A 121,896-nucleotide genomic window follows, 5' to 3' on the forward strand; every position below is an offset into this window, starting at 1 on the left:
AAAATCCCCAATAGATAAATTACTTTATGAGAGTAAAGAAATTAAGAACAATGTTACAGCTTCAAGAGCCTGTCATCAATAACCATCACTGGAGACATCATAATGATTCTTCTTGTCTTTTGAAATGTCTATGTCAATAATACAAAGTTATTTAGTTATTACAACTCAGGAAAAAAAATCCCAACCTCAGTTTTTGTCTGGAGATTGTTTTTAATGACAGAGGGAGTTCTTCAGATACAAGATAAAGAGGGAAAATATGGAGAGCAATTTAAATAGATGCTTTTCTTACTGACTTCATATGAATTTGATCTATGGAAAGTCTACAAAAAGCCCCATTTAAGGTCTTGCTGGCTATTGAACTGAGTGGTGTTGGGAGGTGTTGGGAGCCAGTCCAGGCAGACTACTGCAAATTCAGCTTCATTTTTCGCATGAGCTTAATGGATGTCTGTATTCAAGTTCATAAAAAAAGAAAGGAGTGAGAAATGAAGGAAGGATGTTATGATTGTAAATTCATGGCTTTTAATGATTTGGATAGTTCATCTTTACAATAGTTACTATACTGGACATTACACACACATTCTCACATAACGTGTGATACTGAAGAACAGTGGTCTGAAAAGTGCATTTACAGTTACATTGTTAAAATATTTCCAAAAATCCTTGCTTACAGTGTATGAACTTCAAGACCAAGTTTTTGCATATCTTTTTCGCACCCATTTTATTTTATTAAAATCTCATAATTTTAATTTTAGTAAACTTAATGCTTTTTTGATATTTTTCAATTTTTTCTGGTTTTCCAGTTTAATTTATCATTCTCTTTCTGTACCTCCTTCAATCATCTTCCAATCTCTTGTCAGTGCCATGTCCCTTGCCTTTTATTACCCTGTACCTGTATTTCCACTTATTGTCTCTCCATTACGTGGCCCTGCCTGTGCTTCTTCTGTACCTATTTGTTTTATCCATCCAGTCTTCTTCCACCAATTCATTTTCAGCGCTTCTACCACTTTCCCTGTACCTTGTCTCTGAAATTCCTACCTCCTGAGATTTTCTGTATCTTGTCACCCTCAGATGTTTTTCTTGTGCCACCTCATACACTCACCCTTTTGCCTCAGTAGTGGTTAGGGGTTTGCACTCCTCTGTTTACATGTGCCTTAATTGCTAAGATGCTGTGGGAAATTCCAGTGCAGGGTGGAACCAGTTGCCTATTACTGAGCAAGCAGAAGGTGGAGGTGGAGTGCTGCATGCTTAGGGGGTAGAAGGATGATTGGGAAGCCTCTGTGTGGTCTGTGGATGTAGTGCAACTTCCTTTTCCATCCTCTGAAAAGGCGTGGGGAAGGGCAGAGAGGGGGCAGGGAGGAAGCATGTTTCACAAGAAGAGAGGAAGGGCAGCACCCAGAGGAACACCCACTCCCAATATCTGAATGCAGTCTTTTATGGTAGGATCATGTAGTGATACACAGAATAACTCTTCTAATGCATTGATATTTCTAGCACACTACTTTAAATCCTAAGGGAGTTATTTGAAAGTGGGATTCCAGTGCTGCAGAGCTTTTTATATGAGTTTGGGGCAGACACTGGTGCCTTCCCAGTCATAGGGCTAATATCTCTTGTCCCTGAGGTGAGTGGTGTATGCTTCCCATAGGAAAGAGGTTGGCCCTTACTGCAGTCCCATTCACCTCTCCACTGGGACATTTTTAAATAGAGATCCCAAGGCAGATGTTTGGAGCTATGACGTGATGATGGTAAAACCAAGTCATTGAGAGCTGAACTCCAGCAACTGAGGACATAAAAGAACCTGTATATGAGGTCATTGCTTTAGGGACATATTTGAGCTGCTGAGTCATTAACTCAAACTGGTTCACCAAATACCTCTAGATTAATAAATTACTGTCTATACTAGTATTGTGAAATTAATAAGCAGCACTAACATCCAACTGCCTGAATTTCCTTTTCCATTTGAAAAAATAAATAAGTACCTTCAGGATACATTAGACAAAGGTTAGCTGCAGGAAGACATTTCAACATCTTAATGAAAATGGTGAACTTCAAAAGAATTACTGTATGTTTTTTAATTAATCTTTGTGACTTATCCAAAAAAGATTATTAAAGTAAGTACAGATAGTTTCATACAAGGCATTTCTTTTGAATTTGTTCTTTAACCCTCTGCATTCTCATGATTGATTACTTCTAATGAAAATAATTTAAAATAGCAAACTAAGAAAGTTAAATGGGAATGATGTTCAAACACCTTTATCTTTGTGAATCTTGAATATTTATACTTGTACCTATATTTACATTATATGTAGTGGTTTCTCTCTGTCAAACTGTTCCTTGTAATAGATTTCAGAGATTACAAATGTATATAAGTAATCAGTAATTAATATTATTAAGAGAGATTTTGCTCATTTCTTTTTACCTTTTAAGTACAACAGCCCTGATAAGTGATATAATATAAGATGTGAAGCATGTAAGAAATAGCAGCTCTCATGATTAGCTAGACCTTAAGTCTGAAATACGAAGCAGTCACAGGAATGCTGAAGCGTCCCCAATTCCTGTGCTGTGGGATCTGTCCTCTCCTCTGGTGTCCTGGTCTGTGGGCAAAGCTGGCTCCTCACTTCAGTATGAAGAAATGGGTGATTTCTTCCACAGGCTGGAGTTTGCTCTGGGAAAGCCTCCATCTCTGTCTGTGTTTGTTTCACTGGTGAGGGCTGTCCTGGGCCTTCCTAACCTCAGTGCTGGGAGAGGGCAGTGGTGTGGGGAGGGTCACACTGCCAGCTGCACCTGAAACTCCTCCTGGCAGTCAGGGCTGCAGCCTGCAGGATTCTTTTGCATGTCCATATAATCCTGTATATGGACTATATATATACTGTCGTATATCCCAAATGGTTAGGGAAGTAAACAGTCCCCAGGTTCCAGGAAAAGAGTACGGGAGACACCTCTGCTGAGGCTAGGACTGGTCCATATTTCCCAAACAGCACTTAAAAAATAAGAAAAAGTTAGAGTTAAGTTGTTTTATTTTCTTTTTCTTTTCTTTCTTTTTTTTTTTTTTTTTTCACATAGAGGCTTTGACTGACTGTTCTGGAATACAGTTTGTTCTTTCTCTGATGTTTGGAAAGTTTCAGTACAATTCAGGGAAATGACTGAATATACCTAGGTAATACAAGCTTGGTGTTTGTGTTTTCAGGGTTTTTTTCCCCCCAAACTCATATTAATCTTACTATTTTTCAAAACACATGCAAAATACAGATTTTTGATAATTTAAAAGCTATGTCATATTTTTTCATTTAAATAGGTCTTAATATAGGGTGAAGTTGAATAACATTTATTTTGGAATCTCTAATTGAAGATCAACTATTTGTAGAGGAAAGGTGCAGGGAGAAGGGGCAGGGAAGCGGGGGAAGCAGGGTGGAAAAGAAAGAAGGGGGAAAGAGGGCTCGAAAAAAATTATAGTTGTAAGAATAAAGCGCCAACATTTCACACAGGTTTAAATGGAAAATATGTTCTTTTCTGTTTGTATAATTTTCCTGTGACTTGTCAAGCCCTAACTTTGAGTTAGGGAAGTAGACATTCTTTATTTTTTTCCCCTTCCCCACAAAATTTTCCAGGACTTATTTATTCCTCATGAAGAAATAGGAATATGAGAAACATGTTCCTCATGAACCTCAACCTTTTTCTCATGCACTCTCTCTTAAATTAAAGAAAAAAGTATTCCTATAACCACCTAACACATGCCCCATAGAAACAGCACTATAGTATTACATTAATTCTGTTGCTGAGACTATACTGTATGATGTTTTACTATGTCTTACTATACAGTAAAAACAGAACAAAATGCATAAAATTTCACACAGGATTTAAAATATTTTTAAAAGAAAATTAAGTGTGACTTGGGCTATGACAAGTAAAAAGAACAGCCTACAAACATAGTCTTAATTACCCCTTACTAAATGAAAAATTCAGGGAACTGAACATTGACATTGCAGTACAAATAGATGAAGTCTCGTTTCTATGATGAGACTTACAGCTGTGTTTAAGAAGAAATAAATAAAAACCATGTGTCTTGCTCAATTTTCACAATGAATTGAACATGTTCAGATGCTGGACTAGGTCTTCCATGACAATTCTGAATTAAAGCTGCCCATAAGGCTTTGGTGTCTGTTTTTCCACTGCTGACATCCTTTCCCTGTTTTGCAGCTGGTCTGTGGAACCATTGATAGCTCTCATCCCCCACAATCACAAAAACATACTCCTATTCCAGTAGCACTCTCCTAATGAGGTTGTGCCTTTGCTTTTCAGGGCTTTTTCATTGACTCTTACCTTTGTTTTAAATTATATTCTGCTTGTGAAAGGAAAAGAGAAGACACAAAGAAGAAATAGCCAGGAGGTCAGCAGAGCTGTGGATTCCTACATCATCATATGGAAAAATTAATGTTTGGGTGAGACAAATAAACATTCACCTAGTAACTTTGAGCTCATTTTGGCTCATCTCAGTGGTATTCCTTTGAGTAAATAAATTATAACTGGTTTCAGATTAGCTGCTTTCTCCTGTAGTTGTGTAGAATGTTGTATTTGTGTCAGGTCAACTTGGAATAAGATATGGTGGCTTAACTGGAGGTTCTGGAGGTGGGTGATCCAGTTTCAAGTGGAGCTCAGTGAGCTGGACATGGTTAAGTAGCCATATAACAATATATATTGTGATACAACTTTTCAGTTCTCACCACAGCCTCCTCTAGGTTCCAGCTGTGCGCACTGATAGGAGTCTATACATGCACCTACAAGAATCTCAATTATTTTTAGAATTTGAGATGCCTCTTCATTGCATGCAACCAGCGAGAAAAGGGGAACTACACATGAGAAAGGAGCTGAAAGCAGAGAAAAAGCATTTTAAGGAAGATATGAAGAACTTGTTCCTACTGCTGCCGTAGTGTTTTAGATTGAAAAAAAATCATTACTGATGCACTTCCACCTCCCTATTAATTTTTAGTATGAGGAAGACTGAGCTCTACAGGAATGCATTTTAAAAATTTCAGAAACGTTATAAATATAGCAAAAAAACCACAAGGGAAAATATTACCCAAAGACTTTTAGGCTCGACAGTTATTATGGGGGTACTTTTCTGTAATTTTGCCCTTAATCTCTCTGTCTGTCAGTTCCCTTTTTGGAACATTACAGTAAATTCATGCATTCACTCAAGGGTACTGTATAATCAACCATTCAGATATAATGGTGAGGGTAATTCAAAATGTACATTGAAAAGTTCAGGGTCTGGACGGTTTTTCTCAGATCATTCTTTTAATGGAAAACACTTTTTAATTTCAATTAACTATTCTCAAACTGACTGGGGCCTGTAAGTCCATAGCATTGATTTAACCACTACTCCAAATTCACACTGGAGTCTGTCCTACTTAGTTCAGCTTTTAAAGAATTCTTAATTATTTAGTTTGAGGAGCTGAAGTCTGTCAGACAAAGTGTTACCTGTATCACTCCACCATGTTCTTCAGGCTCAAGAAACTGTCTCATTTCCTTGTCTTGTGGAACAGATAGTACATGCTTCTGTTATTTATCATAATGCATATGCACAGGAGATGGAATTTAAGTTCTGAAGGCAGGGCAAATTTTCACATACTTCTGAAAAAATATTGGGTAGTTTTGTTTGGTTGGGTTTTCTGTATAATTCATTGAAAACTGGAATTGCAAGGACTTTTAATCATATCTAAAAAAAAATACTTTGCAGTAATGTTTTAAAACATTGGTGTGAAATTCCTGCGGCTTCAGCCTGAACACAGTGAAAAGTTTCAAAAGAGCTGTGGATAGCTAATTAATCAACTAGCTCATTTTTTCTTTCATTTTCTTAAAAGCTAGAAAGGTTTTATGTTTTCTGCTTTCACCCTACAACTCAGCTCTTTCTAACCTTCTTTTAGTTTAATGTTGCGTTTAGCATCTAATTTCCATTCTGCGTGGAAGTATATTAATTTTTATGACATGGGAAATAATTAATTGCTTATGATTTACATGCAATTGTTTCAATTTCTATGTGATCCTATGATTTTTTTCTTGTGATATTATTATGTGATGAATGAATTTTGTGCAGTTCCCTCTGGCTTCAGTTCTGATAAGCATCCAAATATTTTGATACTTGCTGAAAACTTATCCAAAGTTTCCTAAGCTCTTGAGTCTGCAAAACTAGTCTGAACACTTAGAGAAGGGCTTTCCTCATGAGGTTTCCAGTTGTTCCACTAGTGGAACCTGATGGAAATACCATGAGGTCAGCTTTTCTTCCAGTTGCTCCAAACATTTAACATCTGGACAGAAAACGGAAGTGAGAAATCCTGCCCAGAAGTTGTATAAAAGGAAAAGTTGGGTTCTTAAAATAGGTGAAGAATGGCTGTTTTTTTAACTCCTCCAAACTGGCCAAGGCATGACTGAATAAAAGATCAAGAATCTAGAATTAGAGATGAATCAAGTCAGCTGGTACCATAAAAATATAGCCTGCTCAGCTGAAACCTGTTGCTCCTTAGAATTTGGCTATTTGTGAAGTAACGTATCTGGAGAAAAATTTAAATTTGGTGCCATTTTAGAATCTTTCAGTGATGAGTATTTATTCCAGCCAAGTATTTGTTCATTCATGAGTAGGTTGTCCACAGATCTTGGTGGGAAAGCACTCCTGTACAAAATAATCAGTGTGTTTCTTCCCAGTACCAACACTCTGGGAGAGACCCTAGCTATCAGTGTTACCTTTTCTAAATAGCTCTAATTTCAGAGTTGATCTGCTGAGGAGATGAGGCAGTTTAGGAGGTGATGAACTCAGCACAGAAATTACTTGTAGCCACAGAGGCACATTTTTAGACAAAATAATTGATAGGTAAATAATTTTACAAATTTTTTTTTGTTGGTTGGTGTCTATTAAGTTCAAAGTGTACTTGGCAAAGATGATTTATCTCTTGTTGAAGCTCTTCTTTTCACTACTGAGCCTCTACGCCCTCTGCTTTGTATCACACTCAAATGACAGATTCTTCTTGCATGTCCTCTTATTCTGCAAGCTCTTTCTTCCACATTTATCTTCCTGTTTGAACACCAGACACCAGCTCAGATTCAGGCTGCAGATTCTTCTTTACTGATAACATCATCCTACAGAGTTCTTTATAGTGAGAGTGCATCACCATGCAAAGTGAGCACCACTCCCAAGTTCATTCATCTGAAGCTACAAAAATGTTATGAGGTTCCTCTTCCCCTTTATAGAAATGAAAGTTGAGGAAGCTGGGACCTCCAGCATCCTCCCACCCACACAGATCAGAAATGTGTGGAAAAACACCAGTGGCAGCATGCCCCAGCAGGCTAAGGTTCAGGACCCCTGGAGTGCTTGATCAAAAATAAGGAGTTGAAATGGGATCAGAAAACAAGACAGTGATCAAAGACATGAAATGCTTCGTGAAAACCATCCAAATTAAATTGCTGCCTAATCTGTCTCTTGCTTTGTTTGAGGTCACAGACTTAACAGAATTTTATGGAGTGCAATGTGTGCAGGCACTGTACATGCCATGCTCTCAGCACTTCATCAAAGACATCTCATCTGGCACAAAGTACAGCATTTTAGCTGGTGGTAACCTCCCTGACAGAAAATATTTCGTTGCCTAAGTTTTATGCACATGAAAGCACAAAGAGAAAGCATCAAATGAGATAAACATTTGAGTGTATGTTAGCCCCTGAAATCCTGCACATGCACTGTAGAAATACATTAGACTTACAATTCACTTTATGCTTGTTTTCAGGAGACAAATACTTAAATTCAAGAACATATAGGTCAGTGCAGTAATTTACAGGCAGCTTCACCACTTAAGAACATGAGTCAATATGTTCCTCACAATTCCCTTGCCTCCCAAGTTCTTGGAAATAATTCTGGCTTGGTACTTGGTTAAGCATAGCACCTGTGTGCTATTTCCCCCTACCTACTGGGTTAGCAGCCTCTAAAACATGCTCACTCACCCCGCACCCAGCTGTCCCTACCCAGCACTCAGGTGAAACCACTGCATTAAGGCCCACAGTGAAAACTGACTTGACACCGTTTCAGCATCTTACTCATGGGAATGAGCCCTGTCTGGATGGCACTTTAAATTGGAAGGGAAAACATCTCTCCAGAAAAGAAAAGAAAAACAAAAACAAACAAATAAAATAAAATAAAATAAAAAAAATTTGCCAACTAAATAAAGAAAAAGACACTCCTGATGCTCTTCACACCACGTTTACACATAAAACAGAAAGGTAAGGCCCTTACTCTCTCTGATAAGGGAAAAAAAGGAAACATGAGCTGCTTAGAGACCTTGTGAAAGCAGAAAAGCCAGGTCTGGTCAGATTGTCCTCTGGACTGTGAAAAACGGATACAGCTGTGGTCCAGGAAGGGGCAAACAAGGCTGATTGGTGCTGGGAAATCTGGGAGCTAGTTAAGTTGTCTTTAGAGGGACAAAAGATTCTCAGAAAGGAAAAGCTGCAAGAGAGATTACTCTATATAATTTATGAGATCAGTTTATGTAAAAGCATCATGAAACAGAGCTATACGTCAAAAGTCTGAAGTAATTCTTGGATTGATATGAATTCTTGAATCCTTTAATTGATGTGAACTCTTGTTACCAACAATTCACATCAATTCTGCTGCTTCACCTTTTATATACTGATGCCCAAATCTCTATCCTCAAAACCAGTATTTGGGAGCTCACCTTTAAACTTTTGGACTCAGCTGTAACATTTTTCTTCAAGATATGAGAATGACCAGAGAGAAAGCCAGGAACAGTTGTAGAATGCAAATCCAATTCTTTTTTCCCTTGGAATGTTTGAGAATGCATATGATCTTGAATTTTCTTCATGAGCTTATAGCACTTTTAATGCACTAATATTTTCAGCTTCCTTTTTATTGTTTCAGGTTGTTTTTGCTTTTACACTGTTACAGGCAATAAAGTTTCAGTATTTGCACTTCTCTAGAAAATAAACACAGATTTTCCTAAATGCAATTGATATAATATAGAAAAGACTTTCAAAACAAAAGTTCATTGACAAATCATGTGTCTCAAATATTAAAATGAAATATCCAGATATAAAATATTATTTAATGCTATTATTTCATGAAGCATTCTTTAACATTCTTATAAGATATTTAAATGAGTTGATGCAAAGTTGCACAAAATATCAGGAAATCACACTAGCCTAGTAAGTTTACAGAAACACATGAACATAAAAAATCAGGGCCTATAAACTCATGCAAAATATTTCACTAATCATTTCAGAATATTCATGAAACACTCTGCAATATCTGAATGTGCTTGACCTGTACCTAGGAATATTCAGACCCCACTTGCCTGAGGTGTAATAAAAATAAATGTAAAGCAACATTGTGACTACAGATGTGGTAAGAAAAGAATGAAAAGAGCTGCTTGACTTTCTGTGGGCGCTGTTCACTAGATATCAATATAAAGAACCCTTCTGGTTATAGCACTGCTTCCCAGACTTCTGTAATTTTTTCCCTCTTAATCACATTGTGCAAAAGACAGCCTGCAATGTTAACCTGAGTTGAGTGCTGTAATGTAGCCTGTGGTTTCTCATGCTGAGACACAGATCCTAAAATCACTGTGATCTACAGAGAAACTCTCACTCTTGCTAAGCAGCAGCCAGAAATGCAGCCCTCTCCAACTACCCACACCATGCCAAGTTGTTTCACTATTGATTAAAGGCAGATGTGGCACAGTGAGCTGCTGCCAGATAATGATCAGCATTTTCTCATTAGTGATTGGGTTCCCTTCACTGCTGTGCAGCTCTGAGACTGTCTTCAGAAACGTGCTACCTCATTGTCCAGAAAATCTGCACTGCACATTATCCCCACTGGACATCACAGGAATTTCTTGCTGGGCAGTGTTCAGTTTGGGATCCAGAAGCAGCAGCGCTCCTGCTGTGGTGGGGTAAGCAGACTGGTGTTTGCAAAAGTGTTTGACAGCAAAATCAGAACAGGAGAATTAACCAAGACATAGCTGAACAAAAATATGACAGGGGGAAAATCCCATGATTTCTTTCTTTTTTCCTTTTTTTTTTTTTTTTTTTTTTTAGCTTGACTGCCAGGTTCTGGAATTGCAGTCGCCTCTAATGCCTTCCAAGTAGGAAAGGAAGATGTAAGTTTCCAACGACAGCAGATAAACATTACACATGTATCACTAATCTGAGCATGAATGGCAGATTGATTTCTTCCAGATGCTCTTGATTTACTGTGTACATCTCATACCAGGTGGGTTCAATATGCCCAGGAGATAGTGAGCTCATGTTCAGCGAGTCCAGTGCGTTCTAGAAGCACAGACTTTGCTGTTCAGAGAAGGTAAATGCAATAATCTGCAGGTGTACAATAAACCCAGTGGCAAGAACTCATAGGTTGACATTGCCCAAGCCTGCACCATTGCCCATGTGGATTTGGCTAACCCAGTCCCAGCAGTTCTTGTGCCCATGTGCCAGGAATTTACAATGAAAACACGCCTATAGATTTGTTTTAAGGACAGAGAATAAAAATTGACCAGAATAAGTGAATATTATTGTTCAGTATAAAGTTCATGAAAAATTTATTGATGTTTTCTTTTTTTTTTTTTTAATGGGGACTGTTTGCTTTTAACTGTCATTGCATGCTGATAACTTCATTGAATGATTCACTGTGCCAGGTCTTTTATTTCCCCATCCTTCCTAATCCTGCCTGCTCAGACCCATGGAGTATGTGAAAATTTTGGATTTCTCTGATGACCTTTTGTTTCTCTCTTTCTATCATTTCAATGCTTTCCTACTTACCTGTAGCGCAGTCCCACGTCCTACAGATCTTAATTGAACAAAGGAACTCGGGATCATTAGCAAATGGTGCAAACTACCATCCTGCAATAGCGCTACCCAGGACTGAGGTGTGGGCCAGCATTCTGTGGGTGCAGCACACCGCCTCGCACGCTTTAAAGTGGGTCAGAGTCGCGCCACCTCCACCCACCCATCTCGTGTCCCTGGTGTGTTCGGTGCTTCAAAGGAAACTGACACACTTTACGTGCCTCGGAGTTTGTGCCAGTAGCTCTAGGACACAGTGGGACAGGTTTATTTTCTTAAGGCGAGCAGGTGGGCTGATGTGCGCTTTCCTCTGCAGTGCTCAGTGCGGTGGGCGTGCAGGGTGTGCTTGTCCCCAGGGCCCGGCTGCCACCGGGATGCTGCGAGGTGCTGCTACACGCTCAGGGCGCCGCGACCGGCAACGACAGTGTCCCCAGTATGGAATCTTCCCAGAGGAGGCCCATGTCCTCCTGCGGCTATCATCTCCTGAGGGGTGCCTGGCCTAGCCCCTCATCAGTGCGTCCTGAGGGGCGCACAGCCTGGCCTAGCCCTTCACCAGTGAGCCGGGTCAGCCCGGAATCGCCGGGGGAGCGCCTTTCCCGGGCGGGGGTGGGCATCCCTGTCCCCACAGCTCCTCGGAGGGCTCGGGGCCCCGGCGGCGGCTCCCGGGCCCGTCCTGCCCCCGGAGCGCGGTGGGCCGGGCCAGCCGCGGGGCCGCGCCGGGGCCGCCACCTGACCGCGGGGCGCGGGCGGCGGGCGGGGCGGCCTCGCTCCGCGCCGAAGTTTCCCCGACTTGTGCAAAGAGAGAGGCAGGTCCCGCCGCGGCGCGGGGTGGGAGAAGCATCGCGGCGGAGGAGGAGCGGATCGGCGCGGGCGTGGAAGAGAGGTGGGCAAGGAGCGATGACCTTTGCGAGGAGCCGGCGAGGGAGCGGGGCAGAGGCAGAGCGAGCGGCAGCGCGGGGGGATGCTTGCTGAGAGCCGGAGCAGAGCCGCCCCGTAATGTCACCATGTAAGTGTCTTCCCCGGGCTCTGAGGCGAGGGCTGCGGCTGCCGCCCGGGGCGCTGGGGGAGCGGGGCTGCATCGCGGGGCCGGGAGCCCCGGGCGGCTCGGCAGGGCTTCCCACCACCCACAGGCAGGTGGTGAGTAATGTCAGGGCTGAGCCCTAGTGCAGGTAGGTAGGGCTGAAGGAATGGGGAAGCGGGGAAGTTGCAAGCCGGCAGCTTGGAGGGCAGGGCTGGCAGGACTCTGCCCCGTCCGGGCTCCGTGTCCCTGCCGGCTCCCGGGCGGCCGCTGCCTTTCCAGGGCGCCCTAACCCCGTCCTTGGGACCGCTCTGGTGGATTTCCCCGTGCTTGCGGGCGAGTAGCGAAACACTTGGCCCCGCTGGCCGCCTGCCCTGAGCGGCGGTGCCCTCGCGTCCTCCCGGCCTCTCGGCGCGGGGCCGCGGCCGCTCACATCGAGGAGCCCTGGCACCGCAGGCAGCCCTCCAGGTGAAGTGCCAGCACAAGTAGGGAAAAAGTAGGGGAAGGGAGAGGGAGGGCAGGGCGAGCTTCACAAAGCGTTCGCATCCGCGCCGCGACTCTCGGCAGCGCACGGAGCGGGGGCGAGGGGCGGGCCGGGGCTCCCCCTCCTGCCGGACCGCACCAGCCCCGGGCCGGACACTGCCCTGGCCTCCGGACGCCTTCCCCGGGGTATTTCTCCTTTGCTGCCTGTGCCTCGCCGAAGGTAAGGCGAGATGCTGAGGTTTGGGGCTCGGCGTTCCGCCGGTGCGTTCACAGCCAGGAGCGAGATCCTGGGGATGAGCCCGAGGGAATCGGTACAAGGGAGAAGGGCAGGGGGCTCTCACACAGCGCCGTCAAGTTAAGGCAGAAATCGGGAGTGCCTAAAGATTTAGTGTTGCGGTGCTACCGGGTTGGAAACAACCAGCAGATTTGTTGCCTGCAACTGGGAAAAGTTCCCTTTGAAAGAAAAGCCAAGGGACTTAGATGGATCTGATAGGGCTGATACTGTTTAAATTAAAAGGCAGCGTCTTATTTTTTTTTCATCTCTTTTGATGAGCATGAGGCTGTTTTCAAAGCTGGCTGTAAGAATAATTAGGAACAAGTAGTGCTTAACAAAATGAAAGTTTTAAGGGGTATTGTGTAATTAATCTTTCAAGACATTAATGCACTACAGTTTTAAGCGATGGTTTCAGAGTTAAAATCAACTTCTCTAATCATCTTGGGGAACTAAACTGTGAGTTACAATCATCTTTCACTTGCAGTTCTACTTGGGAATGATTAAAATATTTTTGTTTACAATCTGTGTGAGAAAAAAATTGTGAAATTGATGTTATCTTTCTTTTGATTTTAAAGTGTCAGCAACGTTTTTCCTTAATAGCTTTAGACATGTCAAAGACCAAAAAAAAGTCATGTCAGCGTGCCTGAGGCAGAATTCACATCCTACTCCAGGGAATTTTGACAAAGTTTTGAACACAGAAGATGGTGTATTTGAATTTGTATTGCATGTTTTGGGTTGGTACAGTCTACAAATGAAATACTCCAGCATTATTCACATTTTGTGTATGTTGTCCCGCAGAGCTGTATATTCCCTAAAAGGCAATGCTGTTTTGTGTGCTAGCTGGCTGCTGGCATGTAGAATAAGATTTAGTAGTTGGATGTAGCAAAACTCCCAGTAATTCCATCTTGAACTGTGTCAAGTTACTATCCATTTATGGTTTAGATAATTTACATGTCCATTTTGCTCTTCTGAAATGAATTGTGAATAAGCTCATTGTCTCCCTATGTTATAGGAAATGAAAGTAGCTGTGGACTAGACTGGACTGAATTGGTAGCTGGAGTGCATAGATGGTCATGTCACACAGTGCACTGGGAAATGCAAGTCCACAGAAAAATTAGTACTTCAGACTTCAGAAAAATCAGACTCTGCAGAAGGCCAAAACCCTCAAAAAAACCCAAAAAGTTGAGAGGAATTCCTGTTTCTAGACTGTATCCATCTGTAGTAGATGTACTCCTGCCATAGGTCTCCTAATAATTCCCAAATATATTGGGTGAAATGTTTTGGTTCTGTGACAATCTAGAGTGATTTCTTCAGAGCTGCTAGTGTGTTACCAGCTGGGGACAGAACAGGGCTTTTTCATTTAAACTGATACAAAATACAGAAGAAAACTCACTATGAACAGTGTTCAGCAGTTTTTATGTAACCAAAGACAAAGACTGAAATAATCCCAGTCTCCATGTCTGAGATCTTTGTTACAGATCCATCTGTTTGTTGCAGGGTCCATCTGTTTGCTTACCTGAACTCCTGGTGTGTTTTACTACATTGCTATTCTGATATCCATCCCCTGTGCTGTTAATGAATATTAAATGACAGAACACATCTTTTTAATAGTATTTAAAATAAGAACACAAGACCAAAGAGGTCTCTTGGGTCATCAAATCAGTGCTGTCAGGGGACCATATCATTCCTTGATAAGCTATAAACAAGCTCAGAACTTGCTGGTTTTTCTATTGAATATTATTAAGTTGTTGTTTGCTGATTTTTCTATTGAATTATTCATGTACTGTTTGTATTCCCTTCTAGATGTTGATTAACACTAGTAACCAAGAAAAAGAACCTTAAAATAAATATGGTGGCTACTAAGAGGTGAATAATATCTGCAACTAATTTGTGTTTCTTTAAAGCCTTGGAAGTATTTATCAGTTATTGTCTGAAATGTCAAATTATAAAAATATCAGGGATTGATTCTGTTGTGGAAGAAGCCTTTTTGTTGGCAATTATCTGACTTCCATCCCTGACAACTTCTTTCTTGTGTGAACAGGAGTGTTACACATCACAGTGTAAGGCTGTGAGAAGTCAGCTTTCTGAATTTTGACTTTTTGGCTCTGCAAGATCCTAGGAACATATAAATAACTGATTTCCTCACTAATTTATAGCACTCAGCTAGTGGTTATGCTTTGTAAAACAGTTTTTTAGCAATCCTCTCCAAAAGAAACAGATCTGACTCACGGTGCCCACATTAGTGGAGTGTTTTGGTAGTGTGCGCTTCTGTGTTCGTTCTTGTCGGAGTTTGATAAACCTTTTTCTTGTCAACTGAGACAATGTGGTGTAAAGAGAATTGTTTTGTCCTTCAATGGAAAGTGGAGAAGTGGAGGAGATAGTTTGCTCTTTTTTATATATTTGTTTCATTTATTTTGGTGGAGAATTGTGTATTTTTAATAGCAGTTATGTAGTTATCTAGCTTTTTACTCTAGGGGAAAGTCTTTATAGCTATTCCTTTCTGCCTTATTGTTTGCACTTATTTATGCTCTGCTCTGTTGTTGCTTATCCATGTTCTTGAAATCTTTCTTGACTAACACTTTTTACATGGGTGAGGAAACAGACTATAAATTATCATTCTGGAGTACCACGGGGTACTGGCTTGTAAGCATTACTGCAATGCAAGTAAACAGTAACAAATAGAAATTGGCCAAATTAAATACCTCTTTCAGACTAACATAGAATTTCATTCACACCAGACCTAAGCAGCAGAAACTTGTCATGTTATTTTTCCCTGGGTATCTCAAATGTGTTGTTTTGGATCCTCCCATTATTAAATGAGGAAAATCTTTGTCTGAGCTCACAGAGATATCAAAAGTGACGATACAGACAATTTATCGGTTTGGTGTAATTTAACACAGAATTATTCTGAATTAATAAATAATTGTTTGTTTCCTAGTCTAATAACTGTTTCATGTGCTTGCTCAAAACAAACCAGCAACAAAAACCAGTAATGCAACCACTTCTACAGGTTCGCATTGGTAGATTAAGCAGCAGGATGCCATGTATCTCATCTGCAAACTCTTCTGTGGGCACAGGAAAATTCTTTTGTATCTCTGGTGTGTCATGCTGTTAGCCCTAACATTTCCATTTCCCCACTCTGTGAGTGTATATGTATGCCGTATGTGTTTGGGTGTGTGTGTAACTGTGCTCATGTCTTCAAAGTACTTCTGTTCAAATTCAATTTTCTAAATTAATATTGAAGTTATTGTGGATTTATGAATTATATACATTGGAAAGTAACAGCTCCAAAACCTCAGCTTTCTACTGTTGAGATTTTAATAGGGATTTTTGGATCACTAAGTGGAAGGACAATAATTCTATTGTTTGATAATCCAGTTTTGCGTGTCTGGCTTCATCAAAGAGATTCTTGTATTTCGGAGCCCCATGTTTTCTGAGCTTGCCTTCAACACTTGTCAAGTGTGACTTTGCAGTATCTCAGAAAAAATAAATCTGCTTCAGATTCCTAATTTGATACAACTACCCACAAAGAACTGAACTTCTTTTGTAATCAGATACCTGTGCTGTGTAGCAGTGCACTCAAGGGAAGCCTAACTGATTGCAGCAGTCTGCTGAAGTGTCATTTACCTGGGCCCATTGGCATCTAGCCCACAGGAGTGCTTTGATGAATTACTACTTTTAAAGCTGAAATATTACTTGTTCCTTTACAGTGGTTTCCACTTGGGGAATAAACAGAAGCTTACACTGGAAAAGGTTTAATATCTGCCCCCAGCTTTTACTGGTGCGTTCACAGCAATATCTATGGAGAAGAAGGAAGAGTTTTGTCCTTATTTACCTCAGTAGAGGGACATAATATCTTACTGAACAAAAGCCAATTATCATCACCAAATGGGAGAGGAAGGAGTTGGTCAAAATAATGCATGTTGTATTTCGTTACTTGTTACTTCCTTTTGCTTGCTGCTAGCTTGTTGAATAAAATGAGACATGAATGTAGTGGAGCACCATTCATTTTGGGTGCATGGTTAAAGGTATGAAGAAGTTTATTAAGAGTTTTGCTTCCTTTTTTGCCCACAGTGGAGGAAGCATTTTGGTTTAGCCGTTAAATATCCTCTAGCCTGCAAGGGAAAGGAAACTTTAACTTCAAGCCATAACTGGTAGAGACTTTCCTATAACTGCATTTATTTTATGAAATAATCAGTATGTCCCTGACTCCTCTGGCAGCACAGGTGAGCTCCTAGATTTTGGCAAGGAAAGTTTCAGGATTTTCATAAAAGTTGTCAGCAGAAGATATCATAGCTGTCAAAACACTAGAACTGAAAAATTGAAAGCTTTGTTAAGGGCAGAGGCAAATTATAATCTATCATCTTTATTTAGTTAATAACAAATATGTATTTATTATGTATAATTAAATAGAATAAATGTGTTTATACATGTAAAATTTCATATTTCAAATAAATCACCACAACTTCACTCTTTCAGACTGTGCTTCTTGTTTTTTTCACTGAAATACCACCCACATCTATCTGCTTAGAAGCCCAAGGCTGACCAGTCTTCCATTTTGCTGTCTGCTAAGAACCAGACAACATAATTTCTGGCCCTTTTTAGCAGACTTTTGTCTCCATTTAAGCAATACTGGGGCCATCCATAATTTTCACTACTTTATTTACTGCAGGCTACTAGTTTGACTAACAACAGAATCTTCCTCATTTTCTTGTCTTGTAAAACTCCCTGAATTCTTGGTTGCTTTTCTTTTTTCCCACAGGATGTCTCATGGAAGAGAAATGTGGTGCTATCACTGGAAATGGAAGCTGCATCACTGTCTCTGCTTGTTTACCACATATATTATATGCATGCAGCAAGCAGGTAAGTCAGCAATTTATCTTCTTGCATAAATAAATGATCCAGGAGGCAAAGTTTTAATGACTGAGGATTATGCTTATGTATGGCTGAATTCTGTACAATATAACACTTTGATGAAAGTGATGCATTATGATCATTATTTGTGATTTTATAGCTTGGGTTCTGTGTTCTGCTACAGCTGAATTTTATTTTTGCCGTTTTTTACAGTTGTGCTGTTATTAATTTTTACTATTTTTTTCCTTTGAATTTCTTCTTTGAATTCTTTAATTTTGCTCTTTCTTTGTGTTTACATTGTTAATGCCTGCCTCTTATGAATTTCTTCTAGTTGTTGAAATTCTGTGGGTAATCATGTAGTTCTTCCATTTTCCACAGAACTCTTTCTGCCTGCAGATTGTGTATTTAATAACCCTTCACTGTAGTTCAAAGTGGTAAAACACCTGGAGTGTGCTTATTATTTTTAAAAGCTTTTATGATTCAAATAATAGAAACATTCTTCAGCAAAGTATATGCAAGTTATATGTAAGATAACTTCACACTGTAAAGAGCCATCAGTTTAAACTTTACATCATCTTGATCTGTGGTGACACTTCAGCACAGCATAATGTAACATTTTGACTGTTTTCGTTAAACACATGAATGAGAGATTTCATTCAGTAAATGTCTTGTCCTAACCACTGAAGTGCAAAGTATTTTAGGAGATCCAGCTGCTTTGCTGGAAAAAAGATGTCTGGAGTTTATTCTGGAGCACATGAAAATTTTGGAGCAGCTTGTGGTGCCCAGCTAATTCTGTATCAGATGGATAGTTTTGCTTTGACAGGCTTGCCATTGGAAAAAAGATTGTTTATATATAGAAAGGGCTTCTAACTTTTTTGGTAATGTTTTTCCTTTTTAAAAAAGTGCTTTTTTTTACTTTTTAAACCTACCATTTTTTTAGAGACAAAACAATGTCGTCACTGTCCAGTAGCACTTTCCATATTCATATCACTTTAATAGGTGTTTTCCATTTCCATTAAACTGTAGCCAGAAATGCATTTAGGATCTGTTCTCGCCTGTGGTTCCATTGACTGATGGATTTTGTGTCTTCGTGTTCCTGGTCCATACTTGGTCTTGGACCATGCTGCTGCCATTCTTAGCACAAAGTAAATCAGCAAAACCTCCTCTAATTTACATCTGCTGTGTGCTGTTACCTGGTGGCTAGAACACTAGGATGCCAAAATTGTTATCCTTTGCTAATTCCTCTTCATAACAAGTAATTGATAACTGAAAGTGTAGGTGACACAGAAACCTACACCCTGTGAGCCAGAAGGTCCCAGTCAGTGCTGTGAGGACAGGGAAAGCAAACCACAAACTGACCCTGCATTCAGCTGATTGCACCATGGCTAGCTGTGCTGCTGCTGAACAAGGTCAAAAGCCCTGTGCCAAACTCCAGGATACACTTCTCTAAAATCATATATGTCCCTGGCTAACCTCTTCAGCAATAAAATGATTGGTGCCATTGGATTGTAAAAGCAGTGTTCCAGTCTCAAGTGCATCCCTGTGGGGGCTTTTCCTTTGTTGCCTCCACAGGAATAGATTTGAAATCTTCAAAACTGTCAATAAATGGAAAAAAAATTTCCCTGTCAGTCTGAATGATAAGTAGATAAATAAGGTACACTGGTTCAATAGAAAGATGTTTGCTGCTCAGTAGTGAAAGAGATGATGGGCAGTCTGTTCTCAATACTCAACTGAAATGAAAATGAGACATTTACCTTTACAGGAACCTGTCACTTGACAGTACTTGCCTGTAGACCCTCAGGGTTTGTATTTCTTTTTATGTTGATGTAAAAGCGTAGGTTATGCTGCAAAATGGAATCTTTTCATCTGCCTTTTCTAATAGAGCAAGACAGACAAAGCAGGAAATGCTGCTGCTCCTGCATTTTTTATTTCGTGTTCTTAAAAGGTATTGGTCACTTTGGCTGTGGATTCATATGGTATTCATAATCTCTCTGGCAGCTTAAGCTCGACTGAATTTACAGTAGAAATCTCATAAAAGCCTGACATTCATCCAGATTCTCTAGTGAGCTGTAAGCTTAGAAAGCTATTGGTGCTTATTAAGCTTTGCCCAGAGGAGGTTACATACAAGCAAGGGATTAAGATCATCAGGTCCAGGTTTTATGGATTATTTAAGGGGCTATTCATAAGGATAAAGATATCAGTCACACTGTGACATGGAAAATGCAAAAGTAATAATTTTATTGTTTAGTTTGAGGAAAACTACAATACTGGGCCTGCTTTCAGAAACAAAGCTTAGGAGAGGGATTACACAGCAGAAAACTTAGAACAGGAGTGAGATGGTCTGTGGAAAGAATATTCAGCCACAGATTGGTAAGGTACTGACAAGCAGGTGCACAAGTGGAGTGCAATTGAAGGATAGGTCTGGTACCTCAAAGGAATCAATGGATGGATTGTGACACTTGAAACAGAAAGAAATTATTAACACCAAAAAAAAAAGATAAAAATATAGCATGTACTTTAGTTAAGAACTCAGCAGCCCTAAAGTCTGGGCGCACTGGCTTGAAGTTATGTGTTGTGGGTCAGGGGGAAGTTACTGCACAGCTCAGTTAGTAACTTGTCATGGTTCCACTCCTGTCTGAGGTAGATGTCCCTGATAGTCTTATGTGGGTCATTTAGCTGTGCCTCAGTTTCCCTGTGATGAGTGTATGTCTCACCTCCCTTGTAAACAGCTTGCCAGTCTTCCAGTGAAAGGGCTGCATGGCAGCTCAGATGTTGGAATGGGGGTGTTTTAAACAGAATTATTTAAATCTGCTTTTGTAGGAGACTCAGATATTCCTAACTTTTTGTTTGTTTGTACATTTCATTCATTTCAGAGAGCCCAGGAGAGAACAAATGGAGTGAACAAAGTTCTAGAAAATGTAACTAATGAAGGCAGACAGAAAGAACTAAGATTTTTTGGTCTTTAATAGACAAAAGAGGGAATGCATAAGAACTGAGAACATTTCAGGAGGTAGGTGCAGTGGGAAGGGATAGACTGATCTTTTCAAGTTGAAAGGGCAAAAAGAAATGGGCTTAAATTACAAGAAGATAAATGAGGGGAGGACATGTCATCAAAAGGTTTAGATAGCAGTGAAATAGATGTCAAGAAAGACTGGGAAATCCCAGTCCCTGGAAATTTAAGCCTGAAATGGCTTAAATCTACAGTCCTCTTTCCCTGGGGCTGAGAAATACATTATATAATTTCCAAACTTCCCTAATATCTACAGTTCCTTTTGAATCATTGTCCTGTAGAATCTCTATTGGTTAAAAATCTGGGAAATGAGAAGACCCATTGGAAAGTGCACGTCTTGGGATATGACAGTGCTTTTGCTGTGTCTAAAAAATTGTTTTGCTGTTAGTCGGCTTCAATTTATCTGACATAAAGAAGCAGCAGTTCAGTATGGTAAGGAAAATCAGTTGCTTCAGGTGTGTGTAACCTCACAAAAACGTTCAGTTTATTCCCCCCCTTGCTTTTTTGCTTTTCTGCTTTCATAATAAAATGTCTATTGTTTCAATATTGTGCTGTCTTTTGGAGTTGTCTGCGCTCTCTATGGTAGCTCAGGAGCAGAACTGGAGTTTTCTCAGTGACCTTAAATGCAGATTGCAGTTTGCATAATTATTTTCCAGTCTAGTTATTGAGTGTCTTGTCAGCACTGGAATTCCAGAGTTTTCAACACATGAACATTTGAGGAGATAGCAATATCCTCATAAGAGTTTTCACCTTCTTATGTCATTAGTAGACTTATAGTCAATATATATATATATTGACTTATAAGAGTCAATAAATATTTTAAGTTTTGACTGCTGTGCAGACATAATTAATTTTATTCAGAATGTGAAAAAATTTATTTTAATAAAGCCATGAGGGCATCTATAATTCTTACTACACTATTTCTGCATTATGCCCCATGCTGATGTTACCACAAAATTACTGTGGCTGTAGCTAATGCCAGAATGAACCTTTGTCCTTTGGTCATCCATCAGTAAAGTACACTGGTGTCTCATTTCCATGTCCTCAGAGCAGTTTAATCAATTCTCAGCAGCTCACCAAAGTGTAAATTTCAATTCTGTTACAGCCCCTGGAATCTAAATTTTAGTGGTGATTCAAAGAAAAATTTCTGTATTTAATTCATCAAGAAAAAAAAAATCTGAAGGCAGGTCCTTCACCCACGTCTGATGATGATCCACAATATAAGATCATCTTTGTTATGGTCTTTAATTGTGTCTGCGTAGATAAAGGAGGGAATAAAGTCCTCCCTTGTTTATGGGAGGATTTCAGGGTGAATCTGTGGGTCCAGAAGCCTAATGAGAGATGGGAAATCGGTATGGTGAGAAGTATTGCTCATGCCACCAGCGCCAGCAGCAAGAGTTGGTGACACCATGAAAATGGATTGGGCTTTATCTGGCACAGCCAAGTCAGGAAGTGTGGTCTTTTCACCACAGATCTCAAACTGCCTACCCCAGACAGGGGCCAAAGATCCCATCCCTGGGCAAATGATGAAATGGTTGTCAGCACATTCCCTTATCTTCCTCCTTACCATGTGCAGAGCAAGAGCCCAAGTGCCAAGGCAGTAACCCAGTCCAACCCTCACGTACAGCAGGGGGTGGTTTGATAAAGTTGTTACTGGTGCTTTGTCAAACTCCTCTCATGGCATCCCAGGGGTGGGAGTGGGTGTGCATTTATTGCTGAGCAGGGTAAATGTGACCGATAGTTCTGTCCCTGACTCAGGCATGGAAATTCTTATTTCTCAAAGTTATGGAAAACATCAGGAAATTTTAAAAGTTTGGAAAAAATATTCAGTCTGGCAGTCTTTCTTTACAGAGGCATACATAAATCATGAGTAATTGAGAGATTAGTCAGAAGGAATCTATGTATTTAATGAACTGCTCCAAGGTTTTTTTTATTCGTTCCTCTTTCTCTGTCAGGATTTTTTCATATATTTTAATTTAGCTTAAACAAAACATATAATAAGCTATCTCTTTTATGTTCTGTTTAATATCTAAATTTTTGCTGGCTTGAGACGTGTTTAGAATTTCTATTCATACACATCTTGCAGAGAAAAAGTTGCTAGTTGTCTTTCTTGTATTTCCCCTAGTTGACAGTTTGTTAATATAAAAGTAAATTACTATTGAAATGAATTTCACAGGAACCTGCCTTTCATTACTTCTGTTTACTTTTTTTAGCTATAATCTTTTGATGGTGTTGATAATTCTTTTCCCTTCCTTAAATGTTTCAACCTCTTTGCATTAACCAAGACAGTACTGCCTTAAAAGCACAGTGATTTTTTCCCCTCCTCTGATATGCCCTCGCAGCCAAACCGATATGGAATGTGCTCAGGCATTTCTAAGCTGACTACGACCTCATTGTACAGGGTCTCTGCACTCCTTCATTGGAATAAAGGCTAGATAATGTACTTCTCTATAAACACTATACCATCAAAGAAAGAGCCGCCTGTCACAGAAGGTCCAATCTTTACAACCTATAGTATTTTAGAATCTGTTTATGAATTATTTTTCATTTTCTCTGTTCACTGTTAGAAATTAAAAATCATAACCAAGAGAAGCTTGAATATTTGTCAATACTGTTTATCACAACACATTATAAAAGTACCTACCTTAGCAGTATCTCCAAAAATAAGCTCAAGATGACTTGTGGCCATCTGGACTGCCTGGGGTTATTATGTGAAAAAATTATTGTTTTATGGTATTTGTCACTTGCTCTCAATAAAGCGAATGAAAATTTTAGAACAAGATGTGTTTCTGTCTTATTAAAAAACTGAATCTTTGTGAGTGCCACTTTTTTTCTCCTGTGGATTACTAATGTGAGAAGCATTGTATCATGAAGTGAAGGTGTTAACTAGAAACAGAGGTTTTCCGGGTAGACGTTCCTAACATACAAGTGTAGCAATTGTGTGATGTGCATTTCAATAGGTATCACAATTAATACTGTGTAATTAAATTGGTTGATTTAATATCCCAATGGACTTTTTAGAAGTAAGTAATTACCACTGTAAAGTCAGCATTTCTCAATTAATCAGAAGGGCTGATCTTGCAGATTTTAGATGCCTGTTTTAATGTCCATGATTATTTTTGCTAGAGCACAGTATTTGTTTACTTAGTGGGATTGCTTAAGCTTTTTCCACAAGGTGTAACATGTAATGCTTACTAGAGCAAGGCCTCAGTTATCACTTTCTGATAAAGAAATGTTCAAATTTGCGTTTGCACACAACCGCAATACAGAGATGTCTGAGAAAGATATACAATACTAAAATGAAGAAAAACATATATGATGTTTATTTTTCAAGAATCTGAAAAAAAGTGAGGGAATTGGGACTGTGTATGAAAAACATCTGATTAACTTATTCACATGTGCTAAGTCTGAATTTCTTTCTCTCATCATGGAAGAGAAAAATATCTCTGCTGTGGGAGGAAAAAAAGTGCTTTAGCTATAGACTGAACATTTTCTACAAAGTTAACAAAAATATTAAAGTAATAATGATAAGTTACATCAGAGAAGTACATCCCTTGCTGTGATACATTGAACCAAAACTACTTGTCCTGCCCTAGATATGACAATATAATTTATTTTAATAAAGCCATGAGGACATCTATAATTCTATAAGCATGCATCTCAAGGGAAGGGAGGGTTTCCAGAAACCCCTCTTGTTTGTCTGGGTTCAGTGCTTGCTGGTCTGCTCAGTTCCTGTAAATGACAGACTAAGCTCTAACTCTTGCTGCAGTGCAGGAAAATTAAGTGTATAATTCAAAGTTAGAAGTCTGCCTATGTAGTCTGGCCTCCAGATACCTGTCACAGAAGTCTTATTTTAATTGCTGTCTCTGAAAAGATCAAGCCACTTTCCACTTTAAACCCAACTCCACTCCTACGTTTTTGGTACTGCTATGAACTTGTGCTCTTCTTTTATGATCTTTCATGTTGTAGGTTTTGTGGAGTTTTTTGGTTTATTTTTCCCCCTATTCTCTGGGGCTAGAGCTGCTTGAACAGTATGCTAACTGTTTTCAATTTGTTAGTTGGAAATGATTTTGCTAATTGTTCCCAAGATTTCAGCTCCCAAAGATATTTACCAATTCCCATTCTGTAAATTTCCTTTTCAGTAATTTCTGAACATCTTTTCAGTTATTTACTAGCTTGTTCAAATTCCAGTGTAGCAAATAGTCAATTTTGACAACAGAGGCCACTACAGTGGTCACTCAGATTGCATAATCCTCTAAAACTACTGCTGTATTAATTAAGATGTTAAGACAGTTAATATTGTATGGAAGTGTCAGCATGGCATATTTTCAAAGAATTAATGTTTGAAAAGTTCTTCTAGACTGAAAAAGAGTGTGTTGTAAAATAATTTACTCAAAGAGTGACAGAAAGTTCCTATTTTTGAAACCATTTTTCTTTTGGATTTCCCCAAAACAGGCCAACTGTCTCCCAGTACAGTTTTTTTCCAGAGCTAAATATCTGCAAGAGCTTGCAGAGTAGATCCATGAACACAGGGTAGATCCATGAAAAGATTGTCATACAGCTAATGTAATTTTTGAAAGGCTACAATGCAATCAGATTTTTTTCTAGTTCCATCTTTTTTCACTCATTAATATGCTTCTTAGCGGGTGTCAGACAGAAAGCTGCAACTCCCTGCCTCGAACAGAGTTTGTTTTGTTCAGATGCATGCTCTGACTTCTCAGAGCTCTCTTAATTAAGAACTGTACAGTGAAAAATCCATACTATGAAAGTCAAGACATTTTTTAATCAGAACTTGCCTTTTAGGTGGAGAGAAAGACCTCATGTGCCCTAGCTGCTCTGGTGACAGTTTATTTTATAACTGGTTTATAAAGTGTATTTTTTTTTCTTTGACCAGTCAGATTTTGGCCATTTACTATTTCTGTGATGTCTAGTATTGTGATCATATTTTGAATTGGCTATGCTTCTGCTAAAATCTTGCCATTGGAACTGGCAAAGGCATTGTATATCAGAGATGCCACCAGTCAGGCCTTCCCTTTGTCTGTCTCTGCATATGAGGAATTGCTCACTGTTGAGTGATTATTTCACTACTATACAAATGAATTGCATTTAACCCTTCTTCATTCCTGGAAGGGTCTCTGGGGAACTCGAAAAGGCAGAAGTAGCATGGGTACAAAGATAAATTTCTCCTTCCAGTAGCACATGGCAATCAAAAGATACGACTGAGGATTAAAAAGACAAACATCTTTCTGTGTACACACACCCTCTCTCTAATAAAATATACACATATTTTTCATGTGAATAATAACAAACAGTAAGTTTCTAAATCTCCAGCCAAGATCTAGTAACTTAGAAGTTACCTGCAAATAATATCTGGTATATTTGTCTTTAGTTTTGGGTGGGTTTCTTTCCTTATTTATTGGCAATGTTGATGTATGTGATACAAGTATTCTGTTTTACACAACTCCTGTGCTTACTGACTCCTTTGGCTAATGCCTTTAACAAAAGTATTTGCAGTTGTTCCTTTTTTTAGAGCTTAACAAAATTTAATTACTGGCCATTTAATCATAGAATCAATAGCTGAGCTTGAGATGTTAGGAAAAAATGCTTGGCTGCATAAATCTGTTCTGAATAGCACATCATAGCAATGGAATGTAGCAGATGCCAGAAATGTAGCTGAGAAGAGTCCAGTTTTTAAAGCTATTGTTTTCAAAACATTTATCTTGCCTTATCATCCTAATAATTTCTCTGGTATAATAAGTATTGTGAATCTGAAGGAGAAAATTACAACATTAATTTAAAAATTTTGCCATGTTCTCTTAAAAGCATAATTTTTCTTAAATAATATTCTTTTCAAGAAAGTAAAGGAAAATAACTTACTAGTAATATGATTGAGAAAATAATGACATAATTTCATAGAAAGTCTGTGCTGTGCTTTTTTATGCTTAAGAGTGGGGAAATTGAGACAAATCTGTTTTAATCTTCAAATAGTTTTTACACAACTTCTGGACTAAAATATAAGGAAATTCTTAAGTGGATGTTCAGCTGTATATGTTCTGATGGTTCCTCCATGGATTGTGTGACATTCATTTTACTGGGTTCCACCAAAGTCTGTGCAGGTTTGACTATCCCTGAATAGGAGCAGAGTTACATCACTGTGGAGCTCTTTGGAAAACCCCTCCCCAAATATCCAAACAGAAACCATGTGGAAGTTGGTGTCTTGGCCAAGCAGTGCTCCTCTGTCAGAGGAAGCCAAAGTTCTGCCCCATGGCTTTAAAAGGTTTCATTTGCATGGTGCTGCATTGCTGTTCAGTGTTCAGAAAGGAAAAAGGCTTAAAGAAGGAAAGAAAAGTTGCTGTGTACACTTGGCAATGATTATATGTTGTAACTTGTGGGTTTTGTCTGCAGATTACTGTGATCTCACCCAGTGAAATGGAAGAGGGTTTTGTATTCTGTTTTTTGTCTGTGTAATCCCCATGTCATGTGAATCCTTTCTTGGTACTTAAGAATTTACTTGAGCTCCAGAAAAAAATTCAGATGCACAAACTCTTCTGGAAGGATCGATACTGAAAGACTTTTTCTTACATCAATGTTCCTGTTTTTTTGGGGACATAGTACCATTTGTGGGAGTCAGAGCACCTCAGATTCCCTGAGATTCAGTGTTGAATATTCTCAGCACTGTCAAAAACTGAGCAAAGGAGAAGCCAGCATTTTTGCTCTATCACTCTCTTTTTCAGCTAGGTTTAATACATCAGACTGGGGATTGTTCAGTAACTGTCAGAGTCAGTTAAAATATAAGAATCCAGACATCCACTCTGGTGTTTAATCCTAATGCACAGAAGAAAGCTTTGTTTTCCCTTTTGAAGTGAATTGCTTTTGGTTATAGTGGCATGGTTTTTTCAGCTTTCCTCTTATTTTACTTTATTGCATGTGTTTCTAGTGAGAAGACAGCTCAGCCTAGCCAGAGTTTTAATCTTTAGGGTGAGGTCTACAATGCGGCTTATCTTAATCAACTACTGTGTTTATTCACTTGAAATATGTGAAAATCCAAAGAAACATCTTTTGTTAGCAAGGATCAAGCCAAACTTTAAAAAAAAAGGAAAATCAGGTCTACAAGCAATTTGTGGTATTTCACATTAGATTTTGATTAGTTTTCCTTTGCAGAATTCTATATAAGAAATGATACAAGGACAGCAGAATGGAAAACTAATGTCATATACTGTAATAACAAAAAGGTCTTAAACAAGAATCTGGTCATCAAAATGTGACTATTGTGAGTCACAAACATAAATTACTTAATAGCAGTTGATGAAACCTTTTTTTTTCTTGCCAGGAAGCTCTTCTGTGGTACTTGCAATTTGTTCTTTATACTTTGTCATAATTTAATTCTCTTCATGTTTGTGGTTCAGTTTTTTATTCTGGCCCTCACAACAGTCCCTGTTTATCCCTCTTATATCATTCCTGATAGTAATTATGGTATTGATGTGTAAACAGAGAAGTATGCCTGCAAATGCTGATGGTAACAAAAATGACAGTCAAATGCTGTGCAAGTAGACTTTGTATGGCTGAGGTGCTGTATACATCCAGGAACCAGTTACTTGGGAAGCAGGGAGGTATTCTGCACTGTTATCTACCGCTGATGGGCTGTGCTTACCAATTTGTCAACAATTATGAAAACCACCAAAGACCAATATTCCCAGTCTAAACAATGATCTGGGAAATATGTTCCCTTATGGACCTTTCTTGGGGTTATGCTATGTATTACACATATGAAGCCTTCAGTAAGATTGACAATTTGCCTATTATATTCTTCAAGCTATAATGCAAATATAACTCAAAGAGGATTGCCCACCTAAAGTCATAAGATAAATATGAAATAATAATAATGGTGGTATTTTATTACTTTTCTTCATGTAACACGAGCTTTCTTAAGTAAATAAGTACTAATTGGCATTATCACTGCTGGAAATACATAGTCTGGAGGTAGCATCAGCCATTACCCCGTTCTTGTGTACTGTTGTAAATAAAGCTACTTATTCTTTGATGTTACTTTAAAATATGCAATTACTATAAATTATAAAAATTACTTATAAAATTATCCTAGAACATTATGTTTGTGATACAACTTAAACTTTAACAGAAGCACATATTGAACTAGCATTTTATATAAGGACAAATGTCCATACAGAAACATGGTATTATGTTTGTTTGGATTGGGCAGGTGGATCTCCTGTGTGCGCTGACAGATTTGTAAATCCAGCCACAGAGCACAAAGACTTTGTCCACACTTTAAGTAAATTATGTTATTGAGTATAGGCTGCTTTGGTCATGGAAAAATGTATCTTATGAGACTTGAATGAATAATGGCTTTCATTGTGAGCAACTCTTTATCAGCAGCAATAAGAGAGGTTTGAGTAAATATCCAGGCTCCCAATTATAGGTGGGTAATGACATATCCTTGTAATCTATCTTTTCTAATTATGACACAGTATGTTTATTTCTGAAATGCCACATGCTATTAGATGGCTCTTACTTGTCTGTTACTGCTTTAAAGTAACGCAACCTTTTAATCACACCAATTCTGACAAAGAGTAAGACATTAATGTATTTTTATTTTGCAGTAATTTCCTGTCTTATATGGAGGTGAGGAAAAGCTTGGGATTCAGCTAGTGAAATAGAGAATTATAATGTAGAATCAGCAGTTGCTAGTTTAGTTGATATGTCAGAAATCTGTGTGGTAGACCAGCAGGGAAGGTTTCCTTTGATTGTCACACAAGTGTAGTTTTAAAATTTGACTTACTGTAAATAATAGAATAAAACTCTATTAAGAAAATAGATAAAAGAAAGTACTAAGTCTAGAAAGCTGTCAACTCAGTAACTAGGAAATAACAGACTTGAAGAATTCAGCTTGCCTATGGATTTTTCCATTTTCACATCCATGGTGATCATGCAGGGTGTATTACAAAGCCACCTGCTGTTTGTGTCTGGCCATCAGTTTTGTACAAAGTAGACATGCCAGGAGGTAAAAAAAAAATTAATATGATTTTTGAGGCCTTTGCCTAAAGTGTGGCCAGAAGTAAAATACATACACTGAATGAGGAACTGGATTACAAAGAGATCTGATGGCAACGGTGGCTGAAGGCTGTGCTAGAAAACTGAAGTCTGTCTCTATTTTCTGTTATGGGTGGCTCAGCAAATGAATTTCATGCCTGTCTTTAATGTGTCTCAGTGTCTGTCACTAATTTAAACCTATAGAATTATTTGCATCTCTGATTGCAGCTGAGGTGAATAGGAACTCTCTTTGACTATATTAACATCTATAAAATGCTGCAAATCACAAGTAAGTTAGATCTTGCATGCCTGAAACACCTAACATCAGAAGATTTTTCTGAACTTGATATTCCCCAGATATACTTCTGTAAAATGAGTTTAAGAATACTTCTTCCATCACAGCCATATTGTAAGTTTTTTTAATAAAATAACTGTTGGAGAAAGGTTCAGATGTTACACTAATGAACACCACAGAAGAGCTCATGAGGAAGTCAGTGATAATGCCTCTGGAGAGAACTGGAATCGCTTCAAGGTTGAGGGTAACACATCGAAGAACAGAAGTAAAGCAGGATACTGCAAAGTTGCTTATTTCATGGGGTTTGTCCTTCCTGTGCACTGAATGAGATCCTGCAAAAACAGTAGTATGTGATTATGTAATTGAAGAGTTTTTTTCAATTATCTGTGCTCAAGGGCCAGAGGAAGGTTAACTCTGGCATTTCCTAACTTCAGTTGTCCTTGATTATGCAACCCTAATGGTGTCTGTTTCTGGGAGGGGTTTATATTGTTGAGATGTCTGTGTATATGTAGATAAAACTATAATTACTCTTAGAGATATTTAGCTAGAATTCTAATGTATCCCATATGAAGAGCAGAAAGTCCTCTTAACAAAATGTAACTTACTTCTTTTTCTTGTTTCATGCATTCCCACTTAATCAAGGTGTTCTCCACTATATTTTTGTGACATTTTAAGGAAGCTGAAGATGACAGTGATTGGAGTAATCAAACTATTTCCCTGTGAAGCCATTTGCTTAGGTCTAGAACTTCCTTTTTCATTTCATTATTTACTGCAGCCTTGTTAAAACAACTGCAGCCTGGTTCGGTACAGCCTAGGTAACACCACAACACAGTATTTCATAGTAAAAAGGAAAAAAGGAACAGAGCGATATTCTGTTGTATTTCCAGCATGCTTCTATCACCTGAAAGATTTTTTTTTTCACTTTATTTTTGTGTTCTATATATAACTTCAGGGGAATTGTTTACACACTTAAAAATGGTTACACACTTAAAAATATGATTTCTTCATCTTCTGTGGTATTTTTTTTTAGGGTGATACATGGGTGCAGTTTGGTTTGGGTTTGAAGGGGGGGTTTAGCTTGCTTGTTTGCTTTTAAGGCAATGTAATTTTAGATTATTGGTGATTGGTTTGTGTTGTCCTGTTGGAAATAGGAAAAAAAAAACCACTTGGCATTAGGAATAGAGGATTCAATGTTACTCTTTAGTACAAGAGTGACAGGAGAATATCTATCTAGGGAGAAGATGTTAAGTCTTTTACTTCTGCAGTGTTAGTTTCTGAAGGAGCACCTGGGGAGACTTTTAGTCTGGATGAGCAGGTTCAGTGTGGACTGAGGTTTGAGGGGAGGTGGCATTTTTCTAGGAAATGGGATTCTGAAATGCATACAATCTTTCTGTGTATCTGTGTTAATGGCAGGGTTCCCAGAGCTTTGTGGAGAGATTCCTACTTCTTCAGCAATAAATAAAGTAAATAAAGAAATACAGTTAGTAAAGGGTAGGATATCTTTGATGTTAAGATAGTCTGTTAGATGAAAGACTGGAACTGGCATGCAATGCCAAGCACCCCCTGCTTCCTTAGTGCCTTTGGTGCCAACATCCTCAAAAAGAACAAGGATCCTAATCCTTAAGACAGCAGATTGAAAAAGGATTTCCTTTAGAGCTGAGGTTGTTTTTCTTACTCTCCAGACATATAGCTAGTTGTAAGACAAATGAGTCTTCTAGAAATTATGAAATGTCTAATAAATGTGTCAGTTTTCAGATTACAGATTGTATGAAATCAGTTTTTTCCTATAACTGTGGACAAGTTTTGATACCCATCTGCCCTTGGAAGAGATGTGGGTCTGTTACTTTAAGATGGGGTCAAACCAGCCCAGTGTTCATACCTGAGCATCTGGAATAGAAGAGTTAAAGCAAAGCCTGTGTACTTGATACTTTTCCTCAAAACTCCCAGTCTCCAACTCTTTCTATTTTGGGAATGCAAATCTAACTGAGGCTGGCGTGGCTTGCTTGTTTGGTTTGCAATGGATTTCTGCCAGCTAGTTGCCCACTCCCTTTGAACTCACCCATCCACAGCTGTCCTCAGGCAGGGAGTGCCAAGTGTCCATTTCCTGCTGTATAGAGGACCACCTTGTTCTCCTTACTTTGAATGTGGCTTCTATTACAAAGGGTCACTAAGTGATGACAGTGAGCAGGTACTCCTTATCTCTCTTTTCCCTGTCACCTACAGACCTTTTGTAGATCTTTGTCTGTTCTCCATCACATTGCCTCTTTCCCAGCTTGAGAGTACCTGAATACTCCCTCTTTTGCCCTGGCCATCTCCACCCAGAACCCACACCCATGCATCCTCTTCCTGTGGCTCAACAGCTTCACTAAACCCAGGCTGGGACATCCACATGTGCCCTGGGCTGTCACCTGGCTGGGAGCAGTGGGTGCTTGGTTGCCCATGATGGAGGAGGATCTGGAAGCCAGGCTGACCCAGCACACACAGGGTCCTCACTGGCTGGATGCAGTCTCACCATGTCTGGGCTGCGTTTACACACAGGCTGAGGTGAAGAAGCAGGTCCAGGCTGCATCCAGAGAGTCCTGTTAGGAGCGGCCAGAGACAGATACACCTACAGTATGTGTCTAGCAAGAACTGAAAGCCAATTAAGGGCTTTTAGTGCACTCAGGGCACTGTCATGCTTATCTATGTTGAATTTTATTTGTCATTTTATTGCCTAGTCCCTCTGTCTTACAGGAGACTCCTTTTTCTCTTCTTTACAGCTTGCCTTCAAGGTATCTACTGTCTGGAGCAGCTTTCCATCATCAGCAAACTTTGTCTGTACTCCTCTACTGCTTTTCCAGATACTTTCTGGATACACTAATTAGTGTAGATTCCAGCAAAGACCACTGTGGGACTCTTCTGGTGATTTTGTTATGTTTTTACACCTTCTCATTTGCGCCAGTGCCCTACTTCTTAGCCAGTTACTTATCCGCGCCAAAACTTTGCTTTTTATACAATGCCTTCTTAATGGCTCTTAAAGCTTATGGTGAAAGTCTTTGCCAGAAATTTTCTGGATATCCAAGGGAAATATGTCAACTGGGTCATATTAGCCCACATAGCTCAACTGAAGCCTGCAGAGAACTCCAAGAAGTTTATAAGACAAAATGTCACTTTACAGAAGTCATGTTGACTCCCCAAATAGATTTTATTTATCCAGGTGTCCACTAATTCTAGCATTTCTTGTACCACAGCTCCTTTGTGGTAGCCAAGGCACTGGTCTGGTCAGAGGGAAAAATTGTGGTAAGCTGGTTTTACTTGACTGCCTGTTACCAGCAAACTGTACAGGTGTTAACATTATTAGCAAATCTTTAGGATGTATGACTTGTAATTGCACTCCTGTTGCAGTGCTCTAGACTAAGACTGCATCTGGTAAAAATGGGCTTGAAAATAATAACATGTTTGATCATGTTGACAAGCAGTGGAAAGGACTGAGTGGAAAGGACTGAGTGGTACTTCAGGTCTTCTATTAAAATGTAATGAAAGCTTCAAGCAGCTCACTGGAGTGATAATCCCTCACAACTGTGAACACTAGCTGAACAACCTTTTGAGGTGCAACAAATAGCTAGACCACTCTCTCACTCCCTGTTGAATGTGTCAAATGACTGTTTTTCCCTCAGACTGTGAAGGGGAGAAAAGTGTAATCACTGCAGAAGGAATGGATTAATTTCTTCTTTCTCCTGAAATGCAGAAGAGACAGAAAGAAATTGTGATGCAGAAGGAACCAAGATAGTCTGCAATCCACTATTTATGCTATAAATTCTTTCTCACAAATGAGGGAACAAGCCTGTTAATCTGCACAGTGCAGAGCTGGTAGCCATAGGAATTATGCTCCTACCTCTCCCTAAAAGGACAGAGCACTTCCTCATATCCTTGTATATGAGGATAGATTATTGTTATTGGTGGGTAGTTCAGTGATCAGCTGGTTCTGATGCCAGAGTTTTTTGAAAGTTATTTGAAAGTTATTTGAAAGACCATGCAGATGTCAGCTCTAAGCAGAAGATAACACAGTTGTGCTAGTTTTGGTTTTTTAGCAATCCAAATGGCAAGAAACTTCTGATGCTATTACTTCCTGTAAAGTAATTGCTTTCTCAAAACAGGGAAGCTTGTTGCTTGTAAATGCAGTAGCAACATTTTCATGTGCTGGGAAAACCAAAATTGAGTTAAAGGAGATTAAACTATGAGATAAAGTTAAGTATTTGTACACTGGAAATAGGATTTTTTATTGTCATCATTTTTCATGAAATAATAATATTTCACATTGCATCTGTGCTAAGAGTCACAGATCACAACCAGAATAAGATGATTTCCCATTATAGCTGCAGCTTTGGCTTTTGAAGTGAAACTGGACCTTTGGTTAGTGGTGCAGATACACACCTTGAAGAAGGATAATCTTCAGGCAGAGCAGAGAGTTGCTTTGAGCAGAATTCTGCTGTGGGTAGCAGACCTGCTGCAGTCCTGCTACATAAGGTGTAGGGTTGCCTTGCTGCCATTAGGTAAGGGATGTGAATGTATGGTTCACACTTTTATCTCCTTGTAGTGCTAAAAGCAGTAGGTGCTGCAAGGCTGGCTTTCCAGAGCTCCGGTGATAACTGCATCATGCCTGTATCACTCAGCCTGCTCTTCCCTTATACTTTGCTGAAGTGCCTTCCTCACAACCCTTTTTCTATAGATTGGTAAAGTAAGACCATTCTTACCCTATTGATAAGGTTTGAATGTAAGCATGGTGGTATTTATTTTTGTTTATTTATCCTACTTGGAAGGTTTTGTATGATGAGCTCTTTTAGGCTAAATTATTTATATTTTTGCCTCTGTTATTATTTTGCATTTGTTTCATCAGTTGCCTCAGAGGTCGCACTTGTGTAGAGTCAGGAAGCTTGAAAGAAAAGGTGCAATTCTCTGTCTAGTTGTAAATGAAAGCACTTCTGGCAAATGTTTGCAAGTCATAGTTGGTGAAGAATCTAGGACTTGCCTGATTACTTACAAACAACCCTCTGCCATTTCCATAACTAAAAACTGCTTAAAATTGCTGCTGGCACTACGTTGTAGTTATGTTTAGAGTTCAGGCTGGAGCAGACGTACCAGACGTTCTGAAAAGAGTTGTAAGACTGCCACCATTACTACTCCGTAGTGCAGTGTAGTATCCTCAGTGGTGGAACAGTAACCACAGTTTCAGAGGTGTTTAGACCAGGCTGACATCACCCTTTTGTTTATGTGGCCTTGCAGACACGCAGGTGGTACCAGAGTGGTTCTGTTGGAAGGAATGCATTCCAGCCGACCATTAAGCTCTGCTCTGCAGCTTTCATAACTGGTCCAGACTGAAGAAAATATGCAAGCAGTTACCATCAGAGCTATTATAAGAACTTTTCCTTCATGTAGTTGTTGCAGCCTGATCATAATGACTCAATTACCACATGCTACAAAATGTTGTAATTGCTGTTAGTCCTGCATACTGTCAGAGCCTGTTTTGGCTGTTCTGGCTGAATAGTTTTGAGTCTGACTACAGGAGGTGATCCGAACTGCCTGGATGGAGAAAAGCCAGCAGTCATGGGAGTCACAGGAGAGCTGTCTAGCACACCCAAACTACAAATGGATCTCCAGCACTCTGTCTCACCGCAGAATGTGCTGCATAATAACACTTAAGAAAACTACTAAGAAGATGTCAGAGTTACTGGAAAGCTATTTGGATGAGGAATTGAGTTGCTGTTATTAAATAAGATTGATTTTTCTCCCAAAAATATATTGTTTTTGTTGAAACTTGAAGGGTTATTAATTTTAAAGAAAAGCAACAGGATAAGAATTCTGACTTAAGTGTTTTAATGATAGAGAAAAAAATTGCTCTGAAAATCAAAATTTTAAATAATTGTTTTGAATTTTCAGTATTTTAGAAAAACGTTTTCTAAAAGTTTTAAAGGCAATAACAATCAAATGTTTTGACACTTATCAGAAATTACTTTGCAGAATATTTTTTCTACTACTTTTTTTCACAAGGCTGATTACACCTATCATTTTTTTAGTTTTTTCAGTTTTTCTTTGCTGCACCAAATTAATGTCTGGATCAGCTGACCAGGTATAAGATTCACATTAGGCTTAACACTTGCAGGTATTAAAACATTTTTCAGCTTTTCCATGCACACTCTCCCATACAGTGGGAGAGCTGTACTGAAACTATCCTGAACCATACTGAAGAGTTCCCTGTTGGTTTGCACGCACTGCTCAGCAACTTTTGCTGAAAAACTTGCAATGATTGATGCTAGTAACAACCACACAGCTACTAAAATAGAATTAATAGATCTCATAAGAACTAGAAGATCTGGAATAGCCTGTCTCTTAAGGAAGTAGGTACAATAAGTTTTTAACTCTAGACCAGCAGTTTTGCAGACCTCAGCACTAGGGTCAACTGAAGTAATGAGAATAAGAAGGAATACTTTCCCTAAGGAGCTCTTTACATTGACTGTAGCTTAATTGACCTAACAGCTGAGAGTCCTTAATAGAAAAACCCTGAAGAGAGCAATCAGTAAGTTTTATTGACTGAACTCCTGACCAAAGTCAGATGATCTGCCTAAAAATTTTGCCATTGTTACCATGGGAGTCTACCATAGTTCTGGGCTTAGTCACTGGCTTTTGTGGAAGAAATAATGCTATTACAGGACAAAAACAAGGTGGATTTAGATGAACATGACTGTAGAGTAAAATGACTATTTGGTTATACATGTACATAGGGTGAAAGGAATTTTTCAGTTTTTCTTATCCATAGCAATTAGACACCATGGTCAGGTTGAAATGCAAGACTTCCTTTATTTCCTGTTTATACAGGCTTTATCCTTTTTACTCTGTGCTTCTTGCTCGTGGTTTTTGACTCTTTCTCCTTGTTCCTCTGTGCTTTGACAGTCTGTCCAGCTTAGTTCTCCTACAGCCATAGCATCGGACTAATTTCTGCAGAGCTGTTATGAAATCACTCGTGACTCATTCTTCTCTTGCTTCCATAAGTAAAATATGCCCTGTAAAAAAACCATCATGGTATGGCAAGAAACACTTACCAACTTGTTAAGTATGCTGAGCTGTGTTTAAGCAGGTCTATAAAGCAGGTTCCAACCTACACAGTGCAGCATTAATCTGCTTCTTCCTAATTCCTATCAGGACATAGTATATCATATCCAGAAGGAAACACTATTAGGAGGCAGGGAGAGTCAGATACAGCCCTCACTTTTTTCCCTACTAGGGAATAAAGTCCGCTTTTGTCTGCTTTTTTTCTGATCCATTCTTCTGTGAGTACCATGATACAATGACTTAGCAAGTAGAGTGGGGTTTTGCTGCAGTCTTTTCAGTGTCTGTAGTTTTCCTTTTGGGACTCTGTGTTAGAGCCAAAACTCACGAAACAACAGTTATATGTTTTTAGACCACGTCTGGCCTTTTCTGACACTATCTCTATAAAGGTAACACGCTGCCCAAAAGAAGCCTTGTACTAATGTTTTTCTTTCGCCTCTATAAAAATACTGTGATCTGCTTCATTGTCTTACAGTTTTTATTACTTCCTGCATTCAAATATATGTTAGAGGGACACAGGGCACTGATGTTGGAACAATTTTTCAGATTACTTCTTGTTTCTGCAGGTTTTTTCTTCATTGTGTATGCCTAGTCAGGACCACCTTGAATAATGATTCAAAACCAACACTGTAGGTTTATTAATGCAGAGGACTAAACACAGCTTTCTCCACTCTGTTTCTGCTGTTTTCTGGTCAGATATTGTAGTCACTCATAGATAGTATGCTTTCCATATAAAACTTGCTAAACCCATGCTTTAGGTGTTCACTTTAAGCAACTTTTATATTTCTGTTGAACTTTGTGTGTCAGGATCCTAAGGTAGGTAATTTGTTTCTGTGACAGAAACTATGTAGTACCAGCACTCAGGTCACTTGATGAGGTTTTGTTATTGTCAATTATTGTTTTTCATGTTTGAGTCTTAAGGCCGTGGTCCAAATCCTGCTGTGAGAGCATTTCTATTGAGTTTTGAATGAAGCCTAAAACTAGATGGTCTGGCCAAGGATGATGAAAGGAAAAAAGCTTTTATTAAGCATTAAATGTTGAACTAAAATAAGGAGAATTAGATGTATTTGATGTGTTATTTGTTTAATATGTTTAAACAAACCTGCTTCTTCAAAACTTTTAAACTTATTGCCCCTAGTTCATATTTTTAAGTGTTCCTCTGCACTTCTGATAAAATATCTAAAATATCTGGGTGAACAACAGTGAATGGTGTTCATGGTAACTTTCTACTTGACAGTCTGATAGGATGCAGATGAGGGAGATAGCCACTGTTCCCACCACTCTCCTCAGACCACTTTTGAACACTGCACTGATATGCTTCAATAGCCTCAGAAGTAAATCTTCAATACAGGGAAGTGGTCACTGAGATAAACACTAAAAGAGCAGAGATAGGAGTCATGGATGGGTTCATTTATGAACTCAAGTTTACAGTTTGCAGTTTAATAGTTTACACAGCAAGTGTGTAGGCAAAATTAGGAAAAAAAATAATAAAAAAGAGAACCCCAAGAACACTGCTTTATTCTATTCTTGCAGGAGGTGAGTTAAACACCTTGCAGCTCTACTTGGTGCATTTTGAAGAGTCATACTGGTAGCAAAATGCCACGTACCATAGCAATGGACATATGCTTTATATTTTGCTGCATTTTTATTAATTGTCACACATGGCAAATTGCTTTTCTGTTAATCACTTTGTTCTCTAACACTGAGATATTTATCTCTGATTCTCCCTTCAAACCTTTCAGTTAACTCTTCATAACAATCAACCTGTGGTCTTGGGTAAAAATATACTCACTTTTAAATATTTGCTCCTTACTTTTGTTATTGACTGTTATTGCCAAGTAAATGTATATTCAGGAGACAAAACCCCCACCCTCTTTAAGAGAAGTAGGCTTATACTCTCCATGCTGTTATGTTTCCATCTTTGGGCTTGCAACATTGTTTGTTCAAATGATAGCTCAAAAACTACAGTATTGTGAATGTTAAAATTTTCAGTATCTGCAGAATCAGAGTGCTTTAATTGTGCTTAAAAACTATAGTAAAAAGTAAGTAATGTGAAAGCAGTGGGAATTCTGAGGTCTCTTGGGACTTCAGAGTCAGATTTTCAATATTTGAATTTGATTAGTGTCTCTTCCATATTTACTCCTTTTATTAGGTCCAGTTTAGTTTTGATCTCTGCCAGGCTTCATCACTGGAAGACCCAGGGCTTATTATCCTGAAGGAGTAAATCTTTGTGGGTTTGAGAATTTCAGCAATAGAAAACTTGCAGTCAAAGTGGGCTTCAATTCCCAGAGGTGTCCAGATAATCTGTCTAGATAATCAAATTATTTTCATATTGTTATTAGTTCATATTTAGGGTGCAGAGACAGAAAATTGATAAATGGACTCCAACTCTAAATAAGAAGGTATCTTTTTCATTGTGGCTTTGAAACAGGCTTTCCTTGAAAACAGTTGAAATGTAATATTAAGTGGTGTTGGAAATGGTGTTAAGGAGAGTGCCACAGTTGCTGGTGTGTGTGGAGGTAGGTTTTGCTAGAGAAATCAGCTGAAAAGTTGCACAGTGAGGATGTTAAGTTTTGAGATGATGACACATGTTGGCTTGCTTGAACTTCAGAGCTTTGTTGAACACAAAACAAAAGCCGAGTTTAAATATTTTGGGAAAATATTTTAAAAAATAACCTCACACAGAAGGAATATGGAAGCTACCCAGTACTTGGCTTACTTTATTGAATAGTTAAGGCAATTAATGCAGTACAATGTGTTAAAGGTCAAGTGAAGGGACAATACTTGGTTGTAAATGTGAGTGTATAGTCATTTTTAAGAGAGAACAGTTTGTTCACTTAGTGTTATAGAAGGATGATGCCATAAAATTTTCTCATACTCACTTCCTGTCTCATTTTAAGGAACACTGTGCACCTGTCATTATACTTCCTAATCTTTTAAAACCTCCTTAAACAGTGTCTCCAGAGCTAACAAAATACCTTTTTCCTGTCTGCTTTATATGTAAATAACAGATTCATGAAAGAAGTTTCCTTTGCTTGATTGGCTTGGTTTGGTTTCAGAAATTGCAGAGCAAGTCAATTGTAAAACTGCAGTTTCCATTAAATGGCAAGTGCTTTGGATGTTGTTTTCAAATAATGCTGATGACTGCAGAACCATTACAGAAAATAAATTCCTTCCCATGAAACAAGTTTTCTTAAGACTAAGAAAACACTCCTGGTCTTATATTAAGCTGAATAACTTGCTGATTTTGATTTGGTGAAACAAGAAGCTTCCCCAAACAAACAAGAAGTCTATTTTCAGAATTCCTCTTTCAGTTAAGAATTGATTTCTCATGGTATTTGAGATTGCAGCTGTAGAGTATTGTGTAACTAAGTGCTGTACATATTTTTAACACAGAGACCAGTTTAACATTTTTGTAGACATGTTTAAAAAACATCACACCAATAGCTGTAAACCTCTTCTTTAAGACAAATACTAAAAACAAGACAAAGCATTTTAGGAACTAGCAGAGAGATTTGAAAGCCAAACTTAGTCAAGCTTATTGTAGTTTTTCTTGATTAAGGAGAGAATATTTTCAGGTTTTATGTGGTAAGCAGTAATAGTTGAAAAAAAAAGGACACAGTTAATAATTTCTTTCTGATCTGATCCCTGTAAATTTGGGGGTTTCTTTCAGTAAAGAAGCAAGATGCAAAAAGGGAAATGAAGCACATAGTATCCATACTCAAGGAGTTAAATGTATGCAGTTTGATCAGAATCAAATTCCAAATTTTGAAGTCCATTCATAGGTGGAATATTTTTCTTTAGGGAACTTGTAGAAAAAGGCTTTAGTGTTGGAAAAAGCGCTGGAATGTGTGGGGAGAATTTTTGATTGATTGCAGTGGGAGTTCAGTGTCTAGAGCAGTTGCAGTACTGGATGGAGGTTAGAAAAATAAATCACATAGCCCAGACTGATGAAAAATAAAAGGTTCAGGTATAGTCACACAAAGATCAGTCACTGTAAGCTCAATGGAAACAGTAAGGAGACACTTGGCTGGTCAGCACAAGACTTTGCAGTCTGTGTTCACAAAGTTTTCTTTTCAACTGTTATGTGAAGAGAAATGCACCAACATACCAGGGGTAGAAACTAATAATACATCATTGAAGGAATTACTGTTTTGACTTAGGTATGTCAATCCCTTCCATCTTTACATCTGATAAAAACAATATGATAAGAAAGCAGTTTTAGATGCTGTATAACTGAAATTATTCAAAATTATAATGAATAGCTTGCTTGAGAATATAGAGCAAAAAACAGCATTAGAGATATCAGAGTAGCATTAAATGTCCAAAATGCACACACTTCCCTACCACAATAGATATTAGTCTGCCATATTGTACATGGCATTATTCTGTTCTCATCAATGAAAAATACTGAGAGGTAAATTCTGATCTCACTTTTACTTGTGTAGCTGTACTAACTTCCAGAAACTCCCTAAATGAGGTATAAAAGTTGAAATCTTGGCTTAACAAAGAGGCTCTAACCTTTTCCAGTCTCCTCACACTTCCATTGAAAGTGTACAAGAAAATACCTGATATCCTTATTCGGGATATCTTTTTGGTCTGGGCAGAACTCATTGTGTTAACTTGGAATGTTATTGTCTGTGGAGTGTGAAAGAATGGCTGATTTTCTATGATGGAGTAGAACAGAATATTTCTGTGTGTAATAGGAAAAACCCTTTATAAATTTGTAATGTTAAAAAATCCCGAAGTTTTTGACTTAGATTGCTACATCTTGCAGATCAGATGAGACAAATATATCACCAATAGTATCTATTTTTAATAACTTTATAAAAGGACCCAGAAAACACTAAAGTACTGAAATATAAGTAGCCCAAATAATACCGAAATAGTTACTTTGAAAATTCACAGAGAGGACAAGTAATAAAATGCTTAAAGTCTTTCAGACTCTGTATGAAATCAGTTTTGAGTTCTGGTGTTTGCCAGTATGTCTAGAATGCCTTGGAATTTTATTATAATAGTGAATTCCAGTGTAAAGTAATTTTTCATAGTTTCTATAATTTTTTAAACAACAGCAAAATGGAGTTTCAACATCTACTGAAAGAGATCCATGTAACCAATGCCAGATTTTCTGGAATAGCTAAAAAATTTATTTTAAAAATCTGGACACAAAATTTGACCTGTAAGCAGACAAAGCTTGAAGAATATAATTGACAAACCATACAATAACCCTACTACCATATATTTTCAAGAGGTCTTCATAAAACTTAAAAAAGATTACTATTCAAAATACTGATAGTAGCAGCCAGAAAAGACATTCCATCACTGAAGCCTCAGAAAGAAAACTCTGCAATTGACCTATCCTCTTATAAATAATAAAAGATTTTGAATGTATCATGGATCAAATGGAAACTGCTTTATATTGGGTGTGTTGGATTTGCTGGGTAAAGCACCCGGTGAAAATGCAGTATTTTCTACTTTCACTGCACAGAATATTCTGTTACCCAAGAATTTAATCCTAACAACTTCTTTAGTCTGTTTCCAGTGTATGTGTAAAAGAAATGTGTGCATCTGTATGACCGGAGTTTACCAAGATCACCTGTGCCTAGTTGTGACATTATTTTAACCCATGTCTGTGCAGTTTGGTGGGAACTCAAGCTCCTACAAACCACTCTTTCTCATTAAAAGATTGTCAGCTGTTTTTCCACTCATTTTTTTAACTACTTCCCAGAGAAGTGTGACGTGTTTGCACAAGTGGTACCTGAGAATGTATTTAGCCATACAGCTCTTCAGTTTGCGCAGCCTGGTATTAGATCTAACTGCACCCAGTGCTTTACTCCAGCTGAGGATGTGATCCTCATCGTAGCACTGCAGCAGCACAGCAGCTAGGAGCCAGCAGCCAGATCATCTGGCTGGAGCAGACAAAAGTACAACATTCTTGATCACCATTCCTCCTGTAAATCTTAGCACGTTTTGTCATGGAGTGTGATATGTGGATCCCAGAATGACAAACATTAGGTTACATGCAGCAACCTCATGAAATACCTCTCACTTGTTCCCAGCCTATCCCTTCCCTGACTTAATTTTCTTTTTACTTACAAGTGTGCTAGCTTATGTGCTTAATGCACTCACCTGTATACTTACTAGTTAATGCCTTTTAAACCAGCATATCTAAACTGAACTGTCAATACCTTTCTTTGTCCCAAACTTCTGCTACTCTGTGGAAAAAAATGTCCAACTCAAGCCAAAACTAGCAAGTCAATTCTGTTATTTTTATAAGATTATCACAGGAATGCCAATGAAAATATTCTTAAGTTACAATGGGTGTAACACAGGATTTTCACATTACCCCCTCCCTCTGGGGGAAATCCATAACTTTGTCTACACTGTGAACTCCACTCATATGGGTCAGGGCTGATTTACCCAGTCAGTGTGTTTGTTTCCACTTCCATTTTCATTGGCACAAACCCAAACAACTAAGGGGAAACAGGCAGTGCAGGGCCCCCACCCTGGCTCTGAACATATTTTCTTCTATTGTAGCTGGTTCCCTCAATTTCCCAGATCAATCAAAACCTGCTGGAGTCACTGCTGTGATAAAGTCAGCTGCTGTCAGGGAGTAGGATATCTGTGCTAGAGTGATCAAGAGGGGTCAGAGCATTTTACTGGCAATGATAACCCTACAGAAATAAATACCTACTGAATTCCAGCATAAAATGGGGCCTGGGGCAATACAGAATATCTTGAAACACACTGAATCTCTAATAGTCTCTGTCTTGTGCAGGCATCCCACTCCAGAGCTTCAGCTCTTACCTCTTCAAGACTTTCATAAAGTTTTAGAGATCCAGCACATAACAAATACTGATAATGTCAGTACTTGGATGACTCCTTTGAGGACTGGATAGGATGCTAATCTTGAGAAGTCAAGATGTCAGTTCCCTGAAATGTCCTGTCTAAAGTGTCAACAGCCTGCATATGAATGAATGATACACTTTAAACCTGTGTAAAGTTCCAGTCCATCTGTGTGCTTAATGAAAAGATTTGAAGCCTAGCTGTTGCTTACATATTTATTTATGAAAAAAATAAATAACATAGTCTCTCTCAGTGTAGGATTATGTTACACAGTTGTGTCAAGAGGAAGTGCAAATCAGCCTCTGCTGATTTCTGGTTTCAGTGAAAAACCTGTTCCTGGATTTAGTAGTAGCTAGTTGCTGCCTGTGTTCATGGTAAATGCTTCCCAAGTCAGTAATTTACTATTCTCATGTCTGCTTTTCTAATCTTAACCTGATTTGAAAATTAAGCTTTGCTCTTCCTGATTTTTTTGTTACATTATTACTGCTACTGACCTCAAGTGTATCCTGAAAGATAATTTTGATTGTCATGTTAGAAACAGGATGTAATACCACCTGTTTCTCCCAGATTTCTGTGTAGTGTTGGAACATCAAAACTAATGAGAACTGCTCAATTGGCTCCTATGAAAGATACACAAGATAGAGCCTTGTGCTCGGCCTCACGTGGCTTTGTCTGCTCTCCCTCAGTGCCGTGGCCACTTTTACTCCAGTGAAAGGGACATGCCCAGGGCTGCTCTCTGCCTCAGAGCCAAGCTCATGCTGTGTCTCAAGTGCGCACAGTTCCAAAAACTGGGATAGCTGCATCCAGGTTGCATGCTGGCAATGGCCTCTGACCTGTGCTGGCTGCTCAGCCGTACTCTGGAAGGGTTTGGAGAAGACCTGGGCTGGCCTTGAGCTGCAGCCATGTGGGCAGGAGACTGGAACTGTGTCCACAACCAAGGTGGAGCTATTAATGCTGTTCCTGGGTAGTTAGTTAAGATTAACTTTAAACATAAGCCATGAGGTTTACAATTTCTTACAGTTATGTCTCATCAATTATTTTATATCTGGAGTGATTCAGAGATCCTATTAGATACTTGGGAAAATGTCTGCATTTTCTGAGTTTTATGTTCCCTTCTTTCATAGTTTTCAGGTCCGAGTTTCACAGGCTGGCATTGTTACATAAGAGAAAATATTGTCTTTTATCAGTTTTCAATTTGCCACATATCATTTCATTAATTAAATGCTTTGTTCTTGTCTTACAAAAGAGAGAAAATAATCAGTTCTAATTCCATGTGATGACAAATATAATTTGCTAATAACCTGATAAACAATATGGGCTAGAGCAACAGGAAGCAGAAATAATAAGTGAATTCATAGACAACAATTACACTTTCATATAAGTCTCTATACTAGCCTGTAATGAGATTTTTTTTTTCCTTACATTTTATTATTCCTAGGTGTGCCAACCAGTTCATCCATTCAATGCATATATTGCAGGACATAATGCATCAGCAAACGATGATGCAAGGCAAGCTGATAGGACTGGCCAGGGCATAGTACGCTCTTTGTCTCCTGGCTTCAGTGGCCAAAACCAAATTGTTGAATTATTTTGTGAGAGCACAATCTTGTCTTTCATTGAATTATAAAAGACTCTGCCAGGGTTATGTGCTATTTCCAGTCAGGAATATGGAGGCTTTAAATTCTTGCTGGGTACAAGGAGTACTGTGAAGATGAGGCAATGGGAATGATGCAGAATGAGAGTCTGGACTGAGTTTTTAATAGTGCTTAAAATAGTGATTCCTTACAAGTCAACCAAAAGAGTCACATTTGCAAATGAAGAATAACACAGATTCAAAAGATTCTTGCTAACTACAACTTTATTGTACTTGTGCTCTGCAAGATATATCTGATTATGTGTTGCAGAAAAGTAATGTAAAGTTTCACTCATATAAGGCTTATAAAATTTTATTTTATAAAATATGCTGGTTATGTTACTGATGAGTCTATGCAAATGATTTCACAGAAAAACTTGTAATATTTATCCTGTTGGGAATTCTTTGTATTCCTCAGCTCTTACTAGTAATAAAGAAAAATTGTTTAAAATTATTTTAAAATTATTTTAAAATATTATTTTAAAATTATTTAAATAATTTTTAAAATTATTTTAAATGTTTTTAATTAAAAAAATCTTAAAAATTATTTAAATTTTAAGTTTTAAAAATTATTTAAATTTTACTGAGTTCCATTTTTTGATGACCCACACTACGCTGCCTGGGATTTTTATGACCTGCAGTTTGACTGTTCAGTGTTTGGAGAAATTTAAAAAAAACTCAAGGGTGAATTGAAATATATTTCTCCACACCCAAACTGTCCAGCATCAAAGCCTGCTACCGATGCCTTTGCAGAGCTGAAAGTTAGCGTAACGTCCTACTAACAAAGGGTGGTGAGATGGGTTTGAGCCCTACACAGAGGAATAATGCTTATATTTTTAAGTGGGGAAGCCAGGGAATAAAAGGACATTTTTAGGAAGTTCATGGCTGACATAGAATTAAACCTTACCTTTCCTGATCTTTAGGCATAAAGTAATTTGGTAAGGAAATTCAAAGTCTGGAAGGAAGTATTTCATTGCATTTTGGTGTAAAAAAATCAACCTCCTTCTGTCACCAAATTCAATCCACATTACTTAGTTACATGGAAACCACATTTCCATAAGCATCCTCTGTGTTTGAGAGTGGATCTCTCTCCCTGAATGGATGTTTACCAATGTTGGTCCAGTGGTTATTCCTTTCATTGAAAGGAAAAGAAAATGGTCAGACCTAGGGAGGATGGCACAGCCTTCCTCGCTGCTCGGGTCTGTGCGGTGCCTCCCGAGTGGTTTTCAGACAGAGCAGTCGGGGAGTCATGCTCCCCCATTCAGCCTTGAGGGGGCTGCAAGGCTGAAGACAGGACTGCAAAGCTTCAAATACAGAACTCAAAGACACCATTGTGCAGAAAAGGACTTTAAACAGTTGCTGAATTTTAAGTCCGTGCTTAAATTCAAAGCAAATTTGTGAGGTTATAGGATTTTCTCAACACTTTTGGAAATTTAGAGCTGTTGTAGGAATGTTTTGAAACTTTAGAAATGTTGTAGAAATGCTATAGTAGATATTGTTCCATATGATGATTACAAATCCAGGGGTATCTGCATTTATACACAATCACAGTCATATTTCTAAGCAGTACACCTCAACCTGGTGACATTGTTTATGAAGGGAGAAAATTTTGTACACATCAGAATGAGTCCTACTTCCTTTCTGTTTATTGCAGAGATAATCCTTTATTTTATTTTTAAATCCAAATGTTTAAATAGAATTAGGATTTTCTGTTTGACAATTACAGTAGCTGCAAACATTAAGTTAGGTGTGGACCATAGTAATTTTTATCAGCATAGTGTAGCAGAATAAAGATCTTTTTGAGAGATCATACAGCTTCTACAATTCAGAAAGTAAATAAAGAAGCAAAAATAAACCTGCCACATCTCCTCATTTGAACTTTCCCAGACTGAGCTCAATCAGAGTGTGGGGTGCACAGAGAGCAGAGTACATGGTTTGGTCTGCAGAGGCTCCAGAAGACTGCTAGGCTTCCTGTTTTGCATAAACAAATTGAAAAGGTTTTATCTCATTACTAGCTTAAATGTGAGTAAGCAGAGCATAATATTACTTTATGTTCAGAGAGAATAATGGGACATTTCTTTGCAGTTAATATGTTCCCACTTTGCATATGGGCATTTTTCTAGATCTACAGATTGCCTTTACATTCAAAATTATTTTTGAGGTGAAGATAAACTACTGTCCAAGCCTATGCCATAGGATAGCTGTTTTTGGTTTGGTGTTTGTGTCTTGCTGGAATAACATGGGTTTGTTTGTTCTGTAGCCATTCCAGCCCACCCACATCTTGGTGGTTTGGCCCTTCTGCTTGTCTGCAGGTGTGCCCATTGCTGACCTCATTCGCCCATCTATTTGCAGTCATAAATACATCTAACTTAATGTTTGGTCATATTTGTGTTGGGATATCCTTGAAATAGAAAAAACCCTGAACAATTAATTGCTTCTTACAAAGAAAAACTATTTCCCACCCAGTGTTCATCGAACAAGGTGGTTTTTTATGCTGTGACACGAAATGATTGTAAATTTTCTCTTTTATTTTGGGCATCACCACACACTTGGAAGTACCTCTGCTGTGTCACCTGCCTGTTCTTTCTCAGTTCAAATTACTATCTTTGTTAGTACTGTCTTTTAAAATATATGTAAAGTGCTTAAAAGTTCCCAGATGTCAACATGAAAGCAAATTATAATTAATTCTGTACTGCTTTTTTATGTCTAAAGTGCTAGGCACTCTAGCTAAGATTTTCTGTGGCTTAGAATTGGCCTAATTCCGTCAGGCAGGGGAGATTTTGTTGCTCACTTGAATATGATTAGAGTTAACATAAAATATTTGGGTTTTCTTTCTGAAAATTCAATTCCAGAGCTACATAGATATATTTCAGGATGTTTTCCTATAAAAATTGTATCATCCACGGAGAGAAGTAGATTTAATTTTTATGCCAGAATGAAATCCAGAAGCATTTTGTTTTATGAGGGAACCCTTTAATGTATTTTAAAAAAATACCGGTAGTGTTAATACAACCCACCGCAGTTGTCATTGGTATCCTGTGCTACTGCCTAAGCATGTGGAGTCATTTGCACTCCTCTCAGGTGGGAAACTCTGTGTGCTTCAGCCATGAAAAGAAAGTTCCAGTGCAAAGTGTAACTTAGTATAAAAAAACCCTGGATGCACAAACTGCAAGTACAGGCTTTTTTCCCCACAGTGACCTTGTTTTCATTTGATCCTAACCTTCACAAAATTTGGGTCTTTAAGGCTGAAATAGACAGTGTTCCAAACAGGATTGCTTTTGCACTCTTGTAAAAATTCTTGACTGAACAAAATTTGTTGTCCAGCACTTCACCAAGGCTGGATAAGTGGAGAAATGAAAGTAGGTGGAGATGCAGAGGTCAAAACTCATGCCTGAGAAAGAAATGCTAAGTATAATAGGACAAAATACAGGTTTTAGGAGTAAACAATTACAATGGAGAGAAGTGGGAGAAATTAGAGAAAAATATGAATGAGTATTAGCACATATTTTGGACGCAACTGCTGTAATGTGTTAGTCATTCAAGAAAAAAAAATTAAAAGAGAAGTACGCACGTATGGGATAAGACTACATCAAGACTGTTTCCTTCCCAAATCCACAGTTAGGCATTGTAGCTCTCTGTCTGGCTGTGGCTTTAGCTTCCCAAAAATGACTCATGAAAGTCGCTTTTGAAATTGTGATATCAGTACTTGCAGTTGTCTTGATGAGTTCATATGGTGGAATTCAGTGCTGGGACTCTAAAGAGGCAAAATCAGTGGACAGAATAAGCTGGGCAATTAATTTTGTTTCATAGGATATGAGGTTTGCACATACACATGACTGTTTGTGTGGTGCAATCATTAATGAGTCAGATATGATTTCCTTAGCCCCTGAGTTTTAGGGCAGTCATCAGATGATTGAGCATGGTGTAGGAAAGACTAGGGTAGGGTATTTCTCACACAAGTTAAAAGATATATATGTAAAATAATCAGGAAAATACTAGAAGAGAGGGAATGGTTTCATGGTTAGGAAAATTGGCAATTGTGAAAATGGGATTCTATTCCTGCTTTTACTGATAAGTTCTTATTTAAAGTGGTCGAATTGCTTTCACCCAAATTTTCCGTTGGGCACTAAATACTCATTTTTGGATTTTCTACAGTAGGCCAGATTGTCAAAGTGCTCTCCCAGCTACAGTTTAAAGTCATTGTTAGTGTGCTTTGCACATATAAAACCCTGTACAAATACAAAGTAGTTAAGGAAGATCAGTAATTTTATTTCATTTGTGAGGAACCAAAAATCTGTGGAAAGTTTTTCCATTTTTGCCCATTATCTCCATGCCATGATAGGAAAAAGCCATTTCCCCTACAGTCTATTCCACTTCTGAAGTCAGTTAACATTTTTGAAACACTTAGATAACTTTGGTGAAAGCTCTAACTAGCTCCAGAGGAATTTGTTAATTTCCCTTTTCAGTTTAGTGTTGAAGTATCCCACTAAATACTTCAATATTCTTTACTATGGGAGGTATGAGTATGATGCAGAAAAAAATTTATACTATACTTCAGTGTATTCTTATGATGGAAACCAATAAATTGCCCAGTGAAGCTTTCAGTTTAGGAAATGTTGAAATTAAGTGCTTGGTTTCACTATTTGAAAGGGGTGTTCATTTTGGTTTGGGAAATAATGGAGGGGGAGAAAGAAAAAAGGCTTTCATTGTATAAAATATATTTAGACAGTGAATTTCCTTTGGTCTATGGTGGTGAAAATTACTTGACAGGCAGATTATGGATATGTGGGGCTCCTAACCAGGAATATCATAGCTAAATTTGTTCCCATTAAAATCAATAAAATATCTTGGATTGCTTCTAGAAATGTTTGTGGTGTGTATTGCAACAAGTATTCATTCTCCACAGCTCTGGGCCAATGGGATTGCAAAATATCTGTCAGCTTTGGCTGACAGCCTAACATTGCCACAGCAATTTTTCTCTTTAATGAGTAAAATAGGTGATGTTTATAGAAAAATAACTGTCTCATGAGAAGCTGTGCAAAACGTTCCATTTTAAGCCATTCTGTTTATATATAGTTTTGTTGTTTGTTTTCTTTTCTTTTTACTTACTACTGTGGACATTTGCATGAAAACAGGATATTTCTCCTTCAAATTGCAGTCATGGACAGAATAGCTACTATACCAAAATGGAACCAACCCACTTAAAACAAAAACCCAACCATTTTACTTACCAAATCTGTTTCTTCTGTGCATGCAAAGTTTCGAGCACTTATTTTCCTACCTAAATTTAGGGGCTGGTTTTTTTGCATTAGTTCTAAGATCAACAAAACAATATGGATGTGATAAAGTGAGAATACATTTCTGCAAAGATTAAGTTATTAAAAAATCATAAGTAACATTTATGTTTTAATATTTACAGTGACATCAGGGATAAGAGTATTTTTTGTTATATGTACTGGCTTTTTCTTTTTACGCAGCCCAGAAACAATGATAAATACTCAGGAGAGAGAGATAAATAGAAAAACTGAGTCCTGGTTTTGGTTGCTGATGATCAATAGAATTAATAAACACAAAGAACATCAGAGTTCTCTCTGATGGACAAATTTGACTTTTCCAGTCTCAGGCTGAGTGTAATATTCTACCAATTAAGGACATACACTTTTACTGACAAGTTGCATATTTTCTCTGGTTTGGCAATATCGTATAATGCCCTTAAGATTACTTTAGGTGTCCTGGGATGAACCAGTGTTCATTAACACAAGTGTACATTAACCACTGTACATTAACAGTGTACATTAACACAAGTGTATATTAACCAGTGTACATTAACACCCATGTTCCTGTATGCATTTACATCACTTAACACCTTAGTCCCTCACTTCAAGTCCATCTGAGTGCCCAGGGAAACTTCTCATCTGCCCAGAGAGCTCTGTGTCATTTGTTTCTCTGGCAGGGATGAGAAGGAGAGTGCGTGAGGTGCGCTGCCAAATCCCCAGCCCCTGTAAGCCCTCATCCTGGCAATCAGGATCCTGGATCACGGAGCCTTCCAGCTGGAGACTGCTCTGGCCAGAGCCCCCTTACAGGGATTCTGCCCTGTAGGGGCTCACTGCCCTGGGCAGGGAGACTGCCTGCAGTGCCTTGTGGCACACAGCATGCTTTTCCTGCCCCTCTTCGTGTCAGTCTAAGGTGCTTCTCTGAAAGCTAATACCTATCTGTGCAAAATCCACGGGATGAAGCTGTCATCTGTTTGTACAACTGCAGGATTTATAATCACTAATAAGTAAATATTCCCTCTCTGGTTAATAAATGGAGCACCAGGATTGCAGGGAAGGTGAGCATAGTCCTCTGACTGTAAAGATTTGCAGGGAAATTAAAAATGGGTAGGCTTTTGTTTGTACTTCGCAGATCAAGTTTTGAATTCCAGGAGCACCTCTGCTTCCCACTGCTACCTGTAAATCTTTCAGAAAACATTTTTTTCTCACTTGAACAAAGAAGTGTCCCACTGAGCTTTCCTAGTGTAACGAGCCTGCATTTGGCTCTGAGAGCCCAGACAGTATCTTTACCTCATTGGGGCCATATGAATTCGTGCTTTGCAAATAAAAATTATAAAAACTATTTAAAATATACCTCTAAATTCTAACTGAAGATGTAAACTGCATTTTTGGCATGCAACTTCACAGAGTCAGGGTCCATTTGTTCAGGCCAAACACCATTTAAATGTGACTGAAAAATACAAGGACCCTCTCTGGAAAGAAACATCAAGGGCTCTTTGGTGGAATTAATTGCATTTATTCCTATTTTATAACTATTCTGTATGTAATTTACACTCAAAAACTTTTTAGGTTGTTTTTAGTTTGAGCAACTAATAATTCATGTTTTTTTCATCCTTGTAGGATTTGACACGGGGTTGTGGCTTGATGAAATGTTTGCAAAGTAATTCAGCATAAATAGGCCAGTTAGTTTCCTTGGTTATCTCTTGGTGATATTCAGCTCCTACCTATTTTTTCAGTGCTGCTTTGGCAAACTGTTACAGATTTCAGCAGCAGGCAGTTCACGGTAATTATATCATATAATACACTAAGTAAATATATGATAAATGAGCAAATGTTAACCAAACAGGAAATGCAACCCTGGGCACTAACTGGGCTTGAAATTCTCATGAGTAAACACAGCAGGTGAGCAAAAGAGTATGACAAATAGGGTAAGAATTTCTTAAAGCCTGACTGCCACAAGTATGTCAATGGAGCTGAGTCAGCACGGGAAAGACACAGTAATTTACTGTTGATTCAAAAGCCAGTAGCTCGCTGCTACCCTTCTGGGTGATGTGGAATGCATCAGCTGGAAATGCAGATGACTAACCTTCAGGGACTGCTGCTTCTGCTGCTCTTCAGCCCAACTCTTGTGCTGCTCCTTTCCAGGGACACTTCTCTGGAAACAACAGCATGTCATAGAGCTGTTGGGATAACCTACACTCAGACCAGCAGCCAAAAAATGTGAATGATACCAGTCATCTTTTTAGAAGTTGCAGTTTTACTATTTGCCTTTCTGAATTGAAAAATATTGATTTCACTTTGCCTTCATCAGGCCAATATGCATGGTAAATATATATATATATGTCACATGTACAAATTATTGTTTAGCAATATAATTTATATTTCTTTGCTATAGGATTTCTTACATAAAATATGATTTTCCTATGCTATTCCTCCAACATTTTCCCATTTTCCCCACTAGAAACAAGGCCTTTTTCTGCCCTTCTTCCTCCCACCTATATTTTTATGTACAGACATACATTTAGTTCTTGTGTTGATGGTTACTTTACTTTTAAGTTACATCTCTGCCTGACCTCCAGCTTTTCTCTGTTTTCATTGTCAGCTCATGGATGCTATGACTGTAGGACTGTGCTGACTGATCCCTCTGGGGTTTTCACTTCGCCATGCTTCCCCAGTGACTATCCCAACAGCCAAGCGTGCAGGTGGATCATCCGAGCGCCTCATGGATTTATCATCCAGCTAACATTTATTGATTTCGACATTGAAGAAGCTCCAGGCTGCATTTATGATTCACTGACATTAGACAATGGAGAAAGCCCAATGAACCTTTGTGGCATCACTGCCAAAGGATTATCCTATAATTCTACCGGAAATGAAATGATTGTGTCATTTAAAAGCGACTTCAGTATCCAAAAGAAAGGTTTTAATGCCAGCTATGTACGAAGTAAGTAAGTCCAAAGCATTTCATCCCATTATAGATGTTATAAGGAAATGTCCTGTAAGGATTAGAATTACTTCTCAAAGAAATCAAGTCCTCCATAATAAGAGAATGAATGGGTGAGGCTGCACTTTACAGGGTGATCTTGTATCTTTTATTAGTTAATTTATTTTTCTGTGGATCAAAATTATTTTCTTCCAGGACACGACAAGAAGTGTGTTAGAAAAACCTTTCACATGCAAAGATTTTAGGCCTGACGGTTCTCTCCCTGCCAAGTTATGCTGGAGGATTTGGAAGCAGGACAGGTGTCTTTCAGGTCAGCGCACCTGCAGAGGGACAGAGAAACCTAAAAGGAGGGCATGAGAGGCGACTTTGTTAAGCCAGAAAGATCAGCCTGGTCCTGTGGCCCAGTGTAACTCCCAGCAGTGGGGAGAAGTTTGTTGAGAAAGCAGAACTTCTCAGAGTTCATCCAGCCTCTGGAACAAACTCCCAGGGATGAGCTCCCAGGTAGCTGGCTACCTGTCATCCCAGTTCCTTGACCTTTCTTTCCCTTCCCTAAATATGTAACAATGGTTTTAAAGGTTTTAAAAAGACACTCATGCTTTCTTCCCTAGAAGATAAGTGTACAAATAATTTCTGGTTGGAGCATTAATTAGAATTAACTAGACATTAAAGGGCAGTGAGGTAATGAAGGGCAGTCACTAGGTAATTAGGACAGTCACTGCCAGGCCCCATGTGTGGCTCACTGTTCATTCCACTTCAGGGTTATGGTTTCCAGTTGCATGCTCTCAGTAGACTTTCTTTTCGTAGTGGTTGCACACCTTAAACTGAGCACTAGTACTGCATTTAGCCTTTGTATTATTGTAGCAGAGTTCTGTTCTGCAGGTTGGCTTGCTGTAAAAACACAGAGCGGGGAAGTTTGGCAGTTTTCTGTTCAATCACAAGCACATCTTCCTCATGATTATTTAAAATATGTATTACACATTTCATATATTTTAAAATAATTAAGATATTAAATCCCAGGAATCATAAGACAAAAGTAGGCATGATTATGTCATCAAAATCTGTGCACAGTCCTGAAAAGAAAAAAGGTAACATCACAGAGAAGCTAAAAATACTTCTCTCTACTAGGTCCTTTCATGCTGACAAAATGGGTCTACTTATCTCTAGGTCCTTTCATGCTGACAAAATAATGTAGTAATACCTGTAGGAGCACCTGTTTTCTTATGAAAGTCAAAGCAAATTTTCTGAAAGGCTTCTATTGGAAAAGGCTTTCTATTTGAAATTAACAAAACTCTTGCTGTATTGTAAGAAGTTGTAAAATCAAGTGGATCATAAAAAAAATCATGCAGTCAGATTATGCAAAATATTTAATACTTTAATGTTTAAGTATCACTCTAAGAGATGAGTTACAATTGGAATTAAAAGATGCAATGTTGACCTCAGCTGTGTTTAATAAGGAGAAGAAAAGTCCACTAATATAGGCAGAGAACCCTTTGTGTATATATACCTACATTAATGTATTGTAATGGAAGCAAGACTATTACCTCCAAATTGAGTAATATCTTATACTCATGGATAGCACCATCAAAATTAAATAGTCTTGGAAGATAGCCTTTTATGTTGAAAAAGAAGGCTATTCTCCAGTGCCAGTAAAAGTATCAAAGACCAGTGGCTTGTATTTTAATGTTTCACATATATATTAGTTCAGAAGCTCTGTGTTAAGGCTTGCTGTTAAGCACCTAAGTTGAGACTGGCTTCATTTGGTTTCATCACTCCAAATGTGTAACTTTCACCTGACATCTTGATTTTGACTGTGGATGCTGGGAGAGCTGTCTGCATTCTTCTAGGGCAAATTATAACTGTATTCTACTGATTGCTCACAGTTGTGCAATTGTGTTACTTTCAGAACATAGTTACAGGCAAAGATCACAGTAAAACTTAACCTGGAAATGGATACAGAAAAGAGTCTGGGGAAAGGATCATAATGTACTGCTTTCCTTTCAAGTTATAAATGCATGTGGAAAATAGCACATCAATGTGCGCACACACTGAAATGACGACGCATCCACATGGCAGATGCCTGTGCTATGCTCTGCTGTGCTTGCAAAGAGTTTCCAAAGCCATCCAAAAGCCCCTTCCAAAGCCCCTTCCCTTCACGTCATGTGAAAAATTGCACACCCCCTCACTTCACATGAAGTTTCAAAGCTTGTAGTTCAGGCTGACACCATCTTTAACTACTAAAAATGTGACACAGCAGCAAAAGCATTCATTTCTCCCAGAACTAGGGGAATGCTGTTATATTTGTTTCCATTTCTAAGAAATGATATTTTATATATAATAATAAAATTAGTTTGTTCTGCTTTGAAGTTTGGAAAGTAATGCAAAATTGGAAAGAAAAGGCCATTCAAAGACACATGATTTGCTATCTAGAAATGAAGTTTTAAATTACATTAGTAATACAAACATCCTAATATGCAGCATGTATACAAGACAAAATACATGTGGGGAAAGACAGGCATAAGAGAGTGAGTTGTGGGAGGGAATCAGTTGGGGAATGGAACAAGTTTTGTGTGACTGCTCAATTTTATTTAAGTTTCAAACTGAGTTTTCCAGAGTTCTGTTGTACGTATCAAATTGGCCACCCACACAAATGTTTTTTTCCTGCCTGCCACCTCCTGCAACACACCAATAGCAGATGGACAGGCCATATCCTCCGCTGCAGTAAACTAATCTAGCTATGTCAGTCTTAGGGGAATTGTCTCAATTTACACCAGCTGAAGAGCTGTCATGGTAAATCATTTCCTAGTAATGCTTAACTGTAAGTAATAGCTCCACCAGTAAGTAGAAGTCAGTCACCAAAAGGTGAGGAAGAAGAGCCAACAGACCTGTATTAGTACAGAAATGCTAAAGGCAATTTAGCATACAGTTAAACAGGACTGCAGTGGCCCAAATTAAAAGTACTATTCACTGAGGTAATATCAAAACACCCCCAAACATACTTTGTATGTGGATGCTTGCAGACCTCATAAAGTTTGACACATTTCTTCCAGCCTCAGAGACAGGGAAGATGAAAGCTGGGGAGCTAGAAACAGCAGAAGGCTCCTTTTAAGCAACAAACTGTACTGAAAAGTCCATCAGCTGGCAGGAGACCATGTGTTCCCTGCAAGGGGTTATAAGATGGAGCCAAAGGACTCCTGGCTTGCTTGTGCGTGAAGGGGTGTATGAGATGTGAGACAGTGAGAGGTAAGTGAGGTAGATGTTTGCACGTTCCTCATAAGGGAATGTGTCAAAAACCCCCATACCCATTGTAATCCAGTTATCACAGAACAGTCTGAGTTGGAAGGCACCCAGAAGAATCATCAAGTCCAGCTGTGGTGTGAATGGCCCATACAGGGATCAAACCCACAACCCTGGCATTATTCACACCATCCTCTACCCAGCTGAGCTCATCTCAAGGTCTTCATAAGAGAAAAATTTTGGCATCATTCTGAAAGCATTCTGAAACACCTGGATGAGTATTCCAAGAATATATGTATATTCTTCCTCAGAGAATAACCGGTTTCTCTGATACTAACATTTAAATTCATTGGTGTGATGACTGACTGTGCCACAGCAACCAGGAAAGTGATCTGCTCTTAATATTGATGGTAGGATTCAGTTTTCTCCATGTGGACAAAATACATGTCATTTTTGTCTTTTCAGTATATGGGGAAGCTGCCAGTGGTTAAATCTGTACAATGAATTCAGCAAAATGGAGTAGACATCTTCAGTACGGGAGCAAAGTCCGTCCCATTTATTTGTCTTTCTGCGCTGTTTAAATGTGACCAGGTGGTCCATAACTTTTCTGACCACCTGGTCTGGATAGTGCCCATGTGAATAAGCTTTCTTCTTTTTCGAGTCTTGAATCCTTACGCTTCTTCTGGAACACTTTCCATGTTACGTAAAGGAACTTTTACGGTATAATTAACCCGCTAAAAAAATGCCCCTGTTTTCAATGGAGAGTTGAACGCATTTTCTATCTATAAAATTGTTACAGCATGTTTTTTCCCTTGGGAAGAAAAATAAATCTATGAAGTAAATCCAGTAACTATAAAAGCCCAGTATTTTTCTCTCTTCCCTCGTATTATGTAGTTGCTGGGCTGGCAGATAATGTGCAATGCTTTATGTTATTTTACTATGTAATATATTGGTCAAATTATGTTCTTGTGTATATCCAAATATGGTAGTTTGGAGCTCAGAGTCTTTGCAAGCAGCTGGCAAAGGGAATTTGCAGTAGTTCAGACAACACAGAATCTTTATATACCATGTATCTGTGTCCTTTCCTGGGTTTGGCGTGACAGTCACCTTTCCCTCAGGTCTCACACTCTCATGTTTGAAAGCTTTTTATTTCAATCTGAGAAGAGAATAGGTGTAGTAATTAGTGTAAGTGTCGTGACATCACTGATAAATCCCAGAGGAGACTGGGAATTAACTACTGTGGCAGTTATTTTTCACCTTCTGCAAGAAAGAGTTTCATTTCCAGCATATACACTGTGAAAATGTGTAAGAGGTAGCAGACATTTGCAGGAGATATGGGTCTGAGGCAGAACTGAGGAGCCAGAATAAAACCGAGGGCTGTTGCAATCTGTACCAGACACCTTTGCACGTCTGGTAGCCAGAAACTTTTCTGTGGAGAAATTTGCTGTAAGAATTGTGCTGCCATAAATGTGACAATAAAACTCAGCACATTGACACTCTCTTTTGAAAAATAGTGTTCTCTGAAATACAGTGAACAGAATTTTCATTCATGTACTTATGGAGAAAAAGTATGTGTCATGTAATACTTTCTCATTTAGTGGTTGTTATTTTGCCCATGCCAATGAGCATACTTAACAACAATTAAAGCAATTCTGCCTAAATATCCTAACAGCAATATATAAATTGCTGTAGGACTAGAAATTTCTAGATACTTGTGCAGAGTCCAAAACTGCTGACCCAGCTGTTAGTAAATAGGGAACAGCTTGGATAGAAATACTCATGAGCACACAATTGCAGTATTCGACCAGAAAGCTGCTGGAGACAAAATGAGAAGATGCCTAATGCTATTCAGAAATACCCATTAGCTGAATTCAGCAACAAATGGCTTCAGATTGCCAAGGAATGTAATGGGGCCTTTCTTCTATTGCAATATTTAAAAGAAGAAAGGCTCGAACTTCACTGGTGTAATGCAGTCATGCAGACAAGTAATTTAAATAATATATCTTAAAAGCACGTCATACTGTGTTTTTCAAATAACTGGTTTATTCCATTGCTTAATGCATCTTTACTAGATGAATGAGAAGTAATTTTTATTAAGTGAGCTGAAGCAGAGTTGGAGGTCAGTAGGTAATATGTCCTAATATTACTCTTAACACAACTTAGGGGGTTATTAGCTGGGTGTCACACAGCATTCTCTGTGCCATTGAAGGGACCACTGCATATTTTCAGCTGAGTTCACTTCCAAGTCAAATTCCCCTTGGTGAGTGCTGCTGGTGTATTGCAGTGATAAAAACGACCTGATGAATGTGTGATTTAATGAATGTTACTTTAACCCCTGCTGCCAGTGTGCCTTTATTCCTATAGGATGAATTTTTTCTTTGATAGTTTACGTGTCTGCTCTTGGTTCTAGTTGCCGTGTCTCTGAGGAATCAGAAAGTCATCATTCCCCAGGTTCCTGACATCGATGCTGTGTCTGTGGCAGAGACCGTCTCAGTGCCAGAGCTTAGACAGTTTACACTGTGCTTTGAGGCAACCAAGGGCAACAGCGATGACAACGACGACTGGAAGGTTTTCTCCTACACTGATGCATTGTTGAGAGAGCTCTTCAGCTTTGGGAAGACCACAAAAGGCCATTTTCTGTCCATCTCAGGCACACAGTGCATCCTTAAGAATGCACTGCCCCGAAATGCAGAGTTTTTCACAGGAACCTTTCAACAGCTGTGTGTTGTATGGGACAGCTTCTCGGGCACTGTAGGTATATATGCCAAAAACACCTATCATGTGGTGGACTGTCCAGAGATCTATGACAAAGTTATCCCTGGAAATGGGAGGCTGGTGCTGGGCTCTAACAGCAATGAAGTGAGCTCTCTAAACGGGGACATTTACAACTTCCGCCTCTGGAATTTCACCATGAATGCGCAAACACTGGCCAACCTCAGCTGCGATGTGAAAGGGAACATTGTAGACTGGGAAAATGAATTCTGGAGTATTCCAACTTCAGCGCTGAAAGCAGAAAACAATTTGAGTTGTGGTGAGTATGCCTTGCCAAAACTTTTTTGCTTATTCCCCCCCTACTCTTCTGTATTGTGCTGAATATGCCACATACCAAGATGGAAAAAAAAATGAGAGCATTCCCATGAAAGAAAAATAGCAAGGTCTTACCTTTATTAGAGTTTAGCACAACTCTTACCACAAACAAAGGCTTTGAAAGAGTATGGAGTTGATTCCTTAAAGGCAAAGGACAAATCCCCTAAGTTTATTGAGCTGCTGCTTAAAATGATCTGCAGATCAAAGATTTCCTAAACACTCTGTATTGGCTCACACAAAAGGGGAATAATGGTGAGTGCCTACTAGCCTCAAATAAGATTACTGTGGTCTCTGGAGAAAAAAATGTATGTTAGCTAATTAATTACTAAATGTTTTTGTACCTGCCCTTTGGCCCTTTGATTAGTCAGAGGAGCCCATGCTAGCCTCGTGCTGTATATGCAGAGCCAGCAAAAGCATTGACAAAAGCAGTGCATAGGTGACAGGAAAATAGAATAAAATGTTAAATTAGAAGAGATGGACAGGGAGGAAGAGTTAGAGATAAAAATCATAAGATTTTTTTCTTCATGATGACATATTATCAGTCCTTTTTTAACTGGTACTTACTGAAGGTGTTTTTTCCTGGAGATTACTCCAGAAGATAAATTTCAATACATTTACCAACCTATTCTCATTTTATGTCTCAGACACTTGATTCACATAAATGTCCTGGAGTGTTTTTTGTACATTTGACAGAGCATCTGTCAGCATTCTGAGAATCCTTAGTTTAGAAGAGAAGCTGCCATCACTAAGGGATTCTAGCTTCTGTATCTAGTAGCTCCTGAGGGATTAAGGTGGCTAAAAAAGCTGCTTTGCTTGCTTTATTGTACTCATATCAAAGCGTGTGATGCTCAATCACAGCTAGAACTACTAAGAAAGATCTCAACATGCCACTGCTAAAAAAAATTAAGCAACACCTGTATGAAACTCCAAGCAACTAGGGACCTTTACTTTTCTACCAGAACAAAGAAAAGGCTGATCTGACCATGAGTGATGAGCAAAAACATTTTTTCTGGATAATGTTGGTTTTAGGGTTTTTTTGACAACAAAAGAGCTGTTTCTGTTTCATTGGTATAAACTGATAGAGAATAGCTTCCCAGAAAATCATGCTCTTCTTACTCTGTTACACCATGATGTCTATCATACTGTAAGTTGTTTACCAAACAACTTATCTCTGTAAAAGCTGTGATATCATTTAATTTTGTCTGGAGTAGGAGTCTTTTTCTTGTTTCTGCTAAAGACTGTACAATCCTAAGACACAAATATAATATCACAGCTGTGATATTGTAGATAGAATTTTTTTCATTCTACAACCTTATTCCCTGGGATGTGAGTTATCAGCAGTTTTCCTGCAGCAGAACATAGTTTTAGAAAAAGTATATTAGTGTTCCTGCTTTAGGCCCAGTATCTATACAAGTAATTTAAAATATATCTACATATAAATATTGTTGTTGCCTCTAAATAAGCCTATGAGAAAACTGACTCACTAGCCAGTCTTTTTCTTTCCTTGACACGAAATCACTCTCTGTGATACAGGCTTTCCTGAGCCATAGTATTCCTAAAAGAAAATTCTGGGTGCAGTGCCATTTCAGAGATCATTACTAATCCCAGAGATGAAATTGTTAGAATTGTCTTCCCTTCCTCCTCTCAAGTAAAAGCCTTCTTTGTAAAATCAGCCTTCAACAGGAGAGTTGATGAGTCAGGCTATCAACCATGAATAAACCACTGACATTGGGGAGCTGACTCTGATTAGGCTTCATTTAACAGCAGTGAAAGGATTTATGCAGAAAAGAGTTTTTCACACAGCTCCAATAATGCTTCACCAGGAAGTGGCCTGTAACTTAAAAAAAAACAAACCAAGCATTTAGCAGTGATCTCAACGTATCTTTGCCTGAACAGTGCTTACATTTTCAAGGGGTATTATTTTTGTAGTTTCTCAGACAAAGCTTTTACAAGTAGATTTATGGGGCATAAAACACGGGCAAATTGTTTCAGATAATCTTTCCATAGTTTTACCTTTTATTAGTTTATTCCTTAGACTAATGTTTTCACAGCTGTGTAGTTGTGGTGGGGTGTTTGCATAAGACTTGACAGAATTCTGGTTTTATTGCCATATCTTTGTGCAGATTGCATGTAAAGGTATGCATATGTAGCCCTAGGCATCCAGACTTATTTGAAAACAAGTAACCTAGGTAATGATAGAAGTATGGCTACTGGCCACCAGTTCAGAGTTCAGTGCCGGCAAACTGAGGAGTATTTAATCAACTTCTGGTCCTGATTCTGAATCCTGCACTGGCTACAGCTATAGCAGGGTAGGATCTACTCGTTTTAAGGGTAACATGGCCACATATCTGTCCATGCCTGCAATTGTTTGTCTTTTCATGTGCATTTCATGGGTTCTTCGTTCCCAAAGGCCAAAGGAATCCTTAATTTCGCTCTCAGATTTAACTCAGTGTGGGATGTGTCTGCCTTAGGCAGCTGGCCAATGTTTCAGGCTAAGATAATTGCCCTCAGTTCTGTTTATGAATAGTAGAATCAAAAAGGCTATTCCACAGGTCAGTGCATCTCATGCTGGAAAAGATGTCTCAGTGAAGTCAAAGTTCTTTTGCTGTGGGAGTGCCTGTTCCTCTCCACTGGCTATAAAGTCTAGCAGATATGGATGTCTGAGTTTTAGACATTTGAAGATAGATGTATCACACAACGTGTCTGTAATACAGGTTCTTGGGGTCACAAATCCTGTCAGCAAATATGCTCCAGAATGGGTTCCTGTCTTCATGGGTACACAGCTCCTGCCAGGAGTGTTCTCCAGGGCAAATTTTCCATGGAGTAACAGCCTCCTTCAGGCATCCACCTGCTGTAGCATGTGGTGGCTGCAGGTGGGTCTCTGCCCCACCATGGATCTCCATGGGCTGCAGGGGCACAGCTGCTTCCCCATGCTCTGCACCAGGGGCTGCAGGGGAATCTGAGCTCAGGCACCTGGAGCACCTCCTGCCCCTCCTTCCTCGCTGGCCCTGGTGTCTGTGGGATTTTGCTCTCACACATTCTCACTCCTCTCTTGGCTGCAATTGCTGATGTGCAGTAACTTTTCCCCCTTTTAAAATCCATTATCCCAGAGACACTACCACTGCTGCTTACAGGCTCAGCCTTGGCCAACACATCTATCTTGGAGCTGGCTGGCATTGGCTCCACTGGACATAGGGAAAGCTTCTGTGAGAGGCTTCTCAGAGAACTGCCCCTGCTACCTCCTTGCTGCCAAACACTTGCCATGCAAAATCAATGCAATAGTCTTCTGACTTGAATGTTTTGTAGATTTGGATTTGATTTTTTTTTTTTTTTAGTTTCACCAAATAAAATCACAATCTTGTTTAAAATACTCAGTGAAGCAAATATGAATGCCCACAGTGTTTCCAGCCAAATCTCAGGTCATCTTTCCATGTTACACAACAGAGGTGAAACAGAGTAGGTTCTGATATTGACTGTTTAATATTAACAAATTTATTCTGGGAGAAAACACCTCATGAAGGGGACAGTATGCTCACTTAGAACATTCTTCCTGGAGTTCATAAGAATTGTACCAAGAAAGTGAATTTGCCTCTATCTCTTAATCCACTAAAAAATTCAGTGAAATTTGTTGAGGATCATTTAATATTTGTTGTTTTAATTACACCCTGTATTTATTGGCAACACACGTAATGGTATCTGTGTCGTGATACAATTTCTGTGTCAAAGCTCCATGCTTCATTTGTTCTTGCATCATAGGAAATATTTTCTTAGCTATCTTTACAAGCTGATGGGTGGTGGCTATTTAATTTTGCAGAAGGATAGTGAGTTTCATGAGAGAACCTCATTGACTCAATATGATTCTGAAGTGGTAAAGCAAAAGCCAAAAGGGCAAAACTCGTAGCAGGTTGACATTTTGCCAGAGCTCTATGGTCCCATTGTGTTTAACACAGTGTGCAAAGGCAGCTGTATCTGCAGCTGAATTTCTGAGATATGTGAAGTGTAATTAAGGCAGTTGCACCAGTTCTTTTTCTGTAGCCATTCTTGGGTGCCTTGGTTTTGTCTCCAGATCATCAGAGTGTAATAATGCTTGTTGTTATGAATAATTCTGTAGAGGTACAGACTTATAACATTATCTGTTTATAAGTCATGCATACCAGCATATTAATCACACCCTTGCCCAGGGCAGAGGAGCAAGTTTAATCACCTTTTATCTGGCTGGTGTCTGTCCCAGGCAGATTACTCACGCGTGTGTGCTGGGTAGCCTGTGCTGCAGCAGCAGAGCGTGGTCACTCCTCCAAGGCACACGTTGTTATGAAAATCACATAAATCCCGTGGCCATACTGACCCCTTTGCTTAAACCCATTTCACAGAGCACACACAAGCTGCATTCCTTTAATGTGATGTTATTCAGAGAAAGCTGAGAAAACTGCGGGAGGATACGTGAGTGACTTGAGAGTCAGCAGGGTTTTCAAGGATTCCTGATCTGACACAGATACTGAAAACTTGTAAGTCTTGTGGGCAAATGGCAGTGTCAGTTTTGCAACTGAGAGAAGTTAGGAAGAGGAATGTGTCACTGTGTGATATAATGTGTTTTAGGCCCAGTAACTAACCCTTTCCAAATGATTTGATTTCTCCTTTTAAAGGCTCATATCTAATTCCCTCTTCTTCAATTGAACCAACCAGTTGTGCAAACCTAGGAAGCCTTTGCCAAGGTAAGAAACCCAGATCCTTTTCACAGTTTCGTCTTTGGGAAATCTTTATTTGCCTCGGGGTTTTATTCCATTTCTTTTTTATTATTGTTTATAAGAGGGTGAGTGGCAATAAAAAATAGCAAGGAAAGGAATTCTTTAGTCTCATCAAGTATGTGGGTGTCCTGTTCGTATAATATGTGGAAAAAATGTGATCACTCCCTTGAAAATACATTTTCCAAATAGTCTCAATTATTTCAAAGCTGAATTAACTGACTGCTTTCATTTCTTTCTCCACCTCTTTTCCTCTTGCACATTTTCACAGTAAAATATTAACCACTATAAGTAGTAGGTAAATCTGTAAAAAAAAAAACCAAAAACAAAAAAACCCAGATGTAAATAAAAAACCTAACTTTTATTCAGGGCTTTTTTTCAATAAGACATTTTTTTTGAGGCTAGATAATTTGAGATTAGCAGGTATAAAATAATTGCCATCAGGCTGCAAAATTCAACAACTTTTAAAGAAAGAAGCACATGCTACATCACTTAGTGATGGATTAATAATGTAAAAATGACCACATATGAAAATTCACTATGTGTTTTTAAAGTCAGCTCAGTTGAATGCAAGGAATAGGTGAATCCTACAGATTTCCATGTCACATGAATCAATGGGCATGCAAGGATGGTTCTGTTCTGCTCAGATGCTGAATTTCCATAGAACATTAAGCCATTTCCATGATGCCTTCATGAACCCCAGCCTTACAATGTGTTGGCATGCTATGTTTAACTTTATTACAGCAGCAACTGCACCAAAAATATTTAGCTTTCTAACCTCTTTCCAGATATGGTCTAAGAAAGAGACAGGAGAAAATAAAATATAAGAGGAGAACAAGAAGTCTTAGAACTCTTTCAAAATCAATATTTTAAAGTAAATCAGATTTGGCTTAAAAATAAAAGGGGAAATGCGACCTACTTGGAAAGCCAGTAAGACATCTATGTCAGTTTTCAGTGTACTTTTCCCAGATTTTCCTGAGGTAATTTGATTCAGGTTCTTGGAGCATATTGTACTTGTCTCCTTAGGGAAAGTGAAATGCCATTAACATCCATAATCAGATTTTAAACAGTAATTTTCAGGCATCATATTCACAAAGCAGAGTACAATCTAAATACTGCAACTAAAATAGTTTGGGTGAATGAGGCATCCACAATTATTCAATATTAGTCTTTTTATATGTAAAGGGTATCGCTGTATAAATATCTTTGTCCTTTCTTTTGGAAGATCTCTGAGTGTTTTCCTCCATTAAATAGTGTGGTATGGAAGGGAGAAAATATCCTTCATGACATAAGTGAATATGGCTACAGAAATGGACACATTTTCTGCTGAACAAGCCTGCTTTTCTAAAAACCCCATCCTTTGTCCCAGCTTTATTAACTTGTCTGGTAGATATTGCCTCTGATAAAAGATGCTGCCTTTCAAACTTGCCTTCGTAACTTCCTAGACCATCAACAAAGACTTCAATAAAGATTATGAGTATTTTCATGAAGGTAATACTCTTTCCTTCTCTAAAAAGTATTTGGTAAAGTGTCCCTTGTGTTCAGTTTGTTACTTTGGTATCAGATGCCAGATCAGATTTATCCCATTCAGCATCATCATAATGATTGTCATAATAATGAAAATCATAAAAGTATGTCTGTCTATTTTCTGTCAATACCACAGACTTTGTCTAAACTGAGAGGCCAGTTTGGATTCCTTTGTTTGTTGGGTCTTGTGCAATAACAACATTAAAATAGTTTGTGGATGCCAGGTTATGTTAGCTATGTCTGATCAAAGAACAGATTTCTCCATTATGCTTAGTAAACATTTTTGTTCATTAGATGCCTCCTTTAGCAGCACTGGCTGTAAGACACAATCTGTAAGAAACTTTGTAAATAATTCCTCAGACAATGTAGCTCTGAAGTTTCATGGAAGAGCTTTTTTTTATATTTCAAGGTGTCACTTCATATGCTCACTTTCCCAGTTAGAATCTGTTTGTTCCAATGTCCAGCTTTTCCTTCTCTTTCCCTAATTTTTTTTTAAAATCTGAACATGAACCTGGTCCCTAAGCTGTGACAAGTTTGTGACTTTTGGACTCAAAGGACTAGATAAATCAACCTAGCAAAACATAAAAAAATGTGATTTCTTGTCCAAAATATAATGGCTTAAACTTCCTAGGTTGATTCTTCCAAAATCTTCCAAAGCCATGTAACACTGGGAGATTTTACCATACCAACCTTCAGATTTTAAATAAGGTTTTTCAGGAAAAAAATCTATCAGTGAATGGATTAGCATTCCCTGGGAGTTACTGAACAAAACTAAATTATTTTCCAAACCATTATTTGAAAATTTAGTGGCATGATCTTTGAATTCTTCTAGCACATATACCCTCTGAGTCCATCGTGAGGGAAATTTGCAGGTTTGGCTCTTCCTTCTAATTTTGAAAAGTGTTCAGCTGGTTCTCCAGGATTTTGTGGAGTGACTCCTGTTGGTGTCAGTGGGAAGAGTGGAGCTGAGATTCTACATAAAGCTTTCAAAATAGGTATTTTACTTCACCTGTTTCAAACCTGATCTCAATTCTCTTCATTGTTTTGAGTTCGGTGGAGTTGATTGAATCCTTACATGATTGTTTTAGTTTTTCATTTGTTTGTTACATTCAGTCTTTGAGGAAGGACAAAGATTCTTTTCACAAGCAGCATTCTAAGTGCACGCATCTTAGAACTTCCCCATTTTCTGGTCTTCACACAACCAAGGCTCTCATGAGAGGATTTTGAGTTTATGAAAGGAGTGCAGGACTGATCCTGCAAAATTTACACTGGCAAAATTCCCACTGAAGTGAGTGCAAGTGAGGATTGCAGGACTGGGGCCTCAGTTCTTATCTATTCATCACTTCGTACAGAAAAAAATAATGTGTTTTTTTAACATTTATGGCATTGTGTGTAGATGGTTTCATTTTACATTGTCATGCATTGTTCCCATTTTGTCTTACCTTATTAACATTCATATTTCATTCAAGTTCACCTCTTTCTCATCTTTATTACCAGCTACTGTAAATGCTACTACTCCTACACCACCCACTGTCACCACTAACATGCCCGATACTAATAGAAACGATAAGCCAAACAATGGTAAGAAATCCTGTGTTACATTTTTCCTTGTACTGTGTCTAAAGCAAATTTGTTGTATTTTTAGGTGTGTTTTTCCTACCATCATAATGTCAAGGGTCACGTCTCAGTTCTGATCTCATTTTCACGGAATAACTCAGGATTAAATCTCTGGACCATGTCAGAATAGTGTAAATGAGAACAGAACCAAACTCAGTGTTTGTTTGTTTCGTGTTTACTTGGTTCTTCTGTGAAAGGGACTAACTTTGTGTCACCCATTGCATTTAAGGATGCGAAGAAAAAGGGAAGGGAGAGGGATGTTTGGAAAGGTTCGGAAAAGAACCGTGCTGTGGAAGGCTTTCAAGGCTGCAGATTGTCAGACACTGTGCAGCTCCTGCCTGTGCAGCCAGGGCGGTAGTAGGCTCGGATTGTCTGCTCCTCACTAGTTCCTCGCCGTTCCTCAGGCACAGGAGCCAAGTGGAACCATTCCTATGGAGCAAAGCCACTTCCACTGAGTCAACAGAAATCTTTCCACTGACTTAAAGAAGAGCTGGATCGGACTTTACTAGGGAAAATGTTGACAGTATCAGATATCGTTTACTTTTCATTTAGAAAGATTAAGGGAAAAAATAAGGTAGTAAATGAACCTATTATTAGCACAGGAATAAAGCCAGGATTTCTTTTGAGGCTTTCTCAAATTCTGTGATATCACTGTCTCCTAAAGACTGAACATCATTTTGTGAAGTGCTGCTAAAATGTTTATTAGTTTGTTAAAGTTGGTTGTTAAACACAGAGATAGATTTTGCCAATTTTCATCACAGGCTTAAATGTATATTTTTTTAAGATTTATTTTTTCAGTGCACTCCACAGAAATAAATTTGAATCTGGGTGGGGTTTGTGGTTTGGTTTTTGGGTTGCTTTTTTTTTGGTTGGGTGTTTTTTTTTCCCCAATCCATCAGTTGTTACTGCAGGACTTAAACCTCTTGAAGTATTTTTTCTCTTGGCAGATATTTATTGTACGCTGGCAATCAGGCAGTACAGTGCATAATGTGAAAGAATTTATCTGAATCCAGACTGTTTGGTTTTAATAAGCTGTAGAAGTAAGAAGAAAATACTGAAAATTTCTTCCAAGTAGTGTTTACTTCTTTTTTGTGGAGCCACTCACAAGTGTTCATCATGAGCAGTTAATTCTGCTTTTTTTAATGACAGAATGAACTCAATCATATTAATAGTATGAATAAAAAATTGACAATTAAGTCCTTTGTCTAGCTTTGAAAATCCAGAGAAAAAGTAGGAAGACTGGGAAAATAAGCCAAGTTCACTTATGGTAGAAGCAAATTAAATTTTCACTCAGCTAACAAGCATCATTTTCCGCTCTTGGTAAGTTGATTTTTAGACCAAGAACAGAGAGTTAAGTTACATATATTTTTTTTAATCCATTAACTATGTGGCTTGCTACACACAGACCTGCAGGAATTCAGACTTCCTGCTACAGTTATCTTCAGAATGAAGAGAAATTCACCTGAATTTTCCCATTCACGACCACAGAGGCAGCAAGAATCTAAGATAGAAGGGATCAAAACAATAGGAATTATCTCAACCCCAATTATTTGGCCAGTGAAGCAAAGGCCCCAGCATTTCAGTAAAAATTCAGCAGATGATAACCCAGAGAGAAAAAGCCCACACAGCTTGTTCCTTCCAGCTTTGTCCACACCAGCTTCTTCTGAAGAGAACAGCAACAAAACCTTGCCTGCTTATACAGAAAACATCAACCTAGATTATACTGTAATGAATCAGTTGCCAAACGAAAATATTTTGAATTATTCTAGAAGTCCATTCCATGGTACCTCTGGTGCAGCCGATGCAGCTACAGAGCTGCCTGTGAATGCAGCAGTTCCTCTTCTTCACAGCAGAAATCCCAGTGCAGAGCTAGCAAGGACTTTGGCAAGTAGGCTCCATCTCTCTGTCTCTGAGCCATCGTTCCACTCTCCTGTTAGCAGCAGCAGCAGCACTGCTTATGAACACAAAAAAGAAACTCTGTGGATTTCATCCTCCAGCAGCGACACAAACAATTTCAGGCATACAAGCAATGTCTTGGAGCCTGTGAACTGGTGGAACGAGCCTGTATTTCTTCATCATATCACCTCTGATATTCAAGAAGACAGACATTTTCTTTCTAGCTTGTCTGTACCACCTACAGATGAGAAGCCACCATTCCAAAAAAGTAGGTTAGATTTGCTAGACTTGGCACCTGAAAATTTTTACCTGGAAATGATAGAAGGCAGTGCTGACAGGAAAATGTTTTCTACTCTATCAGCAAACAGTGAATTTCAGTTTAGAAAATCTGTGCACATTAAAGACTATCACTCAGGAAGCATTACAAATTTAACCTCTGTGGAGATTCTACAGGGCAAACCAACAAGTTTTTTTCAGAACATGAAAAAATCATACACAAAATTTATGCATGACAGCCAACTGACAAATTCAGTCCAAGGACGCAGTAGAGAACTATTAACATTTTCATCATTTCTAGTAGAACCAGGCTGGACAAGCTCAGTATTTAAGCATGTTGTAACAACCCTGCCTGTTTATCAACAGCTGTTGACTGACACATATTTGAAAAGTGACAGCATATTTATATCGAGTAGTAATTACTGGTCTCATTATTTACAGCATTCATTATACTTTCAAAATCCAAGTGAGACCCTCAGAAATGGAGCACTGCAGAACAATTTGGATGCATTTCATGGTAGTAATGAAAATGAAGAGTCAGCTTTTTCCATATTAGAGCCAGAGAACATGAATCCAGTTGCTGACTCCTGGGACTCAGATTACTTGGATTTTCCAACAAAATATGTAGATATATCCCCCTCTTTAAGAGCAAGTTTCTGGACTGTTTCCCACCATTTCAAAGAATCATCTCAATTGTTTTCTGAGGAGCCATCAGAAAATTTCTGGCTCTCATTTAATAAACTGCTTTCTTCCCCAACAGAGAGACTGCTGTCCATTAATTTATATGCTAACTCTGACAATATCTCTGAACAAACATCTGCCATTAAATTTTTAGATCACCGAGCTGAAGAAATTAATTTTTCTTGTCATGTATCAGCTTTGGAAACAAAAATCTTTAGTTCATTTATTCCAGGAATTTCAAAGAGAATTTCAGAAAGTAAAGGCCGGTCAATATCACAATTGCAGTCAACAATGAGCTTTGCAAACCTAACTGTGACTTCCAACAGTGAATTTTATTTTGATTTCCTTTTTCCTTCCCTGGAAGCACCTTCCATTCAATCCTCTGTATGGGCACAGGTAAGCCCTTTTGATCAGGTACTTGAAAACTCTGCAGATAGTGTGCACATGCAAATTCAAACTGACATAGTAAGTGATCAAACTGACATGACTTTCCTAAACAATAGGCATCAGCCTGTTTCTGTCTTGCCAACACATTCAGGAGCTCAGCCTTCTGGTTCAAGGGATAGCCAAGCTCCTTTCTTGATCAGTACATCTGGGACTCAGGTTACTTGGAGAGTTGAGAGTTCGACAAGCAGTACAAGAACACACAAAACACAGCAGTCTCAAAGTCTTCTGGAGAATGATGCTATGACAAATACCATAGATAAACCAAGAAGTAAAGTTCAAAAAGATGCAGGTATTTATTTAAAAAGCATCAGTTCAATGAGTTCTGACTTTTTTCCAGTGTCTTTGGAATTAAGGCAGTTTCTTCATTCAGAGTCCAAGTTCAGAGACAGTGTAACTCCTAACACCTATTCCACACCTCCACTCCCACAAAGTTTTCAGAATCATCTTGACACAATTTCTCCAAGCTTGCTCCCTCAGTGGGATGTAGAAGAGTTAAACTTGCCAACAGCAGAAACACCAAGAAATTATCTAACTGTTTTAGGACAAAACTCCATTGAAAATCAAGAGGACAGTCCAAGATACTCTCTCTGGGCAGTAGAACAAGAAATCATTGACAATGATAAAGACATAAGGGATTTTGCTGTTCTGACATCAACAAACATACTGAAGCTTTCTGAATGGAATTCAGAGGGGGAGGTGTATGGGCCCTTTAGCAGGAACAGAGAAGCAATATCTATCATTACTGCGAATGCCTTGGATTTTGAAAATGCTGATTATGGACAACTTGCAAATCTCTCTTCTGTTCTGGAGTCATCAAGAACTGCAATAATGAATGATGTGGTACCTTTGCCATCTTCCTATAGCACAGTTTTTATTCAGCACAAAGAGACCATCTTGACAGGCACTCTGACGAGAGCTGCAGCAGCCATCCATCACTCTCTCGTGCAGATCCAAACATCACTTTCTTCTGTGACGTACCATGAGTCATCAGTTTCAGCCCATGTTTATTCCTTGGCCAATTTGCCATCTGGGACAAGCCAAAACAGCAGCTCTTACCCACCACTGAAACAGCTTACTAGCTCTGCTGCAGTCCTTTTGCCTTGTTTGTGCGACTTCTTCACTGAGCTGGGCTGCCTCTGTCGACCTGAGTTCCACTACAGTATGTCAAGCTGTTTAAGTTAGATGTAGAAAAACCCCCAGATCATCTTATCTATTAGATATTCAGTTTGTAGACTGAATGTAGAGGTAGCTTCCTTTTGTCCTTTTAGCATATGAAGATGTTTTAGAATAATAATATAATTACAGTAGAAGGGAATTTGTAACATCTTAGTGGTAGTAAATGTCATTAATGTGTGATTTCTCATATTTGTGTACTTCTTTAAGACAGCTCTCATGAGACTGTGAGGATAATATAATGGTTTCTATCTATTTTATATGATTTAATGACAATTTGTTTTTTGGGAGTATATGAATGATTTTTACTGACATAATTTTGAGGATTTCACTTTCAAAAATAGAAGATTTTTCAAAATTCAGAGTTTGAATAATAAAACTCAGCATTTTCCTGACAGAATTTTTAAAAATACTGACATTTAATTGATCATTATATTTTTGTAGTTGGTGGTGGGTGTAAGAGCATTGTTTTGCAGGCTATTTTATTCTTTTTTTTTCAAGTTTTCTTTGGCTACTTTTCAACAATTTTTTTTTTTTTGTTTTGTTTTCATTCAACATTTTGGGGAGGGATTTCAACTGTTTAACTTGAAGAGGGATAAATAAGTTTTAGTTTTTACTATCTACTTTGCAGTCTCCTGAGAGTATTTTAAAATGCAGATTAGTTCTTGTTTGGTTTTTTTTATGCCTCATTAAAAAGTGCTTTGGGTCACCATCTGGTGGAGATCTTGAATCTATTGCCTAGTTTGTAGTTACTGTGTATGATTTTTAAAATACTTTGCATATTCCTATATTAAGGTGATTTTGTCACTATACATAATTATCTAAGTAAGGTTATAATTAGATAATCATTACATATGAGTTTTAACAAGAGTATCTAATGCACACTTTCTGTATGTGTGTATCTGTATGGCACATATAAAAGGTGCATTATAGATTTAAAATTGAATATGTGTTTATACAGAGATATATACATACAAAGGACATCGAGGCATTGCAAGTGTTTTCAATTTGCCCAAAGTCCAAATTTCTACTTCCAAAGATATAATTTTTAATCCTTTTTTTTTACACTATTGCAGTAATAATAAACTAAAGCATATTTTCAGATTAAACTATGCACCAAATGTGCCTCCTCAGGAGAGTTAAAAAAGACAGTAAATCAAAACAAAGTTCATTCTGCTCATATCAAAAATTTAATCATAGCTTACCAAAGAAAGTGTCTAGTAAACCATCTTCTTTACCGTTTTATCATAAAGGAATTTTTTTACCAATCTTAATATTCATATAATTAATTCCATATTGTAAAGAAAGAACAATTCTCCAACCATTTCATGAATAGTAACCAATGCATGCACACTTAAATTGGAAAATACTCATGTCAAATTTTTTCCAGGTGCCTTTACTTCAAGCTCCTGTACAGTAATTATCTATGAAGTTGTAAAATTATGACATTTGCTCTACTTAGAATAAAAGGTCTTTTATTTCGTTTCCAAAAGATAGAGCAGTTCCTTTCCAATCTGAGACAGAAAGGGATTTCTGTATAATTATTTTCATGTCCTGCTCTGTCCTGTGCAGGGTCTCTGTAAGATTTACATAAGATTATATAAATGCATGTGTCTGTGATCAAGACCCACCGCCTTGATAACAGCCCAAAACCAAGCAATGCCACAAATTCACATAAGTGCAAGTGAATTGATCCAGAAGTTCTTAAACCTCCCCCACATCCTGGGAACTTTCACCCAGCTAGAACTTACAGAATATTTGGTAGCTTAGTGAAAAAAATAGGCTTGTGGAAAGTACAGACTTTTAACACAGAGCATAACTATGAAATGAATTGATGTTATTTATTAGATGTGAAATCTTGTAATGCTGCCTACCCACTCATGAGCTTAAAGAGAATTTATATTTACTCTGTGCCATTTCAAAACAGTTTTCTGAATATAAAATTGCACCAAGCCAAGTGTTACACATTTTGCGACTGAAAGATGGTTTGTTCAGCTGCCAGTTTTGTAAAGCTAATATGGGTTCTTCTACTGTCTGGCCATTGCCAGGCTTCAGAGCAAGCCTGTACTTTGGAAGCAAGAGCTCTGTATCCTTTCTCACACCTAATTCTCTCCTCAGTTACCTTGCTGCATTTAATTGATGAGCTTTATTTGCTCTCACAATATTTAAACTCCAATCTGCAGTGGTTCAATTCTGGAACATATAACAATATTATAACAATATGTCTAGGAGCAGAATTTATCTGTGTTTACAGACTTCATTAAATATAATAGTTTTTAAAATTCCTGACACTGTTGTGAACTTGATTTTACACACCACATTAGAGGCATATGCAAAATACTGCTTAGATGTATGTTGTCTGTGAGTTTCCATGTCACATTTCAAGTGCCTCTGAAAATATGGAGGGGGAGGGAATTCTTGTCAAAATCAACAGGACTAGTGAGAATGGGCCCAGACCTGCAGGGGTAATTCATTTCAGAGATTAAATGCCAACGAGAGTGTGAGGTGGCCTTGTATCTGGGGTTCAGCACAATTTTTCTATTAATCATGAAGCTAAAATCTCATTATCAAAAAGCTAAATTTGCTCAGTTTCTAACATTATGATGCTGTTTTTAATGGACAGGTGGGCTATTCTACAGGATATCAATAGTTGTCTCTAGTTCCAACTCCAACTCGGTGTCAAAAGTACATGATGTCATTGCAGAATGGGTAAGTTAAGTTTTCTTTCCTATGTGATTACCTATATGAATCTGTCCCATCACTGTTATCAATTGGAAAATAAAAAAAAATGAGACTACTAAGAAAATGCTTCACATGTGTTCTCCAAATATCTTTCTTTTGTTTATTTATGCAGTAATAAATTCAGGTCTAGCTTGGGCTCTTCAGCATTATGGATTAAATTTAAATTGTCTGCACTATACTAGCTAGCTTCCTAAGAAATGTAGGTAGTAAGTGAGATTTTGGAAAGTATGGAGAAATCAGAATCGTCCACAAAAAGAGGTACATGTCTGGGTTCAAACATCACTGTACAGGACAAAAACTTTCTCACCGAGTGCTAATATGGTTTTGAAGCTATATTATGGCAGAAATCATCGAAACACCCGGCAGTGTTGATTTGTGTGAAGCAATAAACTTTTCCAATTTATCCTAATGTTTGCTACTTCAAAAGGTTTCTGCCATAGGTCAGCTGCTGAGGTTTCTAGTAGTCCCTGGTTCTTCAGCCCATTTTAGCAAATATAAGCTTGTCTCTGGGTGAGGAATTTTTGATGTTGTTGCCTCTAGAAGTTCTTCTCGTCTGAATATTCTCTGTCCTTTTTGGCAGTTCACATAGTCCCACTCACACAATTTGTAAAACCTTTATACCAACTACTTACGTGAATATACAACATCATGAAATATAACAACTATTCTTTTTTATTTTCATTTTAAAAACCTGGAGATTTCAGCTATCAGGAGCTAAGGAACCCATAAACCAGAATATATATATAATAATCTACAGAACAGAATTGCAGTCATGCACACCTTCCAAGGCTGTTCCCTTAGCAGCAGTACCCAGGCAAAGTACATAGATGCCTGAGCCAAAGAAACCAGAAAGGTGCAAGAGTATGCAAAGGTGTCTCTTGGACGAAAACTGAGCAGCTGTTGAACACTCAGAGTAAAGAGTACAAAGGTCTGCAAAGAACATCATTGTAAGTTTGAAGGCTTTCAGGTGAAAATTTAGCCGATAGCTTTTTCAGTAAATCTATTTTATTCAAAGTGTATCTGAGGGTTTAAGATGTGGAAGAGAGGGAGAAAAGGAAAAAGTCAGGATCCTGTGCACTCACCTGTTCACTCTGTCGTGACCTCATACAGATTTCCTTCTGTCCACAAAAAAGCCACATCTCTCACTACCAGTTGTACAGCTGTCACCTCACTGAAAAGTGAGTGTTCTCTTTGCTTTGCAAAACTGAAGGGGATTTTTCAAGGGGCTGAAGGGTGAAATTCTAACACAGCTTTAAGCAACAAAGAGCCCCATTAACATCTCACCATTCATGTGATCAATGTCTTCCTGTTTTTCAGCTGAACCGTACTTTCCAGAACTGGAATTACACTGTGTATGTGGTCAATATCAGGTAAATTAAGCAGAAAGATATTCATGTTGTATTCCTTTGGAGAATTAATCCACCCTAATTAATGTCTGTTTCTTTTATAGCATCCACCCTGCCTCCATAAGAGAGGGAGCAAGACAAAAAAGAAGTATTAAAAGGTAATATTTTGAAAGACATTTTCTCAATAGAGGCAACAGCTGCTTTTGCAAGAGGCTTTACAACAGGCCTTATTGTCTATTATTGGATTTGTTGCCTATTATTTGGCAGACGCTGCAGGTCTCTAAATACATGACTGCTGGCAATCTCAATGTTCTGAATGTTCTTAGAAACCTAATAGTGGTTATCATGTTTGTTTTGGTTTAAACCTATCACACTTTAAACCCTAACAGATAATTTGTTCAGAACTCAGGTTTCATCTGTCACAAAACTGAATAGATTCAGGATATTTAAGTTGTACAACATACCCAGCTTTCCTTAGCAACAAGCTTTGGTACACTGGTATCTGTCCACTGTCTCTGCATTTGTTCTCTTGAACCAGACACTCTTGAGTTAATAGACATCTGACTAGATGGAAAACACTGAAAAATCATGCTAGAATTGAAAGCTAAACGAGTGTGAGTTAAACTATTTACCATATGCTCTCATTTCCTGACTACTGCTGGGCTTGGAGGCGCTGGAGTTGGAACGACCTCAAAGGCAGCCAGAGAAAGTTAGATGGGTCAACCCCCTGAAAATCTGGCCTCTATGGGCTTCTTTGAAAGCAGCAGGCTGATTTCTGAGGGATGTCTGGAGAGGGAGGGAATCTTAGGACCAAATTAAGGAGAGGAAACCAAAATATAATTAGTCTTCTGGGGATGGGGCAATAAGTGGGTATGGGATCTATGTCTTTGAAGTGTAGGCAAAATTCCTGTTAAGAATTTTAACTGCTGACTCTTGAGAACTGCCATGATAATGTCATTTTAATATCAGACCAATATTCCCAGTTTACCATCAGGAAGTAGTTAGTGGTGCTTCTAGTTTTCAAGAGTTTGCCTAGACATGAAAAGATCTGTAGAAAGGTAGTATCTCCTTCCCACATAGCCACAGCAGAAAGACAGCTTTTATTGGCAAAACCTTTTAACTGGTACACTGTAAGCCCAGTCTCTGAATGGGCTATTTTGCTGTTTGACCTACATTTACAGTAGGGTGTAGTGATGTGGGTAGGATTTTTTTTCACACTTCTAAATGATATGGTTATGCCGGCAAGGCCTTTCCAGTGGAGACCACACCTTGGGTCTTACCAACAGTCCAAGATTGCTGGGGAATGTAAAGCTTTCCCCATCCTTATTTCTGTATCTTTTTATGAGTCTAGCAGCTGAGCTGTACACCTGATTTCTTCTTGTCTCACCTTCCCACCATCCTGACCTCTGGTTTTTTATTCTCCCTAGTCTACTCAAAAAACAGTTGAAGAGGCAGAAACTATTTTAGTAATTTCCCTTTCCTTTCCTTTGCCTCCCTTTTTGCCATAAGGTGAATATGCCACTAAATTACTTGTCATAATGTATTACTCTTATGGGGAAGTAACCTCATCTCTATTTCTTTTGTTCATTATATATAATTTCAGAGGCAATGGAATTACATGTTCATAATATGTCATTTTCCAAGGAAGGCCTCGTCTTATGAGAAACTAGCCTTCTCATGGGCTCTAGTGCACTTTGTGTCAAGGTCAAATGGCATTTTTCCATAATTTTTAATAATTTAGTATAAATGCTGGTCATGTCACACCAAATTTTAATGTTCTCCAAATAATCAGGAGTGTCATGCTGTGAATGTTTTCTTAAGAAAACAAAACAAAACAAAACAAAATGAAACAAAACAAAAAGACAAGTCAGGATCCTGCTCAACCTAGAAATGCAGATGGGATAAAGCAAGGATAGTTAAAAATTTAGGTGAGGTACTTGATACATTACTAACAAAAATTACGCTTTTTACACACTGTGTATGTACCTACACATATATAGAAATATATACACACATGATTTTCTGCCTTTTTTCATATAGCTTTCATGTCTTGAATACATTTTCATGCATCATTTACCTCTTACAGAAGAAACATTTGAAAAAAAATTTGTTGAAGCATCTTTAGGTTTTCTGTGTATATATATCTATGGTTGTACATCCCTCCCTTCTAAAACCAAAAGAGGATTAGCTTCCCAGTAGTCTTCAGTGTTCCTGGGTTTAGTTCCCAGTTCCTTGCTTTTCTGAGGCTCACACATCTGTTTCTGAATTTTGTGGGGAAGAAATCTGTTGAATTTTTGAAGATCCATAAAGCAAACCTTTTTTCCTACTGGTTCTGGATAATTGTTGTCAAGATTCTTTGTTAGACTTTCCTTGGATGTTTCCTGGATAGGATTCTTAGGAAATCCTACAAGATGCTAGGGTAACACTTGTGAGTATAGAAGATTAGCTGTATAGAGGGTGGAAATTCTAAATACCTGGTGGAAGTAATGGTAATTGCTGACTGCCTAGGAGATTCACTGAAATGTTATGGCTGAATTCTTGAATGTAACTCACAGTGTGATTTCATGCAGTTACTATTAATTTAATGTTCCTATAAATCGTTTCTGTGGAAAGTTGCCCAAGTATTTTCTTATTTCTTCATTTTGGATAGTCAAGGATAAGTCTGTTGCAGTCTTAGACATTCTACTATTTCCCTTAGTTTTTAAGTACTTCTTGTTCTATTTACCTTCATGTTCAACTAAACAGAAATTCACTCCACAGTTAAAATTTAAGACTTAACATAGAAATATTATGGCCTTGACTTTATCTTTTGCAGAAGTGAATATTTTAGTTTTAACTCTTAATTCACTAAGTCTCATTTCTCTTTTCTGAATTTTCTACAAGATCATGGTCTTCTTTTTTCCAAAGCAGTATAATAATTCTTAAAATTGTTCTTTGAGAAGTTTTTTCCTCTCTTTAGATGAATTCATATTCTTGTAATTCAGATCACATATATTTTGCATTCCTTTTGGATTAGTATTTTATACAGCAGGTTAAAAAAAAAAACCAAAACCAAAAAAACAGCATCCCCAAGCCTGTTCTATGCATTTTGCTTTGCTCCACCCGTATTTATCACACTGCTTCCTCATCAAGGAAGATCCATAAAGCTGAGAGAGCTGAGATCCATAAAGCTGGGAGAGCTGTCACTCTCCCCACCTAGTGTTCTTGCATATGAAAGAGGAAAAATCGTTAGAGAGAATGATTCAGAGAAGAAATAGTAGCTGGAAGTGGGAGGTAGGAAGCTGGCTTTTTTTGTCACATTAAAAATAGGTGTTTTCCAAAAAAATATTTTAAACTACTGCATTCAGGAGAAGAGCAAAACAAAACAAAATTATTGAAGTGGATTGTTGCTCTTTCATTGCTGTGTTGTATGAGCTGCAGAAATCCAAAGTACACCATGCTTGCTAGGCATTTATGTACCCAGTGATGAGAGACAGAGTGCCAAGTCCAAAAGTGCATATTATTATCAGCACCTCTAATACTGTGACATCTCTGGATGACAGCAGTATGTATCAAGCTAATACTTTGGTAGATTATTAACTACTTTTATAGACAGAGTCTTATAAAAGCTATATTTGACTTTATGTCAATGTTCATGTTTTCCCCTGGTTGTACAGTTTCTGCCTCTTAATGAAAGGGCAGCTGTTCCAAATAGACAGGAGTTCAGCATGAGCTATGGATGTAGCTGTTTCTTTGTCCCCATTATTTTTGCACAAACCTTTGAAAATTAAGCCAATTTGTGGATTTTATGCATGTGAACCAATTTTGTAGATAAACTATAAATGTGTTTGTTTTTTTCATTAATTCTTTGCCTTTTATGACTCTGCAGCTTTGTCAAAACTTCCTGTGACTGCTGCTGCTGCTTTTCTCAGAAAAGTCCTACTGATCCTAGGTTTTATCAGATGACTACATAGGGCTGCCTCACAGGGGTCTTTATTAAAGAGTTCAGCTCCCTTGCTTTTCCTTTCTTCTCTTATTTTGCAAGTAGTTTTGAGAATTCAGGCCCTAATTAATTCATTAATTTTCTCCACTTAACATACAGTAAGTTTATGGTTGTTCCAATATCACTGCTTGATTGTCATAATTTTGGCCTATTTCCAGTGTTGGGCTGCTCCTTCTATGGGAAACGTTATTAATGTTACTGTTAAACATCTCATCCAAATTAAAAACCACAGTAGTAGCCATCTGCGTAAAAACTACTAAATCTAAACAGAAATCCCTTGTCTTGGAAATAAAAATAGAGAGGAAAGCAGTTAATCAGAGCTACCCATGCCCAGTCTTGCTCTTTTGAAGTCTGTGGAGTTTTGCCACCAGTGTTAGTGAGGCATATTTAGGCTCCTGCATGCCGTGTGTCTTGGATCTTGTTTTGCTTAATGGAAAGTGTAATGCACTTGGATAAAATGTTAAGTAGATTGTGTAATAGTTTTAGACAAGAGGTAGCAACATTAGAACAGCATAACTTTTGGGTTTTTAGTCCTAAGTAAAGTATTGGGCTTTTTACATTCTTTGTAGATTACTTCAATTTATTTTTTATTAAATAACTTTGCCATTCTTGTTATAAATGAATAAATCCGTGATGTCTGTTCCTATTTCAAAAGTTTTCTGGGTTTCTACTGGTGAGGTTTTACGAAGGATTTGGACCTGGCCCTCCTCTACTCCACACAACTTCAATTTCACTGTTACTGAAGGTAGTAAGGGACAGCCTTAACTCGGGCTGAGAAATACCTCAAAATGCTGCATAACATGTGCATTGTATGTAATATTTCTGTTTGAAAAACCAACCAAAAAAGAACAAGTGAAAATCCTCAGGTTTCTCCACAGTGCCCCGTTGGCATCTTTTGTCCATGACCTGTGAAGAAAGCCTTCATCACAGATTCAAGAATTTGGGATTTCCTTTTGAGTGACTGAAGGATGATCCCTTCTTAGTCTCCTGCTGAAGCTTCCTGCCCTTTTCCAGCTTCCAATGACTTATTTTGTCTTTCCACTGACTTTAACTAGATTTAGTGAAGATCTGACATTGTTAGATGCCATTTTTAGAAAAGCAATGTGCTGGGGAATAGGGAATGGGGGTTTTCTTCATTGTTCCAGAACATAGTGCAAGTGTAGCCAAAAACCCATTTCAGCAAAGACCAGCTGTTCCATGTGAGGGATTCCAGTCCTTTCTGGTTTTACTTTGCAACATTCTCTAGTAATGAATAGCCTTCATACCAAATTATCACATATTAAAAGTGCTTTCTGTTGAAAGGCTGTAGTTGATTGTATTCCCACACCAGATCTGCAAGGAGGAGCAAGACTCAGAGACACAAGCCAAGGCATGAGGCGTGACCATGGTGCTTGCAAAATTCTTCTGCTACAAGGGTCATTAACTTAAAAGGAAGGCTTAGGATGCTTTTATTTTTAGTAGTCCAAAAAGTAGCTGCAATTTTTAGTTTTGTGTCATGAAGTCTCAGATTTTATATTCTAACTATAACATCACCTTCTCCAGGGAGAGGAAACTCTTCATCCTTGACATTTCTTTAAATGTGTCTGTTAAGTCATATCTTTTTTGCTCTCTGTTTTGAACACTTTAATGTGTTGCAGTCAAAATCACCTCAAGTAAAAGATTATTTGCAACTCAGATGCTTCTGTGGAATTCTTTTAGTTTTCCTCTGCTTTCAAACTTATTTCTGTCTTACTCTGCGAGTTTTCTAACATTTTGTCTGCTCTTTGTATTGCATCTTCACTGAGTGACTTACGGAACAGTCAGCTCTTTTTTGTCTGTCCAGTTAATGCAAAGCAGTTAAAACTGTTACTGTCATATTTTCTGGAAAAATCCCTTTGCTCGGGATTTCTCTCCTGGAAGCTGAGAAGGCTCAGATAAAAAAAGAAAACAATAATTATCTCATTGCTTTGCCTGTGTTGTGTTGCTTTAAAATGTATTTGGAGATTGTTTATCCAACAGGTGGCTATTTCATTAGTTTCATGTGAATTGTTTTAACTTAACAGCCAATCAGAGTCAAGCTGTGTTGAAACTCTAGAAGGAGTCATGAGTTTTCATTGTCTTTTAACCTTCTGTAAATATCCTTTCTGTATTATTTAGTATAGTTTATTATAATATTCTTTAATATAGTCTAGTATTATAAAATAATAAATTAACCTTCTAAAAACACAAAGTCAAATTCATAATTTCCTTTCTCTATCTAAAAAACCCCGCAAATATGAAATGAACCTCAAAAGCGACTCTGCAGGCCTACCTGTGTGGCCAGTCTTCAGTTATAGCTATCCATCACCACTTATCTTCAGAGAAAACAAAACCATGAGATTAGTAAAGAATTTAATGTTGACATTTGAAAACTATTTAAAATATGCCTGGGTAGTTAGCTCAGAAATTCCCAGGACTTTTAGTGGAAATTTAGATTCTGCAGGTATTTCGGTTCTTTAAAAATAGTTGTTTATATTCTTTAAATCAAGTTATACTAACTCTGAAGGAAATTAATAGTGACTTGTGAAACAGTTCAACAGCAGTAATTCCGTATTAGTTCAGCCTGTCTAGTACAACAGAAAGGAGAAATGTGCATTGCTGATTACCAGCTGCATCTCTCCAGGTGCAGGGCAGCCTGTGCTGCAGGGCTCCGTGGTTTGCTAATCCTTCCTCCGGGCTGCTCGCAGGGCGCAGCAGCGCGACCACAGCCCGCGTGTAGGCACACTGTCCTGGAATAGCTCTGAGTCACGCTGCTGGAGAAGAAAGCTGGCTTTGTGGTCCGGGCCATGGCAGCACAGGCTCCACCACCACCTCCTGTGCCTCTGATGAGGATGCAGCTTCGTAAATTCCTCTCTCTGAGCCAGCTTAGCTCAACAGACCAGGACAAAGTGGGATAGACACTGGTCTTCCCAAGCTTTCCTGCTTGCTCCAGCTGTCACCATTTCAGTCAAAGAAAACAGAAACATACTAATCCCTGTTGTGTTTACCTACACCACTGTCCATTTTTTTAAATTATATTGATGGCAGTAACGTTGGCAGTACAGGTTACTATAGATGATGTGGAATTTGTAATTGATTACTACTGTGAGAATCTATCTGCCTTTATTTGCCACACAATAAAAGATTTAAAGTTGGAGGTAGCAAATCCAGTGACACCAGCAGAGCATGGCAGCATTGCTATTTATTTGAATGCAGGCATACTGTTTCTCAAAATGAGAATTTGCTCTTCACCATTATAATGTTTTCTTTCTGGGATCTGAGTGTGACAAAAGTGGAAGGAAGCACTGAACTTCATATTGCGTCAGCTGTCAAGTTAAAAGGTATTTATTTAGTCTGGGAAGCTAGCATGAGTCATTCTGACAAGTTTGTGGAAATTGTTTTCATCATATTATGGAGTAGGCTCTTATTATACAGTATACATAACCTGTGCTTTAGGAGTTTCTCAGAAAACAACAGATTGGTTTAAGGGATTCTTTTTTCCAGTGCTTCACAATCAATACTTTTCTATGTAATTTTTCAATATAACTGCAACCAGTTCTACCTCATCTATCATTATCCCTTCTCTTTTGTTGGCATTGTCCTTCCTCACAGGTATGGATACTAAATATCAGTTTGGTTAGTTGGGAGTCCTTAAACAGGCAGCTAAGCAGTAGTGGTGGCTGTTCAGGATGTCTGTTCTGCAAGCCAGAGTGCTGAGGTAGGGAGTGGCATCAGTATATTAAGTTTTCCTCTTCTGAAGTGAAGGGAATGGATGACTGAAGCCAGAATCTTTTAGGAAAGATGGTTAAATGCCAGGAGACTCTGGGGCTGAAGTACTGAGGGCTGAAGGAATTGGCCATTCAGTAGGCAATTTCCATACTTCTGCTAAAAATAAATGCTGTAATAAATTTGTGCTTGTAACATATCTGAGGTATACAGAAAAAGCCTGCTAATGCATATCCATCCTGCTGAGGCTATTTGCCATATAGATGTTAAACACCCCACAGAGACCAAAGGAATGTTAGGAGGAACTCAGTATCTCTGGGATCAGGGAAGGAGAGACCTGGCCTGAGATAGCTGGAATTTCTCTGCTAAAATACATCCAGTGGGAAAGGAGAAAGCCAAGCCTGCAGGTGGTCACATTTTTATCTTTCTTCTCCAGTAACATGTAACCAGTAAAGCAGTGAATATGTCAAGAAAATTAGACACATCTGGAAAGTGCAGCTCTGAGCTGTCATCATGGGGATGACTTTCTGAAAGACTTTTTTAGTTGAAGTCCTGGTTTGTCTAGAAAGGACTACCTGAAAACCCTACTGGCCCTCTTCAGTACCCCTACAGATTTTTTTCTGCTACTCTTCTTCCCATAGTCCACAAGCCCCTTTAGCTCATTGTTGCTTTCTTGTGGCACAGGGGGCCACAGGTGGAAGCACCCCTGATGGGTGTGTGCCCTGCTCACTGTATGTGTGCTGGCAGTGCCACCGCTCCCCAGGCTGCCAGGAACAGCTCACACACTCCAAAGGTCTGTCTTTATTCAGCCTGATGGGTATCCAAGGGCAAGGCTAAGATGAAGACAGCCCAAAGCATGTTTGCTTTTTCCTTTTTTCCACATTTTGGCTTCCATGGACATCCAATGTTCCATGCTTTAGAGGCTTACCTCCTAGTAGCCAGAGCCAAGCAATGCTCTTGGGTACCAACATATTCTCATCTCCAACATTTCCTTTTGTCCCAGGAGGAAATTTCTGTGCCTTCCACTCTGAGCTTATTTCCTGTGTCCTGCTAGAACTGGTTTGCTGTTCATGATTTCCCTTCCAGAAGAGCAATGTTTTTGGACAAGGGTGGGGCCTGTTTTATTTTGTTCACAGGAAAGAGTCCTGGGCACTTTGAACTACTTCTGATGTCCAAGAAAGTAGCAGTGGGCTATAATACAGATACAGCTCAAACTTCGATTAGTCATCTGAGCAACTCGACTTTCCTAATTATGACTAAAAGCTTCAGAAGTATGTCAGGGTGTTTTTCACTCCATAAAAAAACTTAAGAGATTTAAATGTTAGGCATCTGTTCTTTGTTAATCTCCTAGTCTTTCTCTGTATTCCAGAGGTGGATCCTCTGGAGGATGACTTGTCCCACCCTGACAAGTTTTGTGAGGTGGGATGAATCAGCTCTTAAGTTCCTAAGCCATTAGCAATCAGATGTTTAAAATTAATTAGGGCCCATTTAGAATTTACAACTCTATGGTTTCATCTTCTGAACTCCTCTGAGAACATTTTTTAGCTCTTTTGGTGAGATGTTTTTTAAAGGTAACCAGGAGATGAAATTTCCCAGCCATATTTTCTTTTCATGGTCCTATATATACAAAAATATTAATTTACAGATAATGAACAACACTGTTTTGGTGACACTGTTCCATACTCAGAAAACCAGGGTTTTTCAGATACTTTTATTTCCACACATTTGGCCTCTGCTCTCCTGACTGAAACACTTGGATGATTTTCTTTGCAGTTTCAGTGCTTTGGCTCTTCTGGTTTATAATTCTACCAACAACATCAATTTAGAAGAGGAAGACATCCGACAGAAGCTCATAAGTAACAATCGAACCATGGAAGAGGGATATCAACTTCATACTGTGGATGTTGATCCAGTGGGTAAGTAGTGTTCAGCTTTGTTACACAACAAATTTTTTTTTGCTTGTTCATAAATAACAAGCAAAAATATCTTCTGTGTTAAAATAATCACACATTGCCAAACAGTATGATGGTGTCAGATTTTAAATTGTCTCTATAAACGTAGTTGTTCCACTAATCTCAAAGAGCCATGATCAAAATACCACTTTTAACACAAAGTTGTCCAAATTGCTTTAGTCAATGTCTTGCTGTCTGGTTGAAAGAGGCTTGGAGGTTCCTGACAGTTCCTCTGGTGGTTTGAGGATAACAAAATATGTGTTACAGCCAGAGCTAAAATGAGACATTTTGGACTTCCAAGGCCCCTCATCCCCACTTCTCAATGTTTGTGTTTCTGAAAACAATTGCCCTTAATCAATCTTCTTTTAGCTTTAATCTCTTCCCATTCAGCTTCTAGCAAAGATTGCCCTTCCTTTGGAAGGGAGGAGGTGGAGGCTGCTGGAATGCATGGATGCAGCAGACGCATTCAAGTCTTACCTTTGAGCAGCAGCAGTGTGGATGATTCCCTGTTGTGCACCCCTCTATTGCCACTCTATTGCAAACAACCAAGCATTTCATTTTAAGACAATTTTGTGCTGTAGGCTGGTTGATGAGCTGAGGGCAACAAATGCAAGATGATTAGGGGAAGAAATTCATTATTAACACTGATATACTCATTTTTACAGAAAAATGTTTAGCTGAAGAAAACCCTCCAAACTATTTTTGGCCAGATACTAGGCCTACTGTGACCAACTTCACATTTTGCCATGGGAGCTCAGTTCAGACTGCATCAAGAACCTGGTAGGTGTTCAAATATCTGAGAAGCTTTCTGGTTATATATAGTTATTATTTTGTTATGTATAATGGTTGTTGTTGGCTAGTATTGTATTTCAGGAAGATTTTTTCTGTACCGTGAGAGGTTAGGGAGGTGCAGTAATATTTTGTATTTCATTGATAAGAAAAAAATCTCATCTACCACTTCTGTAGGGCATATTGGGGCCCACAATTAATACATGTTCAACATGACTATAAAAATAAAATCTTCGTACAGAATGAAACTGTTTTACTCAAGTCACAGAATCATAGAATGGGTTCAGGTTGTAAGGGAGCATGAAGATCTACTAGTTCCAAAGCCCCCTGCCATGGGCAGGGACACTTCCTACTAGACCAAGTTGCTCAGAGCCCCATGCATCCTGGCCTGGAATGCTTCCAAGCATGGGACATTCACAACCTCTCTGGACAGCCTGTGCCAGTGCCTCACTACCCTCAAAGTAAAAAAATTCCTTTCTAATATCTAGTTGAAACGTAATCTCTTTCAGTTTAAAACCATTTTCCATTGTCTGGTCACTACATGCTCTTGTAATAAGTCCCTGTCAAGATCTCCTGTAGCCCTCTTTAGGTGCTGGAAACCCCCCAGAGCTTTCTCTTCTCCAGGATGAACAACCCAAACTCTCTCAGGTTCTTTAGAGGAGAGGTGCTCCAGCCCTCTGATCATTTTTTGTGGGCCTCCTTTGGACTTGCTCCAGCAAGTCCACATTTTTCTTATCTTGCAGGCCCCAGGGATGGATGCAGCTGGATGCTTCCAGTATTTCTGGGCTGCATCTTCCACCAACACCCCCAAGTCCTTCTCTTCAGGGCTGCTTTTAGTCCCTTTTCCTCCCAGGTCTCTCCAATTGTGCTTGAGATTGCCCTGACTCGCATGCAGGACCTTGCACTTGGCCGTGACCTTTATGTTACCCTACCCAAAGCTTCAAATTTGCTACCACTCCACCACTACTATCTAATTCATGTAAGAATTAGAATAAAACTCTATGAAGATGATCCATGTATTTGGTTTAATGGAAAACACCCCATCACATTAGGGGAAAAGTAAAAAAAATTCTGTAACAAATATTTTGCCAGTAGTTAGTCATAATTGAAAGTGGGGATAATCTTATGCTTAAAGATTTGAACTTGAGTTTTTAAGGTTTAAGAAATTTTCTCTAATGTAAGGGTTTTTTTGCAAACATCTACAAAAGACTTTGACTCTGTATGTCCATTTCCCATTTGTAAAAGTGGAATATTATTACTTCTATTTTTATATTACCAAAACATTATGGCTTTGATCTCCTTTGAGTGCCTTAAACATGGTTATGATGATGCAATATTAATTAATTAATTTGCTTCAGTATTTAGGAAGATTACTATTAAATGCAATATATTAGTCGTATCCACCCACATTGCATCTGGAACATGTTCTGAGAAGACCAGATCTCTTACTTTTTCCAAATAATATGGTAACATGGATATGAATCAGCTTTGAGTTTCAGTGCCAAACAGGAAAGCAACCCGCATTATACTTAAATAACTCACTTCCTCAGCCTCCTAATCTCGTACAAGAACTGATTCTGACTGACCAACTTTTGTTGTAGAGTGAGTAGTGCAGAAATCAACTTGTTTTTATGGCAGAGCCTCAGAATCATTAAAAATTAAGGTTTCTGGCCTTTGCTGTTCAAGTATTGCTTATCTTTATTATTCGTGGTCTACAAATGATTGTTTAGAGCACTTCTCATTTAAAAAAGTAAAATTCCTGTGTTCTGCCCTGTGTTGTGCCTTCCTGTGCCTCCACCAGCTTTTGCCAATATGGAACACTGGTGGGATTTGTTTGGAGAGAAGAGGAAGCTCTTCTAAAAGTCTCATCTAGTCATCTGCATTCCACAGTAGATGATTACCTGTGCTGTTACAATTAATATTATCAGCTGAGGAATAATGTTATTTTATCATGTGCTGAGCAAAGGGATAAATTTTTCCCCTTTACCATCCTTCCTTTTTCCGTGCTGTGATAGCATGATTGTCTTTAAAGAAAACTGAGGCAAAAGTGCTTTTAGTTTTGGAGGCATTTTTACAGGGTGGCAAATATGATTAAGAGATTGGAGCTTCTCTCTTATGAGGAAAGGCTGAGGGAGCTGGGCCTGTTCATCTTTGAGAAGAGAGGACTGAGGGGACCTCACCAATGTCTATGAGTATCTGAAAGGAGGGTGCCAAGAGGATGGGTCCAGGCTCTGTTCAGTGGTGCCAGGCAATAGGACAAGGGGCAGTGAGCAGAAAATGATGCACAGGAAGTTCCACCTGAATGTGAGGAAGATCTTATTTAGTGTGTGGGTTACCAAGGACCAGAATAGATTGTCCAGAGAGGGTGTGGAGTCTCCCTCATTGGAGTTACTCAGGAACAGTCTGGACACAGTCCTGTGCCTTGTGCTCTGGGATGACCCTGCTTGAGTTGGGCAGTTGGACCAGATGCCCACTGTGGTCCCTTCCAACCTGACCCATTCTGTGATTCTGTATTTTGCTATGGTAAGGCTTTAAAAAAAAAAACAAACACAAAAAAGGAATCTTTATATCTGCCCCTAACTTTGGACCTGGATCCAAAAGTTACTTACCCTAGTTTTCATTGGTGGAATAAATTTATACTTTCACATGGCTCCTGTGCATGTTCTTATGAGAGGCAGTATGTCTTGCTATGGGCTAGATCAAAGCCATTTATATCAAGGAGAAATTATAGAAACAGCATATGCCTAGACCATAATAGGGTCATAATAGTTTGTGTCAATATTTGGGTCTTTCCTGAAACACAAAGCCAGAATTTCCACTGAAAAACTGGGATTTCTCTCAGCACTATCTTTTAATCAATCATATACTTTCACTGTCAAGTGTATATATTGTGTTTCACTAGGGGCCATGTTGCTACAAATATTGGGAATTGAGAAGAGTGGACCACTGTGAAACCTACATGAGAATTATGAAGTATTTATGTAATTTTGTTATGATATTTCATGTGAATTTTCTCATTTTTCCTCTTTAGCTATTTGGGTCTGCAGAATTATACATCCTACTGGGGTCAACCTGATCTTAGAAATTGCACAGGTGGGTGTATTAGTGTTGGTCTTTGGAAGAATATGTTTTCTCTTTATGCTAAGTTGTTTAAAAATATTTCTAAAAAAATCAGTGCAAAGTAAATAATTAAACTCTGGGGAATTGCACCCAAGTTCAATTCAGCTCACCCATTTAGAGCTCTAGAAAGCAATTACTGAATTAAATCAAACTCTTCAGGCAATTTAATCAAAGAGAAGGCGGTATCTTACCTCTATTTCATATTCAAGTTAGGAAAATTTTTAAATATTTTGAATGCCTGCTAGGGGTAAGGCTCCTGCTCTCTTCACTGGACTTACAATCAGATATTTGCAGACTTTTTCTCTGTTTCTAAAATACCCTTTTATGTCATTTTGGCCATGAAAGAGTAATAAAATAAAAGTACAACAATGTTCTGGTCCCTTTTTTAGTGCCAAAGCTAGTGAAGAGAATTATACAGTCATATGTATAATATGCAGAGCACCTACAATAAGCTCGTGTTCTGAATTGCTGTCTTGGAGAAGCCTCTTTTGGTGTCCTAGGGAGCCTGGCTGCCTCACTCAGTCAATTGGGTACTTGCACTCAGATTATATGAAAAACATCATGTCATGTAAAATGAACATTCCAAAGTAAATATATCAGGAAAATGTATTATAAAAAAAAACCCACAGACAGTTGAGAAACTAAAAAGGATGATCTTTCAAAATGTTATTTGCAAATTCCATTAAATCTTAAATGTTTTGATGTTGTTAAAGGTTAGTGTTTATATTAGTTTTCTATCCAGGTGGCATTGAAATTACAGTTTAGCATGCTTTGCCATAGGATATGCTATCAAAATTTCCTTATCAGGGAGATTCTTGTAATGAAATTTGCTTGTGTGTTGTGCTTGCCAGGCCTCTGACAAGTAAGAGTAGCAGCCTCTGAAAGAACTGAAGCATTTGCAAGGGGGTCAGACTTTCTTCAGAAAGCTTAAAAGAGTGAACACTTTTTCAGTAATAGAGACTTTGGATGCATTTGTTTCACTTCAAGAGTGAAACTTTTTCCCAGTGAAAAAGAAAGGATAGCATAAGGAGGAAAAAAAGAGATACTATTCATTGTATTCCTCTCTTTTTCATTCAATCTCCCTTTCTATAATCCCTTTCTAATCATCAGTTCTGATTTACAAACTCAAATCAAAACAAAGAAAAGAAAAACACAGCCAATGAGGATAGTATATAATCAGAACATCCTATATACTTTTTTAAAAAAATTGTAAGGTTGACAAAATGATGAAATCCTATGTTCATTACATATACCTTAGAACATACCCTATCTTTCAATAGTGATGATAAAAATTTGTATTTCTGGACTGCTTCAGGACTGTAATGCATTATTTTTGCTTTTTGCTTGATTCCGTATGCTCGCAGAAAATGCAGCAGATATTGCCAATCAGCTTCTGAATCTCACTGGTGAGGGGCAGCAGCTGACCTCAGACAAAGTAAATGATGTTGTGCAGAAGCTCAAAAAAATTGTGAACGATGAAGAAATTGATGAATCTCTGGGTTCTACTGTGGTGACAATTTTTTCCAATATTCTGGCCAGTTCAGACAGTGTATTGGCAGCCTCATCTTCAGAGTAAGTATTTCTGCACTTGAGAAAAGCTTTTGATAGCAACCTGCAAGGCTGTAAAGATTCATTCTTACATGTATAGACAAACCAGAAAATCAAAGTTTTCTGATTTCCATCAAAAACAATTTCCCAAAACAGATACACAAATATTGCTTCTTTTAGTGTGCATGAAAAAGTATTTGGATGGAAAACAAGTCTTTTGATACATGACACAGCGTAGATAGAAGTATTGTTGGAAAATTTGAGGACCAGTGACATGTAGTCACACAGTTTCTATCAGTCAAATGCTTTTTTTTTCAAGAGACATGCATAAATTTACAGTCCATCACTCTCCTTGTGAATACACAGATGGGTAATAGAAGCATAGTAACAAGAGGATCATCTTGTTATGTGAGGGGCATGCAGAGCATAGGTGGGATTTTTTCCTGTATTCAGTTTTCAGAGTAATTTTTATTTCTGTTTTTAGAGCTCTAAAAACTATTGATGCCTTGGCTTTAAAAATCCATTTTGCTGGACCATCCATGAGTATTTCAACACGAAATCTTGCCCTTGGAGTGTCTTCTATAAATTCAACTTCATTCAAAGGTGGTGCTTTCAGCGTCAGTCCACAGAATAATGCATCTGATTTCCAGGTACAGAACAAGCAGCTGTATTTGAACATGAAATATGCCTCTTGTTCCAAGTGTGTTTACTGTGGTTCCTATAAATCCACTTACAACTCCCAGTTCTCCCCCTACTTTCTATTTCCTTTTTCCTACAATCATCCAAACAGATAACAGATTAATGTAGTATTTCCTTGAGTGACAGGAAACACAGATAAACTCACATTCCATGCAGATAAAAAGTAATTTGGCTTATAAATCCACAACACACTTGACCTTTTTTTTTAGTTTTGTGGGAGTTTTTTTCTAGTGAAAAAGGAAAATAACCTTTAACAATCTGCGGTACTGACCACTGTACAATATCTAACAAATCTTTTGATGTCTTTCAGCTTTAAAATAAACCACCTATATATAGGTATCTACATACAGATTTCTGCAGATATAAAAGTTCTTCAGCCTTCCAGTAGAGTTTAAATATTAAATGCTAAAAGAAACCTAAGTCTAATCCAGTTGTCCACATATAGGTTGATTGGCTTGCACCATTTAGGATATCTGAGGCATTCAAGTCATTCATGTGGAGCTTCATCAGCCTAGACATAAAAAATAAAATGAAAAGAGATCACACAAAATTTAGGAAGGTCTCCAGTGCTACAGGATCTAGACAGGATACTATAGTTAAGATATTTATCATCACCTCAAAAATATTTTTTCTTTGCTTTTTTTCCCACAAATAGAAAAAAATAGACATCTTAAAATTCGAAATGCTGCTTGAGCAGCACATGAGCACAAACAGGATTTTCCAAAGGTCCTTTTGAAATCAATAGTGATGAGGTGCCAAAAATTTATAAATTTCACTGCATCTTAAGACACCTAAATGCTTTTAAAAATGCAGTGCATTTTAATTTTTTTCAGTTAAATAGGAAGTCTGTGCCTGAGGTAATGCAATCTCAGTTTCCTGGGTGTTTAACCATTCAAGTGCAATGAGTTTTACTTGGAGAAACACATAGAAAATATTACACAGAAAGAGAAAAAAATCTGCTATCATTTGGGCCAGAGGAACTAAAACTGAATTCCACAAAATATGGCATTATATAAACAGTCAAAGACTAATCACTAGAGTATAAGTATTGTATGGAAACAAAATAATTTCTGCTGCAAACTGGCAACACAACAATCCTAATAAATGTCTGATCATTTTATAAAATATGATATACTGTAAAAATCAAAAAAATAATGAAGACAAAAAAATATCTACTTCCTAGAAGAAGTAGTAGTAATATAATAGTCTTTAGGACTTGTGCATATATGTAAACTTTGGATCAAAACTCAAATGCTTTTTTAAATAGATAAAAATAGATCTAATGTACTTGAGTTTTCACATATCTGTATTCCTAGATATTTTAGTTAAAATTCCTTTGAATCAATTTTGTCAGAAATTTTTGATGATTGTAAATCTACTTTTGTTTAGCTCTCATATTAATAAAGCTCAATAGCTGTTTGTGAAGCTGAATAGTTCTTTGTTATCAAAGGAATGTTTCTCCTGCAGATTTCATCCTTTATTTATGGAAAGAGGAAAGGAAAATTCTGAAGCCAGGTTTTAGATGATCACACATAGAACAGGAATTACCATCTGTGGCTTGAGGACATCCAGGAATTTTCTCGTCCAGGAATCATTTATTACAGCACTGTCTAAATAATCATAAAATCCAAACTTCGTCAAATTATTTATACTTTTCCTATTGGAACATGAACTTCTTTTCAGACTTTCACATTTCCAACAGCTGATTGAGAATTCTTAGCATCCTTCCTACCAGAAAAGTCACAGCAGCTGTGGGCACCGTTTATATTTTCCATGCCTGTCAGAAAGCTACTTTCTGTCCCTGCTGGAAGGAGATTCCCTTGTGAAAGTCCACGTTTTTCACCACTGTAGTGATGATCTATCCTGGGCTCATCAGGGAACATTAAACTCTTCAAGCTGTATGTCAGAATGTTTCCAGATATTTTTTTTTCTTGTATTTTTTTCTTAAAGTAGATACCAAGCAAATTTATCCATGGCAATTTGGAAAGATTCTATTTCAGTCCCCTGTGTCTTTATGTTTCTTGCCAAAACTTTGACTAAGTTAGGTTTTGGTGATTCATATTATTAAATTGTTCCTGTAATATATCCATGCTTCTTTGGAGAAGCCTCTTCTACTCTATTTGCAGACAGTGCCTAATGGGACATCTTTATCACGTACACACTTTCTGTTTACTGTGGCAGAATCAACCTCTGAAAACCTGGTTTTGAACTGCATTTATCCCTGTCAGGAGATGTCTGTGGACTACTTCTTACTGATTTCCAAGGGTGTATAATCTGTCAATAGCCTATGACTTTTAACTTTCTATTAGCTAATGGTGCTTTTAGAATGCACAATTGTCCATGAGAGGCATAAGTACATGGCCAGGATGCCTCTGGGGCAGTCAGGAGTGGGAGTTCCCATATCTCACAGTGAATTCTGAAGTGCTTTTACTATAGAGTGAGCTGCCTTTACTATACTGTGAGCTGGCTTGCTCCCCTTCCTTCAGTGGATATGGTGGCACACCTTGAGTAGGCCATGGTGGAAAGTGGTCAGTCACAGAATTGCTAATAAAATGCAGGGTTGCATCCTCTTTTATTTCCTACTCACTTGTTATATTCCTGGGCCACAGAGGGCTTTTAGATTTCTGATACATTGCCAATAAAGATTAAATTTATATGATGTCAGAAAGTGTCTTTTTTTTGTGTTACAGAGCACAATAAATATGGAAAACTGACATTAATAATTTTTAAACCTGTTTTCCAGAGAAACTATAGAAGCTCATAAGAAAATTATTTCAGATGTGCGGATCAAGGCAACTAATACAATTTAATAAAGAAAGATTCAGAACATATCTTTTAGTTCTCAACATTGTTTGCTATGAGGAAAAGTATTTTGAATGCTACTGAAAATGGTTATGACTGTCATAATTACCATTTCATTGTTTCCAAATCATCATTATAGCAGTGGAGGAGTTTGTTTCTTTGTTGGTTTTCTCTAATATCTTTTTGTAGCTGAAGGCTGATCTCATGCTGGAAAAGTGGGAAACCTCCCTGGCCTTTAAAAAGTTTATTTATTGCATCAACTCTAACATAGACACAAGTCATTTTAGTGTTGATTGGTTCTAGTCCCATATCTAGATATTTCTGTTTAAGAGTGTGAACCCAGTTGTGGACAACATATGGTTTCTTTATTGTTTGAAGATGTTCTCCTGTTGTTTTTATTTAACAGATAGATTTTGACAAGGATCAGACAAGTGCCATCGCTTCTGTTGTTCTGCCACCAAGTTTACTGAAGAATTTAAGTCAAGATGAGTTTGAAGTTATATCCAGGGCTCAGTTTACTTTCTTCAATAAAAATGGTCTTTTTCAGGTAAGCATTAATGTGCTTGAAGTCACTACAGATAGGGTGAATCAAAGCCAGCTGCTAAAAGTTTCCCGTAGCGTAATCTATTCACAGTATTTAATGAGTTACAGGAATTAAAAGATGACAGCAAATGTAGGCACTAAAGACAGTCTTATGTTCAGAGCAGCAAAATAGTTAGTGCCCAAGTTGAGTTGAGTTTAACTGCAAATTCCTCTCACATGTGAAATAAACCTTTTCTCAGGGTAATCTATGGAAAACTGTATCCCAACTGCTTAAAATCAGAGGAAAGCAGCAAAAGCCTTTTAAAAAGCCTTTAATTCTGTTAAAATGCATTAATATAACTCCTTGATTTTCAGTGAAGACAGGTTCTTTTCTGTCAGGAGGTAATTTGGCATATGACACTGCCAAGTACTCTCCTTTCCTTTTAAGAGCTGGTTAGCAGTCATACCCAGCTGACTGCTCTATATTCAGTTGGGAATCCCAGGCTGATGGCTAGGAGCCAGAGGATTTTTGTTCATCTATATATATACACACACTGTTCTTTTCATACCTGTGTTCTTATAAGCATACCATATTTTAGTAGGAATAAGGAGAACAATATTTGTACCTGAAACCTAAACATGCTCATGTAGATTTGATGTTTTATTTTTTGTGTCTTATCAAATGGTAATTGTAAATAGTGCCTGAATGGTAGGTGCCAAAAATGTTAGGAAGAGTTTGCAGCTTGGAAAAAGAAAACCAAAACCACAGCTATTTAAAAAAAAAAAAAAAAAAAAAAAAAAAAGAGTTAATTAAGAAGGAAACATTGTTTCATGGTGAACTGTAGAATGTGTCTCAGAAGACTTGAGTTTGTTTTCCCATCAGTATTTCAAGTGACCTTTGGCTCTTGTGTCTTGTGCATCCGCAGAACTCCGTAGTATTGTATTGTCCCTATATTATCATTTTTATTGGCAGTGTATCCAGATTCTTCAGATAATCTAGGCAAGAAAATACCCATGACCCACAGTTGCCTTCTGAAATACACCCCAAAGTATTTTTATTTTAAATTGTATTCTTTTTAAGCCTGCTTTTGAGAAAAACAGGATGAATATCTTTAATAAAAAAAATCCAGAAGAATACAGATGGAGGCTGGTCATAATGGCATAAAATCATATGAAGTCAGAATGTGTCCCTTAATGGTGCCAGAATGCGTTTCTAAGTGGTACTTAATAAGCCATTGAAAAACAAAAACCATAAAAATTGCACCTTAATTTGCAACTAAAATGCCTTTCATTTTTTATGTGTTTTTCAAAGTCTTCGTGGGTGATGTGTTTAAGACAATGAATTTAAAATGTGCAATCCTCACATTTTTAGGAAGTCTAAAAATAAAGGAAGTTAAAGAAAAAGGGGATTAAAATAAGGCCTACAAATAAACTCAATTTGCCATCTCAAATCAAATAACTTTATCCCTTAGTATAAGAGTATTTTATTTGTATTGCATTTCATATTTCTTCCATGGGCAATTACAAATATCTGAATGCTATTAGTTGTCTTCCTTAAAAGAATTTAACATAACAGTGAAACATACTTTGCACTATTGGAAGTGGGGGGTTATTGTATTGCAACTGAGAGAATTACAGTAAGTTTTGGCTTGTAATTCATTATAGATGGTTCCCTTACTTAGAGGGCTATATAAAAGCTGTTCAGGGTGGCATTCACTTCACCAAACACAGGTGTGTTCAGTGTAAACATCTGTACCTGAACTGTTGAACTTCAGCTGAACACAGCCTTATGGCTAAATAAGTAGAAATCTGTATTTTACTTTAAAGCACACATAAGAATACATTGAATTGCCTTCACTAAAGAGACCAACTGTGTCTCATTTTTCTTATCTGCTACAGACAGAATCCACTGAAACCTGTGGAAATATGTCCAAGGACTTTCATAGACTTTGTTGGATGCTTAAATTTAGGTGGTAGCCAAGAGACTTTTTCTTGTCTGAATACTAAAGAACTGCCTAGATATTTGCATTTTCTTTCCTCTTCAATTTTTAAGGTTTTAGGAAATTTTGCCACAAAGTTCCAGCATAATCTGAAATACTGTGTCTGAAAATTCTTGGATATGTTTCTTGGGAAATAAAATATTCTTCTCAGGATAATATCCACATAATAAGAGGAGCTATTGTGTCTCCCATGAGTGGTGGGATCTCACAAGCCCAGTGCTGAGCTGAAACCTGACGTCTTGTTATGTTAACAAAACTCCTAAATGGAAGGAATCAAGGGTTCAGGAGTTTGGCAGACCAGATTTTGGGAGGGAAAGTGAATGGCAATAAATTCTTAAATTCTTTGACCAAACTTTTTTTTACTTAAGATCTGCCACAGGCAGTAACCAAGCTTTCCAACCAGGCATGTAAATATGCAGGTTCCAATAGAAGCCTATCAAAAGAAAATAGCACTGCTAATGCACTCCTATTTCAATAAATAATTCGTTTCCAAGGAAACCACCTCTTCTGGAAAATTGTCGGCTGCAGGTTAAAAATCCTACTGGTCAGCGATAATGTCAGAAACCTATTTCAATTCCTATCGAATAAGACTTTACAGAAAATGCTATCCCCTTCAGTATATAACATTGCTTTGAATTTGTTTATTACTTCATAGTCATTCATTGTAAGATTGAGGGTGATTTAGCAACTATATCCAGAAAAGAGTTTATTCTCTAAAAACTTTGCATTTACTAAAGGACAGTGTCAACAATAAGTGAGCTCGTTCATGCTTGTTTAGGGAAATGAGCTAATCATATCATGGGCTGTTATCTGCCACATTGTTTGAGTTATAATTTTGTTTGCCTTCTAACCTCTCTCTGTAATTGTGCCTATGCTTTATGGCTACAAGAAAAATAGGAAAGCTTCCATGAGGCTAACCCATAATTTGATTTTATAAACATACGTTCTTATATTGTGTGATCAAAAGTACAGAAATGCTGACAACTTACTTATTCTGGCACGCTGCAAAAATGAAACTGTGTACTCTGGCTTTTATGTTATGTGCCATGTAAGCACTTAATACATTTTTCTTAAATCTCTTGAAGGATGCAGAAAATCCTGCCAATTTGACCAGTTTCGTGGTAGCATGCAGTATTGGAAACTTAACCATTCAGGATCTCCAGGATTATGTGAAGGTTACAATCAAGCATACCAAAATTCAGGTAAAACAAGACCTCCCATCCTCATACATTCATACTCCATTCATGACCTAACATGCATCTGCAAAACAATTGATTCTGCCCCTCAGAAGTAATTTTGTGCCAATAACTGTTGGTGAAACCTTTGTTAATGACCATATTCATGACATAATTTATTACACTGTAACTTCATGATTACTTAAATTCTCTGACCAAACATTATTTGCTTTGTTAATAGTTCCCAGAATGATTTTGTTGTTATGTGGCTTTCATCAGAGGAATGGACAGAAACACACTTATAAAAGATCACTACAGTAAATTTAGGGAAATACAGACCAAATGCAGCCTTTTGGCACATACTGTTCCAGTTAGAAAATGTGTGAGCTTGACTCTATTCTCAGTATCTAATCCAAAAGAGGAACTAGCACTTGAAACATTAAAGAAAATGTTAAAATGCAATACCTAAGTCAATTTTTTATGTAATGAGAACCTGGTTTGTAATTGTCACAGCTCAATTGACTTGGTCTTGCATTGCATTATAATGAATATTTTAAGGTGAGGCAAAACAACCTACACATGGGTTCAGCAGTCATTTGTACATTTTCAAGCTTTATGTAGAGGATTCATGGAGAAGCCCTAAGGCAGTAAACAGGTAAAAGTATTCAGATTATATAAAGACATCATATTCATGGATAACTTCAGTAATGAGAAAAGTTCATTATTCTGAGGATGTGCAAAAGGAACTGTTGAACAGTACATAGAAGCAGTGCTCTAGATTTTGCAATTTTGACAAATCTGTTTTTCTAGCAGAAAAAAACTCTAATTTGACACTAGGCAAATATTCAACTGTCTAATTATATGGATTCTGCAACATCTGTTTTAAATTATGAGATTTATGTCTGAAGAGATATACAATGTCTACTTTTACATCTGTTCTTAGGAAGATCCTAAACCTACCTGTGTCTTCTGGGATATGAACAAAAATGGTAAGTTTGAAAATACTGTAATTTATTTGATGAGGGGGATAAATATGTCTGAGTCTTAAAATTGGTTGCAGTATTGGCTATTTTGCTCCCAAATCAATCCTTTCAGGATTCAATAAAGTCCCATCAATGACGTGTATAATTTCTTCTGGGTAACAAAGTTACTTGTAACAGCAAATTTTAAATACTCCTTTAAAAAGTTTGTTTTTAATGTAAATGTTTTTAACATTTACATTTTTTCCATTAAGTTCTTCCAATTTTTCCTATATCTGCAGTTTTTCTCTGATCTGTCTGTATGAGCAAATTAAATTCTAATGCTACTCAGACACATGAATGGTTCTTAGCCATACTTTTAACTGTTCAATTTTTTAAAAACTGGGTCATATAGGTGTAATATTGTGACTGTTACAGATTATAAGCTTTTTTGGTCACATACAGAGACTCATGTTAATAAAGCAACATTTTAGAACATTCTTCATCAAAGAATGGTCACTAGTGCCAAACCTGTGTGTGATGTTTTACTCAGGCTCTTAATCCTTTGCGCAAAGTTGTCCTCTGGGATGAATTTCCAGATGTCTCTGTTTTAGAGCTCACTGCTGAGAAGTTTCTCTTCCTTGCAATGAAACAGAGAGAGCTGAGGATTTCAGATGGAGAAGTTCAGTACACAGAGTCTTGCAAGAAATAAAATTTAACATCCAAATTTGTATTTCAAAGTAGGAAATACAGACAGAGCAACTGAGAAGAATTCGTGAGGGTTAAAATGAGCAAAAAATCATAGAAACTGGTTAGGAAGCTGAACTTAAGAATCACATTAAAGGAGAAACACACAGGGAGGGAAGAAACTATTCACAGTGGCTACTTGAGTGGAGAATAGTTTTAAGTGGTTTTGGAACATCTTCACAGTATTCTTCACAGTATTTTGGGAGAATGTTTTGAATTTGAGTGTTTGATTGTCTTGAAGTTACAGAGCAAATTAGGCAGGATTTTGTCAACAGCCATGTGTAAAATGTCTTTAAGAGTCAGAGAATAAGAATGATTTCACGAAACTAGCTCATATTTTGGCAGGGAAAAAATGAATAAAGAAACACTTTTTACTTTTCAGCATGTAATTTTTAAAATAAAATCTTTCTGCTTGTTTTTCAGAATGGCCTTTTCATGTGGAGTGGGTTGGGAATAGTTCACTTCATGTTTTTTTGTAAAGCCACCAGAGATCATTGGGATTACCCATTCTGAGCTTCTGCATTACGTGCTGCAGAGAGGAAGGGTGGGGCCCTGTGCTCCTGGGCCGTAAAAGCCTTCATGTGCCTGAGGATAGATGAGTGGGAGGCAGGCAGGTGTAGACATCACATCAGTAGGGGGAAAAGGAATTCTAAAACCATCTCATTATTGGGTAAAACTAAGGCGTGTCTTAATGTGCGACCCACGTCTTACTCACCAACCAAAAAGCTCTCCCTACCTTTATTACACACCTCCATCTCTTGCTTCTGTTCATTAGTCCATTTCTGGGCACTCATCTGGGGTGATTCTTTGCAGAAACTAGGAAATCTGACACCTGCTTCTCTTGCAGTTGTTTTTAATGCTGGCTCATTCAATTTGAGAAAGCACTTCTGCATTTGCACAGGATGAAGTGAGAAATCTTCTAAAAGAGAGGTTGACATGTGTTTGTTGGACGCCAGTTTCTCATGTTTCATTTCCACAGGTGGCAGTGGTGGCTGGAACCCTGCGGGCTGCCAGGTGGATGCAGAGTCCAATGAAAATGAAACTGTGTGCTTATGCAACCACCTCACACATTTTGGGGTGCTAATGGTAGGCAAGCTCACTACTCACCATGTTACTTTTCCCAGGAACAGCAACAGAATTTTTATCTGGTGGCAAGACAACTCACATTTTTGTTACTTGGGTTCTTTCTTTTGCATATAATTTATAATAAAAATAATACATTATTTCCCCCATATTATCATAAGTTATCTTGTCATAACAAAGTAGCTAGCTATAAGGATTCAGGAATGAGATAACGAGTAAAGTTAGCAGTGGAAGAATAGTATTGTTGTTGTTATTGTTATCATTATTAAATTCTTTAAAAGTGGCTAAATATTATTTTTTAAATAATTAAAACATACCCATGACATTTTTCTATGTTTTAAAAATACTGTGCCACAAAAGACCTGAGATTGAGACTTCTGAATGATACCAAAATACAAATAACATATTATAACATCCAACTTAATACAACTAAGGCCCACTACTAATATTTCTACTAGAGAGACAGGAGAAAAAAGTGATCCTAATGAGTCCTAAGTTTTAGGGTATCTCTGACGTATCCCTTAACAGCATAATCTGACAAAAATGACCTGCAACTCAGGAAGGAGGTGTGGAACATGAGGGAAGTGAATAAAAAAGTCTATTTGAAATTCCCAGATTGAGAAAGTGAGAAGTTTCTTGCAGGGGAAAAAGAAAAAAAAAAAAAAGCATGAGAAATAGTTAGAAATGCTGTTTTCAGAACAAAAAGAAAAGCGAATCATTGTAGGGAAAAACAGGGAAAGAAAAACATCCTCCAGACAGCAGAAATAGTAATGAGGATGAAAAGTCAAGGGAGCACAATAACTCTCTTTCATCCTTAGATAGAAAGGCTGACTTGTCCCTTGCAAATCTAGTTCTCAAACTTGACAAGATTTATCTAATGTCATAAACTATGAAGTGGCACCTTTTGCACAATGTGTAAACCCATATTGGCTGTTTTCTTACTTGGCTTTACTCAGTTTTGGGGATGCCTTATGTTACAGGCCCTCTCTTGGAAAAAGGCTGCTCACGGAGCACTGGTACAGAACACGTAGCCCACTCTGTCAGAGCCTTAAGCAAAGTCTTCAGACAGGGTGGCTGGCAGAGCAGCGTCTGTCCAGGAAATGAAAGAGGGAACCATATGGGGCACTTCAGCCTCAGCAGCATAGCCTCCAGCCTTCAGCTGCCTCCAGCAATTTGCACTTGTGAAGTGTTTTCCAGAAGAAAAAAAATCCCAACAGGAAAAAAATGGAATAGTGCTATCTTTTCTGAACTTTTGGTGGTTGTTTATGCTCAATAATGGGCTGATACATTTTTTTCCAGCTGAAATTAACATTCTTTGGCCTGTAAAACATAGCTGCAGAAAAGATGTTGGCTCCTGGTCACAGCAGGAATAATTCCTAAGTGGAAGTATTTGGGGTTTAAAGCAACTTGTGGCAGTGTCAAATAGGACTTAAACCACACAAGGGAGCCACATACGCTGACTTTTTCACTTTGGCCTTCCAGACCCTTCTTAATAGAACTGCTCTCGTCACAGCATGCTGAGATGTAGATATGGAAAAGCCACAAACTTTCTGTCTTCTTGCAAGCTAAATGATGGTCTTGTTCCCCTTTTCATCCCCAAAGGGATTAAGAAAAGGCTTTCTTTAGGATATATTCAATGAGCCCCTTCTCTTCTCTGAATGCTTCAGTGGCAGTAGGAAATAAGGCAGAAGGTCTTTGAATTTGGGCTGCATTCCAATAGATTTTTACATAGTTTTGACCATTCTAGTTGCTTTTCCATTTTAATAATTTTTTCTGACTTTAATTTAAATACTAAGTTATTTCCAAAAAACAATCTCCTTACATATAAATAAACTGTCATATAAGGCTGGTATGGATAGTAAGAAAAACCTGCTCCTGCCTTTTCGTACAAAACATGCAAAGTTTTGTAGCATTTAATGTTTCTTTTTGCTAGCTAGTTTTGCTAGGGACAGCAATGAAAATGACTGTAGAATTGACATAACCATATCTTAGTGTTTGCACACATTTTCTCCACTGTGATATAAATCTGAACACTCTTAAAAAAAGGAAATAACACTGACATTCATTCTCAGAGGGTACCATGTGTCAGTTACAGTTAGACAGAAAAAAAAAGAAAATCCCTAGAATTTTGTGAAGCAGAATCCTGCTTCATTTCCAATTTTTTTTCCTTTTGTCTTTATCACTGCTTTTCTGACCAATTATATTTAAAAGTGTAGTTCTTATATCAAAACAGACCCTAAATCCAAAATGCAATAGCTTGCCCTTGGTTTCACCTGTACATGATTAGTTGCATTGACTCCTATGGACTTTAAATAACAAAAAGGCCAAAAATTCCCTACAATGTTGCACATTTCAGTATGAATACTTTTAAGTTACATTTTTCTAAATCTTACATCTGAAAAAGACTTGTATACAAGCAACAGAATTAAAAAGTTTGGACACTGGAGACTTTTCCAGAGAAGGACATTTCAATTCCTAGTACTGAATTATAAGGATCAGCATCAGGCTCTATCTGCTGTTCCTAGAAGTTATAATACTTACAGCACAATGTTTTGGAGAGCTGTGGGAAGGAAGTGAGAGGTCTAACAACTGCAGACCGAGAACACGCAGCAAAAATGAACCCCAGTGTCAAGGTTACAGTGGTATTGCCAGAGTGCTTTTCTGTTTTACTCGACCCATTACCAAGAAAGAGTGCTGTGCTCGCAGCAGAAGTGCTGCCTACGGCCAATGTCTCTTCCTTCTCTCACAGGACCTGCAGAGAGCCGTGACGCAAATCGACCCACAGAACACCAAGGTCCTGACCTTTATCACTTACGTAGGCTGTGGAATATCTGCTATATTTTCAGCTGCAACTCTTCTGACATACATTGCGTTCGAGTAAGTACTAATTCCGTGAAGAGCATCACAAAGAAGTACCTGTATGTGCAGAATAAAACAAGTTAGTTACGTGGTTAGTGTGGTTTATTTCCCTAGGAGGGGAAGTCCATGGCTGAAAAAAAATCAAACATGCAAAACCAGGGTCACAGTGTTGTAAAGTAGAAACTTTTTCAAGGGGACAGAAGTTCAGAGTCTTTCTTCCAGTTTCTAATGTGCTGTGCTGCTCAGACCGGGGAATAAGAGGAATGTGTATCAAAATGTTCCTTCTGGCAAGACAGAATCCTCTAGATTTTGAACAGATGGATATTATTCTAAAATTGTCAAACAGGCTTTTTATTACAAAAAAACCCCAAAGCTTGCCTATGTGAGCATAACAATTTCCAAATTTAAGAAGAGAAATTTCCAGCTAGAGCAATTACATTCTATAGCCCTTAAGACAGAAGTGGGAAGAGATAAAATGAACATAAATTTCAAGTGTTACAACAATTTCGACAGAAGTCCTGTTGAAGTGTGAAAGTGACTCAAGAGAAAGCAAAAATTTTGCAGTGGTACAGTTCTGTGAACAGTAAAAAGAGAAAATGAAGTCATGTCAACACAAAGAAAGCATTATGCCAGTAACAGGGCAGGACACAGTAACTGCTAAAGAAGGATAATTTTCTGGGGACAGGAGGGGGAAGGGGGGCTGAAGAAGGGACTTTTCAATTTTTAAATATCTTCAATGATTGCGTTCCTATTACATTACCTATGGTGTAGTGTTCTGGTTCAAGTTGATAGAAATTGTTTGCTGCCCCTTATTATGCACATTTCAGTGGGGATCAGTTTAAAAAAATTACATGTTTTTCGCTCTTCCTAAGACACTATTTAAAAACAAACAGAAAACCACATCCACTGGACAATATATTCCAAAAACTAAGCTAACATATAAGGCCACATATGAATAGAACACAGAGGACCTTCTGGTCAGCTATACTTTTTTTTTTTTCATTTAAAATAAAAGGTACTGGTTTATATTTAATTTAAAGGTTTGGGGGTTTTTTAATAAAAAAAATCAGTTGTTAAAATATTGCAGCAGTTAATTAGCTCATCATGGACCCAAAGAACTGGTAGCTTACCCCCACCACACGCAGCTGAAACCTTCCACTATCCCACACAGAAATACACTCCACTATGTCTTTTTGCACAAACTGAGTTGGAAGGGGTTCCTTGTGCTTTTATTGACTTTGTGAAGGGGTAAGCCCAGCTGCAGGAGGTGGTTTTTGTGATTGCAGCAAGTTAATCATGTGCACCTGTGCTTCTTTCATTAGGAAGCTACGACGAGATTATCCATCCAAAATCCTGATGAATCTGAGCACAGCCCTGCTCTTTCTTAACCTGATTTTTTTGCTTGATGGCTGGATTGCATCCTTTGATATTGATGGCCTCTGCATAGCTGTGGCTGCACTTTTGCACTTTTTTCTTCTGGCCACCTTTACATGGATGGGACTGGAAGCTGTTCACATGTACATTGCTCTAGTGAAGGTGTTCAACACGTACATACGGCGATACATACTGAAGTTTTGCATCATTGGCTGGGGTGAGTTCACTAGATGCAATATTTACATAGGATGGAAGCTGCTGTATAAAATGCTTTTTGTAAATGCTGCTATATAAAAGCTCTCTATCAGAAATACAGAGTAGAATTTATATCAGCGTGTGGTTTCCTTCCCCAGCCTGCAGCAGTGCCGGCACGCAGCCAGCCCTCTCTGTCACCGAGTTCCCCCGTGTGCTTCTGTGTAAATACACTCTCACTGGCACTCCCCACCCAGGGCAGCTCCCAGCCCCAGAATGAGTGGAGAGACCAGATGAACTGGTCTTGTTTTCCAAAGAGGCCAGAGTGGGAGAGGGGAAATATGAGTGCTGTGTCAGAGATGGAGGACTGTGTCACACAATGAATGCAGAAACTTTTGCAGTTACTGCAAAGCCTGTGGAGGTTTTGCATTGACTTTCAAAAACTTTAATTCCAGCTTAAATTTTCTTGCCAACAAGCACAAAGCCTATTGTGGAATCACAAACAACCAAAATTTTCTGAGGTTCAGCACAGTGTTTAAACCACCAAGAGATCCTGGCTGCCCTAAGCAATGTACACAGCAGGACAGAAATGGAAAAAGTAATACTGAAAAATAACTGCAAGGCTCAGGCAGCAAGACTTTTATTCTTCTTTTTTGTCTGTATCAGGAATCTGTGGTTTCTCCCTGAATGCACATATTGTGTTTGAAATCATACAACACAATGCAAAGCCATTAACCTTAGGCTAGAGCACTGACCTCAGTGCAGCTGATAATTGATGTCTTTCCATTGGCAACTAGCATCCTCTTTGGCAACCTCAGCAGAGGACAAGGACTGAGTGGTCGGAAAAGCAAATTAACCTCTTCCCCTTTGAATCTGTTCTGTTATAGCAAGGATAAGACATGTAAATAAGGCATATCAGGAAACATGCATTTCTTTTGTGTGAGCTGTACCTTTCTGCAGAGTTTTCTTCTGCATAGTTGTCCATTTTCCCAAATACTCCCTCTGCTTTTTTATTAAAAAATACATAGTTTGCTTTATGGAAGCAAAGGGACCACATATAATATGTATAGTGCTGTAGAAGATGTATAATATGGTACAGATAATATAATGTGATTGAGAGAAACAGTGGAGAAATTACAGATTTAAGTTCATGTTCCCCAGTTACGCAACTTTATGAATTCACATTAGCATAAAAAAATACCTCAAAAAATTCCTCCACTAGATCCCATTTTAATAATTTGTTAATCTTTTCACTGTATAATGAGAGCCTGTGTGCAGCTGCAAATTTAACTTTGGGCAATTAAGGGATATTATTTTACTTTAGTTAATTATTTTACTTTAATTTCCTTATCACATACCAAACTTCTTCTGCCTTACAGCATATTACAAGGCTTATTCAGTAATGCCTGTTAATTGTTTTGATAGTTCTGTATATTTGTACTGTTTGGAAAATTGTTTCCTTCTACCTTCTCAGTGCAGTTTTCTCAGGATGCTGTGCACTAAAGTAATAGGGATAGAGATATCAGTAATTCAGCTTAGCCCGGTGAATTTGAAAGTTTAGGAGATTTGACAGCTCACGAGTTTTCTTGTGTTACAGGTTTGCCAGCTCTGGTGATAGCAATTGTTTTAGCAAGTGCTAATACAAATGCAAGTCATATTTATGGCAAACAGTTATATGGCAGAGATGCAAGCGGGCAAGGAGGAGATGACTTGTGAGTATTTCTTTTGATCTCTTGAAATTTAGCATTTATAGTTGCTTTGGAAAAGTCAATGGTGCATTAAACAAGAAAAAAGGGGCAAAACTCTGAATGATTAAGATCTGTAACGTGAAGAAGGCTGTTAGGAAAATTGGAGGTAAATCTGCATTACCCAATGCCAGGAACAAACATGCCTCTGGCAAAAGTTTTTTTTCATGAAAATAAAATAAAAATACTTGTTTTGGTTTGTCTTAAATTAAAAGTATATTTTCTAGGTAAGACCAAAGAAAGAATTTGTATAAAAATAGTTTCCTTTGTAAATCAAGCAGCCTTTTGCCAGTGTAGTTCAATAGTCCTCTATGTTCTTCTCTTGAAGTCCAGATAATAACTCCAAATGCCAAAATTTTTATGTGAGTGCTCTTTTCCTTGCCTGGCAAAGCCTCATTATGATAAATAAAACTTTAATTTTTTAAATTTTATTATAGTATCATGCTGAGCATTCAGGCCATTTGCTGCAAGAGGAATTAGTTAGAGCTCTCCTATGGCTGTCTGTCAAATGGCTACCTCAAAAGTCCTGCTTCTTCTACAGTCATGTTCAAGTTCTTCTTTAGCTCCAGTGGTAGAAACTTGAGATTTTGGTGGTGAAGATCCAAGTTTGCCCATTCCATTTCTAAAGCACTCAATGCTTCACACAGATGACAGCAGTGAATTTTTGTGTACTGAGTCCGAAATTTGTTCATGATGGGATTGCAGTTCCCACCATTTCCCGCTCTTTCTAACTAGTTTTAACTAAAATGTGATACAACCCTGAGATTTCTCATATTTTAGTACTGTAGGGCGTAGTCACTTAAGATGCCTCTGGGCTTCATCCTGTTTCCAAACAGAAAATGGACAAATGTTTCATTCTACACTATATTTCTGCATCGGTGGTATCAGAAATCAGCTCATTTTCCTTTAGTTGTATGAGTAATGGAAGGACAGTTTCCATTAACCAAAAATGCTCCTTTATTTTATTTTATTTTATTTCATTTCATTTCATTTTAAATTTTTTTACAGCTGCTGGATCAAGAACGAAGTTGTCTTTTACGTGACTTGTGCTGGCTACTTTGGAATCATGTTTCTAATGAATGTTGCCATGTTTATCGTGGTGATGGTGCAAATCTGCGGGAGGAATGGGAAAAGAACCAACCGGAGCCTCAAGGAAGAGATCCTGAGGAACCTCCGCAGCGTGGTCAGCCTGACCTTCCTCCTGGGCATGACATGGGGCTTTGCCTTTTTTGCCTGGGGTCCCTTAACTCTTGCTTTCCTGTACCTCTTCTCAATTTTCAATTCATTGCAAGGTAAGCTGAATTTTTGTGCTGTGAATGAATAATATTTGATCCATTACTGTTCTGGGGCATGCTATGCCCAGTGATTGGAACAGGGAAACTCATATCCAGGCTCTCCAGGTTTTACTTTGATATTTAACCATCATTAGTTTCCCCTTATGTGGAATAACAATATCAACTACAGGTGGTTTGAATATCTTATGTAAATTAATTATGGTTTCAGAGTCTTCTTCCATAAAATGAGCTATATTATAAATAGAGCTCTCCCTATCTAACAGTCTGTAGTGTTCTCTGTTGAGATACATGCTATATGACCTTCAGCATTTCCTTTCACTGATTATAACAAATATAGGAAGCCTTTTTCCTTACTTTATTTCTGTAGGGAATCTGTGAAACTCATAAATATTTTATTAAGGCATGAGAAACTCATAAAATAAAATTCAGTCCTGTCTCATTGTGGAGAGATAGCAGAGACATATGGAATAGTCTTTGCTTAAGAAAAATCCAGTGACAGTTACAGTCAGATTATTTTTCTTTCTGTTATTCAAGTTTTCAATATTTCACTTTTTCCAGCATAGCTTGTCTTTCTGAAAAATGCTGTAAATTGTAATCACATGGTTATAAATTACAGAATGATATAGCTGATATTTATAAAAATTTAACTCAGAGCTAAAATTTGCATATGTCTCAATTGCCATGAAATTCTCTACTAGTGCTTGACCTATCCACCTATAAAGAGCAACTAAATATGCAATGAACAGAAAACCTTGAGGATATTGGAAGCCCATGTGTTATGCCATACACATATTGACATAAAAATTAAACTTGATGGGGGGAAGGGGGATGGGAACCCAGAAAAACCCCAAAAAGCAAACTCAAGAATGTCATTGAAGGAAACGTGTTATGCAACACAAATATTGAGGTAAAAATGAAATTTTCTTAGGGTCAGCAAAATATCTTCTCTTTACGGAAAAAGTACTTAATATCTCTCTGTGCCGATTTTATCTGATACAGTTGAGATGCATTTACTGTGCTGAAAGATTTATTGAGCTTTCATGGAAAGAGGATCATGTTGTGGGTTTTTGTTTGGGTCAGTTTCAACCTAAAATGCTAAGCAAAATGACAAAAAATATTTGGATGTGGTGTTCTTACTAGAGACTGTTTTTTCCAAAGGACGCATTCTGATACTCCCCTAGCAGCCTAATGAAGTATTTACAGCATTGTGTCTGTGTTAGAAATTCAGACAGGCCTAGAGGGATCAGAAGTATGGGAAGAACATGAAAAAAGACTTAAATTCTGAAAACCTTGCCAAGGGTCAAATTGAACAAGTTCTCTGTAACCAGAATTTCCACTGCAATCAATTAAGCTTGTATGTGCAGAGTGCATACAAGGTTGATCAACGCTTCCTAAGTGGGGTAATGGCACTATTTAATGGAAGATGAATATTTGGAACACAGCTAAGTCAGAAGATGAAACTGAAAAAGATGAGAAGTAAATGTAAAAAGAAGAGTGATGAGATTTTCATGGATTGTGGTAGCAATGATGATGCAGTCTATGCTCAGGCACGTCAGATCAAGCAATAGGAGATAAAAATCTTCTCTCTGAAGGTACTTATTGCTGTGTCAGAAAGAGCTAGGCAAAGCCAAAGAATAAAGGAAGAGGATGTTTAACATCCTATATAACTGGTGCAGTGTTCATGTAGCAGTAAGGGGATGGAATGGGCCAAATCTGTATCAGAAAGCATTGCCTAGCAGCAAAAAGCATTTCAATGTGGCAAGTTTCTCATCAGTATTAGCAGCTTAATTATGGAGATGTTGGTAAATGCATCTGTTCTCTCTCATGTTTTTGAAAGCTGCATGAGTATTTCAAGCCATACCAGCAGCCTCCAGCAGCAGATTTCTGTTCACTGGCAATGAAAAAGCAAATTGCAGCAACTGTTAGTGTTACTGTACTTTGCTGTTTCATCTACAAAGGAAATTCTTGACGCTCTCTCCTTGACGCTCAGAGTAAAAAATATGGGAACATTTCTTTTTTGGCTGCTCATTTTATATATATGCCTGAACAAGCCAAATACTTTCAAGTCAGAGCCAAGTTAGAACCAAGCCTAGAATCTGATTTGTCTCTGGGAACCAAAACCAAAGCTGTACTACTAAAAGCACATTGTAAACTTAATGAATAATGAAATACAGAGAAAAAAATTCTGGAGACCAAGCCCAGACAGGGCAAAGGCAAAGTACTTAATGCAGTACCTTTGTTTTGCATTACTGTGGAATATGCATTTTCTTTTTAAATATTCAGAACATTCACTGCAATTTAATTAAGCATCGATTTACTAAGTGTGTAAGCTGTGTAAAAACCCTAAGAAAAACTTTGGGCCATAAACAGCTTCATATCTCCTGCCCTATAAGACCTGATAGTGGTTGCATTGAACTTGCTCTGTGCTTTAAACAAATCACATAGAAAAATATTTTACCAAATGCAAATACAGTAACCATAAGCCAAGAAAGGTTACATTTGAGATGCATTAGGTCATGCTTTTTTAAAATGTGCTTTTCCTTTTTTCCCCATCACCTCTTGAAAAACTTTGGATTGTGTCTCATTACCCAGCCCATACCTGAAGTTAACTGATTCCAGAGGTCTCAACCGGGCCTGATAAGCAAATACAAGTCCAATTCAATGACATGCATTGCTGCAAAATTAGGCCTCAGCAGTTTGGGGGAGAGAAGATAATTTGATTCTCCAAAACATTATAATCCAAGCTATACCCTACCATTGTGTTATGACAGCTGAAACATAGTAGATATTAGTATTCATGAACTAGTCATGATGATCATAAAGGAATGGTTTTAGAGGAAGCCAATTGACCATGTTTGCACACATTATGTAGCATTTATTCATATCTAAGATAAAATCATGAGGAATCTTGCAATAGCATTTTGCTGTCAGGTGTTCAGCCTCGGGTTGGCTCTCTCACAGACAGTACAAGTAAAACAAGAAATAGGCTAAGCCACAGAACAATAAAAGATTCCACAGCCAGTGCCAGCCTGGGAAGATTCAGGAGCATTTCCAACTACTATATTTAGCTCCAAAGTACATCTGTAGGTGATGAAAATATATCATACGCCCAGTTAAGACTTACCTTATCACATAGTAGGATGCTTATCTCCTGTCTTGAAAATAAAAACTTTAAAATTCCATGAGAAAAATCAACTCCACAAAAACATTCTTAAACACATTTATTACAATTGAGTATGAAAATCTGTTAGTTTTCTTTGGGAGCAAGAAGCTGCGCTCCTAATCAGAACTTGTGAGCATATTCATTTTCATAATCATTCAAGTACATGCATGTGATGCACATAAATCCATGTGTGCTTTTTCAGCACTTGGCTAGCCTTCAACCCACTACATTAGGACATCCCTAAGTGCTATTTACAAGATGTCTGGTTTTAAAAGAATACAGCCCACAGTTCTGTACATACAGAACCATATCCAGGGGATAAAATATCTCCTTACTAATATAATAATGTTGGTATTTATTTTGCAGTCTCTCTCTTACAGTCCTGTTGGGTGCAGAATAGTCATTTCCTCAAAGAAAAGACCTTTCAATCATATTCCTCTACGGAAAAAAAAAAAGGAAAGAAAAATATGCACACTGAACAATGCCAATAAAAGGCATCCTAATCTCTGTATTCTGCTATACAGAGTATATTTACACATACTTACATGGCAACTAGAGGATGGGAAAACTTTAGTTAATTTCTATACCTCTTAAATGATGCATGGATAGCAATAACAAAATATTAAGATGATTATTTTTTTTGTTTGTACTTCATAGTCTTCTGATTACAAATTTCAGTTAATCTGTTTATAAGTACATGCTTCATTTGGTGTTCATTTGCTTTTGTCACAGGTTTGTTTATATTTGTATTCCATTGTGCTATGAAAGAAAATGTGCAGAAACAGTGGAGGAGACATCTCTGTTGTGGCAGATTCCGACTGGCAGACAATTCAGGTAAAGGCAGTTCACAGCTCCCCTCCTTAGGTGCTGCAGTTGTCTATAAAAGTCCAGGCAAACAGCTTGCTATGTTATTTTAATATAATACAAGGTAAGCCAGAGATATGGGTGATCATCAGACCCTAAAAGTAAAATTAAAATAAAAAAATGCAGAGATTCAAACTTTGTCATTCCAAGCCCAGTCTTACTCATTTTCTCCTATAATAAAGTATGTCGACTTTGAATTGCATGGATGGTTAAGCTGATGTACGAGCAATTCTAAAAAGTAGCATAGAAATGTTACGACTTCTTTTGCTTTTATCTTTGCCTTTTTTAAACTGTCCTGTCCTTAGCCATTGAACTCAGAAACTATTAGAGACTCAGAAATGTAGAAAATTCCCTTATAGAAGCCTGATTAGGTTCTAGAAATGAAGTTCATCTTCATCTGGAACAGTCAGAGTGAAAGGAGAGACGTTGGTTTGGACACATGAGAAGTCCAATGCTTGGGCCACTATACTTATAGTTTCCTGCAACTTTGGCCATCTTGGATGGCATGAGACTGCTTTGTTCAGGCAACTGGCTCTTCCTTTGCTGTCTGATGTGGTGATTTGGACCATATAATTCTTTCTCATATGGTTCTTGTTCAATGACCAGTGTTCAAATCTACAGCTGGTGTAAGGTGACATAAGGTCATTGCTTTCTATGGTAAGCTTTCATTTTGTAGTAAGAAAACTTCATTCATTATTTCAAAGGGTTAATACAAACTAGGAAAATCATTTGCATTCTGATCAGCCATCCAGTTTATTTCATATGTTCAGTTTCTATGTGATCAGTCCTGTAACTCCTGAACTGATAAACAAAGATAGATCAAATTATTTCCTTTTTTTTTTTGTGCTGCTGTTGGGCAGCTTGTGAATATGGTAGAAATAAATATGAGTATGGTAGAAATAAAAACATTAAGGATTTGAAAATTTCAGTGGTATGGTTAATGTGATGTCATTATGTCTGGCGTAAACCAGTTTATCTCCATGGGTTGGTTTTAATCTCCATGAACCTGATGCTGTTTTCAGGCAGAACAGTGAAATAGAAATCAAATGTGAACTTGCAAAACTGAACACTCTAGCAACAATTTACTATAATTTGGTTTGATTTAAATCAAGACTAAAATGGCCCACGTGTCTTTGGCTTGGACTTCTCTTTCATTTTGTGAATTTAATTGAAGTGAAATAACAGTGAATAACAGCAAGATGACTAAATTGTGAAACCTCCTGCACTTACCAAAATTGTATGGTATAAAACTAGTTAGCTACTTTTATTCTACTGTATTGGGACATTTGTGGTGAGTGTTTAAGTGTTAGTTTTCTTCAGTCAGTTTATTGGTATTAGCTATTTAATTTCATTTTAGAAGTTGCTCCAGCATAGGAGCCTATTGTGTTAATGTTTGGACCAAATTCTTTAAATGTGAACTACTGAATAAACTTTATTATGTAAATTGTGCACCAATATGCCAAACAACAACCTAGTTGTTAGTATGTAGTGTCTTCTGCAGCAGCAGCTGCAGATCAAACCCTCAGATGATGAGATCATTGCAAATCCTGTCACCTTTGGATTTTGCTCTTCAGGTCAGGAAAGTTTGGTATCCTTATACTGCTACAGAGCTACTCTGCTGCTCGGCATTCTGGAAAGCCAGGTCATACTTGCAGTTCTGCTGTCCAGACAAACTATTGTTAGAATGTTAGAGCCACCAATTTCAACTGCTTTAGTAGAGTAAATCAAGTTGGAATACTTTTATCATTCTTAAGAACCAAAGAGGATACCTAACAGGAAAAGGATGGGGTATTTGTTATAAGCAATACTAAGAAATACATCAGATATTTGAAATAATCATAATTGAAAAAATTAGGTAATTATTACGGTAGTTATTAATGTAAAACTTCTCAATCATTTTTAGATTGGAGCAAAACAGCAACCAACATTATAAAGAAGAGTTCCGATAATCTTGGGAAATCCTTATCCTCTAGTTCCATTGGCTCCAATTCAACTTATCTAACATCCAAATCAAAATCTACGACGAATACATATTGCAAACGAAACAGCCATACAGGTGAGTTCTTGCACTGCAACCCAGTGCATCTGTGAGCACACAGGTTTGTGTTAAAGGCACAGCAAGCATTTCTACCCCAAGGTAAAAGAGAGAAAATTTCATCAATTCATATAGTGCCGGTATTTTTTAAATCTATGTTACTCTTTAATAAGAACCATTACCTAATGTGCAATACATCCAATATATAGATCTGATCTCCATATGTTCCCATACTAAATGAAATAGGCTTGATGAAGGCATATTTTGCTTATTATCCTATTGTAAACACAGGGTAGCCAAAGCACAGAGAGATGGCGTTCTTCACCCAAGGTAACATGAAAGCTGGCAGTACAGCTGGAAATAGGAATCAAGTCTTCAGAGTCCAAGTCCACAGCTGATTGTCTTGGTTAAACTCCTTTCATCTAACTGTAAAACATTTATGGGTAAAACGACAAATGGAGCCTACTCGGAAATGGATACTGTGTTCCCAGAGTATGCATTGTCTTGCCCTTCTACAAATAGCCATATTTACTGCTTATTTATTTAGATATCAATGGCATATGTAATAAAAGGCATCATCTGTATTCTACTCATACCGTGAAAATATGCTAATTTTAAGACTTTAAGGGAGCAAAGAAAGAGAGCAGCTGGAATGATTTGCAAGTTTAGTTGTGTCTGAGATAATATTTCAGAAATTCACTTATATAGTTCAGATTTTTTTTGTTACTCTGGTTTTGTGACTGCATGTTTTTGTCCTGTGTAAAGTCACATAGCATTATTATACAATACTATTTTATAAATATAGTGGAAATAAAATCTGCGACCATATTTAACTCCAAGGTGTGTTTACTTGTTTTAAAATATTTATCAGAAAAAAATGTTCAGATATGAAGTAGATGATTTCATTAGAATGCAAGTTATGTTATTTCTGAAGTATTAATTATTTTTGTTAAGCCCCCAATGTCTTATTTAAGATGGGAGACTCACCTTTCTTGATGCATGGCATAGTTTCCAGGAAATACCTTCTGTTATTTTAATTGATGATCATTACCTGCTCCAGTTAGGCACAAACACTCCTTTTTTTAAAATTAATTACACTGTTGTTTTCTCACTGACCAAGATTCAGTGCATCCATTAGCATGAGGGATTGTGCATCAGGCATTTTGAGGGCTTAAAACTTTATTGAGAACATGCAGGAAGTACATCTGCTTTGAATACAGTAAAAATGAGAAGTATCTTAGAAATTCCTGATGACTGATAGCACCTGAGCTTGCTCTCAGGACTGCTGTTCACAACTGCACTGGGAGCACAGGGCTGGTGCCTGCCTCCCTGGGCTGCCTGTCCCTGCTGCCAGGTCAGGTTCGGTGTGCAGTGCACCCAAGCTGCCCTGTTCATTCATCTCTTCCCTGCAGGAACACTTCTGCCAGCAGTCTTCCACAAACAGCATCTTTAATATGTGGCTATCAATTAAGAAGACGTAGTGCTGGAGTTTTTGCAAGGTGTTCTTGAACCAAAACAAATAAACTGTTCCAGATAAGAAATAGTAAAGTTAAAAGAGACTTGCTCATATATATTCTTCAAAAATTATTAGCTTAATCCCATGCATAAATTATTGCTTAAAAGGATTGCAGTTCTTAATGCAATCAAAGTTTTTAATATGAAGAATTTTTGGACATTAGGAGAATACAACAGTTTTCTTTTTATTTTTTTTAATTTTAATACATTTCACTTTGTTCTCCAAAATACACATGTTATTGTGATACTCCACGGGAATTTTTGATAACTAGGTTTTTAAATACTGACATATCTTCTCATGTGTAAAAATAATAAAAGTAATATGAAATAATATTCAGATTCTGATTGTTAATACAGCTGAACTTCTCAGTTTGCCAACTTAGCTAAATTGCAGGCAAAGAATGCCATAGCTACATGTCTTGGCAAGTCTTGTTGATACATACAGTAATAATGTGCTCCCTGGAATTGACACAAGCATTCATGTGTTTGTGGTGTAGATAATGTCTTCTAAGGCCCTTTCCTCATCAGTGGTGGAGCATTACAGGTAAAGTGGGAATTGCTTTTGTTGAATGCATGGTTGGAACAGGGTGGAGGGATGCTTCTTGCATGATGTCCTCATTGACGCAGAGGATTTTGCTAATCAGAAACGCTGCTTATTTCTATTACATCTTGCACCACTGATGCTCAATCAAAGGACAAGCATGCTTCAAACTCTGGGTGTCTGCACTTTGCATGGGGCACACAGCGTTTAGAGGATACCATTTTAGAAAACAGACGTTAATGTCCTGAAATTAATGCCTGTGAGCAGTAGTATGGGGAAAGGAGATTATCCTGAAATTACCCATACATGAAGCATACATTAAAAAGCAAAAGCAATCTGATTGGGTTCCAGAAGATTCTAAACTATTTATCAAAGTTATTACAGAAAATTTAATATATTTATATTTGGTCTGTGGCCATTACTGAATTAATCTTCTGGACATTGAGATTTTTATATCCATTAGCACCCAAAATTACTCCTAGTGATGAATTATATATGCCTGAAAGCCGACCTATGAACTGCTGCTTGAATACAGAACGCATCAACCCTCATGGCTGAACAAAAGAGGTCACTACGGCATCTTGTGCCCCAGCTGTCTACAGACCCAAACCAAACTACTTGTAGAAAGCACTTAAATATCCTCTGTAACACTTCAGTGAATCAGAAATTAATACGATCTCTGCAGAGAATTTGGTCATACAGCTCACACTTCAGGGATACATGATTTTGACCCTGTACTTAGATGTGAAGCCATTGGTTAGTAAATGCATACATTTGAAAGGCTCTCAGTACTCAGAAATTTGCCATTGGACATGGAGTTACTCACTGTAATTCATGAACATTCTTGTGTGCTTTGAAAATTCATCCTGATAAGCCTCAACATGCCTGTTTCTGTTTTAATGAGTGAAACTGTTTTGATTTCTCTGTCTGCAATCCATTTCTCCTTTGTGCTCTTTTATGGCTTGGCATCATGACTTTTCCAGGGATGGGTTACTTTTCTTTTTATTTCTAGTTGGTTTATTTCTAAGAAAAGTTTTTTATGAAGTCATGGTTCAAGTAGTATGCTTAATTCTTAAATGATCCTTTAACAAGGAATTTTAGGAGATGACTTCACCGAGGTCTAGTAAACAGCCATCAAAAATATCACTTGTAGAAGACGTTTCTTCCCAGGGTGCTCCACCTTACTGCTGGCTTGCAGTGGTACAGATCTTGCCCAGGTTCAGGGAATTTATTCCAGCTTCACTGCGTGGAAGAGATAAGACAGAGAGCTCGCTTAGGACAGCATGCTTGAGAAAATGAGAGACAAGCTCTCTCCTTCTCATTTCTCGCTACGTTAGCTCTACCTACTGACCGTTCTCTGAACAGCAGGAATGCGAGCCGCTGAAGCAGACTTTCCCAGTCTGGCTGGGAATTGCCTTGCTTCTTTACCTCTTCAGTTCACCCTTGGCCTCTAGCTCATGGACTCTGAAGGGAGACCCCGTTTTACATCCTCTCCTCCTTAGTTTTCAGCCTGCACATTATGGAAAAAACAAGGTGAGGCTAGGCAATCACAAAGTTTTGGCTCTGGTTATGTGCTTTAGGAGGAAAGACATCCTCTGCTGCATTCAGTGCAGATTATATTATTTCTGTGCCTAGCGCAAAGCATCCACTGTTGAAATAATTAAATCTGTTCACAGTCCTTCTACAGTACTTTATTATGTGGAGATACTATTTATGGAGATCCAGTGCTATCAAAATATTTTTAGCTTGTAAGATTCAGAGCATCAGCAGTAAATTAATATGTTGAAAGGTCATAGGAGTCAGTTACACTTTAGGCAAAATAATAGAGGGATAATTTCAAGAGATACCTGAAAGGTCTGCCCACAAAACCAGACATCTCAAAAGAATTTAGAAGAAGCAATCTCAAGCCAAAAACTTACTTTAGGGCAGTAATTTAGTTCAGCAGTAGTGGCAATTGAAGGCATATCAATGTGGGAGTGACACGTCTTTTGAACTGTGAATTTGCTTAAGAGGCCCTAACTACTTCTTGTTGCTTTTTCTTCCTCTTAGAGAATGTTTTTCTTGACAAGCCGTCTTCAAAATTTGCCCAGGAGGATGGAGAACAGACATCAATCATCCCTGTCCATCAGGTTATAGACAAAGTCAAAGGATACTGCAATCCTCACTCCGACAGCTTCTATAAAAATATTATGTCCGACACATTTAGTCGCAGCACAAAGTTCTAACTGGGTTTCTGATTTGCTGTTTTTTAAATCAAAGGAATACAAAATGTCTGCCTGGAATTGAGAATATTGAATGTCATAAAATGTGATCTGTTCAGTTATTTTTTTCCCAGTTTGTAGTGTTCTCCTGCAAACAGCTTCCACTTAAGGACTGATTTTTTTAAGTTTTTACTGTTGCGGAAAACGACAGTTTTTTACCATGATATTGAGCTGTTTTTAAATGTGTGCCAGCCAGCATGATGCCTGGACAGCTAATTATAATCTTGTAAGACTGAAGAACCACAAGCCTAACTTAAAATAATATAATCCAAACAGAAGCAAGTCTTGACTCCTGGAGAAAATAGCAGACATGTCATGCAGTACAGGCAAGCTTTTATTGAGAAGTTTATGATGGTCTTTTTGTTTTGAAAAATATGGATTTTCCCTATGGCACTTGTTAGATTCTTGCTTCTTGAATATCTAGTGCTCTTTATTCATAAGTGAATAAAGCCCTACCACCGCTTAAAGGGTTATTTTAAAACATTTTTGCCTAAATATACCTGATCGTGCAAATCTTACTCACCCAAACAGCATATGCTGTAAATGCAGGCAAATTTGTATCCATATACATAGAAAAATAGTTTACACAGAGTTGTGTTTCAGCATTTATTGATTGGTATGCATGAAATGCAGTGTCTTCCATCTCAAGTCTGTGTTTAGTGTTCTTTTTTCACAAAACAAAATAACAAAAAGGCATTCAATTTTATATATAGTTATATAAATATATACCTAGAACTCTCTCTACACATATTTTTTATAACAATACACACAGTAAATATGATAGTATATACCAGAGACAATCTAAAAACTATGGACGGTGCTAAAATTTAAGTCTAAATATTTAAATGCAAGATGAATTCTTTGTAAACCCATGAGTGCCAATCTCTGTACTTCACATATACTGTATGTATAGACACCTCCATCAGATGGCATTGCAACATTAAGATAATCTGGAACATGTTTACCAAAAATAAATAACATTTTTCTGGGCACATAACACTATCAGTATCCCTTTGTTGCCCTGTTGGATGACATGACTGAGGTTGTTGGATGCACAGAGTTTAAATGTTCAGGCAATATTAAGGGATTTCACATTGCTATGCTGTGTCCATGGCACTGAGGGCTGTGGGGGGGTGTGTGCAGAGAACAGACAAGAGCATAAAATGCTTACTTGTTTTACTCTCTATAAATGGGTGACATATTAGCAAGTGATCTTGAGTGCCAAAAGGGCATCTCTCCTCATGAACTGTGTTTCACCCCATGACGAGCTTTATAAAAATTGTAGCTGCACATGTTTCTGAAGGCATGTGCTGAAACATAAATGGTTTTTTCAAGTACCACATTCAGAGGAGAATGTCTCCTAATGGAGGTTTTAATTTTTTCAATTATCCCTTTTTTTAACCAAAATATTTTTAGCCACATATTTAATTATTTGCATTCAGAGAGCATAAAGTTGCGCTGAGATTTTTTGGTTGCCAAGCAGGTGGATGCTCAGTGATGAGGGACGTGGGTTTGTGCTTTCTCTGCTCTTTGCACGTGCTTTTGTGTGCAGAGATCATTTAATGCTGTGACCGCACAAACGGCACATTTCCCCTGGCTGCAAACACCTGGTGGGAGGAGGATGTCCCGATGGATCCCACCCAGGAGCACCGCTGTCACTACACAGACCTGAGCAACACCTCAGTCTCATAACTGCAAATACATTTGTGGTGTGTGAATGGAGGTCAGCCCCATTCACTCAAACTGTAACTAATAACAGGGAGGAGTGTTGTCAGATATCTTTAATAATTGAAATAATTTACAGAGAGATTATGTACAAGCATTTACTGAACTTATATTTTATCTTCCCACTTGCTTAACTACTGTAGGTAATAGTGTTCAGATAGCAGCTTACTGTGAGATTTCTACCTGATTAAGATGTTCAAAAGTGAAGAGAAGGAGAAGCAAACATTCCTGAAAAAAATGAGGAATCAATAAAATATAACAGATGAAAAATATATAAATAAAAAAACCCACAGCATCCTGAATGAAGCTGAGCTGTAACCTATCAGTTTAATGTACATCTACCTGTATTTTTGCTGAATTAAGATTTTTTTTCTCTTTTTTTACTACCATGTAGTAATCATAAACTGTCTCTGTCACTTAGCTGCTCTTGAATGCTCTCAATTCTACAATGTAAAGCTTTCTGTTTTGTAGTTGACATGCTGTAACCTCCCTTGTACATATTTATTTATTTGTGAGGTTAAATATGTCAAATATACTTAGCACTATAATGACTGTTGTTGTTACTTTAATGCTAAGTTTCTGCCTCATCATAGAAGAAGAGGAAATGAATAATTTCTTATACGTTTTTTCTAAGTAACTTGTGAAACAGTTTACTGTAGCTCTACCTTTTGCAACTTTGAGGAAACTTGTCAGTGTAATTTGTGATACTAGTCAGTGAAATATAGTGTAACAGGTTTGAAGATGGACTAAAATGGAAAGAAACCTTTTCAAGTAAACATTTTTATGTTAGTGTTCCAAATAATTAAAGTCTTTTAATAGTGAATGGTTGACTTTTATTTTTCCTTTTTAGTGTTTAATGGCAAAAAT

General features: G+C 37.9%; 1 protein-coding gene across 2 annotated transcripts; it reads left to right on the forward strand.

The window, feature by feature from the left end:
- Positions 1-11,683: 11,683 nt before the first annotated feature.
- On the forward strand, positions 11,684-121,173 carry ADGRG6 (adhesion G protein-coupled receptor G6). 2 transcript variants are annotated; one of them, XM_054280261.1, is made up of 25 exons: positions 11,684-11,836; positions 17,368-17,468; positions 53,250-53,591; positions 59,236-59,856; positions 64,556-64,624; positions 74,895-74,980; positions 76,331-76,383; positions 76,464-76,517; positions 85,838-85,980; positions 86,682-86,796; positions 89,837-89,898; positions 91,290-91,497; positions 91,958-92,123; positions 95,381-95,521; positions 98,582-98,698; positions 99,615-99,660; positions 101,357-101,463; positions 104,210-104,337; positions 105,642-105,910; positions 107,483-107,597; positions 108,639-108,922; positions 112,821-112,922; positions 114,856-115,008; positions 117,000-117,046; positions 119,093-119,168. In XM_054280261.1, coding segments are annotated over exons 1-24 (3,498 nt in total). In that variant the 5' UTR covers positions 11,684-11,834; the 3' UTR covers positions 117,014-117,046; positions 119,093-119,168. The 2 variants fall into 2 exon arrangements, with proteins under 2 accessions (XP_054136236.1, XP_054136235.1); XM_054280260.1 differs by lacking the exon at positions 117,000-117,046 and having other exon boundaries at positions 119,093-121,173.
- The last annotated feature ends 723 nt before the right edge of the window (positions 121,174-121,896 follow it).

The sequence above is a fragment of the Melozone crissalis genome, unplaced genomic scaffold (assembly GCF_028551555.1).
Source record: "Melozone crissalis strain CALT ecotype California unplaced genomic scaffold, PUWL_Pcris_2 ptg000027l_1, whole genome shotgun sequence".
NCBI lineage: Eukaryota > Metazoa > Chordata > Aves > Passeriformes > Passerellidae > Melozone > Melozone crissalis.

Bases quoted from the DNA above. Each gene is read 5' to 3' on its own strand.
- ADGRG6 (XM_054280260.1), top strand. The intron at 64,625-74,894 runs GTAAGAAACCCA...TTTAATGGACAG, and splicing joins CCTAGGAAGCCTTTGCCAAG to GTGGGCTATTCTACAGGATA. The intron at 115,009-119,092 runs GTGAGTTCTTGC...TCTTCCTCTTAG, and splicing joins CAAACGAAACAGCCATACAG to AGAATGTTTTTCTTGACAAG.